At 30.5% G+C, this 110422-nt stretch overlaps 7 protein-coding genes and 1 pseudogene across 13 annotated transcripts; 1 reads left to right on the plus strand and 7 right to left on the minus strand.

Moving 5' to 3' along the window:
• Window positions 1-581: 581 nt before the first annotated feature.
• On the minus strand, window positions 582-5192 carry LOC124843995 (serine carboxypeptidase-like 20). Its single transcript, XM_047320848.2, has 14 exons — window positions 4686-5192; window positions 4431-4576; window positions 3978-4054; window positions 3696-3818; window positions 3482-3584; window positions 3369-3406; window positions 3197-3298; window positions 2726-2806; window positions 2400-2645; window positions 1621-1686; window positions 1427-1548; window positions 1185-1298; window positions 941-986; window positions 582-760 (listed from the first exon to the last, which is right to left on the minus strand). The coding sequence occupies exons 1-14, from the start codon at window positions 4832-4834 to the stop codon at window positions 677-679; spliced, it is 1497 nt and encodes a 498-aa protein (XP_047176804.2). The 5' UTR covers window positions 4835-5192; the 3' UTR covers window positions 582-676.
• Window positions 5193-16644: 11452 nt separating this feature from the next.
• LOC124832784 (small ribosomal subunit protein eS6-like) lies at window positions 16645-20741 on the minus strand. The gene is made up of 6 exons (XM_088094432.1): window positions 20614-20741; window positions 20449-20513; window positions 19018-19075; window positions 18806-18914; window positions 18256-18528; window positions 16645-17186 (listed from the first exon to the last, which is right to left on the minus strand). The coding sequence occupies exons 1-6, from the start codon at window positions 20617-20619 to the stop codon at window positions 16948-16950; spliced, it is 750 nt and encodes a 249-aa protein (XP_087950558.1). The 5' UTR covers window positions 20620-20741; the 3' UTR covers window positions 16645-16947.
• Window positions 20742-28687: 7946 nt separating this feature from the next.
• On the minus strand, window positions 28688-31348 carry LOC124832782 (G-type lectin S-receptor-like serine/threonine-protein kinase LECRK3). The gene has a single exon (XM_088094406.1). It carries the CDS (start codon window positions 31295-31297, stop codon window positions 28763-28765), a length of 2535 nt encoding a protein of 844 aa, XP_087950532.1. The 5' UTR covers window positions 31298-31348; the 3' UTR covers window positions 28688-28762.
• Window positions 31349-34426: 3078 nt separating this feature from the next.
• On the minus strand, window positions 34427-37198 carry LOC124832781 (G-type lectin S-receptor-like serine/threonine-protein kinase LECRK2). Its single transcript, XM_047307066.2, has one exon. The coding sequence runs from the start codon at window positions 37115-37117 to the stop codon at window positions 34676-34678; it is 2442 nt and encodes an 813-aa protein (XP_047163022.2). The 5' UTR covers window positions 37118-37198; the 3' UTR covers window positions 34427-34675.
• A 14209-nt stretch (window positions 37199-51407) lies between these two features.
• On the minus strand, window positions 51408-55755 carry LOC124832780 (uncharacterized; annotated as a pseudogene).
• Window positions 55756-58036: 2281 nt separating this feature from the next.
• LOC124832783 (Spc97 / Spc98 family of spindle pole body (SBP) component) lies at window positions 58037-68667 on the plus strand. Of its 2 annotated transcripts, XM_047307069.2 has the most exons (19): window positions 58037-58226; window positions 58948-59082; window positions 59627-59758; window positions 60368-60451; window positions 60529-60627; window positions 60746-60837; window positions 61977-62049; window positions 62134-62286; window positions 62426-62545; window positions 62656-62709; window positions 64514-64597; window positions 64752-64826; window positions 64914-65045; window positions 65126-65251; window positions 65328-65435; window positions 65748-65810; window positions 66361-66435; window positions 68018-68205; window positions 68313-68667. In XM_047307069.2, the coding sequence occupies exons 1-19, from the start codon at window positions 58164-58166 to the stop codon at window positions 68446-68448; spliced, it is 1992 nt and encodes a 663-aa protein (XP_047163025.1). In that variant the 5' UTR covers window positions 58037-58163; the 3' UTR covers window positions 68449-68667. The 2 variants fall into 2 exon arrangements, with proteins under 2 accessions (XP_047163025.1, XP_047163026.1); XM_047307070.2 differs by lacking the exons at window positions 58037-58226; window positions 58948-59082 and having other exon boundaries at window positions 59637-59775.
• Window positions 68668-74341: 5674 nt separating this feature from the next.
• On the minus strand, window positions 74342-83886 carry LOC124832786 (fimbrin-2-like). Of its 6 annotated transcripts, none has more exons than XM_047307077.2 (15): window positions 83695-83886; window positions 83474-83574; window positions 83023-83193; window positions 82075-82316; window positions 81820-81991; window positions 81001-81039; window positions 80723-80791; window positions 80526-80642; window positions 79603-79814; window positions 78047-78205; window positions 76801-77000; window positions 76514-76671; window positions 75911-76007; window positions 75260-75351; window positions 74342-74684 (listed from the first exon to the last, which is right to left on the minus strand). In XM_047307077.2, exons 2-15 carry the CDS (start codon window positions 83558-83560, stop codon window positions 74499-74501), a joined length of 2001 nt encoding a protein of 666 aa, XP_047163033.1. In that variant the 5' UTR covers window positions 83561-83574; window positions 83695-83886; the 3' UTR covers window positions 74342-74498. The 6 variants fall into 6 exon arrangements, with proteins under 6 accessions (XP_047163033.1, XP_047163029.1, XP_087951633.1 ...); XM_047307073.2 differs by having other exon boundaries at window positions 83474-83583; XM_088095507.1 differs by having other exon boundaries at window positions 83474-83593.
• Window positions 83887-102278: 18392 nt separating this feature from the next.
• On the minus strand, window positions 102279-105371 carry LOC124832787 (uncharacterized). The gene is made up of 4 exons (XM_047307078.2): window positions 105165-105371; window positions 104521-104733; window positions 103342-103509; window positions 102279-102642 (listed from the first exon to the last, which is right to left on the minus strand). Exons 1-4 carry the CDS (start codon window positions 105168-105170, stop codon window positions 102589-102591), a joined length of 441 nt encoding a protein of 146 aa, XP_047163034.1. The 5' UTR covers window positions 105171-105371; the 3' UTR covers window positions 102279-102588.
• Window positions 105372-110422: the final 5051 nt, after the last annotated feature.

Here is a 110422-nt window from a genome sequence, read left to right on the forward strand (position 1 = left end):
CATATGGATATGCGTGTATATTAAACCAACACAACATCTGGTATCAAAGCCTTCTGGTCTGGCGACCGGGAAAAAAAAAACTTCCGCCGTATGGGAGGTAGAAGAACCATAACCCTTTGTTTGAAGGGAGGATGTTGGGTACAAATAAAGTCCCACATCGGATAAAATATGAAATACACATGAGTTTATATACACATAAGATACATCCTTTAATAAAAGGCCTTTTGGAGCGATACCAAAAGCAAATCCGTGAGGGCTTAGTACCCAGTTTTAAAAATAAAGACATTGAATCCCTATGTTATGAAAAGTGTATGAATAAGGTGTTGTCCGTTAAGTTAACAGCAACAGCGTTAAGTCTTTGTTAAACTTTTTCTTTGATGATTTGTTAAACTTGTTCTTTCTTTGTGAAACTTATTCATATATTTTTCCTAACATAAGGACCCAATGTCTTCATTTTTAAAACCGGATACTAAACAAAAATTCACCTCTTAATATGGGAACGAAATAAACATTTAAGCTTTTTTTTAATATGATTCACACATTATTAAAAAATTAGAAAGACTTCTGCATACTATATAACATTTATTCTAAGCTTAATATTATTGATGATAAATATAATATATGTGAACATACATCCACAAATTATTATTAGTGAAGTACATCCTCTGTTTCTCTCTCATATCGGCAATCCAGCGAGAAAGCGTTTGTAAAAGTCCAATGCCTCTCGTGGTTTATATTCCGGAACAGTATGCCCAGATCCCTGCACCAAAAGTAACCAAACATTATAAACATTAACAACAACAAAGTTATTACATAATTTAAGGTATATAGTTAAAAATGTCACATGACATCATCTGTCTTAATCAGTCCTATTTATTATATGATAGGACCTTAGCAATTTCATATTATAATGAGTTGATCATGCTATGTATATACAAACCTTTATGGTCAGAAAAGTAAGATTTTTGTCATATCCTTGTGTGTACCTGCAACCAATCAAGATAAGCCATCAGAAGAAGTTTGATCTTTTGTACTTTTTTGATTAAACATGTTTTTTATTCTTGTATTTTTAAAAGGATAAAATGTTGCTTGTTTCAAAAAGGCTCTTTCTTCCATTTAACTCCAAATATTTTAAGATTTATCAGGTAGGGATAAGACAACAGAGAAATGGAACAAGGAAATACCCAGCAACTTGACCATTGGAAGACCATGGCCTCCATTCATCAACAATCTTGTATCCAATAGATCTTGTCCATGCCTCACTCCCCGTATATGGAACACACATATCATGATCACCACTGCCAGAAACACGAAACACTTAAATTTTCTTTCACAAGATCAACTGGAACAATGAATTGCCTAAATCTATAGCAATGGAATATTCTCAGTTACCAAAAATATAAAAAAGTGTTATCTGGAAATTTACCTGAATATAAGTGCTCTATAACCTTTGGAAGTTAAGTTCTTGTGGTAGCTGATCATGCTCCCAGCATCATGATCAAATAAAATTCTGTCTGTGCATATTTCCCAACTACTGACGACACTTTTCTGTTTCATCAGAAAGATCACAATTTAGTGTTTTCATATCCAAAGCAACAGGATTCTTACTAGAAACCTCACCTGTGCAACATGAATTGCTGTCCTGACTTCTTCATTGTTCAACCATGCGTTTGCAAGCTCATCATCCTAAAGATAATATTAAATCTTGTTACTAGCTAAACATTCAACGAATGGGTGATACAGTAAAAATGATGCCAATTATGACATGTTTTGTAGAACCCCCCAGCAACATTATGACCAAAGCAGATATGATAGATAAAAGACAGTCAACTGGGAAATGTTTTTCGCAAGCTTGTACTTTACTTCTAAACCAAATTATGACAAATGACAAGGATGAAACAAATTGTTGTCAGAACTATGATAGCTTTGATTTTTAGTAGGCAATTAACAATAACTTAAGAGTAAAAGCTCTCAATAATAATGACTTTTAGAAGCTAAAGCTTAGTTTTCTGTGGACTCCATTATGTGCCAATGGAATCTGGCATATCCTTATTTGTTAGAAATATTTCCAGTATCCCCTATTTCTGGTCTGAATTGAAAAATATGCATTACTTCAAATATATAAGCTTTAGAACAACATAGATGACACTTTTAAGAATGTATTTAATTTTAGCCTTTAAGCTTCTCTAACTAAGTTGAGCACGTTCTCTTCTTCAGGACTTTTGTCATCAATTTCTAATTCAGAAATCACCACTTACTGTTGTAAAGATGAAATTCTGAGGTCTATACAAGTATTCATGAACTTCATGAAATAATCAAGCAATTAAAATCAATCGGTAGTTGATAAGTAAATGTTGAATAGTAAAAATAGATACTTAGATTATAGTGATGGAACCTACCGTGCATGGTGGAGAAAGTTGTAAACTCGTCAGCTGTGGCCAAGTTGGTACAATTCCATCTCTGACAGGTGCTCTTAGGGGCCAAGCACGACCGAACATTCTTTTCCTCACTGGGAAAGGTTTTTCAGTCTCACCCAACTTCCGGAAGCTAGATGGCAACCTAATATAGGATTCTGTAATATTCACTGCCTCTGTGGTGTGATAGCATGGTTCTAGGATGTTGTAAATGTTTAACCCATCAACCAACTAAAACAGCAAGAATCATCAATGAGTTCCGAATTCACTTAGCTCGTTCCATGCCTGTAATTTATACATACTTAAATCACCTGATCAACTTTTGCAAGCTTGCTAGAGCAACTTTCACTGGTTGGATTATAAAAGTTCCCATTGCACTCACTGTTCACCTCCTGCAGCAGTACCACTGATTAGACGAAACATATGTAGATGACAACAAAGCATAGCAAGCTTTCAAACAGAAAACAGACTCGTCAAAACCAAAAGATAAGGTTCCAAACTTGTGTCTTAAATAGTGCACTTTGCTTTTATATCCAAAAATGTAATACATATTATTGTAAAGTTTCCTTAATTGCAATAAATATCAACCTTAACCAGCCTTAGTTGGAGCTTCTTTTTATCTGCACTCATTGCAGTCTCCAGCACCTTCATTGTGCTGGGTGTGACTAAGTGTGTTTAGTCCCACATCGTCAAATTTACATATTTTATAAAACAAAGACAAGCAATTAATATAATGGTGTATTAATTGTTCATCTGTCACATAATGAAGGGCTAATTTTCACCTTAAACAGGTCATCTGAGATAAGTCCCATCCCATGTACAAATGGAATAAGAGCATTGCCATCGATTTCTTCATCTGTCACACCATTTCCAACCATGTAACCCTGTTCACAATGACCATGAGATTGCATTTACAGGCTTGAAAACATAAATTTAGCAATTAAAGATAAAGACCTTGAAATTTAGTCGGGGCTCCACACCAGCCTCAATTCCTGTGGAAGATCAAGAAACTGCATCTTATTTCTGACTCCATCATTCAAAACTTTAAGAAAATAACTTACTACTACCTTTCACAACTTCAGAAGCAAGAGTAGGCACATACACTCCTGCATAGGACTCTCCAGCAATGAAGAACGGATTGGAAAGGAACTCAGGGTATAGTTCAAACCACTGATTTTTTAAAATACGAAAAAAAAAAGGTATATGTTAGAGCATTGTGACGAACACAAACTTCTTCATTCAAATAATCACTCAGTATCTCCCAATCGTTTCCTTAATTACCTTAAGAAGAAACTCATGTGAATCAGAGGCAGTCTTTGTGTCTCCAGTTATGTAATCAGTTTCATTCTTTGAGTATGACCACCCCACACCAGCAGGAGAATCCAAATATATAACACTGGAAACCTATAATGCAAAACACAATCACATGCGAATTGATCACAAGAAAACACAACCACTGAGTGATTGATGAATTACACAGACACTGGACTCAAAAGATAACTATAACACAATAAACCATCATTCTTCCCCATCTAAATTCCACACTGTTTATAAAGCACAGACCTTTGACCAGCTGTATGGATTGAGATGTAGTGTGGGAAGACCCCCTTTTGTCTTTGCTGCCTCAAAATTAAAAGGTCCTGAAACACATAATCAATTGTCACATGATCCATAAAGTAAACCTAAGGACAACAAATAACACGACCGAAACCATATTTTCAGCTATGCCTCTTTGAACAGCCATCAAATCTACTTAGAAGAAAGTTCATTGAGTATAAGCTAATCAATAAAAGAAGTTTTTGTCCTGTTTTGCATAAGCATCTCTCTTCAGAGACATATTAAATGTGATTCAAGACCATGATTCAACACAGTCAGGGATTAGCCTCACTAGGACCAACTATAACTGGTGTGAAGAAAACACTACGGTATGAGCAATTGTAAACCATTTCTAGATCACAATTCCTAAACTCTGTCAAAAGGAAAAAAGGGCAGTGTAGAAAGTGAACAAATAATTACCATGCTCATATACGAATCCATCAAAGCTAGAGCAGCCTGGTCCCCCATTAAGCCACAGAACCACAGGGTCCTCAGAAGGGTTACCCTGTGATTCAACAAAATAGTAAAACAAGTTCTTCCCACCACTCTCACCCACTTTCACATACCTTCAACAACCAAAAAGCTTGAAAGGGTCAACACTGATTTCTCAAAGGGTCAACGTTTCAGAAAACAAAAAGACAAATTGTTTAGAGAAAATCAAAGCACTCCTCTCACCCAGCATAGTGCTTGGAAGGTAGAGTCCCACTGAAACCAGGAACCTGTGTCACAATGGCACTTTCTGGTGCTGATTGCGTTGACACAAAGCACAGGAAAACACAAAGTAAGACCAAACACAAGCACATGCTACAACAAGACTTGACCATCCTGCTGTAAGTCAAATAAGAGAAACAAGGAAAATAAAAATATAATCTTTATAAAACTATCACAAGCAGCATAGTTTCTGACTCAATTTATAGAAGAGTGATATATGAAGCAGTGATAGGTCCATGATATTTTTTATTGCAAGTTGCAAAACGTGTGCACTTTATCTTCCTTAGAAGCCAAGAGAGTAGTTACTGATATAATGAATAGGAGAGAGAAGAGGGATGGTCCAATGGAGACACATGCTTAACTGAACTATGAAGATAAGGAAAGTGGCTTTCTAAGAATGGTTGATGTCGGAAAAGGTTTAAGGTTCTTAAGCATGGTGAAGAAAATTGTTAGGGTTACAGGGCTGTGCAGTTGAAGGTTCCATGAAGGCCCAATAGTAGAGAGAAACCTACTAAGATAAAGGATTTGGTTTGCTGCAGAAATTGCTTTCTTTATTAAGCATTGGATCATGGAAAATGTTAAAGTATAAGTCAAGGGCTTTTATTAATTTTACCTTTTACTCTTTATGTTAAAAGAGTATTCTTTATCCATGATTAAAAGATTACATAATGGTGGGTTTATGTTTTAATATGTTTTAATTTTTGTAATTTATATTTAATTCTCATTTCTAAACAATTTAAAATGTTTTTTTTTAATTATCATGTGATATTCATTAATTATTTGTGAGATTAACTAATAGAAGGTCAAGTGAGTGTTCAAGGTACACACCACTGATACCACTAGAGGAAAACAATGTGTGAGAATTTTAATTTTTAATCTTAATTTTGTTTATCACAAAAAACATTTAAAAAAAGTTGTAACTATCTTTATTTAATGGGTATAAGAAATTAAGGAGCATTTATTTGCAAATCATAACAAACATCTCATATTTAGTGTGTTTCAAAGTAAAAAATTAAATACAAGATATACTAAAGAATACCATTGAAAAAAACATTCAATATGCATGATTTGAAAAAAAAATACATTAACAAAACATGTATGAAAATGAAAGAAACATGATCCATGGATGAATCACTCAAATAATATAGTTTAAGTTGAATCAAAAACATATAAAGAGTGTTCTGTACCACATTTTAAATGTGGCAAAATTACATAATTTGGTAGCATAAAACAATTATGGATTGTATAAAATAGCCATACACCTGCCCAAAACAGATGGATAGACAGCAAGTTTATATTTTACCACACACACACACATATATATATATATATATATATATATATATATATATATATATATATATATATATATATATATATATATAAATTGGATTATATATTTCGGAAGTGTTTTCGGATTCCGAAATACCTTTTGAATTGTGTGTTTCAGAATATGAAAAACACATACCCATTCGTCATACGTTTTTATTTTTAATTAAGGATAAAATAGATATTTTCAAAATTATAGGGTGCAGAAGATAAAAATGCGGTGCAGAAAGTAGGGGCATCAAAGAAATTAGTAAAACCGTCGAAGGGCCGAATAGAATTAAATATTTTATATTTAGTATTATTTTATATATTATTAAATTATTATAATAATTTCATTAATACCAATTTGATCTCAATGAAGCTATTAAATCTTGAATCAATGTTTTAAGTTTGTTAGAGGTCAATTACCAGTTGAATGTATAAATTTTAACTACAACTAATTTAATGAGTTTTAGTATTTATGATTAGAAATTTAACTTACATTTCGCTATATGAAAATTATTCTCATTATGTATTAACTATATAAGTGTAATTTAAAAAAAAAAAAGTGAAATCACAACTAATGTTAATATCACTGACTAAATTAACTGACTTCCATAATAAATATGAATTAGCTATAATTGTGTATATTTAAAGACTGGAATGATGGTTTGTATTTAAAGTAGTAAATGTCACATAAAAAGCAAGAGAGGGAAAAAAGAAAGTAATAAATGAGAAACACAAAAACTTCCTATTATTAACCAAAGTGAAGAGACAGAAACTTTGGACAAGATAATAACAGGAAAGCACCTACCATTTTCACTATCAAATTATGTTTTGTGTACAATAAATGATGCAAGAGTTGATGTCATAAACAACTCTTTGAAAATTTTAAAATGTCTTCCAATGAATTTTAGATTTTTTGTTTGTTTGTTATAGATCACTTTTGAATTTTATTGATGTGAATAGATTATCAGAATTTTATTTTTTTCAATTAAATCATTTTATTTTATTCTTAAACAACAATTTTTGTTTTTTTGGAAAATGTCACATCCCAACTATATAGAAAATATATATATAATAAGGACGTCATCATACGTAATATAGAAAAGCACTTGAGAGTAAATAGGATTACAGTCATCCTCAAAATAGTTTCAGAATTTAAACTTAAACTCCAAAGAGATCTAAATATTAAGCTGGAAGGAAAAACGGGATCCCAAATTTCAGGAATAACTAATAACACCACCGGAGACTAGGCGGCAACATTGTCATCAACATCCAAAACCGTCTCCAATGGAACCTCCTCGCCATCTGCTCTCATCCAAATGGATAATCATCGCAAGAAGAAACATACACAAGCAATACAAATAAGCAAGGGTGAGCTAGATATAAAAATCATGTTATTCAATCACACACGACATGTAAAAGCCACTCAAACATGATACATTGACATCACAAGACTCATTGTTTTATAAACCGACTCGTCCGGACCAGAATGATTGCCGAGCTATGGCGGGTTATGCACTCGTTGTGGCCTTTACTGCTTTGCAAAGCCGTTGTCAATGGGTTCCACCCTACCACACTCACGAGGTTAATCCGTTCCGCGCCCTGAAGCATAATGGAAGCCTCCAAGACTAGGACCTCCTGCTACTCCTCACCACATGGATCAATCCTCTCTACTTGAGAATGAAAGACCATTGGAGCGTCAAGAAAACACCCAAGACTGAGCTACCATGCAATCATTCTACACTAAGGATCTCACCAAGAGATCCTACATAGATGGAACTTGATTTACAACTTGGATCATACTTTCATCACTTTGTAATCATATACTTTCTGCCACAATCAACATATACACAATCTCAACAATATACATTAGTCACCACTCACAAATTATAAAAATAACATATCCACAATTGAATCTAAGTTAATCAATACCAAGAACCAAACAACTCCAACTAACCCATAACAGCTCATAAAATGCATCAATTTATACATACCTACAAGTAATATAATTATTGATTAACATTCACGTTTCAAGATAAGAAATAATTATCCTTACTTTATTATATATATGATATGTACATTATCTTTTATATATATATATATATATATATATATATATATATATATATATATATATATATATATATATATATATGTATAATAATATAATGTAAATATATATATATATATATTATATTAAACTAATATATATTATATTAAATATATATTTATATATGGATCCTTACTTTGAATTCCAAACACACAGTGACTGATTTTCTAAAATTATAATTCACTAGAAATTAACATATGATAACTTTATGCATCTACAATTAACTTGTTTTATTTTATTTTCATCCTAGTAGAGATCTTTCTTTACCCCAATTGGTCACCGGAGAGGACCCAGATGTCTGAACGCATCAAACTCACCTTCGACGCCAGCACATATGACTAGTCACAACTGACTGGACCAGGGCAGGGCTGCTCTATGATCAGGGATGTGCCAACTCAGGTTTTTAAGGTTCCTCTATCCTACCAACAAAGAAAGGCTCTCAATAATTAACAATTAATTTATTTAAATTATTTACAATGTTCTCTTATGCTCTAAATCTGCCTAATTTTAATATTTTCACTTCCTCTCATAGCAACCTCAAACAGTACTTGTACATCTATTTAATACCCATATACATGCTATTACAGAACCCTTACTCCCGACCTTCCAAAGAAGATCAATTTCAGCCAACAAACTCATTCAAAACAAATTAAATTCATCACATCACAACATGCATAATTTCACAGTTTCAATTATAACATCCAATACAATAAAAGTCATAAAACAGTTTCACAAGAGCACACCAGTTCAACATTCATATGCATATATTTTTATAAAATAAATTCATACAAACCCAAACAGTGCCCTAACTGTGCCTTCACAGAGAAAACCCAAACAGTGCCCTACAACCACCTAAATGGTGATGGAAACAGCTCTTAAAGCTAGAATAGACAGAGAATCAAAAGGAGCACCATGCAACCAGTAAAGTTGCATGCCCTAAGTTCAAGAAAAAGTGAAGAAACTGACTTACCCGTCCAAATAGAAATCTAATCAGATAGAAGGGAAGCTCTCAACTCCGTGAGCGAAAGAACACCACCTATTTGAAATTTCAACGGTTCAAATGAGTGCAAGGGTAGAGAGAAGACAGAGCAAGAAGGAGAAAATGGAGATGAGTTTAGAGAGAGAAAGGGGAACTGAAAAATAAACTCAGAGTTAGAAAAATGAGGCCTCTTTTGAGGTCCTAGTACCCTTAGCTTCTTGGGCCAGGCTGCAGGGTCCAGTAGCCTTACATTTTCATGCTCTTACAGAAAAGACTAAATTAATTTTGTAGATTGTTTCCGATTGGAATTTTGTTTTTTGAGAATAGAATTCTTAGCAACATTCTTTTTTCTAGTTTTATATATTTATATATAATAAATTCATTTATTAAAAATTTACAATCTTTTATAAATTCAAATATATAATAAATTCATTTATTAATTTTTTTTTTGAATTTGTACAAATGATTTTCTAAGATTAGCTTCTCCAAGTATTGTCTCATCTTTTCTTTTGATAAAGATCTTAAAGCTTTATAATCTGTCTTTGTAACTTTATAATAAATTCTATAGATTATTTGTATTGGACCTGTCTATAATTTTATTACATTACTTATTTTATCATTTCTAATATTCATAGAAAAATTTGAATAACAGTTAAAGAAAGCAGGACCATTATGTAGATTACTTTCTTATATTGCAAGTATCAAATCATTAAACTTGTTAAGTTTTATATCTCTTAATATCATAAGTATTGAACTATTTATTCGTAATCTATAGTTTGGCTTTCCAGCTACAAGAAAACCCAAATATAAAAAATTAAAGAAATAAGATAATGTGTGCTGGAAAGTGGTAGACCTGGACATTATGCTGATAGTTGCAAGTAGCACTAAAGATAAATCAAATAGAAGATGAAAAATTAAAAGAAAGTTTATTTACTATTTTAATTAATTATGAACCACAGGAATCTAATAGTTCAATAGAAGATAAAGATAGTGAATTGGAATTAGAACAAATAGAAGAAGTAAAAGATTATTAGAATTAAGAGTCCAAGTCAACAAAAGTAATAATAAAAGATTTACGAGAAGAAGTAAAAAGTCTCCAACAAGAGATACAAATATTAAGAGAAAATGACATGTCGTTAGAATATATATAGATTACTAAGAAAGATGAAGAGATTTGTTATAATTAACATTAATTATTTCCAGTAATTATCAAAGAAGAGATTATTATTATAGGCATAAATTGTTCGGTGTAAACTTATTAGATCAGGTTACAATCAAATTATAACATTTATGTTGATATAGTTTATATATTATTAAGTAAAACAGTTATATCATAATTATCATTTTTAACATGATGGTAAACATTCAATCTAACTGATATTATTTTTTGTCTAGTATATATCTTAACTTTTCCTACATCTTTTTCATATAAATGATAACCTTTAAAAGAAAAAAACCAAACGGTGAGGACCTCTTTTTTTTATAATCTCTTTTTCTTTTCTATAAACTATTAAACAAATTAATATGTTAAAAAAAATTGTATAATAAAAAACAAACCTCCCATTGTCCTCCAATACGAATTTCTCTAAATTTATTTCATATTTCCTTGCCAGTCTTATACTATAAGATCTTCCTCTCCACATCATCATAGAGCATCTACATTAACATATAAATTAATCAAAATCAAAGTTAAGGCGAAATATAACCAACAAAAGGAAGGGATTGAAAAAATATCAAAATATTCGGAGAAATGAAATTTTAGTTATCTTTTCTGCATGAATACAAGATGCAAAATAGAAACATTCTTCATAGCAGATGCCTCCAAATACCATCAATTGAGTGTGATTTGAAATGTAGAAAATGAAATAAGAAATTATCATAAAATGGTTTATCATACGGTGTGATATAACATTTGTTTTCTATTAAAACACTTTTTTTTTCTTGAATGTTTCTATGTCACTGTTTTGTAAAAATAAAAAATAGAGAATAATACAAAGTATATTTCTTTTAACATAATTAATAGGTTTTTGTCAAATTATAGTTAATTTTTCTTCCTTTTCATTTACTCTTAATACTCACGTGCTTATTCTATAATATTATTGTCATTATTTATTGTCTTTATATTATATCAAAGGTTTATGTTTAAGTTCCCTATCGATCTCTTGAACTTTGTTCCTTTTTTTTATCACTAATTTAACTCGGTGAAGGGTTATGAAAATGTTTATGGAATTGTGATTTCAAAACTCTATGTTATGTAATGGTATTTGTAGCATACAAATAGGAAACGTAGCGACATGGTACCATAAATATACTTCACCTTGTAAATAGAAAAACCAATTTGTGATTGTTAATTATGGCGTGGCTTGGAAAGGAGATTTCAACCTCATTTGTCGTATTAACGCATATTGTTGTATAACGATAAGGACTGGTAGTCTGATATTTTGTAAGGTCCTCATCAAAATAATGAAAGATAAGATCTTTATATATATATATATATATATATATATATATATATATATATATATATATATATTCAAACACTAAAAAAATTATTAAATAGTAATGAGTTTTAAAGACTAAAACTAATTAATTATTATAATAAGATACTAAGTTTTAATATAAAAATGATTAGTATTTAAAATAATTTACGTTATCAATAAAGGATTTATATTTGATTTATAAATTAAACTTTAAATTGGTATTTAAAAATAATTAAAAATATTTTAACTAGGTGTTCAATTTAGACACTAATTAAGTTAATCTATTATAATAAGTAGAGAAAACATGAATTTTTTTCCCTTTCACATCTTTACTATCCGCTAGTAGATTTACATGGATTTTATTTTCTCAACCAAACCTTTTAGCTCTGGACGTATAATGAGAACATATTTATGTCTTCATTTTGTCTTTAATATTGAATTCTTAATTGAATTTTTTATTTTAATAGGATATTTTAATTAGAATTTGTTATAATTAGTTTTATTTAGCACGAGATACAAAAAAATGTTAAAAATAGTTTTTAGTGACATAAATGTTCTTTGAATATTTTGATGTGTGTTAGTGTAACTGCAGTTAAGTTGGACTTATTGAGGTGTAAAAATAAAGGTGTAGCACAACAAAATAATTCTCTAAAGAAATGCTCTAGAATAGATCACAAAAAAACAAAAAAAGACTAGAGTAGAAAAGGTGTTTTTTTGGTTCTTTAGCAAATTTTAAGCACATGAGACACTAGGTCACTCGTTGTAGCTTCAAATGCATGGACCAACTCCTAGAACAGACCATTTGGACGTGAAAATCAGAGGCAAAACAACCAGCAAATCAACATACAAATGCACATGAAAAAGTAGTGATAGTATGGAATATACCTTACTTTTTGCTTTTTGCTTTTGTACATTTTTTGTTACTTTTTTCTTTTTTTGCTCTTTTATCTTTTCTTTTTCTTCTAATTTTCTATAACATAAAATACAACACTACGCACCACAAGTCTGATTTTAAATTTTCTTTTAGAACTGTATAAGGTCAGACACAAAATGGTAGAAAAATCTTACTAGAATCAAAATATGGTAAGAAACTCAAAAATGACATATATGAAACTTAACTCTATGAATCTGTTGATGATTTAACAACAAGTATGAACTCAAATGTGCAAAGAAAAAGCACTCAAAGATACTCAAATGAAACAGTTTTGAAAATTACTCAAACATGTATTTCTGGTGAGGTTTTCCAAAGGTTAAACTTTGAAATAATGACATGTAAAGGACTAAACATTACTCTAGACAACATGGATGAATTCAAAAATCAAAATGACACTAAATAAGCATATAAGATCGAACAAAACAACAATGAATGACTCAAAAATAGAAAAGACACATAAACAATATAAACACATGGAAAATCTAGTGGAAAAGATTAATGGTTCCAAGGGAAGAACAAAGTAGAACCGTAAAAACATCAAAAATGGCAACAAGTTAATAATGCCAGTAAGAATAACACATAAAACACACAAAAAAGTAAAGATAGGTATGGAACCAAGGAAACTTAGCTCTTGATACCAAATGATAGCAATCTACTAATTAGGTTGCGCCAAAGCTAGGAGATGTGCATGGAGGAGTGTTTCCTTGGATGAGTGGTGTAGAAATGTGGTGGTAAATGGTCCAAGGATGATAAGCTAAGGTGTGGATGGTGTAGAAGCTCACGGCCTCTAGGAGATATGGTGGTGGTGGTGTAGTATTTGATGACTCTAAGAGAGGTGAAGCCAACTCAAGGATGAAGGTGACTAGAAGGGCCTCTAGGGTTGCTCTAGTCTTAATCTAGGAAATGTATGGCCAAATTTGGACAGCATAACATTAATAAACTTCTAAGATGATTACAAGAGAGGAGACACCTCTATATATAGGCAAGGGTGTCTCCTAAAAACCCTACAAACATGATCTCCCACATTTGCACTCATTGGCCATTTAAGGAGTGGACAAGTGTCTACAAATCCTCTCCAATGAGGGGAGGACGTGTGGCCACTCATAAAGCATAATCATCTCCATTCTAAAGTGTCATGTGCCTACTACTAAAGCTAAATCCTCTCCAATGGAAGCATGACACATGGCACATACTTTCCACATGGTTTGGATGTCTAGCTTAAGGAAAAACCCTATACTAACTAGGCCTTAATACAAGCCTTAAACAAACCTACACTACATGGCCAAATACGATGGCCTAAACAACCTACATTAATATTCAAATTATGCTTTATGATGACTCCAAAAGTGATCCACAAGGTAGAGTTGATACCATCTTCAAGGATGACTTCCACTCTTCTTGAAAATGTCTGACCATGACTAGGGGATTTGTCACCGATATGGATGGTGGCCTATTCACTTTTTATAATTATCGTTCATTTGAGTCCATCATAAGAAATAAGGGTTTAGCACTTTTTATGTTGAAGTCCCATGTATCTTTGAATGTAAAGGGATTGGTTAAAGTTAAGTTCTTCAAGTCAAGTCACATGTAGATATACATAGTGTATCAGGTTTAATCATCTTTGATCACTTTTATATGATCATCTCGATTCCACATAAAAAGCTTTTAGGGTTCATAGATTCATGGATCCACTCTCTCCCACATAAATAATTGAAATCCATATGTGAATGTAGCACCACAAAAGTAATGGGTCTTGTATAATTTTGAATATTCATGTGTTTTACCATAATTTGGAGTGTGACTTTCAAGACAGGTGGCAAAAGGTGATTAGATGGGGAAATCCTTGTATATGCTCCTGAAGGTTGAAAAGTGATGAAAGATCTACCTGCAAAATATTCTCTAATGTTCAAGTCAATAAAATAATTAGATCTTTATATGTAAAATAGCAAATAGGAGTTTCAATGTCTTTTCTAGAAAAATACATGTGTATTTATAGGGTCTTAGGCCCTATATCATTTATGTGATTTAAATAAGAAATATATATGTTAGAGACAAGTTATTAAAAGACATTTAATGGATATTAAAAGATATAATAAAATTGTTAAGATTTAGTAATGGACTCTTGTTAGGTCGTGGCACTTAGCACATTTGGGTCAGGTATGTACATAAGCACCTCCAGTCTTGGAAGTTTGATTTATCATGAGGAATGCTCGTGATCAATTTTTTGGTCGGGCTTTGCCGACTTGTAGAATTTGCAAGTGGATTGACCATTCGACCGAGTTTGTGAGTCGTTTGGCCATTCAATTAAACTCGTGAGTCATTTGATCATCCGACCAAGCTTGCTTGTAAATGGACCATTCGATTAAGCTTGCATTTAAATGTGTCATTCGATTAAGTGTAGATATCGTTTAACCATTTGACCAAACTTACTTGTAAATGGGTCATTCGACCAAACTTACATATAAATGGACCATTCAACTAAGTTTGTAATTTATGATCATCATTTCTCTTAATTTGTTTATTATGAAGATTGTATCGCCTTAGTTTAGTTTGTTTAGTCATTTTATTTTTAAGTTGCCAAAGTTCCCAAATATAAGGTTGACTAATTTTTAGTTTTGTGGTGTTTAGATAATTGTGTTCATATAACAAATCATTCCTTCGTCTATTTTTTTTCAATCTATATTATTCATTGGTATTTGTGGATATGAAACTCCTTTTTAACATGTCTATCAAGTTTTTAGAATCTTTCTTCTTCAAACTTTATTTGCTCAATTCTTCTAACTTTGTCATTCAATTTCATCATATCTCTAAGCGAATGATTAATTGAAAATTCTAGGTTTGTTGGTCATGCGAACTAATTCATATTCAAGGATTTGAGAAATGTCTCTATTTTAATGGCCTAAATCAATTCAAGGAATCACTATATATTCTTGTGGAGTGATGGCTCTTATGAAATGGTTTGAGGTTATGATTTTGTCTGAGTTACTGAGTCAAAATATCCCAAGGTTTCAATTTTTAGGCATCGAGTTACCTGCTGCTACAGAAGTTCACACTAAATAGAAGAATGATTTCCATCCTAATGGTAATCATAGGTCTTGTTTGATGAGTCCCCAAGACTCATCATTAATGCATTTGTCAACGTAATTTGTTAATTAAAAGTAAAGTTGTTATTGTGAAAGTTGACATCTCTGCACATCTTGCATAATCACATTAGTGTTTTGTCCAACATTTTTTTGGCGCAGAGAAAATAGTTATCACTCCATAATCTCATATGCATCCAAAACCCTTAAAACTAACCAAATAATGTCTTCCCAAAATTCCTCTTATAAGCACAATCCCATCGAGCCAGACAATTTATTTTTGTGTAAAATGGATTAGGGTTTTAATAGAAAAAACACATTAATTTTCAATTATGGGTTTTTTTATTTCAGCTAATAATTTTAAAGACTTTCTATTTCTGTAAAATGGATTAGGGTTTTAATAGAAAAAGCACATCAATTTTCAATTATAGGTTCTTTTTATTTCAGCTAATAATTATAAAGACTTTCTATTTTGTGAAATAGAAATGTAAGATAATTACATAAAACAAAATATTTAAGTGCAAACATCCTTTATTAGTCAAATTTGTATTTCTACTTGATTTTAAAATTACTTGATATTGGGACTTAAAGCACAAAAGCATAATTTGTAAATGTTTTTGGATTTTTTTTTTATTTTGCATTTTAAAGAAAACTTGTACAACCTAAAAGAGGAACTTTATTTATATTTCAAAATGATATGAAAGATGAAAATAAACCAATAGTGAAGATATAAAATTGATATAGAAAACTTGCAAATTGATATAGAAAATAGGTGAAGGACACTAATACTTTGGTTGAGTTATTCATTACGCCATAACACACACAACACCACCAAGTAGCTTTATCTTCTCAGCTTCTTTATGCTTCAACCAATAAATTCAACCATATTTCTGTATCTTTAACGAGGACTTCACCTTTCTCCTCGATTTGTTAACATTTGTCTGACTTTTCCCTTCAGAAATACAATATGTCGTGATGAATCAAACATAAAGTCTCGGTAATACTAGCACAATTTTCCCAATAAAATAACATAAACAAATGGCAGCGTTCATATTAATCACTGAATAGACAAATAAAATGAAGAGTAAAATATATTCAAGTTCACAATACTGACATGCTACATAGTACATACTCGAAAGGATACAAAATTCAAGCAGGCAAAATTCTTCAATTAGGTCGTCTCAAATACAACAGCAAGAAACATTGAATATACTCTAGTGTGTTTAAATAGAAAAACCATAAACGTTTAGCATAAAGCAGCCATCATGGAGTGACACTACCAAAACTATGATGAGATTAAGCTTCACCATATCTGTGAGAGCAGCTGGCCTATGCAGCGGCAGGCTGCTTAGAAACACTGGAAATTTTGGATCTCCTCTTTGCCAAACTCTCACTGCGGCGTTCCCTCTGCTCCTTCAATCTGGAGGCAAGAAGTTTCTGGTACTCAGCTGCCTCTGATTTTGCCTTTGCAATTCTCTTCTTCTTATCAGCAATTCTTGCCCTCTTCCTTTGCAGGGTCAATGGAGTGACAAGTCGTTGAATCTTTGGAGCTTTGCTCACCTTTTTCCCTGAAACCAAAAGTCCATTATTGAGATTAAAATTCATTATGTTGGAGAGGGAACCACCACGCTTAGCCCAAGGCACTTGTTAGAACCATCAGTTAAATTGTTGTTTACCATGGAATGAAGCCAAGAAAAACATAATTATCTTTTATTATGACAGTACTAACTTCTAATAAACCAAAAAACAGATAAACAATTACATGCCCGGCACGTTATTGTCAATGCAAGATACAAAAGCACATTACATGTCATTGTCACTGGTGACAAGCATTGTTGTGTTTGACAAGGGGTTCTCATTGAACAGGTTGCTGTTGCAGGTTGTAATCTGAAAAATTAGTTGTTTTACGGGTCAGGTATTTGTGGCTCCTAAATTTCGGCCTGGGTTGGGTTTCAAGGATTTTTATTTTGGATTGGTTTACGTCACTGGTCTAATTTTAAATCTTCTTCACACTCAGCTATTACCACCATGGTTACTGCAAGAAAAGCAGTCCCCATAGCCCACATGACAAAACCCAACACAACTATGATAATTCTGATCATTATTACAACACCACACCATAGAATAGTTTACCGTGAGAAATCCTGCATTGTGCTACAGTGAAACAGAAAAACAGCCACTACTTTTATGGAGGATATCTTGCTGCATTGTTAAGTCAGTAAACAACTACTGTATGTTGAATTTTTGTAGTAACAGACACTATTTTATTTTGTGATTATCGCTGTTATGATTTGTATAATTTATTTGAAGCTTATATTTCACTATGTTGGCTACTTGATTTCAAAATGCTAAGCTAATGTGTAAAACATATAAAAGTCCAAGTATACATTCATATATAATATCAACAGTTGATATTGTTAGTGATTCTTAGGATTAACAATTTGATTCCACTTGCAAATTGAAAAATAAGCTTTCTGACTCACAAAATTCCGAAATTTAATACAAGGGGCTAATGTTTCTCATTTCTCATTATAATAAAACCATTTATTCTCTCATATCCAATGGCAGTTTGGCTACTTCAAATGGAAAAAACAAAAAAAAGAAAAGAAACAAATTTAGAGGCACGAGGAAAATTACCAGCCTTTGTTGTGAAGGTTCGACGGTATGTATTGACATACTTCCTGACATCATCTTCTTTAGACAGGTTGAACAGCTTACGAATCTTTGATGCTCTCTTTGGACCTCTCATTCTTGGCTTTTCAACATCAGTCAGACCTGGTAAATCACTTTCTCCCTTTTTCACAATTACCAAGTTCAGAACAGAAAGATCTGGGCTGACAATGCACCCACGAACAGACTTCCTCCTACGCTCTCCATTGCGCCTTCCATACCCACGGAAGCAAGGTGTTCCTGTTTACACAATCAAAAAGAGAATCAATATCCCTCTGGATCATCTTCAGAAAGCACAAAGAGAAATAAATCTTCCAGAAATAGTTTCATTTATAACATCATTTAAAGCTTAAAAGAATCATATAACAGGTTCTTAAACAAAGGCAGTGCACATGGCATGAATGACAAATAGAAAATTCCATGGTCACTGATAATGCAGAACAGAAGGGTTGCAAAATTCAACATTATAATCTGGTAAATCAACGGGTATAAAACTACAGCTTCATTACTGTTCTACCTCTGTGGAGCAAAAGACGAACTCGACCAGGTGTCAGCACTCCCTGCTTCATTGGGAATCCTTGTTTGTCACAACCACCAGTGATTTTGAACACATATCCTTTAAACTCCTACCAGTAGCAGAATTGCAAAGTAAAACAGACCAATTAATTATTGATGCTCCTAAAAAGATATTGAAACAAGTATATCAAGGCTTCGATCTACAGAACATACCTCACCCAGAGCATCTCCACTGACCTCCTGTGAAATTCTCTTGTCCCAAAATGCTCTCCTGCAATTTTCAAAATAATATTATAACAGGAAAACAAATCATAGGGCCCGATATTTAGCACAGGAAACAGAAGCGCCTAGGTTGTAATACAGAAAGAATAAGCAGTAATTAAAAATTAGAAAAAAATTTATGGTTGTTGGACTATGGTTCTGTTCAAAAGGTAATACTGCAAAAGGATAAAATAAAAAGCAACAATGCAAGCAGCATGCATGCCACAGGAAGCTACTAGTGTATTTGCAATCGTCAGAGTAACATGGGTCCAGTGTTATCAATGTCAGGTGGTGTACAGAGCAGAAGGCCTAAATTTTGCCACAGAAACGTTATCACAGCCTTTGGCAACACCCATAACAGGCCTATTTATAAAATGCCTATGACAGTCTGCCACAGTCCACTATCATAAGAAATTCAAAATTAGTGACTCAACAAGAATGAAAGATGTCATTACATCCTAATGATAAGGAAAATGAGATAAAGAATACAACCCATGTGCCAAGGGGGAGAAACCGTACCAAAAGGAAGTCATTAAAGGGGAGAGAAAAGGAGGAAAGAAAAGGAAAGGCGTATGGCCAGAATTGTGTGTGAATGTAAACAGCGTCTTCTCACTCCCATCTCCTTTTCTCTCTGAAAACTTTTTTTCCCTCTGTTAAACTTCTTCAAAATTGTTGTCAGCATTTTCGAGTTTTAGTTGGTATATTGATTGTATTGCTACTGCACTTATATTAACACAATTCCCATTATTTCTCAGTTGCCGTTAAAGTGTATAAGTTCATTACAACCACAAATTTAAAAACAATGGTGAGGTCTAAGGACATGCACGCATCATCACTTCCTTTTCCAGATCTTCGATGCTTTTCCTTTTCAGACGGAGAGAAAACTAGGATGCAGTGTTTTGGGTGCTTTCAGTAGTGTTCTCCAATTAGAAAAAGTGTTTGATCAATACAGCACATACTGACCTTTAATGCAAAAATTAAAGGTCAACTAACCAAGGTGATACTCTAATTCTAACTGCCAAACCGCACCCAAAGCACAGTAACCACATGTAAGTATACCCTTCCTTTTCCTTCGTAAATGAAGCAAATTTATCATCTGAAAAGAAACCTAGTTTCATGGATGTCCAATTAAACCCACTTCAACCTCGACACGTTACTAATGGTTCAAAATATACATTCAACATAGAAGAACTTACATAGTATGGATAGAAAGCTACCCCAGGTAACTAACTGAAGAAAACACCCCTACCAAACGTGTAAGTGAACTTAACGACTTTCTAACTCAAACTACCATCTAAACCCAGTTTTTCACACGGAGAAACAAGACACAAACGCAACACCAAACATTTAAATACCAAAATAAAAACAAAGAGGAGAAATTACAGCTTCTGATCGTCATCGATCTCGAGTTTCTTCTGGCAGCCAGTGGTAGGATTGGCAATGTTGAACTGCAAACAGGATAAAAAGAAAATGAGGAAATTGAGAAACAAATAAACGAGAAATCGAAGCCAACAAAATTGGGCAGTTATTAGGGCTTGGAAATTAAACCTTCATTGTGCTGTCTCTTCCTGAGAGCGAGCGAGCGAGCGAGCGAGCGAACGAAGGAACGACCGATGCCTCTGCTCAGAGTTTCAACACTGAAAAGCGCGCACGGAATGAACTAGGGTTTTAACCTGCGTTGTGGGGATTATGGACCCGGAACTGGGCTAAAAAGCCCAAATTAAATTTTTCACTTTTTTTTAAGTATTATTAAGATTTTAATTTTAACTTTAAAAAGTTTAAGATTATCAATATAATATTTAATTTGAATGCCCAGTCCCTTATTTTCACATATTTGATGATTAAAAATATTATAAATTAATTTATTTTTAAAATTATTTGTTTACATTTTATGTTTAATTTATTTATTTTTTAACTAATCTTTAAAATATCTTAAAAGATTTAGTTCAATTTCTCAACTTATTTTTTATCATAATAATTAATATTCTTATATTATATAATAATGTATATTATTAAAATAAAATTAAAATGTGCAAAATAATTATTTAAAACATTTTTTTTTAATAATTTAGGTTATGTGTACACGTTTCAATTTAACTTACATGTGAATGATAAAGTTATTTAACATAAGAACCTTAATTAAAATATTTAATTTATTAGTTACACAAATTAAAAGAAAGTATTGCGAACTCAAAAGTAAAAATATGTTATATATTAAAATTTTAAAATTTATTTTAAATTTTAAATTTTAATTTTTCTAAAAGAAGAAACTAAGAAAGATACACTAGTGCGAAATATAGGATATAGCCGTCTAGAAAAAAAATAACATAAAGAATGATCGGTTGTATTTTTATAAATAAATAATTAAACATCAGACCACCCACGTCGTATTAATTTTAGATATTTGTTTAAGGGGAATCGACGTCTAATTCTTTTTAAACATTTACAAAATTTAGTTGGAAAAAAAATGTCTCCAAGAGTTTGACATCGAAAAATCAAGGTGTTGACGTCATAATGCATTAGACGTCGGATAGTCAAGTGACCAATGTCTAATGGTTTTTAAATCATTAAAACACTCTTCTTGAAAAGACCTTTCTTATATCCTTATGATACTGGTCTCCTTACTTGTCTGATGTCTAATGTGATATGATGTCGACACCCCAAGATGTCTGACATCATATGTTGTTTTATGAATTAAAAAATAGGGTGAAATCAATTCTCTTCCATTGTTTCTTTGCGCTTTCTCTTCTAAAGCCTTTAAATTGTTTTGGCGTGCGACCACACCAAAGGTAATTTTTGCTTCATTTAACGCAAATGCACGTTACTTGAATGTTTTCCGTATGTTTTTTTTTCTCGTTTTGAACAGCGGTGAGTTCTCCTTTCTCCCTCACCGATGACGACTCCTCCACCGCAGTGGCTACACCACCCTTCAATATACATGGTTAGTTTTTAGTTTCCAATATACATTGCACTTTGTCTTTTGATTGGTTCTTGGATATGATTTTGGTGTTTCCCTTTGTCAAATTTTTGGATATCACAATTTGCATATAGCTAGCCCAAATTTTTAGAAATTTGATTTGATTAAATTGTATTTTTAGTTCTCATTGCACTTTGTCTCTTGTTCCTTATATGTGACATTTGTTATATTTTGTTTTCATCATTATTGTTTTTATCTTTGACAATTTTTTTAATGTATTTTTTGCATTTTATTTTTATTATATTTTTAAAATATTTTTAGTATGAAATTTAGATTTATTATTAGATGTTGTATGCTTAAATAATTTTAATTGTATTAAGATTTATTATAATGATAGTTAAACACTAAGTGAACATTAATTCCCGATTAAGATTTAGTACATATGTTTACACTTTTAATCGTATGTATTAAATATCGAATTGTCTAATTAGACAGTTTGAAAAAAAATATTATAATTTCCTATAATGTGTATATTAAAGTTTATGTGTTATTTTCCGGATGCATACTTGATTGTAGTCATGAGTGATCATTTTTATTTTGTGTATTTTAGAAAACAATGTCAAATGTTGTTGAAATTTTCTCAAATTTATGATGTTAAACTTCTTTGTATACATGGTAGCAAACTATGAAAAATATCTTTTTCCAAAGGCTAGGGCATAACCTTGATATTGATGGAGTTTGTTACGAATATATTATGATCGAAGTTGGATAAATGAACATCACATCAGTGAAGAGTATGAAAAGGTGGTTTCTAAGTTCTTGTAATATGTTTAAGAACACACAATCTTTGTGAACAAAACATATTTTTGTCCTTGTATTCATTGGTAATCAAAGACGACAGGACTTGGGCAACATGCATGATCATTTATTGATCTTCGGTGTAATGAGGAATAATATAGTTTGGACTTGGCATGGAAAAGTATCACACAAGCCTACAATGTCACAATGAATATATTACGTGGGACGAATGGATGAGTGATCATTTAGAAGACATGGTACATGATATTGGTGAATAAAATTTGGAAGAGCTCATTTATATGACTCTCTTAAGTTCGATTTAGAGGAATAGTTGTATCCAAGATTATCTAACTTTATACGACTATCAACAACTTTGAAATTGTTCAGTTTAAAAGTAAGAAATGGATGGACCAATAAAAGTTTCATAGAATTGTTGGAGTTGCTAAAGGAGATGCTTTTTGAAAATAACTAGGGTTGGGCATAATTTACTGAACTGAACCAAACTATAGTTAATTGTACTGTATTATACTTAAAAAAACTAAACTGACTTATACTAAAAACTAATTAAGTTATTTTATAGTTTAGGTTAAAAAACTGAACCTTAATTATTTTAGTACAATTAACTATAGTTAATTGTGTGAACTATGTGCCTTTCTCCATAGAACTTTCTTTTTATCACCACCGTCACAGATTTTCTATCTCGCTGCCCTCTTCCTGTCTATCGCCACCCATCCTTCCTCTCATCTCCCTCTATTAGTTCAGGTCCATTGTCCTCTTCGTCCCTACCGCCACTTGTCCCTCCTTCCATCGCCCTCGATTAGTCCTTTGGGGGCTTCCTCTTCAACTCCCTTTTTGTTCCAACGTCGATGGCTTCTCCAGGTCTTTCACTCTCTCCTGTTATTAACAAATTTATAACTTTTATGCTTATTGATTTCTTTCTTCTTGTGGGAGTAGCGATCTCCCTTTTTCAGATTCAAGGTGGGTGTTCCCTTCAAGCGTTCCTTCCGCTGCTTGACAAGCCTTCAAGCTTGCTAGCACTTTTGATATCTTTTTCTCGTAGGAGTTGACTCATCATTTGCATTGGGTTAGATTTTCTCAAACTTATGATCTCTACATGTTTGTTGATATGCCCACGATTTTCTGTTTTAGGTTTTATTTTTATGTTTTCCTTGGTGATATTGCCCTGATTTAAAATATAGTTTCTGATCATTTGCCTTGTTGTAAGTTACTCTAACATTTTTTAGTAATATTTGTAGTACTATTTGTTCCTCATCAGTTTATATTTGACAGAAACACTAATAATAATTTGATGTCTTCTATTGTACTAATTTAACATTAGGCACACAATTATTCTACTACAATGCTATTGTTCACCATTGAATAGTGTAATAACTAATCTTGATTAAAAAACATATTTACTTATGTTCACCCTATGTATAAACAAATAGATGTATAAAATATAAAAGATCGAACTGGCTTCTGGGGCCACTTTCAACAAGCCTTTAAAAGTCTAAATCATTCATAAATACTCTTTTTTCAGTCTAACAAGTTAGGCTCATGGCTGTTTTGACGAGATCACATAAAAAGAAAGATTAAGCTTTTGAGATTGCCTCTAACAGAAGAAAACGTAATGCTTTTAATAATTACTACTTATGATTACATATATTATCTTTTCCTCTGGCCTTTGTGCTTTCGACTACAGACTATGTTTTGACATTGAGCTAGTGAAACTTTATACAGTTAAAAGGGTAATACTCAATAAGTCTGATTCATTCCTATATAGTTAATAAGGGTGAAAAAAGGAAGATGAGGAAGCTCTTTCATTTGTGTCTTGACTATTTTTCCCATTTTGATTGATTAATGTTTGTATGAACACATTTGGGCATAAGTGCTTCTTTGTTGGATGCATGCCACTAAATAACCAAGCCATTTCGGAATTAACCTTACCAACTCAACAACGCGATTTCTTTTATCATGACCATATATACTCACAATGTCATTATAATGTTAGTTGTTTTCTTGTTAAGACTTTCACATTACCACCATAGTTGCTAATCAATATTATTTCCACTGAAAAGTATTAATTATCTTTATTTTTTTCATTGTGATTTTGTGGAGTCACTCAATATTGTGTGTTTGTGTAGTTCATGAGCATGAGGGAGAGTGGGAGGCTTGTCATTGTGGATTTGGCTTTCTAAGATGTCAAGGTTGAAGGTTGTGGATCTTAAGGTGAATTGTTTCTTAAGGTGAGTTTTATTTTGTCATTTTCATTTGCTAATCATCTTTTCAGGGTGATGGATCTTGTGGTTTCTTTTTTAATTCAGTATCTGCACTATGCATCACCTTATTCCCTTTTGTTTTTTTATCCCGGCCATCTATTTTCATGGTTTCAATCTTAAATCTATTCAATATCACTGAAATGGTAAAAAGGAAAGAAAATTACTTTGAACTAATGTTTTTTGTTGCGTCAGAACCTGATGATGGTACTGCACATATTCTCACTTGCTTTACCAGTATAACTGTTCATGGAAATTTTGCTTTAAAAGCAAGTTACATGTTGTTGCAACAAGCTTATCAATGTGGCAGTTCCAGGGACCATTGATGAACGAGCAATCAATACGAAAAGAATACTCAATCCATGGGAAAGGAATGAAAATCACACACTTTGCCTCAACTCTGCTAAAGCAATTGAATGTACAGTGGTTAACATTGGCACTCAAGTCTTCATTGAAGGAAGAGTATGTTTGTATTTCTTTTAGGTTTCACCCTTAAAAGCATAATTATTGTGGCTGTGTACAATGCTGAAACACAAAATTTAAGTTTAGATTTTGTTAACAAATGAATTTGAAATAGGATTTTTTTATTTTGGAACCAGTTTCTTCCTTCAGAAAGTTATAAAAATATTGGCGACAATTAAATCTTATCAGAATTATTAGATTTTCTTGAATCAAAGAGCTTATAAATTCTTTTAAGAGACCCTGTAACAGCAAACTGCATTATAGTTAACTAAACTGCACTATAATTAACTGAAAAATGGTTCAGTGAACTGCACTACACTATAACTGAACTAAAAAACATTTCAGTTCAGTTACTTTGAATTATTTTTTAGTTCAGTTCAATTTTCTTGAACTGTTTTATAGTTAATTATCAATTTTTATAATACAGTACATTATAGTGCACTTTGCCCACCCCTAAAAATAACATGTTACCTATTTGTAATTATGAGGCAAAGAAAATTTTATGCCAATGAGTTTAGAATACCAAAAGATACATGCATGTCTCAATAATTGTGTATTGTACAGAGACGAGTTTGCTTCACTAAAGGCATGTAACATGTGGTTTATCGTAGTTTAAAAAGAAATTTGATGCAAATAGTGGTGATGAAGACAAAGATGGTCCACTTATTAAGGTGGTGTGATACTTTCCTATAATACCTAAGCTAAAATGATTGTTTTCCATTAAAGAAGATGCAAAACGCTTGAAATGGCACGTTGATGGAAGAAAGTGTGATAATCTTCTTTTATACCCAGTTGATTCTGTATAATGGAAGAAGATTGGTAAAACATTTCAAAAATTTGGTGTAGACTCCAGAAACCTAAGACTTGGAATCGCTATAAATGGTATGAATCCTTATAGCAAACATAATTTATGGCTAGTTTTGTTGATGATTTACAATCTATCTCCTTATAGCAAACATAGTTCATGGCTAGTTTTGTTGATGATTTACAATTTATCTCTTTATAGCAAACATAGTCATGGCTAGTCTTGTTAGAGGTATTCTAATACAATTGAATATGTTTTTTAATGTTATTTGCAATAAAGTTATTGACCCTCGAGTGTTAGATGATTTGGAAAATGAGGCCATCAGACTATTGTTTCAATTGAAAATGTATTTTTCACTCTCATTTTTCGATATCATCACTAATACAAATATCGCGTACAACGTCGAATATTTTAGGCTTTTAACGGCGAATTCGCAAACGACGTCATATCAGGAGACGTTAAATTGACATCAAATTTAAAAAATTCGACATTAAATTAACGTCAAATTTTGTCAATATACGACGTTAACTTAACATCGAATTTTGTTAATGCATCTCCTCATGTAATCACCTATGAAAATAAAGTAAAATTATGCTGCCATTTTGTGCACTCATACTTTTAGTAAGGTCACCCTAGGTTAGAGCAACCGAATATTAGCCACCTTTTTTCAAGAGTTAGTCCAATCTCTCTTAGAGAATCCTTAAACACATATTTTATCATCATATATCACTCCAAAACCGAGACAAACATCAACCATCCACCACCACCAAATTCCACACCACCTAAAATCGTGAACACCATGGCTTGGTTCCTTTTAGATTTGGTTTGTTCTAACATCAAACACTAACCTAACCTGCAAAAGAAAATTTGACTCATTACCCACACTATTACGTGTTGGATATCCATTTAAAATATATTCGTGAGGATTTTAAAACTCGTGGGTATCTATGGATACTTGTGAATATTTAAAAATTTATATATTTTAAATTAAAATTTAAATAAAATTATAAAAAATATATAAAATATAATGTGAATTAAATTAAATATAAATTAAATTTAACCAAATAAAATATAAATTAAATTTTATTTTTATTTTTATTTTTTTATGAATAATGGATACCCAAATACAAATAATATGATACATATACATATCTTTATTAGTTGGTATTAAATTATCTATTATCGGTTAGAGCGAGTAGTTCTTTGAAGTATCCATTTATTATTTGTAGCATATTTTATTCACGAATATTTACCCATATCAATGTAATTTTAAGTTTTTTTTTATAACTTTGATTTTTCTAATTAAATACAGAGAATAGTTATTTATATAATGTACATTAAATTAAATATTATTTATTAATTTTCAAATTTATAAGATTTGTTTAATTTATCATATAAACTATACACTTGTCTTATAATGAAACATGAATTCTAATAAAAAATTAAATTTATCTTTGTGAGAGAAAAACTATAAAGAAAAACTTAAAATTACATTGACCCTTCAAAATCATATAAATAGTCAATGTTAATTATATTTTATAAATTTCTTATAATTTAATCTCTAATATTTTTAACAAAGTGGGACTAAAAGACTAAGTCGCTTACTATAATTAGTTAGTGCCTAAAAATTTATTATTCTTAAATTTCAAGTTATAGTTTTTATCACCATTTAATATTGTTCACTTCTTAAAATACTTTAATTTCAATTATCAAATTTAATAAACTAAATAGCATAATTTAAATTAAACAAAAATTACATAAACAAACAAATTCAATGAACACATTCAAACATTTTCGTGATTGAGATATAAAAAACAATATGGGTTTCAATTTCACTAATTCCAATAATACAATGAAGATATAGATCAATTTCAATAATTCCAATAATACAGTGAAGATACAGAGCATCCCACAAAAAATTCAATCCTCTTAGTTAAAAACACCAATCACAACAAAACTGACCTTCAACACCTTTAGAAACACTCATGATACCGTCAGAGAAAGAAAACGAGAGAAGAGGAAAAATTCGTGTGGAAATCGTAAGGAAAAAGGAATTTGGGAGCTCTAATTTAAACAATTTTAGTTAGATTTCAATGAGTCCAACGTAAATAGGTTCCACTTATTTACCAAAATGCACTTTTTTTTTCGATATTTTCCTTTAAGTTCAACCTAAAACATGTAACATGGAAGACTAATTTTGCGCTAGTGCTAAAAACAATGTTCCAATTAAAATAACATATGTATTTATACAAAAGAAACAAGGAATTGCTAATAATTGTGAAATATGATTGGAAATAACATGATATATGCAAGCGAGAACACTTCATAATCTTCAAAGACATAATAGAGACAACATAAAATAAGTAAATAGGAAAACCCTGGAACAGGAGTGAATCAAAGATGTTTTATTTTAGTGTTTTTTGAGGTTACATGAAGAAGTCATGGATTTTGAGAATGTCTACTAAATTGTGAGGGGAATGGTGGAGGTTCGACTTCTACAACACCTTCAAGCATCTGTGTCACTTTTTTCATGGTTGGTCTAAGAATTGGATCCTCTTGAATGCACCAAATGGAAATCATCACCAACTTCATCATGTTCTTTTTGTCATCGAATGCCTCCTTGTCATCTTCAACCAAGGGATCAAAAGTACCTCTTGAATAGCAATCACAAGCCCAATCAATTAGTATAACCTTCTCTTCCTCTTCTAGATCCATTTCTACATTTCTTCTGCAGCAAATGATCTCAAGCAACAACACACCATAACTATAGACATCCACTTTAGCTGTGATAGCCATGTTTTTAAACCATTCAAGTGCCACATACCCCTTTGTTCCCCTTATGGCAGTGTTGGTTCTGCTTTGGTTCATCTTCAAGAGCTTGGCCAATCCAAAGTCAGAAATTCTGGCATTATAGTACTCATCAATGAGTATGTTTTGTGGCTTTATGTCACAGTGGATAATCTGAGTGATGCACTCTTCATGCAAATATGCAAGTCCTCTAGCTACCCCAGATGCAATCTCTAACCTCAGTTTCCACTCAGGTTTCACCTCACTGAAAATAAGACTTGCCAAAGTGCCATTGCTCATATACTCATAAACCAACAATCTTTCTTTTTCAGCCTCACAATAGCCTATCAACCGCACCAAGTTCTTGTGATGAGTGAGACCAATGGCATGTAACTCGTTCTTGAACTCCATCTCAACCTGTTGGAAAAGCAAAGTGTTTAGCTTTTTCACTGCTATTGGAATTTCTGAGCCTATGTTTATGACTCCTTCATAGACAACACCAAAAGACCCTCTTCCTAACTCTTTCTGGAAACCATTTGTAGCTCTTTCAAGCTCCTCATAACAGAAGCAACGCAAGTTAGTTTCAAGGGCATTGGCACTTTTGCCAATTCCTCTAAGCTTCTTTTTGTACTGAAAGATGTAGAAAAAGCACATGCATAAGGCACCAATAAATATGACATTGAGAAATGAAGAGCTTCCAAAAAGTACCCAAGCAACCAAACTCAAAGAGCTCTTACTATTCTCATTCACTTTGGCCTGTGGAACAACCAAAGAGGAATTATCTTTCCTCACTTTGATGAAAGTCTTTGCACCATTAAGTCCAACATCAACTCTACCATTTGAAAGAGGCAACTTCTTCTTGAAGCAATCACTTCCTGACTTGTAGATGGCAACTGCACACATACAATCTTCCAAACATGACTGTTCACATTGTTCTTCAGTAAAGGGCTTAAGAAGCACATAATCTGAAAGAGGCCAATCTGTATTTACCAACACCTCAAAATCATATCCAGCTGCACCTACTTTTCCAATGAGTTCATCTTCTGCACATCCTTGTATGAAATCTGGCTTGCAGCTACCATAGGGGTCATTAGGGTCAACCAAAGAGTACCATTTTGGGCATTGACAACTTGGCCTTTGATTACTTCCCAACGTACACACACTATTGAACCCGCAAACACCACTACCTTCAGTGGCAAGCCTGCTGAGACAGATGTTATCTGGCTGAGACCAAACAGCACTCCAACCATCACTCCCAAACGAACTCTGAGAATATTGATAGAGTGTAAACACCCCATCAAAATTAAGAGTTGCTCTAAAGTAAGATTCATCAGTAGTAGAGGCTCCACTCCATGTTGACAAGTTGTATTTCTCACTGTTCTTCCTCAAAACATACACGTACCCTGATGGTTCAAACACCAAACGAATTCCAGGACTTGATGTGTTGGACTCTTCAGTCCTACTTTCGTAGTAGTTTTCATTGGCATACCCAGATGGCGAGTTTAAAGCATGAATGGAAAGAATGCCATCCATTTGAAGCATCATCTCAAACCTTCCTTCTGAGTAATTTGACTCTACAAATCTCGATGAAAGCTTCGCACCTTTTTCAAGAGTTTGTGTGGGCAACAAGGTGTCCCTTGGATGCTTAAACGTCTCCCACGCACCTTGATGATTTTCATCCACAAGCACAAAGTTTCCGTTGTCCTTTAAAAACCCTTGATGAACTTTACCAGTAAGGGACTTAGTTTTCCATAACAGTTCACCATTTGGGGCAGTGAGGACTAACCCATCATCACCAGTGAGTTCAACCTTTGACCCCTTTGGAGCAGGAGTGTCTCCATTGGCATACCAAACAACAGTCTTGCCAGGAATCTTAGCATACCAAATGGAAAGTAAGAAATGGTTAGTGTCCTCAAGTGGAAGAAACCCAAAGGCAAAGTGGCCAAGACGTGAAACCACCCACGTTGAGGAGTTGCTGCTAGTTGTTTCTGCAAAATGTGAATCACCAACAGTTATGTTTCTTGTGGTTTGGTTTATCTCACCAGAAGATGAAACTACCCATGAGGCTTTGATGGTTTCTTTCAGAAGATACTGATCAATGATTTTACTGCTTCTGGTTTGGGCTACAACAAAAATGTTTAGCAGCACCATTGAGCAAAGAAGAAAGGCAAATATAGGTGAAACCATGACGAGCTAGAATACTAATTGGATCATATGTTCATTGAGATTTTGTTTATGTAAATCATGCAATGTTTTTCTTAAACTCGTAATTCATTCTTCTATATGAACCAAATCTAGAACGTATCCAACACGAATGAAGTAATAGGACAGACTATTATTGCTTTCACTTTTTCTTTCCATTGAATTCTCCAAGTGTTCCACTTTGTCCACAACTTCGTTTCACATTAGTCTTAAAAGTAATTAAAAATATTAAATTCTGTGTCTTAAAAGTAATTCTTTATTCAATAAATTCAAAAGATATTAAAAATATAAAATTTTATGAAGAGCATTGAAAAAAATATTACAAAAACTTCTTAAAATAATGTCATATAATAAAAAATATTAAATGTCATGATTGTGATTTTCTCATTTATTATCAATGGATTGGACACGTCTTTGAAAGTGAAAAAGTCTATTTCATTTGCTTGGCTAGCACAAGGGCAAAGACCCAAAAGTACACAAGTCTATGCAGCCATGAATTTTAAGGTTTAATATTTTATTTTATTATAAAACAGAATTAGGTATATGCGTTCCATCCTCAAGATTACATGCAATGTCCACAAGTCATTTAGGGTATCTTCATAAAAATTTAGAGGAAAATTTTAAAAAATAAACATCTTATGAGTTGAAAAAAAGAAGTGAGAGATGCTAATACGAAATAGTTTCTATGGTTTATTTTATAAATTAAATAATTTTAATTCGTAGAAAAAAGTATTTCAAACATGGTTTTAGAACCCATTTAAACAAGCTTTTTATAAAAAAAGTTTTAGAAAGAAAAAAAAAACTCTGTAAATAAAAATTAGTTTGTCTACTATTTAACAATACAAATTCAAAAAACTATATGGAAAATCTTATTAGAAGTTGGTTTGAACATGCTCTTATTTAACTTAACTTTTATAGAGTTAATCATTATTTAGTTAGAAAAAACAATTTTATGTGTGCATAGTATGAATTAGTGTATGTTAAAAAATGTAGCCACTTAAATGTCTAGTTAGTGTTAATTAGTAGATGTGAACGTTATCATTTGTTTGGTAAAACCATAACACTTTTTTAATGTTTTAGCTTGCTTTAATTTAATTTTTATATTAGTTTAGATATATTTTTAATCAAAAATCAAATCAAAGAATAACGTGATCTCTTCGTTAAAATTTTCTTTTTTTTTCATTTAAAAAAATATTTTTCTCAAATTTTTGAGAAAAAAGAAAAAAAAAGTTTGATTGGTTGAATTTGTGAGTCTATATATACCTACCAAGCTGGTCAATATTAACCCTTCCACCAAGCTTTCCTTTATTAAAATGGCCCACTTAGATGTGGAAAAATAAAGAGGGGTATGGAAGAAATCTGTGAATTATTTTGAAAATATTGTAAAAGATAATAATAATTCTATATTTTCTTGTGTTTGTTTATTGTTTGGATAATATTGTAACTTTTCTATTCAAGTACCAGTTTATATAATATTTTCTTTGCCGATTGAAAAAATTGTGCTTATTTTTTAAATGTAAAAATATCAATCTCATAGATAATATAATAATGTTAATGTTAGTCTATCAAAGTTAGGTTGACATAACTTTCTGGATAATTTTATTTATTTTTAATACTTATTTTGGAGTATAAAGTAAGGTGGGTCATTATAGGGATGTAAATAATTTTTAATGATGTCTTGTACTTAGATGAGTACTTCTAAAACTTTTTTGGAACTATCTATACTTAACATTCAATAAATGTATGGATTTGTTTCTAATAATTACTTTAATACTTTTGAATTGACCGTGTCAACATACAATATTATCTAAAAATATTTATACTTTAATACTTTTAATAAATATATAATTACCGTGCTAACATAAAATTTATTTCTAATAATATTTTTTTAATTTATTAAAAGATAATATTATCTTAGAAATGAAATTGATTATTAGCTTTTGTGTGAGGTTGAATTTTAAAGGTATATATATAGGAGGATTAGTGTTCCCACATGTTTTAAAATATTCTTAGTATTTAATTTCAATTCATTTGCAACTTTTTCTATCTAAACGAATTTTAAGGTTGTTTTTGGTAAAAACAAGTAAAAGGAAAATAGAATTGCGTATAAAAATTTGAAAAAAAAATGAAAATTTATGGTATGAACCTACTACATTAAAAATTATCGAATTATTCTTCCTTCTATTAAATATAAACATACAATTTTTTATTTATAATAGTAAAAATATTACCAAGTCCAAAATATAAATAAAAAATAATAATTAATTAATATTAAAAGATTCAATTAAATTAATTGATTTTCAAAATATGATAATAGCCTCTTTTTTTCTGAGGTTTAACACTTTTTTTATTTAATCTTTTTACCTTCTTTTTTTCTACCGAATATCACCTGTTTCTTTGTCTCCGTTCTATTTCTACTCCTTTCTCTATGTGTCTTTATTTTCCCATGATTTCTATTAAGCCGAAGAAAGTCTAAGTAAAGATGCTGTGAAATTTTATTTAGTAAAATTTTTTTAAGCTTTTTTATACACGTTTTAACTTTACTTACTGGATCAATTTCAGTAAAATTTCTAGTGTTTCATCATTTATTGAGATTTGTGTTTGTAGAAATGCCTCGGTGACGTTTGAGCTGAAAGGTACGAAATACTGATTATGTGTCTTCTCTGGATATTTAGGTGTGTTTCAGACTAATTTTGCATTTCTCTAGGTAGATGTTCCTGCAGTGATTCTGTGCAATTATTGCATTCTCCATTTTCTTGCATGTTATTCGGGTAAGTGTGTAAGTTCCCTTTAATTAGTAGTTTTTATGGTGTTGTAGTTGTGTATTATTGTCTTTACAACTTATTGGTAAATGGTCTCCAATAACAATTATTTGTTCCATTTAAAAGGGAAAGCTTGTAAGAGGAGAATAAATTGCAGTGTTATTTCCAATAATGAAGATTAGAGCCAAGGTTTAGAGGAGTATAATACTGATACTTAATCTCAGCATTTTGGGGGAAGAAAGTTTTGTATATGCTGTTTAGTTTTTTATGTGTTCTTACAAAAATATTTAGAATTCTGATAAGAACTGCTATTTGAGAACCTTGTAAACTGCAAGATCTGAGTGTGGAATACTGAGTATAATGTGATAGTCTCTGTTTTATTTCTTTTGCTCATATGGCTTATTTAAGTTACACTTCCTCAATTCAAAACATAACAACTGGCTTATCAAACTAGTTAATACAAAAGGGTGAATCGTTCGTAAACCCCAAAGCAGTTAATGCTGAAAGATCATAAAGCTTCAAACAGATAAACATACATATCTGCAAATCCTCCAGTTCACACTAGAATCTAGATAACATGGGTAGGATTAGCACCAACTGATTAGTTTAGGGAATATTGAACACTAACTTGTGAGGGGCATGGTGGAATTTGCACTTCAACAACACCTTCAAGCATCTGTGTCACATTTCTCATGGTTGGTCTAAAACCTGGATCCTCTTGCACACACCAAAGGGCAATCATCACCAACTTCTCCACTGTCTTCATGTCATCCAATGCCTCTTTATCACCCTCAACCAAGGCATGAAGAGTACCTTCAGAGTAGCACTCATAAGCCCATTCACTTAGGATTGCTTTGGATTCATCTTCTAACTCAAATTCCACACTTTTTCTGCATGAAACTATCTCAAGCAACAGCATCCCATAACTATAGACATCCACTTTAGCCGTGATTGGCATGTTTTTGAACCATTCAAGTGCAACATACCCTTTTGTTCCCCTTATTGCAGTGTTGGTTCTGCTCTGGTTCATGTTCAAAAGCTTGGCCAATCCAAAGTCTGATATTCTTGCAACATAGTAATCATCAAGGAGTATGTTCTGAGGCTTTATGTCACAATGGATGATCTGTGTGATGCACTCTTCATGCAAATATAGAAGCCCTCTAGCAACCCCAGATGCAATTTGTAGCCTCAGTTTCCAACTTGGTTTCTCGACATTAAAAAGAAGACTTGCTAAAGTGCCATTGCTCATGTACTCATAAACAAGTATCCTTTCTGATTCAGTCTCACAAAATCCAAGTATACGAACCAAGTTCTTGTGGTGTGTGAGGCCAATGACATTCAGTTCATTCTTGAATTCCTTCTGAACCTCTTCCAAGAGAAAAGTGTTCAATCGTTTCACAGCCACACGAGTAACAGAACCTATGTTGACGACTCCTTCATACACAACGCCAAAAGCTCCCTTCCCTAGCACTTTGTCAAAGCCATCAGTGGCTTCTTCAAGTTCCTCATAAGTGAAGCAACGCAAGTTGGTCTCCACAGTAGTGTCAGTTTTTCCAGCTCTTCTAAGCCTCTTCTTGTACTGGAAAACGTAGGAAGTGCTCAAGCAGATTGCAAAGACCAATATGAGATTGAGCAAAGCAGAACTGCCCAAAAGCACTGACAAAATCAAAGTCAAAGTATTCCTATTGTTCTTCACAATGATTGTTGGAGGACTAATCAAGGAGAAATTGTCCTTCCTCACTTTCATGAAGGCCTTTGCACCATTAAGCGTGGGATCAACTCTACCATTTGAAAGTGGCAGCTTCTTCTTCCAGCAGCTGTCACCTAGCCTGAAAATGGCAACAGAACACATACAATCTTCCATACAAGATTGTTTGCATTGGTCTTCATTAAAGGGTCTTTGAAGCTGATAATCTGAAAGAGGCCAATCAGTATCTGTCAACACCTCAAAATCATATTGATTCTTTCTGTTACTAAGATCATCTTCAAAACATTCTTGTACAAAATCTGGTTTGCAGTTACCGTAGGGATCCTTAGGGTCAGTCAATGAGTACCATTTTGGGCACTGACAAGTTGGTTTCTTATCATCTCTTAAACTGCATATGCTATTATATCCACAGACACCACTACTTGCACTAGCAAGATAGTTCTTACAGATATTATCTGGATGAGACCACACTGGGGTCCAGCCTCCACTGCCAGAAGAACCCTTGGGATGTCGATAGAGCGTGAACACCCCATCAAAATCAAGAGTTGCTCTAAGGTAAAATTGAGTGGTAGAAACTCCAACACCATCTTCTGACAAATTATACCTTCCATTGTTCGCTCTCACAATATACATATCTCCTGAGCTATCAAACACCAGTAGTGTCCCAGCACCAGAAGTGTTGGACTCGTCGGTTCCACTTTCATAGTAGTTTTCATTAGAATACAAAGATGGTAAATTTATAGAGTGCATCACAAGATTACCATCATTTTGGAAAAATAGCTCAAACCTGCCCCTGTTGAAATCATTCTCCCTAAGCATAGAAGAAAGCTTTTGACCCCTTTCCAGAGTCTGATAGGGCAGCAAGGTGTTCCTATAATCCTTGAAACTCTCCCATGCACTGTTGGAGTCACCATCCTGAAGCACTAAGTTGCCAGTGTCATTAAACGAACCCCCAGAAACTCTAGAACTGGTTACAGTATTCCATAACCGGTCACCATTTGCGGCAGTGAGCACCAACCCATCATTAGTTGTAAGCTCCACCTTTGTGCCCTTTGGTGCAGGCTTGTCCCTATTAGCAAACCAAACTATGGTGTTGGGTTGAATCTTTGCATACCAAATGCAAAGTATGAAATGATCAGTAGAGTCCTCAAGCGGGAGGAAACCAAAGGAAAAGTCACCAGAAGGTGATGAAACCAACCATGGGGCTGAGTCTTTTCCTGCAGTATGAGAATCACCAATAACTAAGTTGGTTTTGGTTTGGGCTACAACACTGATGAGTTGAAAGGGTAACAGAATCATTGAGAGGAAGAGCAAGGGAAGCAAAGGGGAAGCCATGGTTAGAATAAACTTGGTCCTTACATTTAGTTAGGCTTATTGATTGATGATAAATAGAAATTAAAACAAAGACAAAGGAATGCACTTAGATGGTGGTGAAAGTCTTTGTCTTTGCTGAATGCATGAGCTGGACCTACTCAACCTGGACTAAAAGTAAGGCCAATCACACCCACACACCCCACAACTACGTTGTGGAAATTTCTTCCTTCCATACATTGACAATTGGAAACCATTGACCCACTTTTTGTACCAGAAAATTAATTTTAAAACAAGTAAATCATTATTCTGGTCTTTAAAACTAAGCTTTATGTTGGAAAAAATATCTTGGAGAGGGAAGAATACCCAAATCCAAATCATGAAAACTTTTGGTGTGTAACATTATGTCTTAGTAATTTTGGTTTTTATATTTAATAAATTCAATTTTTTCCACAATTTTTTTTAATTACTCACCACTTTACTAAATTATGAGTATTTTGCGTTTTTTTTCTAATTTAATCATGAGTATTACGTGTTTCCTCTTATTTTAATGTCATTTTTAAAAGAAAATTATAAATAATTAACTGAATATTAAACAAAATTACGGATAATTTAAAAAATAAAATAAATATTATAAAAAGAAGGAATTTAACAAACAAAATTACGAATATTAGTAACAGATTGAAATAATAAAAAAATCAAAGATCGAAACAACGAATTTATATATATATATATATATATATATATATATATATATATATATATAATATAAAATTATCATTAATCTTATAACTTAAAAGGTATTTATGTTAATTTTATCTTAAATAACTAAGTAAAACCTAATAACTCCTGACATTTAAAGAGTTTCACATAATAAAGGTTATATTTGAATTTTAAAATATTGAAAAACAAAAAAAAATACAATAAAAAAGGTTAAATTGTGTTTCGAAAACATTTATAACATTTTAGTAAATTTCTTGTCAAAGTGTTCAATTAGATGACTCAGATTAAATTATTTGACAAAAGATTGTTATGTAATGACTATATCATTGACATACACAATTGAATGAACACATTTTTCAGGAGAGGTATATGTTGATGAAAAGTTAAATGATGTGTCTCAATTGCATGTTAGTTCAAAGGATTGAACAATGTGATTGGTCGCTAAAGAAAAAATTAAAATGATAAAAAAGAATAACACATGGAAAGTCACTAAAGGAAAAAAATTAAAGTGATAAAAAAGAATAACATTTGGAAACTCAGGTTATTTAGGACAAAAATATGTCATTAGACTGAAATGGTTTTACAGAAGAAAACATACAAAAGAACATGGAAATATTAGTCATTAATGATACTTACAACAATCTCCAGTTGATAACCACGGAACATTAACTTTAAGGTTTAATAGGTTTGGAGGTCCCTATATTTGTGTGTTCGTTAAATGCAGTTAACGGCGTTAACCTTTTTTAATAGGTGGCAAGCTGAGGCATCCAGGTGACACCGTTTGAGCCTTTTCTCAATCTCTGTTACCTCTCTCTCTCATGTAATGAAATCCAGTAGCCCATCATCTTCATCAAATTTCACTCATCAATCACCATACTCTTAATATATAACCCTTTCATCTCCAGTTCAGAACCCTCATCCAATTTCCTTTCTTCTTCCTTCGATCATTTGTGTCATTCCTCTCCCAAATTTTCGTTAATTCTCAATCTACTCCCTCGTTCCCAATTAGGTCCCATTCTTGTTCAAATTTCGTTTCTGGGTTCTCCCAATTCAAAGTTCTGCACTTTCCCTTTTTGCAGTGGAATTTCTCGTTCCTAGGGAGTTCAATTCCATTGTCTCTCACTAAAGCTGAAAACTTGGAGAGAAAGTGTCATACTTTTTGATTCAAATTTTTTTTTGACAACCTTAATCGCTCCCCATGAGGATCGGATCAACCAAATCTTCCCAGAAATCAATTGAAAGAAAAGTTTTTCAGATTCTACAATACAGGAAACAAACAGACAAAAAAAAAGGGAGAAATCGTCAACACAAAAGATTCTGCATTGGTCAGTGCACAACAGAGTTATATTTCTCTCTCTCTCGTCGCATCTCATTTTCGCATTTCATTTTCCTTCGCTGTTTTCCTCTCCTCATCTCATTTCGCACAGTAGACAAAGGCACAGACCTCCAGCATCACACAAGAGCCGCTCACGCTTTCGTCCTGGTTTCCTCTTCCACTGTCGATTACAGGTCGTCCATTGTCGCAATCTCAATCTCTGTTCAGATGGTGTGGTTTGCTTATATATATATATAACAAAAAATGAAAAACTAAAGAGAATCGATCTGCAGGAGGTTACCGATTAATGGAAGAGTTGGTGTTGTTTTGTTAGAATGTCCGACAGTGGTTTGGGAAAAATGAAAATAATATGATTAGAATGGAAAAGAAGAAGAAGGTGAGGAAGGTTTGAAGTCAAAAGAGGATCTGGAAGAGGAAGAGTGTGTGAGCCAGGTGTTTACCCTAGAAAGGATTTTATTTTAAACTTAAAATAAAATAAATTCTACCCTCATGTGCCACGTCATAATTAATTGATTCGTCAGCATGCCACGATACATTAAATTTAACACCGTCTACTAAAATTAACGGCAAGGGCATTATTGATTCAGTTTTATCAAATTAGGGATCTAATTGATCACTTTCAAAATTGGAGGACTCAATTGAAATGAACACACAAATATAGGGACCTGCGAACCTATTAAACCTAACTTTAATTATACAATCCCGACTAGGATACTACTAAGGTACTAAGCAAAATTTGTAAATTTCAAAATCTTTTATTTGGCAGTTCTGAAATCACGTTTAAAATTAATGAAGAATGAAACTTTATTTATTTGTTCAAACAACTCAAGAACAAGATTAAAAAACCATAGCTTAATTTAAAATGTATACTTCTTCGTAATAATCTTTGTGTAAAACAAGTTCATTTACAACACAAATTATTTTTCTAAAGCAAACTCAGTTTTTTATTATTGTGCATTTATATCAACATTTACAAAAATATTTACTCCTGAATCGATATAATGCAAGGACAAACTAATCTCAACATCAAACATCATAACTAATAATATACATTAATAATAATATAACAACTTACTAAAACCTTTCATAACTCTAGTGTGTCAACATCATTCAATTTCATCAATTCTCAACCATTCACAAAGCATGTTGTCTCATATAACAGTTCAAAACATATTTTCATAACCTTAGTGTCTAACCATGCCATTAAATTTCAACAGTTGTCACATAATCATTTACAAAGTTTGTTGTCTCAAACAATAGTTCAAAACATAAGATCATATATTTAAACATATCATCACAAGTTCAAAACATATCATCACAACAAATAATACAACCACCATTGATCTTAGCATTAAGAACTGGATTGTAACTTCACACGTAGCTTACCAATAACCACTCCACTTCCCTTGCTCCCTGGGAGTCTTATGGGCTAAGGTCGAAGGTGCCACTTCCCACCACTCTAGCTTATCCGACAACATTCACCTTCCATACAATTATATAAAGTTACCATTTCCACTACTCCTTAGGAGTTTGATAGGCAAAGTGAACACTCACACTCATCACTAGAGACTGGCATAGTACTCACCTTTCGCTAAGTCACCATCACACAAGCATACAATTACATGTCATCATAATCATACTAAATAATATTTACTCCACAATTTTGACTCATATAAAATAATACATCACATTAAACATTGTTCAGGTGACATTCAACATGCCTAACCTAAGCTCAATTATATGAATACAACAACATGAAAATACTCCATGACATAACCCTTTACCCTTTCCACCTACTTCCTCTAAATGTTCTTCATTTCAAAGTTTATAATTACCTTATATCATCTGACAGTCTCAAATTTCCAATATCATATATAGGATTAAACTCTAAATTTATTCCAATCAATTCTTACTACTCTATCATCTCTTAATTGGTTAAACTCTACTTAACTTAACATAAACTTAATTCAAATCTTAAATTTTCCATTGCAAAAATCTCTAAAAATCCTCGTAACTCTTAAATTCAATTTCCACCAATCACCATCCATTTGAATTACAAAAATAAAAAAATTACCATTAAACACTTTCTTATTCTAAATTCAAATCAAAAGCACAAAGAAGTGTCTCATAATTAGCTAATACCTCAAATTAATAATGCTCACAAATTTGAAGAACTGAGAAAAAGAAGCCTAAAATATAACAATTGTGTGTGATTGTTTTCTCTAACCACATGCATCCAATTGTATATCCTAACGATCAAACTGAAGAACTACATGTGAAGAACCATTTGTCACCGTTTTAGTTTAATTCAATGATTGATGAAGCGAAAATCACAATTTTATCAAGACAAGTCGAAATAGAAAAATAATGTGATGCCTAATGCCCTACACTTAGTTGCACATGCAATACTCATGCCGAACACCCGTTCAATGGTGCCCAACAGTTTGTGATAGTGTCTCCCATGGTGGCGTCCAATGGTCCGAAACTATGGCCAACAAAAATGCATAAACTAGAGACACTCCAAAACACATATTTTATGGTTTTTAAACCTATTCCATTATACTTTGTTATCCGATATAACCCTTCAACTTAAATCATGCAGTAAGAATGACATCTCAGATAAAATAAACCATCACATACATGATTAAACATACAGTTATAACCAATCATAATCACATACATATGAAAATAAACAATATTAGCTCTCTTTACAACATTAACACAAGCTCAGGCAAGAAAAAGAATAAGAAGAGTTAAATTATTACTTCAACTCTAACTCTTGATACTCCACTGCTCCATTATTGCGGTTAATCCTCAAAAGCTCTTTACTTTTTCCTCTTTCCATTTATCCTATAGACTCCCAAATGACGCTATCTACAAAAATTATCCTACCTCAAAGCTTCATCACTAATAAAAACCCTAATTAATCTTGAGGACTTATTTCATGTTTAGTAAGTTTTTTCAAGTCCAAAGAAACATTGCTAATAATGTGAGTTGAACCTAATAATTTCCATATGTTATCCAACAACTCCAACCAAATGAACTACAATGTTTTAACATTTTACTCATTGTAAAAATTATAATTTAATCTTAAATAATCATTTTCGTTATTCTACTAAATTAAAAGTTTCTAAGGCCGTACATTAATAGCTTTTGCAACACAAGGTGAGAGTATTCACCAATTGAACGTCGAATCATCCTTTCTAAATGATATTTTGAATGGAGAAATACATATTGAGCAATCTCAAGGATTTATAAGCAAAGTAATGATATAATAGAATTGATAATCACGCACATCACTCATCAAAGATTCTGCAAGAGCATGAGTGAGCTAGCATTATTAATAAAATTAAATAGTGTATTTTTTAAAAGAAATAGAAATCTTTGTAGTTTAATTTCCATTAATTTGAATTGAGAAAAATAAACAAAATTATAATATAAAAAAATAAAAAGATTTGGGGATTCGTGACACCTACTGCCCAAAAATAATCTGTCACTGTTTTCAACTCATTCAATTATTGTGTATTCAATTATTCGTGCACACAACTCTTAAGGATTTATTTATATGATTGACGGCTCATAATAATCACATTTGGACTTATTTGAATTTAAATAGAAAAACATATTTGAAATTATGTTTAATATTTGATAATATTTTATCAGGCTTCCACTGTGATTTGATATTTAAAAAGTAATAATACAAAATGCAAATAGAACCATTGAAATGTAAAATCATGAAAATCTCTAAAGATTAGTTCACTGACTTAATAGTGATTAGATAAGAAAGCATAAATGATACTAGGAGTATAGTGATAAGTAAGAATGACAATACAAAATAAATTATGGTAATAAACCTCTTCCTTAAAAAAAAGTGTGAGATAGATTAAATATTTTGACTCAGATACCAATAGATACCACTAAAAACAATTTAATAATTTTTATTTTTTATCAATTAAAATACTTGTTTTATCCATTACATTAGTCAAATCTTACAGAAACTTTTACCTGTTTTATGTGGATTTTTCTTTAAGATGTGTCTACATCTTATAATGGTTATATAAATTGTTTGGATTTCTCATTATTAATTAAATTTGCTTTTGGAAAAGTTTTTCATCAATTTTCAGTTGTCTTTGACAATTTTAATTATCTAAAATTTAATTTTAATTATTATTTTAAAAATACTTTACTTAAAAATTATAAATTATAAAATTGTGAATATTATTTATTTTAAAAAATAAAGTTATAAAATTTCTTATTTCTATTAATTTAATTAAATAAAAATAAAATTTTTAAAATCATACATCCTTATATTTTATATGCTGAAGAGAAAATTAAAAGACAAATAATTTTTAATTTAGGTTGGCCTAAACCTGCAAAAGAAAAATTAGTTTAAATTTGTTATACTTATAGAAGACATATTAGTCCAATCCTCTTTTTGTGTACTAAATGCGAAATTAACCAAAAGGAACGGATTCACGCATATCTAGTATTTATGACTTTATACTTTGTATTGGGTTTTCTTTTTCCCATAAAAAAGAAGAGTATTACAATTTATTGTCGAAGAACGCTTAAAGTAATGTTGTCAATTCAATTGTAATAATGAAAAATCTATCAACTTGCTGATATATTTGCTTGAGTCAACTTTTTACAATTTATTGAATTGCTGAAATTTGCACTAATAAAGAGTGTTGAATATACAATTCCATATTCTACATATTATATTTATATTCATATTTAACATTTATATTCAATCAATTAAAAATAAAAATAAAAACAAAAATTAACTTAAGAAAAATTATTCATTTAAACGAAAGTATGATCGAGCACAGATTCCGTTTTAATTCTAGTTTTGTTTGAACAAAAATAAGATAAAAAATAAAAGTTGAGTTTCTACGTTATTTTCAGTTTAACAAATATCTTTTACTTTAACCAAAATATCAGAAAATCAACTTCAGACAGTAAGACTCAACTTGTTTAAATTCTTTATCCAAAATAAACATAAGACAAACTCAAAATGATTAGTATGATTATAATATGTTCAAATATAATTTGCACAAACTTTGTACTTATAAATCAATCCCTAATAACTATAATAAATTAATCATATTCATCTAAATCATGTTCAAAATTCAATTTAAAAACTTCATACCTTATCATGCTTAATCCATATTGGCCATATCAACATCTTAACAACAGTATTAAATACAAAGTATATTCTAAAACAATCTTTTATTAATCAAAAACTCAAATAACATTCTCACTCAATTTTCAAACATTCAAAAACCAAAACACAAATATTATATAAAAATTAAGATAAAATAATCAAGTCACCTTTACATTCAAATCAGCTACATAAGGTACGATAAAAGTAATAATTAACTTTCTGTATCCAGTATTTTAAAACAGGATTTTACGTGTGTGAATGGGAAAATGCGTATTTTTCACATATTCGTAACAATTATATATGTCGTTCAAAATGGGGGCTATTATTACAGGGACCAAAATTTAATTAGTGATGATTTTGGAAAACTTAACCAATAACACAGATAGAATCTCACAAACCATTATTTTTTGTAAATACATTAACAAAGTGTTAAAGAATTTCAACAGTTTTAAAATTTTGAATCTAAGAAAATGGAAAGGTCTTGAAAATTCATTCAAAGGTTTTATGCCAAGAGTCTGGGAAATTCACTAACTAGTTTTATTAATTATGAACTTTTAATTTTAATAATATTGATAATGAAGTAACCAAGAGTACCATTAGACTTTTCATCTCTTTAACTTGATCACTATTCTCTGCTATATATATATATATAAACTTCTGTTAACTTTTTTTCTTTCTTGTTTCTGTGATCTTATGAGTCATAAAATATTTGTAAGTTGAGGATGATACTCAAAGGAATACATTGAAGAAATAAGAAGGAACAAGTTTTTCATATATATTCAAATCTTATAGATAGAACCTATTCCAATTTTTTCAATATGATGACTAATTGTTCAAGGAAAAGTAAAATCTTCCTTAAAGGAGAAACAAATAATAAAGTTGATTTTAAAGTCAGGCTCCATTATTCTTTCTATATCTATTTCAAAAAATTAGAAATCCCAAAAAAAATTTACCTTTGCTAATCATTAATTACATATTTTTTGAATAATGTGAATACTAGAGTCATACTAATACTAGTACAAAAATCGTCTACAACGTCGAATATTTTGGACTTTTAACGACGAATTCGTGAACAACTTCATATCAGGAGACATCAAATTGACGTCGAATTTACAAAATTCGACGTTAAATTGACGTTGAATTAAAAAAATTTGACGTTAAATTAACGTCGAATTTTGTCAATATACGACGTTAACTTAACATCGAATTTTGTCAATATACGACGTTAACTTAACATCGAATTTTGTCAATATACGACGTTAATTTTTTTTATTTTGTTTTTTTAATTAATTGTGATCCTTTTTTACAACTCTACGAGAGCTGAAAAGCAGAAAAAACAACAAATTTTAGTTTTTGGTATTTTATAAAGCAAGAACTATGAACGTGTAGTGTAGTATCAACAACAAACAACAATAACCAACAACAAACAAGTTCAATCAAACAACAACAAACAAGTTCAACCAAACAACAACAAACAAGTTCAACAAAAAAAACAACAACAAGTTCAACAAATAAGTTCTTCAAAACGAAAACGAAAACTAACCTTCAAAAGGTGGGTTCGTCGGAATAAAGTGTTGTCACCAGTGACAAAGAAAGCAAAATGCGCTTATGAAGGACAAGAACACGAAAATAATCTGTCAAAACAAACGAAAATAATACATAAAGTAATTAATTAACATGCATTTGTATTAAATGAAAGAAAAATTACATGTAATGGTCGTCAAACTTGGTTTGAGAATAGAAGAGGGTCTCACGCGCTAAGATAAAGTGAATGAGTTTTCAATCTCCCGCTCAAATTTTTATTGAATTCACTAACCTTTCAACGTCTAACGCTGGGGCATTCGACGTTTTATATCCTTTTACGTCGAATTACAATTCTAAACGACGTTTAATAATTGCATTTATTTACAAAAATGTCACTGGTCATTTTATTTTTTAACGTTGGCTTGTACTAGTGTAAATATCAAGGATGTTTACTTACATGGGTATTTTGAGTGTAAACACAAGCCAAAACACTTGAGAGAGTTGGGGAGAAATAGATACATTTTGCCTTGAGTCATATCTTTCATATTTGATTTTCTTGAAAAATTCAAAAGATCAACTAATGTGTGAAGAATAGAGTGATTTTTTTGCATGTCCATCACAAATTGATGTCTAGATGATTGATTTGTATCTGATGCTATTCATTATCTTGACCCAAGTGAAAATATAGAATAAAATAACCCAGAACAAAGTCTTGAAATTAATCAATTTTGCCGAGGAGTGCAAAAGGATAAGTATGGGGTTGTAATGATTGCATATTTATGCCCACATTTATAGTTTAAATTCAAATTTTTGATGAAATTCTTGTGTTTAAATAGTTGATTTGGATAAAATTTTTGACGTTTAAATTTATTGGGTTTGAGAATAAAAAGGTCTTAGAAAGTGATTTTTAATTGCATAAATTCTACTTGTACATTCTAAAGTTGAAGTTAAAGATGGATTCATTTAAAGCGAGAAATTAAATTGTCTATTTTGAAAAATAAGGCCAAAAATTATTTATTCATGAAAGGAAATTACAAAGAGCAAAAAGCATCCCTGATTTTCATAAGTACACCTTCTTTTCAGCAAATGGGCCACACCATAAGGTTTTACTCCTACACCCCTAGGTTTTACAAATACAACCCCTTTTCTTAAATGGACCAAATAGTTAGTCTTTTCTAATACACCCCTAATTTCCCTATACATACCCCTCTTACCACTCAAAAATCATAACCAACAAGATTTTGCCACGTGTCCAAGATCCTAGATCCTAGCACACAATGACATATTCGTACATTATACACACACACACATATATATATATATATATATATATATATATATATATCACATGTTAGTTATACAATTTTAAAACTTTTTAATATTTTATTTTTCCAATACAAGAGGAACCACGCATCACATTCTCTTTCAAATATGTTATTTTAGTAACTAATCATATTTTCACTAAATCATATTTAAAAAATAATATTTACTTGGTTACTAACTTAATTTACTCGGTCGTACTCAATTTTACAAATTCTCAAATTTTATATGAATCATATTTTTTGTGCTAACAAAAATTATAATAATATTTCTCAGATGATTAAGCACGTTGTACTTGATAAGATTTGCAAAGATAAAAAAACACTACAAAAATACAAAAGAACTATTTGTCGGATGAATAGGCACATCTAATTTAAATAATAGACATTTCACTATAATGTTTACAATAATGTTTAGTCAGATAACATTTAACGAGTTATTCAAGACAGTTTTTACAGTAAACACTATTTCGATAAATAATTTTGTTAAACTTCAAAATAAAGAGTTTCTATACGATTTTGTCTTAACAATATCGTCCTTTTCAATCTTTACCAAATACTATCCAAAATATAATCCAAAATAAGGTTGAATAAATTTGATCAAAAAACTTTAATCATGTTAGTTGTTTAGTTAATCATTTATGCATATAAAATATAAAAAAAATAAAAATATAAGCATATAACAGATAATCAATATAAGTATATATATATGATAAATGACTCCCCATTAGTCACAAAACCTTCTTCAGAGCAATATTTAATAAAGATGCAAGGTAAATATTGTTCAGAGCAGACAAATTATAAGAGCAAGAAAAAAAAATTCAGACAAAATAATTGTTCATGATTATTGTAAGCATCAATTTGATAGCATGATTATAAGAATTTCTATCCAATCTTTTCACTCGTGGCCTAATTCTAAGAATTTCTATTATATTTTTTCTCTATATCATTGTTCTCAGATTTTTTGTACCATTTTACTATTACAGTCTCAGGTGCAAACTTTCATGCCTAATCCCATTAACATATATGTTTAGTGGTTGAGATTCCTCTCATTTATTCTAAAATTTTAAAAATATAAGAATATTCTAGTTTATATAACAAATCAAGAAAAAATATATTTACACACTAGATAATCTGCCCAAGAAAACACCGTCAGCCTAAACCTTAATCTCCAATAAAAAAATGGAATCATTCCATCAAACATCTTTGAAATCCACCCATCATCTCACCATTACAAAAAAAAATTGCTTAAAAATTCTAAGCTTGTTTCATCTCATACATAACAAGTATGGTAAAGCTGGAAAAAGAGTAACTTCGTCACAAAATTATTGTTTAACATAAAAGAACGCAACGTAAAAGAGATAGAATGATATTTTTGTAATTATGAACAACTTTTTTTCGTGAGATATCCTACGGTTCAATCTAAATTTGAAAATATATGTTGCATGATATCATTGTCTATCACAAAATTTAAAATTTATATCGAACCATATAGGATGTCTGATTGTAATTTTGTTTCCATCTTTTCATGAAACTCCTTTCTTCCTTACTTCTCTCCAATGTATAAAATTTTTTGACTATCTTCTCTGGTTGTGGTTCCAGCAAGTGTGTTCCTAGATACATTGGTGATGTAAAGTGTATTTTTCTTCCATCTTAAACCTCTATTTTGTTTATGTTCAAGTGTTTATTTTCATTGATGTTAATGATTTAAATCTCTATTTTGTCCTTTAAATTGCAGTTGTTTTTGGTGATCTCAATCATGATAATGTATAAATGTCTCCTTTGAATTATTTTTATTTTGATAACATGTTGTATAGATGATTAAATTTGATTTTATGAATATCAAAATTAATTTTTAAAATTAAGTTAAATAAATAATTTTAATTAAAATTTTATAATTAAAATTCAAAATATAGGACAATAAATTTTATAGGGATTACTTAATTATTTAAGTCATTAAGAGTAACTTGATCATTAAGTCATTACTTTATTTACAAAGGATTATAATATTTAACATATTCATGTCCATTTTGTATGAATATTCATGAGTAGTTTCAATATATAAGATAAATAAAATAGAAGGCATTGGGACATTACAAGTTTTTATATGAAATTGAATTATTCCATATCTTATATAAGTCAATAACAATATTATTGTACACTAAAATTATTGCTAACAAAAAAATGTATTTGTTTAGACAAATATAAAGAAAAAAGAATTACCTTGTGTAAAAAAGCTGATGATTTTCTTCCTTTTCAATTTTGAATTTTTTTCTTCGTGTTCATTTTTGTGTGATTTGCAATTCACTCTGCACAATTCTTTTTATTGTTGTCGAACTCAAATGTGCACATGGTTCACAAGATTTTTTAAATTATAAGCTAAATTAGTAGGCTGCATTTTTATTAGTGTGTTATTAGCATAAATTAGTAGGTTGCATTAAGATAGTTAATTTCTTAAACGATATAGAATTTATTAAAACATTTATTACTAATAAATACAAGAAATGCACAAGATTTAACGTAAGTTTATATATATAAATAACCATCCTAGATATTTTGATTCCCTTTTACAAAAGTTAATTATATGAACTTCTAGATAGATGGATTACATAATACAAGAGAAAACTTATTCATTTCCAGTTTTGTATTTTTTTCTTTTTCGCAATTACCTATACAGAGCTTTTTGTTATTAATGGATTCAAATTGACACTTTGTTCACAAAAATATTTATTTTTAATTTATAAGTTCAATTAACATAAAAATATTGTATACTTACAATATAACCCATTAAACAACACAATAATTAAAACATAACACAATTAGTGGATTAAAATTAGGGTTAAATATGTTTTTCGTCCCTTAAGTATCACACGATTTTGGTTTTAGTCCCTACTCGAAACTTTGATGGTTTTTAGTCCTTTTAGTTTTGAAACTATTATAATTAGTCCTTAAAATTAAACGGCGTTAAATTTTTGTATGAGATGGCTAACAGTGAGCCAGGTGTGTGCCACGTTTGGGGTTTATCATCTCTTTCACACCCACCAATGTTTCCTCTCTGAGTCTCCATTTTCATCCAAGCCAGCAGCTGCATTGGCAACTGCAGAAGCAGTGGTTTCACCAAGACCAAACCTAACAGTGGCCGCCACCAAAAGCGCAATCAGAGACCCTTTTTTATATCCATATTCTCCACCATTCAACAAAAACCCAAATTCAAAATCTGCTCTTTCCTTCAAACACACCCCCAACCCTAACTGTACAACCTTTGCAAACCCGACAATGAAAATTGAAAGGAAGTATAAAAATAAATTTAAAAAAATAAAAAAAGAAAAGAAAATCCTAACATTAAGGGAGATTTTTTTTTTCAATTGGGGAAAAGTAGTTTTAGTCGAAGATTTCGGCGAAGGATTTCCGACTCCATGTCTGTGAACGCGGCGGAGGCCTCGATGGACAGGTTGACGCCGCCGTGCTCCCCAAACTCGTGACGCGTGAGGGCCAATGCAGTGGTCGGACCCATGTCGCGTGTCGCGTTCTTCCTCTTGGCACCGCCGTCCGAAACTACATCGTTGGTGTCACAACGCTTCCTATTGGCCACCACGTTTTCAGCCATGATAATCGGAAACGAACGGGGAAAGAGATAGAGATAAATTAGATTGGGGAAAAGATAGATAGCAGAGAGGACAAGACTTTCCCTCTATTTATTTCTTCCTTGATATCCCTCCTTCACCTTCCTTTGCATTTGCTGAACCTGGACCCATATTTGTTTGGGAGCAGCGGGGCCAAAGATTTCAAGTCAGAACCAGAGGGGAGTATTCCTGCGAAATGGCCATTCTTGCCATTGAATATAATAAAGCTGGCAAGTGCGGATCCAACCAATTAAGCGCATCCTGCAAATATAAAAAAGTACAATAAATAAAAAGAAAACCAACGTGGCAGATAGGGGAGAGGACAGCTTGGATAAAACGTGGTCTCGCCGTTTGCCACATCTACTAAAAGTTAATGCCGTCCAATTTTAAGGACTAATAGTAAGAGTTTCAAAACTATGAGGATTAAAAACCATCAAAGTTTCGAGTAGGGACTAAAACCAAAATCGTGTGATACTTAAAGGACGAAAAACATATTTAACCCTTAAAATTAAAACAACATTAATACCCACCCATAGTGATGATGATCTAGAATTGGTATTGATGTATTCCAGTTATACTACAAATTATATAAGTCATTACATAATGATAAGTAACTAGTTTCACATCAAATTTCCTTCAAATACTTGTTTGGTATTTGTTCTGCCAAGTAAATATAGAAATGTCCCATAGCTCCAGTACGAAACTTGTTTTCATATATGGATTCTAGCGTTAGAATTTCTCCATCTGCGATCTTGACAGAACCGGGTTTTGGATAACAAACTGACATTCCAACTAGGTAACCCTTTTCATTTCCTGCTTATTTTCCAGTTCCGTATTTTGGATTTGAAGTGCATAAAACCCTTCCATCCTAAGTTAAGCATAATCATAAAAATATAGATGATTCAATAAACTATTTAATTTCTTATAAAGATATATAAGTACCAACAAAATTTATTCTTGATGAATATATGAATTAGGCAAAATTAAAGGTAAGTTTATCTACATTATATTGCTTGTATGGGAACAACAAATATCAAATATTACCTGTCCATATAGAGTAATGTTGACAACACCGGTGTGCATATGAGCAGTGCCATATATAAGATAACCACCTTTTGTCATTGGGATGTCTGCTTTCTTAACATGTGGGAAGTCGTTGTCATGATTTCTCGGGATTGTATACTCTGCCTATAACAAATTGAGGAATTTATTTTACTCACAGGAATGAAAAAAGCAATTAATACCTTGATATTTTTGTTTGGAAAATAAATTAGTTTCAAAAGTTTGCTTATAATTTGTAAAGTATAGTATGTATTGAATAAATCATGTACCTGGCAATCATGAATTGGTGTAGAACCATTTGATCTTACACGATCAGTTGAATCAAGTATGTAGAACTTAAGAGGCACTTGGTGTTCATCCCAATCAACCCACCTTATTTTGTATCTTAGGGAAAGCTTTCTTGTTGGGCCACGAAAATCATTTCTTAATTTGCATTGTACGTTATCTTGACAACAAAAGAGTCCTCCTTTATAACTTCTAGACAACAATTGACCATTAATGCCTGTCGTGACATTGTAAAAGTCTTTTGGGAGATTCACAAGCTTACACCTACACTCTGTACAACCTTTTCTATCATGTGTTCCACGTGTATCAATAACCATGATGCTAAACAACCATTTTTCTTTAAACCCGGACTTTATTTTTGCAGCATCACCTAATTCAACTGCAAAAGGATCTGGAAGATTTGAATGTGTTCCTCGTGATTCTCCACCCAAGCCCCAATAATGTGGAAGCAAAAAACCTTGGCATGCACCATCATTTCTTTCAAATTCAATACCATTGCGAAGGTTGTGAGATTGTTTAATGTAGTGTGACATGGTAATGTTTTCAATATATTTTACAGCAAACCAATGATGAAGGTAAGTTTCATACGAAGGTACTGAATTACCAACTTCATCAACTACTTCAACATCAAAACTCTTGACTCCAATGTGACCCCTTGGAAAGTTAATATCTAGTAATGTCTTCACTGCAATTTTTCTTGGTCCCACTTCAAATTTTTCAAAGAAAAAAGTAGTTGACTTTATATGATTTTCACCAGACTCTAAAATAACTGAGTGGGTTGTGTCAGAAAGCAACATGATTATTGAATGTAAAATCATAACTACTTTAGGTGTAAAATCATAACTACTTTAGAAATACTCCTCGTATTAACCTACACATAAATTGTTGCCATTAGCCATGAAAATATGTATATAGGATCATTCTTTTGATAATCATGTAGATAACATAAAATATAATGAGAATGTGAATTGGATAACATTGAAATGAAAAGGTAAAGTAATAGAACATTGATAAGAAAAAGTGCATACCATAAAAGAAAAAGACAATGCGTTGATCATGGTCATGATTAAATTTGTTCTTAGATGAAGATGTATGATCGTTCCAATTTTAAAGAGAGTAATTTTATACATATATGAAATTAATTACTAGTTTTATATATGATGGATCACTAAATAATGACATATATGGCATAACTAAATTTCAAATTGATGTTGGTTGTCTTTTTAGTTGAATGTGTACCGTGTTTGGTAACGTATTTAAACCTAAATTAACATGTATTTACCTAGTTTTGTAATTATTTGTAGATGTAAAAACTTACTAATGGTTTGTTTGGACAAACTTAACACATTTCTCTTCTGTAGGTTTTTTTTTTTTCTTAAATAAGAGTAATCACCCATTTTAATTTATGACAGTAATAAAGTGTTGGCTTAAATTATGGTTAAGAGATGACAATAAAAAATACGAGTCATATAAATTTGACAAAAGGAAGTTCAGTCAAATAAACGTATAAGAAAGAGAAAAAAAAATTATTTTAATAACATTAACTAATGGTGCTTTAATACATAATATATATAAAAGAAATTTTTTACATGGTTAATAATTAATACAGAGGGAGAGAGTGTTGATTGCGTATGCTTAATGTTTTGTTTATTACTATTCATAGTATTTTAGTAAGACATAAAATAATGTTTCTATATACAAATATTTTACATACCACCAAAATTATATAAGTTAAATGTATATTATGATTATACTTTAAAAATATATTGTTGATTTGTTTTATCCTTGAATCCTAACTACTAGAAACATAGATGTTTATAGCAAAACTACTACGAAGAACATAACCTTGTTTTTTTAATTAAAATAAACAAATAATACAACATAAAGGTTGTGTAATTTTATGTGCAACTCTACGATTGTGATATCACTTATATCAAATGCTGAAAAATAAATTCTAAATCTCATATACATGTTCTCAATGTAATGTGAGTCAGTAAAATGGACAACATATAAATAAAATAAAACAAAAAACAGAGGATGTACGACAATCAAATTATGACAATATTTTTATTTGTATAAAAGGTGTATATGCATAAAATAATCCTTGACACCAACGTATTAAGAAAAAATAGTTATCCCAAAGAGAAGCTGGCGTATTGAACAAAACGAGAACATAATTTTTTGTAAATATATCTTATCAATCTTTTCAAAACTACATTGGCTTTTAAGCAATATCACTCCTTTTATGGTTTAAAAGCTTATGAAATAGAAAAAAGAAACATTATCTTTATTTCTTGACTTTGTACTCACTTGATGGCTTATGAAATATAAAGTAGATTTTTTGGTTGCATCAAGTAATGGATAGGCACTCTCCACCATCCCTAAACATTACACACTTTGATCCATCCTTTGTTATAGTTTTATTTTTCAATTTTATTCATAGATTTTGGACTTTATATTTTAGGTTTAATTTTTCGGTAAGTCTCTATTGATAATGGTAATTCTTACTATTATGTAAGCATTAGTTTAGTAGCAAAATCAATTCTTTTCTATATTGTAACTTACTTAATCCTCTTTTTTATCTTTGTTTTTATAAATAAGTGTGTTTTGGGCTACATTTATATAATATCATCACTAATTACCTTATTTTGTAGCTAATATTATGCTTAGAAGAACCTCTACAATGTATAGAGCTTAACCAATCACAAAATCAAGCAAAACAAACAGCAAGAATTTTATAATGTTGTAACTGGGCTACAGTTGAGCTATATGTTCTCTGCAATGTTGTAGCTGAGGTGCAACTGAGCTATCTGCTCTTTGGAATGCTGCCGCTAAGGTGCAACTAGGGTGTACTACATGCTCTGTCATTGGAATTCTACCGTTGAGTTGCAGCTGGGCTACAACTGAGCGCTCTATTTCTGAAATGCTATAGTTAGGCTGTAGCTGGGTGTAGTTGAGTGGTGATGATGCTGATGTGGAAAATTTGGTCTATTTAGACCTAACACGCGAAGGGAAAGGAGTCTTTGTTTCTTTGGAGGTGCATCTCACTCAGAGGAGAGCTTGGAGGGTTGCTAGGGCTTGTGGGAACACTCCCTTCTTCCTCTTTGGTTCTTCATTTTCTTCCATGGCCATTTTGTAAGCTTAAAGGCTCTCCATGGAAATGGAGAGCCAAACCCATCTTGTTGGGGATTGTTGTAGCCTCTGAATTCTTGTTTATTTGTTGAATGATTTGATTATATATATACCTTTTCTATCAATTGCTAGTATTCTTGTTTCCAATCTTAAAGTTCGCATGTAATAGGAATGTTCATGACTTGGTTTTAGGGTTTCATGGATTATGGAGACGTAAGATGGAACCTTGAACTGAAAAAAGAGTCCTTGTGGTCATTGATTCTAGGGATGAAAGATGATTCACACGTTGTCTTAAGATCCTAGCTCATTAATGCGGGTTTGCTTGTTACATTTTCCAAGGGATTGGAGTTTAATAGGGAAAACCTAGGCTCTTTCACCTAAGGGATTAAGGCTAGGGTATTTTTGTGGATTGACTTTAGTAAATTGATGGAGAGGAGATGAAATTGGGTAAGCACAAGAGTGTAGTAGGTGAAAACTAACCTTAGCAATGTCATTTCATACCATTTCTAGTATAGTTCATTTCTAAGTGTCTTCAAACACCAAAGTCCAACCATGTAATTATGTGTAAATTTATCTTCGTGCACATGCTTGTAAATGGATGTTAAGTTCTATAGTCTAGACGAGTTGTTAATTGCACAATTCTTTAGTATTACGAGTCTCTTGGGAAAACGATACCTGGTCTTACCATGGTTTATTACTTGAAGCAATTTGGTGCACTTGCCGAAACACCCAACACCTATTTTCGTCCATAATCTCAAATAGGCCCCTTACTTATTCGGTGTCTCAATTGGGTCCTTATTTTTGTAAAATTGAAACAAATAGAGGCTTTCATTAAATTGGACAAACGACGTTTAAGATGGCGTTAGGTGTGAAGTGCATTTTGTATTAAAAAATGGAGTGCAAAGAGGGGAAATCAAATTTAATTAAGGGCAAAATGGGCAAAACAAATAAAATTTTTCTCTGCAATTGAAAATCGAAATCAGATTGGGGAAGATGGAGATAAAGCCTCATCTTGAGATTGGCTCTGCACTAAGTTGGAAATACAAGAAAAATGGAGCAAATTAGGTAGTGAATAAGTAACAATAGTAATAGTTGCGTGCACGTTTTCAAACCAAAACTAAGAAACTAGATATCCAAGTACAAACATGGTCACTACAAATTGCAACAAAACATTCAAACATTCAATCCAACACACAACAATACCCAAACCTAAAAGTCTCCATCTGTAGAATTTAAAAACCTTGAAATTCAACCCTAGATTTTCTTCATTCCACAAGCATACTCCACTGAACCAAACCATTCATTCCGAATCCGAATTCTTCACCTCCTTGCTACAAAAACAAACAACACAAGTAGGGTTTCAGAGTGAGCAACTGAAGGAATGAAGTCTGCAATCGATGGTTCAGCGGCGAGAATCGGAGGAAGCAAAAGACAGCTTATCGGACACACCGTCGTGCTCCTCCTCACCCTGAATTCGTGTCAACAAGGAGGCGTGGATTAGGGTTACTGACGGTGATGACCTAAGAGTTTGGTGGTGGCGTATTGAAGTGATTTGGGTTTTGTGTGTTTTTTGGCTTTGGGTTTGCAGGTCCGGCGATGGTGAGAATGATGGAGGTTTGTCGCGATGAAGGTTGGGCGAAGATGGTGATTTGGTGGCATGAGAGAGGAGATTTTGTGACAACGACGCATGGTGTTGAGAAGGTTGATGGTTGCAGTGTGGATGGTTGGTGAGACAGTGGTGGTGGCTAAGGTTACGGTGACGACACAAGGAAAGGAAAAGGAATTAGGGTTCTAAAGGTGGAAGACGAAATTGATTAAGCAATTCTTCCAATTTTTTAATTCAAAAGATAAGAAATTACACGTGACAAATCTAATTACTATACATACCATGCCACGAAATTTAAAATACTTTTGTCAGCATGCCACATAATAGCCTCTTAAACGAAAGACTTCTATTTGTTTCAATTTTACAAAAATAAAGATCCAATTGAAATAGCGTAGGAAACTTATTTGAGATTCTGAACGAAAATAGAAACCTATCGAAACATTAAACCTATATTTTAACGATATGTATTTGGTACACAACTTAATTTTTCGCACATTTTATTTCTTTATATTAATGTAATTGAATATTATATTTAATATATTCATTTAAGAAAAATAATTTAATCAATCAAAATATGAAGAATAAACATATAAAACCAAAGACCGAAACAAAAAGTTATAAACTCTATAAAAGCTGGGTATTAAAATAAAAACAATAAATCAACCAAAATTATAAATTATAAATTAATAAGTAAGTAAAATTACAAGTTAAATAAGTTTTGATACCTCCAAAATTAGACTCTCTCTTTTTTTTTTCAAAATTAATGCTTTTAAATAAATTTAGTGTTTTTAATATCTAAAATTTAATTAATAAACTAATTCCGTCATGAAACTTGTAACTTTTACATATACTGTGGTGATATGATACACGTACAAATTTCAAAATAATTAATTTCTTTTGTACCAAAAACTTATTTAATTAAATGAATATAATAAATAACATTTGTTCTTCTATTCAATTTAAGAGAGAACGGAATTTCTAAAATAAAAATATTATTCTTTTCTTTCTTCAATTTATTAAATTTTAAAATATTAGCCCTCTTCATGAAACCAAACCTATCATAAAAGTTATGGTTAAAAAGGTTGGTTTCTGGTTTAAACTCCTTAATTTGTCCGTACTCCTTTTCTCTGTATGGCTTCTACAAAATTCGAATTCAAAACACGAGTGAAAGAAGTGGGTATATATAAAAGGAACCCGTAAACAAACTTCATTCTGTCCCACAACTCTCTCTCCCCACTCTTTTTCCTCGCATTTCTTCACTCTTCTTTTCTTCTCCGATCTATACACTTATCTGAAATGAACCAAACCACCGTCGCCAACTTCGAAAAACCAATAGGATGTTACTCTCCATCGGTTCAAGTAATTATCATCTCTTCACCTATTCCTGCTATTTAATTTCTCGCGTGTTCATTTTAGGTACTAAATTAACTCGAATTCGCAATGTTAGACTAAAACATTGTTCGATCGATTTTCGTAACTAAATCAACTAGAATTCGCAATGTTAGAGAGAAGCATTGTTCGATCCACTGCTTTACTTTGTGTGTGTGCTTTTCTCTCATTTGTTGTGATTGGTTGCGGAGTTCCGTTTAGGTCTTGGCTGTAGCTTCAGGTTTTGTTCTCGCTGGAATTTGTTTGTTGCGTGGATCGGCTCATGTTGTGGACAACTTTGACCTAACGTGAGGGAGAAATTTAAAATGTGAAAATTAAAAACTAATTTCACTGGAATTTTGTGTATTTGTTTTGTTTTAATAACTTTTGTGTGTTAAGGTGCTAGGAATTCAGAGAATTGGTTTCCGTAGTGCCGCCGGGTGATGGAGTTTTCTTTATTGTTTGTAATTTTTTTGTTATAAAGAGTTTTTGTAGTAGCAAGTGCCGAATGACTGAGTCTGTTCTGTGCGCAAATTAAGAGAAGAAGGATTTGATTTGCTAGTTGTTGTGTATCAATGCATGTGATAATACATGTAAATTCTGCTTTGTGTAAGTTTTTATTTCAAAGTACTTAATGTGTAAGCATTTATTGTCAGATTAGGATGTCATGCTTTAGAAGTTTCAGCTGTGCTTGTTTTCTTCTGAAATGTAGGAGCTTATTGTTATTGATGATGTGCTCTCGGCCATGGTTGGCATTGAAGGTCGGTACATCTTAATAAAAACAGTTCGTGGAAAGAATGATGATATTTCTTTCCTGGTCGACCCATCAATGGATTTGGCCCTGCAGGTGAGATTTATCATAATTTTTGTGACCGTATTTTGAGCTGCAATTTCAACATTTGGTGTTAAAACTTCGCATTTTTCAGTTGCGAACTATCCAAGCCAAATTGGAAGTGCTCTTTACTCAACTTTAGAGGGTATTCAATATGTACAGTATCGTGTTGTTTAACTAGAGTTTTCTTTCAACATTTGTAACCTGTAAATGTTATTATTTTAATGCCATAGACTGCTGTTACGGAATGTGAAGCATCTATCTTATAAATCAAACAATGCATTCTTTTACTGAAATTTATATCGTATTTTTGGCAGAAGTTCAAATAAAAAGGTATCTATTTTTTTCTAGCAATAATGATTTTAAGTTTTCACCACCATTTAAACCTGCAATTGTAATTGGGCCCCCAAATTGTGGATGCAATGAAGACACAAAGGGGGAAGCTAAAGTAAGTGGAACGTATGATAGAACTATTCTGTAATAATGTAACTTTGGATTATGAACAATGTTGATGATGAACTTCATGTAACTGTTTCTGAGACAGTTTTGTATGTTGCAGGAATTGGCAAAACGGATATTCCCCCTTTGCAAGAGTTTTCTGTTGATTGACCAGTTTGTGGAGTCAAGGTCTCAGTTCCAGAATGGTCTGGTTAATCATGCCTTTTCTGCTGCATTGAGGGCTCTTCTTCTCGTAGGTTTTCCTGAATAGTGAGTCAGTTGGTCTTACATTCTGCATGAAATGTCTATTCATTTTTGTAGCTGGAAGTTGTTGTGCCATGTTTTGAATGTTTCTTGTATTGTGTTTTCTATTTCACAAGGTCTAAGTATGGGGAACAATTCCCTGTTCCTTATTTCTAAACAAAAAATACAAAGGTGAAATTAATTAACAAGAAAGAGTGCAGAGGTGAGAACTCAAAAATGAAGGAGGTGGGTGAGTACCAGATATGGTTTATGTCTACCATATATTATTATATTTGGAAGCAGCCAAACCTGGCCATAAAATTTAGCATAAAATTTAGCATAAAACTGTCATTAGAGTAAACCTACAAGTGATAATTTTTAGGCAGACTCAGTTGATTGCCATTTTGTTCTGTATTCTTGTGCCTTTTTGGTTGGTGTTTCTTCTTCCAACTTAGAAATGATTAGATTGAGTAAGCTAAACTGATTGTACTAGGCAATAATTAGTAACAGAGTGTTGATGGTTTCATTTATTGCAGTTCTGTAAAATCATATTGCTTTGAATAAAATACACTATTTTAATAAGAACATACTTTTATCATCATGGGGTTATCTTTACCAGGATTACCAGGCTATGGTGGCTCAGCTTGAACACCAATTTCGGTTTGGGAGACTTTCCCTTCAAGGATTGTGGTTCTATTGTCAGGTACAGATTTGTCTCTCTAGATTGCATGTAAATATTTGCCAAATGCTTTCTAATGGTTATTTCAATGATATTTTCAGCCCATGATGAGGTCAATGCAGGCATTATCCACTGTCATACAAAAGGCTTCGGTCAACAACATTTCTGGTTCAGCTGTGCTTAACTTACTGCAGAGCCAGGTAATGAAATTCCCTTGCAATTGTTACCATTCTCTGTATAATTCAACATTTCATTTGGTTTCATGAGTAAGGTTTTTATGCTCTTAATTCTCTCTATTATGGCTTATATTGTATCTAGGCAAAGGCTATGGCTGGGGACAATGCTGTGAGGTTGATGCTGGAGAAAATGACACAATGTGCAAGTAGTGCTTACATGAGCATATTAGAAAGGTGTCTCCTTGTTCTTCATCCCTCCCTATCGAATATATAGGTTACATTCTGTAATTCTATTTATCATTTCTGATAATGTATCTATAATTTTACCTGTTTCTTTTTCACAAGTGATAATAGTAAAACTTATAATAGTCAATGCCTGTATTCAATAATTACAGCTGCATACTCAGACATATATTACCCTTTTATTGATCAAATTAGTCTGGCACCAAACTTCCATGGAAAAGCACCATCCATGGTTGCATATTTCTTTAGTTTTTGGGCATGGAGGATATTGAAGGAAGAAAGTAGAAATGTATAAAATTGAGGTGGGTTTTGGTTAAGTAATTATTGTCTTTTCATTGGTTTGGATGTTTATAATAACAGGTATATTTTTTGGCATAGGAGTGGAGGATCATTGTTTTCTTTCTCATCCTATTCATTCCCTTTATCATACAAAAAGGAGCCTTCCTTCTCTTCTCATTCCCCCCTCCATAATCTTGATCCTTGCACAAGACCTTAGTCATATTGTCCAATCTTCTTCCCCATCCCCTCATTTGGTCAAATGACCTGTTGTATAATATTGAATAATTTTAATCTACGTAACCTTGACCTGGTCATTAATATGTGGGAAAACCATACACCTAATCAAAGTTAATGCTCAATTTTTGTGAGCTTTTTCATTGTATATTGGTTCATATCATACTTATACAGTCACAATATCCAAGCTTCGAATCTTCCTTTTCAATTGCTTTGCAAAGTATGGTTTGTCTTGGCTAATCATGCAGCTAACTTTGTTACTTCTGATGTTTGTGGCATCTGAAACTTTGCGAACAATGTGTTCAAGCTTGTTTTCCCACTAAGCCCAGTGTTTTTTTTATCAAATTCAGTTTTATTTGTTCTGTTGGTCAATTACCCTCAATTTCTAATTTGCTTTATGAATGCGATGAAGACATTTCTTTTTGTTTTCCTATATTGGTTGATAAATGAACATCAGTCAATCCAAATGTTTACACAAGGCCTTTGGTGCAGTAAAAAAAAATTAGCACTTTCATATAAAATTTATCATAGTGCTGACTGCTCTTGTTATTAAGCTTTAGTCTAATCTATTTAGGATTTAATTTTCTTGCAAATCTGGGTATTGAACAATACTGCAGATGGGTTTATGAAGGTGTAATAGATGATCCTTATGGTGAATTTTTCATCGCAGAGGACAAATCTCTTCAGAAGGTAGATCACTATCTTTATCATGAATAACTGTCCAAAATATTGAAACCTGTTTTTCATATAGTCTCAGTTTAAATTTCTCTATAGGAGAGTCTCACCCAGGATTATGAAGCTAAGTATTGGCGACAGCGTTACAGCCTTAAAGACGGAATTCCTAGTTTCCTTGCAAATATCGCAGGGACAATTTTGACAACTGGAAAATATTTAAATGTCATGAGAGAATGTGGGCACAATGTTCAGGTTTGTCACTGTTGTGCTTGTACTTGTACTTAGAATTAATTTTTTGGTTTCCTTGACTTAAGATCAGATGTTGGTATTAAAAATATTTTATTGTTTTAAAAGTCATTGCTTTGCTGAATATTACTACTTTTTACATTAGGTCCCTCCATCAGAAAATTCAAAACTTATGAGTTTTGGATCAAATCATCATTATCTTGAATGTATTAAGGCTGCTTATAACTTTGCTAGCAGTGAACTCTTGAATCTCATTAATGATAAGGTGAGTAATATAAATATGGTGACAAGTTTCTCAGCTTACATTCTAATACTTTTGCAATAGTTATCATTAAAATATCCAACTTGTGATGGTAAATGTGTTTTTATGTTTAGTATGATCTAACGGGAAGGCTGCGGTCAATTAAACACTACCTTCTTCTAGATCAGGTATGATCATGATCATCTTTGTTAATTTTGGAGACAATAATTAGCAATGTGGGCAAAACAAAACTAGCTATTAATTTTTTATGTGATAAAAAAGTGACACTTTCTTTTCACTTATTTTTCATCTCAAACTCTTGGAAATACAAAGTATAGTGGCATTTTTTGCAATTATTAACAAGAAATATCAATTGAAAATGAAAAGAAAAAGCAAATCAAATGCACCCTAAGCATAATTGACCTTCACTTTGAAGGTATAAGTTTTTTTGAAGTCCCACATCGATTAGAGATAAGGCCAATTTAGAATATATATATATATATATATATATGGGTGCAAACCTCATCTTACAAGTCGGTTTTGTAGAGTTGAATTAGACTTAAAGTCCACTTCTTAACATGGTATCAGAGCCATGAATTAGAGTCTATCCTAGTGAGATTTATGTTTGTTGGTCATATCATTCCACTTGCTATCGGATCGCTATCAGGTCATCCATTAATGTCTAGTCTCACGCATGAGATGTATATACATCAGCGTGAGGGAGGTGTGTTGGAAGTCCCACATCGATTAGAGATAAGGCCAATTTAGAGTATATATGTGAGTGTAAACCTCACTTTGGGTTGAGGTAGGTTTAAATCCACTTCTTAACAAGTTTGAATTGAAAAGAATGATAAACACAGTTCTAAAGGTAGATGTAACATCTGTTGCAATGCTTGTACTTGAGTTTTCTAAACAAATACCACTTGAATATTTTTGAATTGTAGTAGAATTTTGCATCCTTGCTTTATGGTCATGACTCATGAGGTTAGTCATAAAATTCAGTAATTAGACGGATTTAAACTTTTGATGGGGATAATGTCATTATTATTCGATAATTTTTGTTGGGTTGAAGAAAAGGGAGAGTGTTATTAGATGGAAAAGGGAGGATTTTAGGAAATTAGGAACAAACTAAGTTGGGTATTCAAGAATCAAGCATGTTCTATGCTTATTGGGTTGACTATCATATCCATCGGGCTTTATATAAATTAGAAGATGACCTTGTGACTATTTTCATAATAGTTTCTCTAGGGATTGTGATCTATAAATAGGGGTTTTATGTCAGTAGCAAGCCAATTGAAAGGAAGGAAATATTTCAATGGAAAACATTACGAGACTTGTCTATTTTGTAAATTTTGCTGGACCAAAATTTACTATTGGTTGCAATGCAACTGATCATTAAACCGTGTCTTGCATGAGCACATGACAGGCCAAATTCTTAATTAAGAAGTTATTACAACATGACTAACTTTATATCAATGTTAAATTATGCATTTATTTGTCGTGACATAATATTTTTTTAAAATCAAAATGAAAACATGGAGCATTTTCTTTTCTCAAATCAAACTTCTCCATGTCATGTGTATTCTATGTAAGTCTCTTGAATTCTGAAACAAAAACTTTTGCAAAATAAGGCTTTGTTTTGAACTTTCAGAGTTTTGGGTGTTTGATGATTTATATCATTGGAAGAAAATGTTAAGTTGATTTGACTTATTCACATAGGCAATATATTGTATGAGTAAACCCCTTAAATTGGTCTCGTAAGATTTTATTTGTTGATTTCTTTAGTCCCTTATGAACGACTATGAAGTCATAGACTACCTAAGCATCTTTTAAAGTCGGGGACTAAAGTTACTCATCCAAAAGACTAATTCAGGGGTTTAGTTGTGATTGCATAGATGCCTCTCAAAGAGTTAAAGAAATCAATTCGGAATGATAACATAGACTTCAGAAATAGCCTTTGTTTTGGATCATACTCATAGTTTTACAATACAGGGTGATTTCTTAGTACATTTTATGGATATTGCAAGGGATGAACTAGCAAAAAAACCTGATGAAGTCTCAGTTGAGAAGCTGCAGGTATAGTAATGAAATATCCTTCAATTTCCCATACCATTTTTATTCTCCTTGTAAATTCAAGTTGGCACTTGCCTATTTTAATTTTGAAAGGGATCTAGATTCTAATTTTATGTTTTTCCATTTTTCTTATATGGTTTTCCTCTCTCCCGTTTAGTCACTATTAGACCTTGCATTGCGTACTACAGCAGCTGCAGCAGATCCTTTTCACGAAGGCTTAACATGTGTTGTGGCAAGTAACTAATTCAGTTTATAAGAAACACTTTTAAGCAGTAAATTTCAGATTTTCACACACATGATGCAAGCATTTCACTTTCAGGAAAGATCTTCTTTGCTCAGAAGGTTGGGAACATTTAATGATCTTGAAGTTAGTCAGAGAAGTTCTACTGATAATGATTTGGAGGAAACCGTTAGCATCACTGGACTTGAAACATTTTCACTAAGTTACAAGGTCTTTTCTTCTTTATATGCTTCTGAGAGTTATCCTCCCATTTGCATCATTAATGTTCCTACCTTTGGTTCTGGTTTCAGGTGCACTGGCCACTTTCTATAGTATTATCACGTAAAGCCCTCGCAAAGTACCAATTAATTTTTCGATTCCTTTTCCACTGTAAACATGTTGACCGTCAGCTGTGTGGAGCATGGCAAATACATCAAGTATGTCTGTAGCGCCTTTATTTTATTTTGTCTGTCGTGTTCATTTCTACTCAGCATTTTTGGTTGCATATTGTAGGGAGTTCGTGCTCTCAATACGCGAGGAACTGCTATTTCCAGATCATCTCTTCTTTGCCGTAGTATGCTTAAATTTATTAATAGCCTTCTACACTATCTGACATTTGAGGCAGGTTTTATTTTTCTGATTTATACATTAAACTTTGAAGATCTTTCAACTTGACAGAAACTTCCCTTTTTCTATTATTTAATATAAGTATGTGTGCTTTAAATTGAAAATTTTTAATCTATATTTTTATGTTCAAATTATATTTTTATGATGATGTTAAATTGCAAAAGATTAATTTTAATATTCGTTTTTGACATATATAGGATTGGGTATAGGTGTTTAGCCTTTCCTTTTTATAAATTTGGTAGCTAAACTGACTAGCTTAGCATTTAGGTGGGTTCTTGATTTATGACTATTTACCTTATTTTTTAGGTTATTGAACCAAACTGGCATGTGATGTATAACAGACTTCAGACAGCAAATAGCATAGATGAGGTAAGTTTTTGTGTTCTTACTTTTTAGAAACCGATTCATACCTCGTTATGTGCATAATTCTTTTGTATACAAGTGGTACTCTTGCCCATGTACAGAAATAGTTATGATCAAATTGACGTATGAAGTTCCATATTAGAAGTATGGATTTTGTTGTATGGTTTACAAGGCATTGGGCTCTTCAATTGTAATGGCTAGCTTCTGTGGTGTGGTTCTCTAGGCCTTTATCAATTGATCATAGAGTTTCACCATATCACTTAGCTGTAGTAAATGAGTGAGCATTGCTATGTTTATCCAGGACTAGTCAAATGGGCGTACGGGGACTTAAGATCCATGATGGAATTATGGTATTTTGGTGTGGTGTTTATAAGGCCTTGAGATCTCCTACTACAATGGCAAATTTTGTGACGTAGTTCTTCCAATGTTCCTATCTGAGACACAGTTAGAAATTACTTGCTATGTGCATAATATGTGCGTGTCTGTCTTTTTTGTGTGTTTTTAAGCTGGGTAGGTTGGTAGATGTTTAATTCTTGACATTTTCTGTCTGAAACAGGTTATTCAACACCATGATTTTTTCCTTGATAAATGTTTGAGAGAATGCTTACTTCTTTTACCTGAGCTGCTGAAGGTTAGTTTCTGTTTGTTTTTGATTTACTGGTATTGTGAGTTTCTGTTTTTATTCTAATAGTTATGCAATTATTGTTTTTTTGTACTACAATGTAATTATCTCTTTTCCCTTGGAAGAAATATCTTTTAACTAGGGCTTCTGGGCAAAATTAACTAAATTGTACTAAACTATTGTTATATGTACTATAATAAACTAAAAAAAGCTGAACTAATTAAGATAATATCCAAACTGTATTGTTTTATAGTTTAATTTGAAAAAACTGAACTTATATCAGTTAACTAATAACTAAACTATACTATCCATTCAAACATAAGCCTACTGTGTTTAAAAAGCGGTAACTAAAATATATATCTAAACTAAACTTTGTATTCAAACATAAATATACTGGTATTCAAACATAAGCATAGTCAGTTTCAAAAAGCCGTAAATAAAATATATATGATTACAAACTTTAAATTGTGGAATTGAAGAAAAAATTATTTAAAATACTATTTATTTTATATTTAAAATAATAAAATGCTATATTTAAAGATATTATTTTATATTTAAAATAATAAAATGGTATATTTAAAGATATTGTTTTATATTTAAAATAATAAAATAAATAGTATTTAAAAAAGAATATCTACTTTATTTGTCCAATTTATTCACTGTCTTAATTGGTGAATAATTAAGATTATAAAAAAATTATTATGAAGCACAATGAATTTTTAACATTTGAATTTAACCACCAACTATATTTGTTAGGTGAATTTACCTATAATTTAAATCCAAATTGAAACTGTACTGTCTTGACTTTTATTAATATTGTAAACAATTATTTAAATTCATAACCTTTCAATACGTAACGCATAACAAACAACAATGGGAAAACAATTATTAGTTAACTAATATAAGTTCAGTTTTTAAAAACTGAACTCTTAAACAGTATAGTTTAAATATTATATTAAGTAGTTCAGTTTTTTTTTAGTTTATTAAAAATATAGTTAACCGTAGTATAGTATAGTTCAGTGTGTTATGCCCAGTCCTACTTTTAACTAAAAGCTTCATAATAGAAAACTACATGCTTATATAAATAGCATAACCACTTTCATATTTTTATGGCCAACATGAAAAGAGGACCTAGATCAACTAAAATTCAGTTCAATTAGCATTTATAACCAAAAACATAGTCAACCAAATTCATTTTACCTAACATGCAAAACCAACAGCATGACCGGAATATATTTTGATTGGCGGAAGCCTTAAATATGCTATGAAGATAAAAAGAATCATACACGAGAGACGAAACCAACTTGTGCATATGCCTAACTCCGTTTATTTTTGCAACATTTGTTTTTAGGTTTTTGAGTTGGTAATGCAATAAAACTAGACTTGGTTAGCACATAAATTGGAGAAACATGTAGTGGATACGTTTATAATAGACACTATGCAATATAATAACAAGTTTACTATTTATATGAAATGTGACTGTTCATAAATTTAGTAGGAAATACATTTTGTTTCTTGTTTTATTTTTGTTTTATTTGTTTATCGGAATGGTTCATGATGCTCACTCACGATTGATGTTTCTCAATTGCAGAAGGTGGAGAGGCTTAAATCCATGTGCCTGCAATATTCAGCAGCAACGCAGTGGCTTATATCATCTTCTATTGATTTAGGTGACTCAGAGGAACCTGTTGATTCAGTTGGCTTGAATAAAGCCAAAAGGAAGTCAGGTCAGGTCTTGAAGTCAACAACCAAAAATGTGGCAGTCACTGATTCTGTTCTGTAAGCCCCGAAATCAATAGATTTGGCAAACGTGCTACTTATTTTATTCTATACTCTGATTATTTCATGTCATTTTAACGTTCTGACCACATAATAAATGATTGCAGCAAATTTGAGAAAGAGTTTAACACTGAGCTTCAGAGTCTTGGATCTATCTTGAGCAATAACTCCCAGGCAGAACCATACTTGGCTCATCTTGCACAATGGATTCTTGGTGTTAAAAATGAACAAAATGGTTTATGAATGGCTTTAACTTGCAGTATGTAAGATAGCAATTATGCACAAGGTAGCGTGATTTTCAGGTATAGGTCACTGAGGCCGATAGTTGTGTTTGTACCGATATTTCAGAAAAATAATCCTTATTTTTCAAGTGTTCTTTTTTCTCAATTTACTTGGTAATTAATGATTTGGCTGTCAAAGACAACGATATATATAGTGTAATGTGTTTTTGTTCTGAGTTAACTATTCCAATAGTTACTGTTACTGTTATATGAATATATTGTGTGTGTACGCTGCAGCTTAACTAAGAGAGAAGAGACTATATTAAGTTACAATATTTGGAGAACAAGGGGGAAAATACTGTGACACTAAGAAACTATTTTTTCAAAAATAATTTCAAGAATCACAAAAGAAGGTAAATAATAGACAACATTAACAAGTCAATGTTTCAAGAGTATTTTATGTAGTATGGTAAGATGAATTTATTAGCAATATTTTTATCTGATTTGAATTAGTACTTTAAGTTAATAATCTCTGTAATAACACATCTTTTCTTAGAAACATACTTCTTTGTCAGTCTCTTGTATGCCTTAATAGTAGTCCTTGATCTTTAAGCTATCTCAACGTTACAAGACAAAACAAATTGTATAAAGTTTCTTTAACAATCAAAATTTGCCAACTTTTTGACAACCAGACATGGTGGATGATAATTGGTTCATTTCAAATGTTACTTTTCCAAAATAAAATGTATGTTGAGAATATTTTGGGAATGTACTTTTCGCAATTACATATCAGGAAGCAAACATTTATTTTCATTTGTGATCTCACTTTCTCTCCCTTGCCCATCTCTCTTCACCATTGTTCTTAGTGGTCTCACTCTCTCTCCGTCGTCTCTCTCTCCACCATTGGTCTCATTGTGTCTTCACCAAAATCTCACTGGATTGTTGAGAAAAAATGTCATTTAAGTACTTTCGTGTAAGTTAGATGAGCTTCATAAGCATTTCTGGCCATTTTCTGTCCTTGTAATCGATTACCAGAGAAAAAATGGTCATTTGTACAGAAACTTTAACTATACTTCCCAGCTGAATGAACAACACTCTCCAACTCTGTTTTTCTGACCTTTACTGCTTGTTTTGTTCTTAACTTTCTCCACCAAACTCTAAATGAATTGATTCTTGTTTTGTTGGAATCTAGATTCAAAGAGTTTTCAAATGACTACAAATTCATAATTTTTAGATGCAATTAATTTCCTAAAAACAACATTTTTCTAAGCTTCCTAAATGAGTTTAATTTCAAGTTATTGTTTCATGTTTGTTATTTTAGATGAGTGAGTGAGTTTAATGGTCATGAGTGGTGTTTAGTGCACCAATGAACATGTTACCGTGCACAAATTTTAAAAGGAAATTTCAATAAGTAATAGATCTGTGAACAAGAGGGAAAGTTATACGTATAAGATAACGTGTTGTCAACTTTGACCTTTGCTGACTATTTTAATGATAACTTTTTCCACATACCTCCAAATGATGTGGTTCTTTTTTTTTTATTAGAAACTAGACTCAAAAAGATTTCCAATGACTACTAATTTGTAATTTTTGGACGTCTTAGTAAGTACAGTTAATTCCTTAAAGTTAACGTTTTACATATTCCTGTCAACTCTCACCTTTGTTGGTTGTTTTACTCTTAACAACTTCAAATGAGTTGATTCTTTTTTTGTTGGAATCTAGACTCAAAGAACTTTCAAATGACTACTAACTCATAATTATTAGACCATAGTACTAGGTGCAGTTAATTTCCCAAAAACAAAGTTTTTGTGAGCTTCCTAAATGGTCAGAGACTTCACCTACCTTGGTTCAAATAGCTCTATGCATTGTTTCGTCGCCAATTGAGTAGGACAAACTGTGTTTTGACATACTTGACACCATCAATGATAAGAAACAAGAGGTATCCATGAAAAAATTGGAAAACATCACCCGTAGGAACACAAAAATGACTTTGGGGAGTCAAGTTCTCCCAATTAGGGAGTAACGTGTAACTTTTCGTACAAATCAGCAATCAGCCCCTGGTAATAGATTACAAGGGGTCTTGTAATCGATTACCAGAGAAAAAATGGTCATTTGTACAGAAACTTCAACTATACTCCCCAGCTGGATGAACAACACTCCCCAACTCTGTTTTTCTAACCTTTGCGGCTTGTTTTGCTCTTAAATTTTTCCACTGAACTCCAAATGAATTGATTATTGTTTTGTTGGAATCTAGATTCAAATAGTTTTCAAATGACTACAAATTCATAATTTTTAGACCATTGTACTAGGTGCAATTAATTTCCCAAAAACAACGTTTTTCTAAGCTTCCTAAATGAGTTTAATTTCAAGTTATTGTTTCATGTTTGTTATTTTAGATGGGTGAGTGAGTTTAATGGTCATGAGTAGTGTTTAGTGCATCAATGAACATGTTACAGTGCACAAATTTTAAAAGGAAATTTCAATAAGTAATAGATCTGTGAACAAGAGGGAAATATATACGTATAAGATAACATGCTGTCAACTTTGACCTTTGCTGACTATTTTTAATCCTAACTTTTTTCACAGACCTTCAAATGATGTGGTTCTTTTTTTATTAGAAACTAGACTCAAAAATCTTTTTAAGGACTACTAATTTGTAATTTTTAGACATCTGAGTAGGTACAGTTAATTCCTTAAAGTTAACGTTTTACATATTCCTGTCAACTCTCACTATTGTTGGTTGTTTTGCTCTTAACTTTCTCCACCGAATTCAAAATGAGTTGATTCTTTTTTTGTTGGAATCTAGACTCAAAGAGCTTTAAAATGACTACTAATTTGTAATTTTTGGACATTTGAATAGGTACAGTTAATTTCTTAAAGTTAACGTTTTATATATTCGTGTTAGATTTGAATAGGTACAATTAATTTTTGTTGGTTGTTTTGCTGATAACTTTCTCCACCGAACTTCAAATGAGTTGATTCTTGTTTTGTTGAAATCTATACTTAAAGATCTTTCAAATGACTATTAACTCATAATTTTTAGACCACTGTACTAGATGCAGTTAATTTCCCAAAAACACGTTTTTTTAAGCTTCCTAAATGAGTTTACTTTCAAGTTATTGTTTCATGTTTCTTATTTTATTCTATTTTATTTTATTTCTTTATAAACTTGCAACCATCAACCATGACCAACATGAGTCATCCATTGAAAAAAAGGACAAAGACAGCCTTAAGCACAAAAAAATCACCATGGGGAGTCACGTTCTCCCAAGTGGGGAGTGACTTGCAAGGTTTTGTACAAATAGCCATTAAGCCACTGGTAATCGATTACAAACACCATGTAATCGATTATCAAGGCATGTATCGGCTTCAAGTGCTGAGGGACTTTAACTACCTTGCTAAAACACTCACATGGGGTCTTTGCTCCATAATAGGCTGGACAAAGATGAGTTTTGATGCACTTGCAACCATCAACCATGACCAACAGGAGTCATCCATTGAAAACAATGGACAAAGGCAGCCTTAAGCACAGAAAAATCACCATGGGAGGTCACGTTCTCCCAATTGGAGTACCTATTAAGCCACTAGTAATCGGTTGCAGGCACCATGTAATCAATTATTGGAGCATCTCTTGGCTTCAAATGCTGAGGCACTTGAACTACCTTGTTGAAACACCCACATGGGTCTTTGCTTCACAATGAGTTGGACAAAGTACAATTTTGATGGAGGTTGGAGAGAAGACCGAAATGAAGAGGGAGAGAAGAATGAAATCTGAGTTGAAAATGGAGGGTGCACATAGAGGTAATTTCGGAATCTCAAAAAAGTAAATCTGCATCCCTTTTTACCACAGAAAAAAAAAATTTACGGTTCAATAAGAAGTTAACACGTGAACGTTGTTAAATTGTTGTCAAATTTTAATTGTTAACATATTGCGATCCTATGAATTATGTCTCTTGCAACAGATATAATTAGAGAGTTTTTTAGTGTATGCCAGAGACTTAGATTACATATGTGTTTTGTTTGTAAATTCTCAATTTTAGATAAACAAGGTATTTTAATTTAAATATAAAATGAAGCAAATATTTAACTAGTTTTTGGAGTTATTGAATGAAATATATTTATGGAAAAATATTTTTTAAGAAAATTGTGGTAAGTCTGGATTAATTTATTATTTTAGTTATGTTTTCGGTTTGTATAATCTGGATGCATTTAATTCATGACTTCGATAAATATAATCTAATCCAATTAATTTTTTGTGTGAATTAGATTAGACGGGTAACTAGATCGAGTTGAGTTTTATTTATATCTAATTATAATTGGATTGAGCAAAGAGTTAATGAATATTAAATTTAATGAATCCGATTCTACGATAAATGTATAATAAAAAAATTATTTATCTAATTATATCATAATAAAAAAATGTATATTACATTATATATATATATATATATATATATATATATATATATATATATATATATATATATATATATATATATATATATTATAAGCATTGCAATTATCTAATAATTATTAAGAAAAACATTAAAAACTGTTTGTAAAATATTTTTCTTAAAAAATAAATATTTTTTAAATTACGTATTTCATCTAACTTAACCCAATTATAATTAGGTTGTTAAATTAAAATGATAAATTAGATTCAATCCGATTATATTCAATTATATTAGATTAAATTAAATTAAATTAAACTCGACATAAGCACAAGTTGAACCTCTAATTTATCGAGTTGTCATTTTGGGCCGCACTTGTTATAATTGTTCCATCATGTTAATTCTGATCTATAGCTTTCTTATTGTGGGAGGGAGTGAGAGTTATGTTTTTATTTGGATATCCAAACTCACTGTTATTGGTGGCAGTGTTTATTGGAGAGGTTTCTAATTTTGTGGCTTATCAAAAAGAAAAATTGAAACTGCCAATCAAATACTGACATGTGGTGTTTAAGTGTTAAAAATTAATTGTCAAAATATCGGGACCCAAACAAATTTGGGTGTTACTCCCTCCACTTCCACAGCCTTCTCCCTCCACCTCCCCAATTATTTTTAATTTCAATTATATCCTTAAAGTTAAAATTTTTTATTTTTATTATTTTAATATTTTAATATTTAAATATAAACTAATATAAATATACATTATTAAAATACATTAAAAAGATATTCAAAAATAATAAATCAAAAGTTGACATTGACTTCCAACTTGCCAATTAAGCTTTTTGCTCTCTTTCTTTTTGCATAACCGAACACGTAATTAAGAGATTTGTTGCGACATCTGTATATAGGTTGCGTCCCAATCCAATGCTTACTTGCAAATGTCCCAACAGTGTGTGCAGCGTTTGTAGGTTACACTCAAATCTTTTTATGATGATATAATATTTATGTGAACAATCAGTGCTTTTTTCTTTCAGTAGTTTCTTCCTGCACCTACATAAATTTTCCTCTACAATCCTGTGTAAGAATTTCTTTTTTTTTTTTTAAATTACACAATCCAAAGTCAGTTTTGAAAATAAAAACAACTTTCAAACTATGCAATCCTAAAACTAATGCTTCCAAAAGCCATGGTTTTCCTTAAAAAAACTTCCGGATTAGATAATTAGAAGTAAAAAATGACTTCACAAGTATGTAATCCGAAAGCTATTTTTTTTTAATTCTCTTTAAGTTGTTAATTTTAACTTCCAGATTACACAGTCCAGTCATTTTAACTTCGTAACTGTGCAATCCAAAAATTAAAAATAACTTTTAAAATACATAATCTGAAAAGTGTAAGATCGGAATTTTCTTCAGAGATTTAGGAGGAATTTAGGGAGGTGCAGGAACAATTACCCATGTTTTCCTTTCGTAAGCGGAACCAGAAAAACTGACGTCCTAAACTTGAAAAAAAAAAAACACTATTTTACAAAGTTGATTGAATAAAATTTGCTTTGAAACCATTAAATTACCTAGTGTCATACATTGATCTTCTGATCAACTAAAATGAGTGGTTCAAATATATATATATTATATGTATAAAACCAGTTCACTCAAGACATAGTGTGTATATATATATATATATACACATTTACATGTTCCCATTTTCATCTACTGATGAATCAGATGCAGAATCATCCAGCGTTGAATTTGATGTAGTTTCCAATTGGCTCCCACTCTCATTATCTGAAGTTCCCACTGTTCTTTCATCATGAGGATGCTTTAAGCACCAAGACATTATACTAGCTGTTAGTGTCAGAATCATTTTCTGATTCACCTGAAATCATGTACCAACATTGTCATAAAGCAATGCAAATATTTTATTATAATATATTCATGATGAAAGGGTTTTTCTTATGCTGTCATCCAATAATAAAGCACCATATGAGTAAAAAAAGAGTTGAATTTTATACACCATCAATACAAAGATTTTTATACTACCACTTGACCAAAAGTGGTAGTATTACTCAACAATATTATCATGAATGAGAATCTGTGATTGGATTACAGAACAAAAGAGCTTTACATACATTCAAATTTATCTGCTATAAAATGTCTGAGATTAACTTTTTATGCAATACAATGTAAAAGAAATTAGATTGTCTTCAGAATGTTATTCTGAATGTCAACAAATTCATCTTACATGGTTGTGTTGGATGGTATTATATGTAAGAATTGGCTATATTATTTACTTTCACTCTAGTTTTGTTGACATTGTACAAAATCCTTTACACATATACTGCATTGAAGTTAGACTAAAAGAAAACAGCCAAAACTAGTTAGAAATGTTATTTGTTATTTTTAAAGAAATTCTCTAAATGTGCACTGGTAAAAGGATTGATTGAAAACTACCTCAGTGATGTCTTCAGGAAGCAGGAATATAGAACATCCAAGCTTTCTTGCAATACTGATAATGTAGGTGGCATTCATCTTTTTCTCTTGGTCTGCATGAACCATGTAATACAAAAGTTATAGGAATGTAAAGCAAGACAAAAGATAAGGATTTTGAAAGGGCATAAAATGTTCCCAAACAACATTGTAATTGACAGTGAAGACACTTGAAGTTCATTCCATTTGGCAGACATGAGAAAACTTCAGCTTAAGGAAATTCCGTGTTCAACATGGATCAAGTCAAGAACATAAAATATATTGCACAAAACCAAAGGATATTATTCTATCTGCCTATCAAAATTTTCAAAAATGGATGCATGATACTCAATCACATCACAATGAATAATTCAAGCTTTTTAACTGTTGATCCACCCCTTTATCATAAGTTATGCTTGACCAAAATCTTAAGAACTTTCACATTTATCAGATCCAAATTTTTCTGGTAAAGGTATTACTTATACAAACACACAGCCAATGCCTCTCATCAAAACTCATACCACCAATTTCACATGATATGAAGTCAATAGAAAAGTATTGAAAGAAAGCAAAAGAGGCTATTATGAAAGAAGAATGAGCTCAATATTGAAAGAGTATAGAGAAAACATAACATACCGGTTACTCCTTTTGTTACAAGACCCCAATTTACTGCTCTGTGCTGCACTGAACTTAGAAGCTCAAGGAAAAATATTCCATCTGATAAACTTTTATCCTGAAATTTGAAATTTTAATAATTACTTAATGAACTTATTCTGTAATCATTTAAAAAATGAAATATAGCTGCAAGAATATTTTCCAGAAAGGAAATATTTTGAACACTTGGCAATGCTATCATGTGATTTCAAAATTATGCAGTATTTCAATGTTCAGCTTAGACCACAATATTGTGAAGTTTAAAAAACTGAGGAAAATTCAGATTCTTTACATGAAATAAATATATCTAAAGCAGTATTTCAATGTTCGCTACAAAACACAGATAAAATCACTAGCTTAAGCAATTTTTGTTCACTGCAATATGCTAAGAAAAGCTGTTTTTGGCAATTTTACCAATCACCCTATTCTCAAGTCTTTTCTGGTGCCAAATTTACACGTGGGAATGCTTCTTCACAAAGCCAGCATCAAATTCAAAACTTAGCATTCAACATTAACAAAATTTCTTGATAGCATTCAACATTAACAAAATTTCTTGATAGTAGCTCAAGTGGAAGAATTCAATACCTTAAAACTGTCCATGCGGCTTTGACTTCCGGAGCTGCTAACCTTGCTGTTGGCCCATTCTAAAATATCAGCATCAGTTATCTCCTTCCCACGAGAGTGAAATCTCAAGTTCTTGAGAAGTTGTAGAATGTTGTATCGCATCAATTGCCACAAATAAGCTAAAAACATCAAGTAGAGTTTGATTTAGAATCTCTGTCTGAACATTGAGTTGAATGGAGTATGCTCAATTGATTAAGGGCTTTACTACAAATGTAAGTAACAAACACATAATTTGGAAATCAACCTACCTAGTATTAACTTTTTATTTCCCTGCACAATGTCGTTTCCAGCAACATTTACCAGTGAAAATTTAAGCTGTTTCCCTATTTTCACAACTTGGTTGCAGTTCTCCACTTTTCTAAATGGCATCTTAATTGGAGGCTTGTTGGCAATCTTCCAATGGACAATCCCTGGTGACACCTTGTCAAGAGTCTCAAGAAGAACCCACCTGCAAAGAAACAACATCAATCCAACTCAGTGGATAATCAAAGTTCAAAAGAAAAATTGAAATAAAGACAAACTATATTCAAATGAAGCTCAAATTCTTAGTACAACACATGATCAGATAAGAGAGAATTTCTTCAAAATTTAGGTTGTGTTTGCAAAATAGTAGAAAATATTCATCATATGAATAAAAAAGGAGATGTTGATAATTTCTTATTTGTGATCACATTTTACATAATGATATTTGTGATCATAACAAAAAAAAATATAATTTCTCCCTACACCATAATCATTCTTGGCTAATTGTACAAATGATAGAACTAAAAACAAGTATTGATTTTATATAATAGCCAATAAGTTCAACCATTATCAACCAGATCATGCTTCACTAGTGTCTCACTACCTTGTCTCCTTTCTGGGACTATTATACCTTTCATCTTTTTTAGACAAAAGTTGAAGATTGGAATGCAAAAAAACCCAATTTTCATCACCATTTTTGTATCGATTTTGTTTCTCTTCAAAGAATGAACAGAGTTGTATGTACTTCAATTCTTCTTACATGATGGAAGAACATATCTTAGAAAAAATTAAAAATCAAATGAAAAAAATTGGATACTTTTTGGATATGTATCCAGAACAAGTATTCATGTATATGAGAAATATCTTAGAGAAAGTTAAAAATTAAATAAAAAGGATTGAATACTTTTTGGAGACATGGTGAAGGAAATATATGAGGAATATCCATATCCAAAATGAGTATGACTCCTATCCTTTTTCCTTTTTGGAATATCGATGTTTCATAAATTGAAAACAAAAAAGCATGAGACTATTTTCTTCATGCCGAGATAATTACAACACAAAAGGAATTACACTAATTAACTACTATATGAACTGCTGAGCGAATAAAAATTATAATAAAGGAAAAATTATTCCATCAGATGTGTTTTACTAGTAGTTTCAATTCTACACAAGAATTTTTAACAGAACCAGTTCAAGCATATATATATAACATAAACAAGAGAACTTGTAAAAATACAAAAGATATTCTACCCGTTTCGGAGATCCTCAAAGACATTATTGATATATGTTGAATTTCCAAGGCTATTCATCCAAAGGCGAAATGCTCTTTCTTCTCTAGAGTCTTGAGTATCATCTGGAAATGTTTCAAGGAGAGACATCTGTTGTTTTGTCTGAGCTGAAAGTCCATTCCTACAAGAGAGAAATTGTATTAGCTAACATATATTTCTCAGAAACCAAAACGAAAAATTGTTTATACTATTGAAACTTATAAGGCGTAGAAAGCAGAGCAGACATAGGTAATCGATTCATAGTCAAAAGTGGATAAAATAAGAGAAACAGATGAATAAAGATAACTACAATGACAAACACTTAGTGATCCTATTGACAAGCATATGAGCGGTGGAATCTTTAGAAAGTGATCTTTTTAGAAAATAAAATATTGGGAATACAAGTGTGAATCTAAGTTCACATTGAGTAGAAATGAAAATATTGAGCACCATCAAGACCCATAAACTCGTTGCCTTAAGGTTTTTAGTTGGAAGTGGTGTCAATTTTTTATGTAAGCAGACTAAGGTCTCATTGGTGTTGTTGTCTCCCCAGTTAAAACTCCCTCTTTAAAGACCCATCATAAAACAAGTAATCATTTCTCTACATTCTAAAACTTTACTTCTGTATTCACAATTTAGTAATATCCCATTTGGAAAAAGCTTATTTATTTACAACTTATTGACTTATCTTCTGCAAGACACTTGTGTGAGTGTTAGGGAGAAAATATGATATATGCATGCATTCTTGTTTTCAGCTTATTTCAGTAAGATCTCATGTATAGTTGCTTATTGCACATGTTTGGCTTATTTCAATAAGTGCTTATATTCTAAGAACTTATTCAGTAAGACCTAACTAGCTTCTTTAACCAAACAGGTCCTAAGGACCTTAAATTCCTTTTTGGGTATTCCAAACTTAGTTTTATTTAATAAACTCAGTTTGGTTATCCTCAAAAATACATTTGCATACTCTTTTTATGTGAAACCATGTTTCCATAAAAGCAAGACCAAGGTTCCTTCTGCAAACTTAATAACGAAATGAAAACTAATCCAATATTTTGCCAACTTTAATCCAAACACACATAATAGCATAATTGACACAAGTCAATAACAAAATAATGTCAAAATATCAAGGCAAAAGAGAGTATAATATATGACACGATTTCTTTGTTTGAAAAAGTTTGCTTGTATTTTGCAGAGCTCCTTTCTTAAATAGGTGGCATAACATATATTTACATTAATGTGAGAGACTCCAATAAGAGATATGAAATAAAGGAGAGATTATAGGAGATTTCCTATTTACAAGGAGTATTTGTCAGGATTCCTAATGGCTATCTATAAAAGGTATAAAATAATGTATTAAAGACATAATCAATTACATTTATACAAATTAACAAATAACCACTTATAAAAACAAATAGTTTTTGAACGCCAGGGATTAAGTTCTATTTCTTCTGGCTTTATCCACCAACAACCCAAAATGAAACACTTGAAATGAATAACAATATAAGGTTTGTGAAGAGGATTTTTATTCTCACTCACCTATGCTGGAAAATATGTGCAACAAAGGCAAGATTAAGATTTGGAGATCCTTCCACAATGTCTCTTGCAGTTAAGTATCTCTTGCAACCCATCTTATCAGCATGTTCTAGAACTAACTTTGCTCTCTCAAAGGGATTTTTAACTGCCAATGTGGAGGGATTGATGTATTCAGGTGCAAGAACATTTAGAAGGTGTGCATAAGCCTCAGCATCCTACAAGGTCAGAACCATAAAGGTTCAATAAGCAGCTATATACAAGAAATGCATTAAGAAGCTTCAATCATAATTAATACCTATATACTGACTCAAGTTATAATTTTCCTGTATTTCCTATTACTAAAGTGTTCCTGTTTTTGAACTTGACAATGAAATAAAAAGTAGACAATTAATAGTTATTACTACACCTGACAATAGATGTATCATGTATGCACTTGAAGTAGGCTAAAACAAATAAAGCAAATTTTACCAACAGGGTTCAAATCTAGGAGATGCTAACCTAGGGAGGCTAAAAGTGTTTTGAAATTGATTTTAAAACCAATTACAATCCATTTTAGCCTAACATATGTTGTTTGAAATTAACATTTGAAAACCAAAAGTTGAAAATTTGCAACCACCCCGAAATGTCACTAGCTTTACAATTTTTCTACGACAGTGGGACTAAAGAATTATGTTCAGAGACACTACTTGCAAATAATTTATGTTCTATTTAAAGTTGAATTTTTCTAAAAGTTAAAAATGATTTTGAGGAAATTACAACATTGCACTTCCTAAATCAAATGATCAAATTCTTATTGAAAAGGAAATGAACAAAGCACAACTTTTGCATTCAAATAGTACTGAATGAACAGTGGTGCTAATTGTCCAAAGCAAAAGATAGAGAATAAAAACAAGTATTTTTCACCAAAATAAGAAAAACTCAGCTACCTTCACATCAGAGGAGAAGTTAGTGACAATCTTCTTGTACCCTGCTCTCTTCAGATGGAAATTCATCCACCTTAACAAGATCTTTTCTGGTGGTAGATTCATCAACTCTTCCATATCCTGTTAATTTGAAAAATATGAAGGTAACATATACAATAAATAATGACAATATGAGAAGATAATGAAAGAAAGTAAGTTACCTTACTATCATCAAGCAACTCAAGAAGCTGAGGAGTTTTCTTCAGATCAAGGTCCGCCAATAATTGTATCTAATTTATCACCACCATCCGGAATGTCAAAAGAAGGCACCACAAAATGTAACATGCATTATGCAGTCACCATTATTTCACTAATAAAAAATTAGAAAGCATAGTTTAAATAACAACATTCTAGAACTCATTCATAATCACAATGCAAATGTTTTACATACATAAACCAAATGAAATCATAAAATCATGTACAAACAATGATTGTTCACCTTAATAATCTGAGAAATCACCCCAAGCACCAGGTGACGCTGAAATGGGAACAAAAAACAATTAGATCTCACTTCACTGTGAAATTACTACTATGATCAAATACTAATCCAGAAATATCAAAAACTCTTGATCAACTCACTTATCAAACAGATTAATCTTGACCGTATTCTTTTCACATGCATCTTGTTTTTCAGTTCGCAAACATCTCAACAATTTGTCATTATTATCTACTGGTTCAGCATAGGTTAGACATAGGGGTCTCTTAAAAGAATTTCTAAGCTCTTTAATTCAAGAAAACTTCATTTCATATAGACCAGCAGAACATGAATCTACGGTGAATATAAACTATGCTAGCTAGTAAAGCAGAATTATGTCAAATGAGATTAAATCTAATTGTGCAGAAACTTTCTGAGTCCAATATAATAAAATAGATTTAGTAATGAATCATCATAATGTCCCTTTTTCTCAGGAACACTGAAAAAAAATAGAAGACTAGACTGTAAAGTACTGTAGCATATCATAAATTAAAATTGCCTGTGTTTAGAATCATTAAAATAAAGGGAAAACTCGTTTGAGAATGTCTTTTTTCTGCAAAACAGTTGGAAGAAAATGTAATAATTCTGATCAGATTTCGCCAATATTTTTATAACTTTCTGAAGGAAGAAACTGGTTCCAAAATAAAAAATCCTATTTCAAATTTCCAAGCAAAGGATTTCATTTGTTAATAAAATCTAAACTTAAATTTTGTGTTTCTGCATTGTACACAGCCGCAATAATGATGCTAATAAGGGTGAAAACTAAAAGGAATACAAACATACCCTTCCTTCAATGAAGTCCTGAGTGCCAATGTTAACCACTGTACATCCAATTGCTTTAGCAGAGTTGAGGCAAAGTGTGTGATTTTCATTCCTTTCCCATGGATTGAGTATTCTTTTCGTATTGATCGCTCGTTCATCAATGGTCCCTGGAACTGCCACATTGATAAGCTTGCTGCAACAACATGTAACTGGCTTTTAAAGCAAAATTTTCATGAACAGTTAAACTGGTAAAGCAAGTGGGAATATGTGCAGTACCAAAGAAGAACACCATCTTTTGCAATTTCAAAGAGCTCATTGGTTGAAGGGTCAATAGGAAGATATTTCTTAAGGAACTCATCCTTTGCAAGATAGTGATTTATATGTGCTACATATGATGCTTTCTCAGATTCACTAATTGTGTGAAGCAATGTGGTTGTAGCTGCCTTGAGGAAAGCTGAGGCATTCTTTGGACTACTTCCAGTTCTAGAATTTGAAAAAGCTTGGAGTTTCAAGTAGACCTGTCATCATTGCATCATTATTCCAGTTGGATCAGAATTTGAATTCACCATAGTAAATGAAATTGTTCCAATAGTATGTTTCTAATGTTTTTCTACTCTCTATGAGATGAACAGTTCTAAGCTTAATCAATTTCAATACTCCGTAATATAGTTAGTTTACACATTTACATAGTAAAAATGGAAACTGTAATGCAAATTATTTCTGCAAAAGGAAGGAAGAAAAAGTGAAAATTGGTGAAAAAGTTATTAGAAATGAAAGTGTCTTTGGATTAGATTTTTATCCATACGAACCTTTCTTTTTATTCTTGCAATTGGTGTTTGGATTGTCAAAAATACATGCTATAAATGAAGGATTCAAACAAGGAAAATCAAAACCACACATATTTTTCTATGTAATCTTCATTTTATTACTTTACTTCATTTTTTTATAGCACTTAAATAAAGAATGAATAAGCTGCCCTTCAATAATCATCAGGTTCTGACGCAACAGAAAACATTAGTTCAAAGTAATTTTCTTTCTTTTTTACCATTTCAGTGATATTGAATAGATTTAAGATTGGAAACCATGAAAACAGATGGATCGAAGATAAAAAAACAAAAGGGAATAAGGCGATGCATAGTGCAGATACAGAATTCAAAAAGAAGCCACAAGATCCATCACCCTGAAAAGATGATTAGCAAATATAAATGACATAATAAAACTCACCTTAAGAAACAATTCAAAATCAACTTCATCCTCAGTGTTTTGATACAAATCCTTCACACAAGAAGCTCTCTCTTCTTCACTCAGATTCTCTCCCACCACCTTCAACCTTGACATCTTCGAAGCCAAATCCGCAATCACAAGCCTCCCACTCTCCCTCCTCATGCTCATGAACTACACAAACACACACACACTGATCATCACATGACCCAGAAGCCCAATTTACACAACAACATAAAAAATCAATTATTTCCAACAAAAACATGAGATTCAAATATTTTCTTGCACACCCCACAATGGGATTTCAACCAAGATCAAGGTTATAAAACAGGGCTAGTGAACGCGATTTTGGCCACGACTTTAAGGCTTTTGGGGTACTCACATCTGTCATATTCGTCTACAATTCTCTGCAATATCAAAAACTGTAACAAAACGTTAACCAAGATGAACTTACATGGGATTTTAAGCTGCGTAGTTCCACTTGTGTGAACTGGTTCTGAAGCCATGGATCTGAAACAAGAATCCCCCAGTGGCCGGACATGTCTTCAACTTCTTCTGTTCCAACTACAAAGTGCTGAATCAATATGGGAAATGAAGAATTGCTGAATGAGAAGAGAGAAAGAGAAAGTGTTGTTAAATGTACCAATGCATCTATGTCATGCAATAGTATAGTACCTATTTAATCCAACTCTTGCTTTATTTTTTTTATTTTTGCTATCTCTATGTTTCTCTCACTTTGGTCTTAAAAAGGCTGGTTCAAGTGTGGTTGTAGAAATGAAGAAAGAAAGTAAGGTGTGTGTGTGAAGTGAAAGAGTTGCCAATGCCAACACCATGGGACAGTTCAGAGCTGTCAGAGTTCAAAGTTGTTCTAAAAGAGAGAGAAAATGTGAGAAAATTCAAATTATTATTACTATAATGTCCTAAGTTTGAACCTCCAAACATTTGGGGTGGGACCCTTTATGGTGTTGCCCGTTAAAAAGACTTCTTTTTTTTTTTTCAAATTTTCATGTCTAAGTTTAAACATGGTATTGAGGATGCCCTTTGTTTCAGTTACATCAGTGTAAGTTGTCGTATTAATCTCAACTGTTCCGAGTGATGTTTTTTAAGTGAAGTTATCGAAGCTTGAAAGTTGGAAATGTTGCTTTTTTTTTAAATTTAGTTTCCTGGTTAATGATATGAACTAAATGGTTGGTACTTCTCACCGTTAGTTTTTGGATTTTATGTTTGACTTTATTCTTGTTGAAGTTTTCTTGTAGCAAAATTATAGTTTGAATTATTTTTTCTGAAGTTAGGATCTTGAGTATTGTTGTTTTATGAAAACAAAGTTATGTAAAGGCAGTAATTTTGGACAAACTAGATGGGTTTTTTTATTATTATTATTTCCCATTTGAAAACTGTTTAAATTTGGCTTTTTACTTATTGGAGTTTTGTTTTTGTTTGTTTACTATTTTTGTTTTCTTATTAGGACGTGTGTTTATTTTGGTTCGTTTTTTTTGAATGTTTATAACTTAATTTAACTTTTAAAAAATTAATTAGTCTAATCTTTTATGGATGTCTTTTTAATTTGTTTCAATATTTTTAATTTTATTTTATTTTAAAATCAATTAATACAATCTTTCCTTTTAAATTAATGGTGATATCTCAAATATTAGTTTACTGAATTATTGTTTTAGTCAATTAATCATGCCACAAATATAATCATAGAATACATTTGTGATTATGACCAGCCGGTTAAACGGTCAGTTTAAAAGAATATTACTTTTAATAATGATCAAATTAACACAACATAATTATTATTAAATGAACTATAATTAGATTAATATTAATTAAAAATTCATTCTAAAATCTATAAATATAAGTTTAAAATAAAAAGATAAATGATTGTATTTAATATCTATTAAATATATAAATTACGAAATTCGCATTGATTTTGACATTAAAACAGTAATTAATCTTAAAACGGTATTGGACGAAAGAAAAGAAAAATTGTGTTTGAAGACTTTGAACAAAGAGAGAGCATCGTAGGAGTTAATCTCATCTCCATATTAGGAAAAATTTACTTTAACAAATTAATTTTAGGCAAGGGTTACCTATTGTTCCTCCTCTCGTATATAAATATTCCTAACAGTTAAATAATTAATTCTTTTATACAGTAGAAAGCTAATGAATTTGATCAACATGATTTGTTAGAAAACTGTTTACTTCAATTGTATTTTAGTAATAATGTATCAAAATGCTAATACAAATATATTTAAAAGATAAATATTTTTATCAAGTTATTTTAAAAAATTAAATTTTAACTACTAGTTTCTTTTCAAAATAATAAACTTAATCAATTTACAATAAAAAAAATGACACGTGGAATGCACAATAGTCATTTTTAAGTAGGGGAAACAACGCAGATAAATCATGAGGCGATTTATTAGTATATTAGAAAAGTGATACGAATTAAGTATTTTAAGCCGCTATAACTTATATGGGATTGATTGTCTACAAAACATTTACTATATTTTAATTCCTAAATTAATTAATCCTCTTTTTAAGTAATAATTTTCATGGGATCGATCATCATTCTTACTTTTATGTTTAGAGCATAAATAGTTATTTTGATAAATAACGTTTAATTCAAAACTTTATTATCAAACTAATATAAAAAAATTTAGTTGTAAACACTCATTTATAAATTAAAAACAACAATATCAAAGAAATATATTAAAAGAATCAATATTCTTTAGTTATTTTCTCTATAAATAATTATCTCCTCAACAAAGATAATAAAAAGGAAATAAAACATTTATATAAAAGATAAAATAATAACACTTGGCATTATTATTTCCATAATAAACTTAAATGCTTTAAATAAAACGAAGGGGGTTAAAAAATCAACTTTAAGTTTAATAAAAGCCGAGTTAAAATTATCTTTATTGTTTGAAAAACTTTTCATTTATGGCATAATAGCCGCACTTATTATTGTGAGTTGTTTAAATAATAAGTGTTGCATTTATTTCTGTGTTGCTTTTACTTGTACTACTTATTTAGTGTTTATTGTTACAATTGGTGTACTTATTTTATTTCTATTATTATATATTATACTGTATTAAATTAAAATACAGATAACAATGTACTTTTTATTTTAGCTCATAGTAATTAAAAAAAATAACTCATTACTATTTTATGTAAAAGTTAACTTTTTCAATAATTTTTTGCTTGTTTATGCTTAAAAAAAATAAATGACTCTTGATTTAATGGATCATTTAATTGATTTTTCCTAACTCGAAGACGGAATGGCCTAAATGAGTTAAACCTGTCTATTTCCGATTATCATTTTGTGGAATGGATCCTATTGTTAGATAATATACTTTAGAATACGCAAATCATCCTTTTTGTCTCCATGTTTTATTTAGATTTAATGTTTCGGTACGTTTTTATTTTCGTCCAAAATCTTAAATAGGTCTCCTACTTGTTTGGTGTCTCAATTGGTCTTTATTTTTGTAAAATTGAAACAAATAAAGATCTTATGTCAAATCAGACAAGCATTACGTGGCATGCTGAGGGTACTGTTTAATTTGACGTGTCATTAAAAACGTGTGTGAAGTGTATTTTGTATTAAAAAATGAAGTGCAAAGAGGGAAAATCAAATTTAATTAAGGACAAAGTGAGCAAAACAAATAAAATTAAGTGTAGGTCTTTCTCTGCAATTGCAAATTGAAATCAGATTGGAGAAGATGGAGATAAAGTCTCATCCTGAGACTAGCTCTACACTAAGTTGGAAATACAAGAAAAATGGAGCGAATTAGATAGTGAATAAGTAACAGTAGTAATTGTTGTGTGCACGTTTTCAAACCAAAACTAAGAAACTAGATATCCAAGTACAAACACGGTCACTAGAAATTGCAACAAAACATCAAACATTCAATCCAACACAACAATACCCAAACCTAAAAGTCTCCATCTAGAGAATTTAAAAACATGGAAATTCAACCCCTGATTTCTTCATTCAACAAGCATACGCCACTGAACCGAACCATTAATTCTAAATCTGAATCCTTCGCCTCCTCGCTGTAGAAACAAACAACACAAGTAGGGTTTCAGAGTCAGCAACTAAAGGAAACGAAGTCCGCAATCGGTGGTCCAACAACGAGAATTGGAGGAAGCAGAGGACGACTTATTGGACACGCCATCGTGCTCCTCCTCACCCTAAATTCGTGTCGGCATATGGAATCCTGAGAAGCCCTGGGTGCAAATGCCAAAGAAGGAGATTACTGATACACCAATGCCACTGCAGTCGCCGATTTCCCCAATATGATTTTGATTTGTCAATTGCAGAGAAAGGACTGCACTTAATTTTATTTGTTTTGCTCACTTTGCCCTTAATTAAATTTGATTTCCCTCTTTGCACTCCAAGTTTTAATATAAAATACACTTCACACACGTTTTTAATGACACGTCAGATTAAACAATACCCTCACTATGCCACATAACGCCATCTTAAACGTCGTTTGTCCAATTTAACGGAATGCCTCTATTTGGTCTAATTTTACAAAAATAAGGACCCAATTGAGACACTGAACAAGTAGGGGACCACCTATTTGAGATTTTGGACGAAAATAGGGACCTACCAAAACATTAAACATTTTCTTTATATATGAACATTTTAATTATTATATAGTTTGTTACGTTGTATAGTAATTAAGTCCTATAGAATAGGTGAAATGCTCTTTACATAATGAAACATATTCTTAAATATGTTTGTAGTTGAATATTATTGTTAACCAATATTATTGTTGTAAGTGGAAAACTAACTAAAAAAGAGGAAGACAACCACAATGGAAGTTGCGAGAATGTAAAATGTAACAATGGAATTGACAAGAATGCAAGTTGAGAGAGGAAGCCTGAGTTGTAAACTACTTGAGAGAAAATGCGAGTAAGAATTTAAATATACTATGACAGATATCAAATTAAGAAACATGGTTGTTGGAAGTCCCACATGACTAGAGATAAGACCAATTTATAATATATAAGTGAGGTGCAAACCTCACCTTACAAGTTGGTTTTGTGGGGATGAGTTAGGCTTAAAACTCACTTTCTAATATGGTATTAGAGTCATGGTTAGAGCCTATCCTAGCGATATTTCTTGTTTCTTGGGCATTTCTATTCCACCAGTTGTCGGGCCACTATCGGACCACCCATTTCTACTATCACACACGAGATGTCTAATTTTATTTGTGAGCATGAGTTAGGCTTAAAACTCACTTTTTAATAAAACATATTTTATGACAAGATACTCAATAACTAATACAATAGTTTTTTTTCACCAATTATAATTGTGTCATCACGTCCACTTATTATGATAGATTCATTTATACCTGTCATAATAAGTTTAATCTTTACTACAAAAATATTATCAGTCAACTTATTATATGATAGATAAACCTACTCCAACATAATAAATTTAACCTTTATTACAAAATCATCAACGATCAACTTATTACAATAGATACACTACACCTATCATGATAAATTGTCATTAAGTTGTATTTTTTCATTAGTATTATATGAGAATGGAAACAGAGATGGATGTAAGAAGGGAAATTACTATAAGGAAAAAACAAGGGATATCTACATATTTATTCATGTTCTACTTAAACAATTAGATATTACATACTCTCGTATCTAATTATAGAAATTTCTCATTTAAAATTGGAACGACATCGAGTTTGATTGCTTGTAACAAGTCATGGATGAGATGTGAAACTAACGCACCTATAATTATTAAAAATAATATTAATTATACCTCTCTGACCATGAAGATATGTCCATGTTTCTTTTCATGCATTTGGAGCTACGTACTTTAGTCAATTAAAGTCTATATTCGAGAGAGATCGCAAGGAATTGGTACAACAAGTCACGTTGAAGAACGTGAATGATGCAAATAAAATTGGTCCCTACACTCAGTTTTTTCTTTCCAATTCTAATATACAATATTGGGTAATTTTTTCTTACATATTGAAGAATCGTGTGATGAAACTTAACTAATATGATCCAAGTTTTCTGCTGACTAAATCGTAGTAATGCAGAAAATTTATAATTTAAGGATAAGTTATATGAAATCGTGATGATTTCGAAGTTGTACTAAGTGAGATGACTTTTTTATAAAATTTTTAAAAAGTAAAATTGTCAAGATAGATTGATGATAAATATTTTGTAAATATGTTAAACGAAAGTTGTTAAAAATGGTGATGACTTTTAATTTATAGGATAACAAACTCGTCAAGAGAGTTTGACGAGCTCATTTTCACAATAAAAGTCGTTATTATTAATCACAATTTTAATTCCAAAAATTATACACAATTGAAGTGGTTATAAATCAAAATGATTTTGATTCAATTAAAGTTTTTTATCACAACAAAGTTTATAAAAAAGTCATCGGTCAGTCTTCACAACTTCACCTTTTTAAAATTTTATAAAGAAAACGTGCTCACTCACTACAACTTCATAGTCTCGACTACATATGATTTATCCTCATAAATTTTAAGTCAACTATTATATTTTTATGATTTAGAGAGTAAACTATCTATTTTTGTAAATTTTCCCATGCATTATTAGATGCCAAGTAATATTTATAACATTTAGCATTGGTAATTAAACGAATAAATTTAATTCATAATTAATTAAATAAATACAATTCAAGATTATCAATATACTTCATTAAATGGGATTTAATTAAATATAATATAATTTCAACTTATAGTTGACAAATCCAATAAAATTCTTGGAAGAATTCATAATTATATACATTTACTTCGGATTAACGTGATATTTTATTCAATTATTTTATTTGTATTCAATTATTTATTGTTATCTTTTAGTTGTTAGTATCTCGACATCACATTCATATATATATATATATATATATATATATATATATATATATATATATATATATATATATATATATATATATATGGTCTCAACTAGAAATGACAAAAAAATTCGTGTCTGCGAATATCCGCGGATAAAATCCGCGACGGATAGTTGATACCCGTGGATATTTACTATCTGCGGGTTGCGGATAGCGGGTTTTTTAATATCCGCTTATGAACGGGTCGGGTGTAGGTATTATACTATCTGTACCCGCGGATATTCGCTACCCGCAAAAAATAAAAATAAAAATTTAATTTATATTTTATTAAGGTAAATTTAATTAAAATTAACATTAATTTATATTTTATAAGGTTAAATATAATTAAAATTAAAATTAAAATTATATTTAATTTAATATATATTATATTTTATATATTTTTTGTAATTTTATTTAAGTTTTATTATAATATTTTATAAAAATATATTTTTTTAAATATTTGCGGGTATCACGGATATCCGCATGTTTTAAAATATCCGCGGGTATTTTTTAAATGGATATACGTGCGGGTAGCGGATGGATTTTTTTTTTGTCAGATCGGGTTGCGGATAAACACTATCCATGTCCGACCCGACCCGTTATCATTCCTAGACTCAACAATAGATCATTCACCTCAAGCATATATTTAATTGAAGCTCTAATTGATGTTGGAAGTGTTCTTTTGTGTAACGTAATTGATGTTAACAACATTATTTAAAGAAGAGTCTATTGCTACACATAATTTAGCTTGGTAAAATCATATGTATTACAAAGATATTTTTACAGTTTTATTGCTTTCTTAATATATAATAATTTACGAGCTAAAAAACTAATAATGATTAAGAGCACTATTAATTTATATGGACTATGGCATCTAATGAAACTATTAAGGTATTTTTAAGATTGTTCTTCCTTCATGGTAACTGTTCAAATATTGAGATAAATATATCAATTATAAGTTAATTAAGATTTTTGTTGTCTTATCACTGACATGGAACTTTTGAATCATTCTTCTTATATCTTAATTATAAATTAATTAAGATTTTTATTGTTTTATCACTAATTTATGTAAAACTTTCAACTCATTTTTTTATATCGAAATATATATATACATAATGAATGAGACTAAACACTATGAATTGGTACGATAATTAGAATTAAAATATAATTAATATAATATCATCTTAAGAAAATTAACTCTACAAAACTTAACTCACTTATATATATATATATATATATATATATATATATATATATATATATATATATATATATATATATATATTCACTTGGAAGAAGGAAACAACAATCTGAACTTTTGGGCCAAGGTAGGACCAAGAAAGATGAAGATGATTGCAAGCAATGGGTCTCTTGACTAATGACATGACAAGCTTCTATTGCCAATGCTAGATGCATCCATTTGTTTCTGTATATTACATCTAAGATTTTCTGTGTTATTTCGTACTGTACTAAAAGAGAAGTCAATTTTCTTTTTTGGGTTAATGTTTTTTTCTCTGAATTATAGATGCATGCATGTACATAATGACTTTTTTTTTTAAGAAATATTGATTTTGAAAAGTTATTTATTTCAAGGTTTAACATTTAACATATTTCACTTTAGATAATTTAAATTCACACTATGCTTTGTTTTTAAGTAGTTGCTATTATTATTTGTTTAAGTAGTTCGTTTCATTATAATATATGTGAAAGGGTGCCTCGAGTGAAAAAGATTTCATGATTTTAATACTCTTGCTGAGAAAAAAACTTATTATAACACTTTTGTGTTATATTATTAAATATTCTTTTATATTATATATTATAGCCAAACATATAATAATATATTACAAATATAATACAATCAGTTATCTTTTTAGTTTGTTAGTATGCTTATTATTATATATAATCTTTTTATAAAAAAGACACGTTTTAATTCAATGAATCAATTATACCGTCTTCTTCTTATTAAAAAACAGATTCATCCAATTTGATATCACAATTTATTAGAAGAGTTATGCAATGTTGATCATGCCACTGGCCATATGTTTGGGACATCACGATAGGTTCATCAAAACTTTCACCATGTAGGTGTCAACTTGGGAGATAAAGTCTTAGACAACTCCATGAAAAACACATTTGATATGAAACTATGTCTTCACCACATATGGACTCATATAATTCTAAACCTTCACAATTTTCCGCTTTGGAGGTACCTCTACTTCATATGACACCAAAAGAAGATCTCATCATAAGTCAGATCTATTTTATGGTCGATTTAAAGGGTTAAATATATTTTTGGGTCTTGTAACTTTTATTAAAAATTGGAATTAAGTTCACTTCAAAACTTTGGATTAATTTAAATCTTTCATCTTTAGAACTGTGTGAATTTAGTCTTTTTAACCAAATTTTAGTAAATTTATTTGAGGTTTCAAATGCGTTTCTCAACTAACATTGAAAAAAAATGTATCAAACAGTATAAACAACTCAAATTATATTATGAAATGAGTTTGAAATATCAAATAAACTTAATAAAATTTGATTAAAATGACTAAATTCACACATTTCTAAAGTTTAAAGACTAAATTGGATCAAAGTTTCGAAAAAGGACTAATTTTAATTTTCACTCAAAGTTAAAGAACTAAAAACATATGTAATCCCAATTTAAAATACTAACAATGTGGTTAGACAAAATTGTTGATGCAAGAAATATGTTTAATGAGAAATTGTTCTAGGTGGTTAAGCACCAATGTGATATTGCTAAAAACTAAGTGATGACAATTAAAAAACAAAAAATGGACTTATAAATGAATACATCAAATAATGAGTCGTAGCAGAACAATCGAATGTGCAAAATTTGTCATATGGGAGATGTTGACTATAACGAAACTATAAGATGAAAAAAAGTGTTTCGATGTTATGAGTTTTAAACCAATAATCCATTGCACATGAGGCAACTTTTTTATTTTTCTTCCACATCTTTGCGTGAACAATTCATTGAAGTTAACAAGTTAAGATATTTAGCTTTCAATTATTTGTAATGTGTGAAACTTTAACATTTAGTTCTTTTATGTATGTTTATGTTCATTGATTAAGAATGAAACGTTTAATTCAAATGACCTTTCTTAATTTGGTGTGCACTATTTTTAATTTTATGTTTGGTATTCATTGTTGTTTTAGACCATAGTTTTATTTCAACAAGCAAAATTAGATGACAAAATGAGGATTTTTCATTTAGACCAATTTTCAACCCTAGAAATGGTCTTTTCATTCTATGTCGAGTGCCTAGCATATCAAGAGTTGAATCATTTTGTCTCTCAAAATAATACTTACTATAAAGATCTTTGTAATTTATTTTGATAATCTTTCCAAAGTTTACAAATTCAATATCAAAGTTAAACCTTGGTATTTGTTTATTGTGGTCAATCTTAACTACCATGGTTAAAAGCTTTATGTTTTAAACATTCCAAAAGAGTTTAACTAATATAGATTTGAGTGTTATGATTATAGTGGAGTTAGCAATGTTGAAAATACAAAACCTCTGTATTATTTTTGATAAAATGATGTTATTGTTATCTATAAGGGATGCACATTGTATTGCGTGGTATTTCTTTTTAAATTACTTTATCTATATACGCTTATATAAATTGATATGATTGTAATTTGTGCGTAAATAAACCAAATTATTGATATTTTCTTATTTTTCTTGTTTTATATTGTAAAATATGCTTTTGAAAAATGGTGTTCTAATTATATATATATATATATATATATATATATATATAAATATAAGATTAAATATGTTTTTATCTTTTACCTTTCAATTATAATTGGAATTAATTTATTTTTAAAAATTTAATCAAATTCAATCTCTCATCTTTAGAAATATGTAAATTCAATTATTTTAACCAAATTTTATTAAGTTTATTTGACGTTTCAAATACATTTTATGAAAATATTTGAATTGTTTACATTGTTTGACACATTTTTTCTCAATAGAAATGTGTTTGAAATATTAAATAAACTTAAAAGATTAATTAAAATAACTAAATTTATACTCTTCTAAAGATGATAGATTAAATTAGTCAAAAAAAAATTTAAAGAGAGACTAATTTTAATTTTTAATAAAAATTAAGAAATAAAAAATATATTTAACCTCTTAATATATATATATATATATATATATATATATATATATATATATATATATATATATATATGATCGAATTATATTATCCTAGAGGGAGTTAGTAAAGCATGAATGTGACATTGGAAATGAGGGAAAGAAAATATTTTGTACCTCGAGAAAATTGGTATTTTCTTTATCTGATGGCCATTCATTTCTACCTAAACTTGTGTCCTTCTAAATTGTTTGAGCGTGATTAAAGAGATGGACATAATATAGCACATGAAACACTGTACATAGTTGTGATGTACTAATTTGAAAAGATAGCTCACGTGAGTCTCTTAACTTTTTCTTATTGAGATTTTGCCAGTCCACCAAATACCAAAAAACAAATTAAACTACAATCTCATATATATATTATGATTTTGATACCCTTTAAGTCTAGAATTTGATCTTTCAATTTTCTTTGAGCTATTTTATTTTTATAGATTTCATAAAATTGGTAAACTGATCAAATACTAAATTTCAATTTTACGTATTTTATTTAACATATAATTCACGATACCATTAAAAAAAATTATTAATTAAATATAAATGTGGAAAATAAAAAGTATACAAAATTGAATATTGAACCAAAATTAATATTTTTCCATAAATTCTAAAGAATATACCAAAATCACGGAACATTTATTTCACAAAAGAGGTTAAAGGATATTGACGTAAAGATTGAAAGCTATAATTTGTATGGATATATAAGAAAGTAATGTTGAGGAACTAATTCATGGAGATTATGGACACTAAGAAATTACTTTTTCTAAAGTATGAATAAACTAATTACATTACATGTTTGTTTTTTTCATAAAAAACAAAAAAGGTAAACCTTCAATTTAGGAGATGGGGTGGACCAAAGCAAGTGTGAAAATGTGGGTGTTGTCAAAGATAAAGGCAATATTTTTCTAAAATCCAAGTTGGTGGTGTGCACTGTTTGGCTTCTTCACGGAAAATTTTCAATCCATTCTTTTCAGATTAACAATCTTTATCATTCCCCAAAATTGTTTACCTTTTTCTTTCTTTTGTGCCTTCCACTTTTAAAATCACAAGTTTTCCTCTCTACACATTTTTATTTCTAAATATATTAAGTTTGTTGGGAATCCAACGTTAGTCCAAATCCCATATTAGATAAAATGAGAAAGTAAAGTAATATATAGGTTTAATAGCCAATTTAGTCCCCACTTTGGTTGAAAAATCTCAATTTAGTCCCTCGTTATAAAAGTGTTTTACATTAGTCCTAACTTTTAAAATAGTGGGTCAGATTGGTCCCTTTCGTTAAATATAAGTTAACGAAATTAATGGATGATGATGTGACACAGCTTAAAGCTGATGTGTTAGATTGGTCCCTCGTTAGCTTTAAGTTGTGTCACATCATCATCCATTAATTTTGTTAACTTATATTTGACAGAAAGGACCAATCTGACCCACTATTTTAAAAGTTAGGACTAATTCAAAACACTTTTATAACGAGGGACTAAATTGAGATTTTTCAACCAAAGTGAGGACTAAATTGGCTATTAAACCTAATATATAAAGGTAAAAGATCCGTTAACTCATTGTCTTAAGATTTTAGGTAAAGAGTGGTGTAGATTTTTTATATAGTTGGCTAAGATATTATTCGTGTTTGTGTAACTCATAGGAAATTTCTTCCTCGATAGACTCAACAAAGTTAAGTTTAATTCAAACCTGATGTTGGAAATAAATGCTCCAAGATGTTTAATAACAATTTTAAATTTAACTCTAAATAATTTTGGTGGAAAAAAATAGCAGTATTATAAATATTTTTGCTTTAGGAAAAGGCAATGAGTGAATGAGAGAGAGGGTTGTGGGAATAAATAATTGGGAGTTAGCTGAATAGTTTGCTGTTTTTGGTTGTGCTCCTCACAACACTAAGAATCATAATATAGGTCCACTTATGAATCATACCTTTATACTGCAAATACACTGAAATTTTCAATTCCACACTGAATCACAATGGGACCTTCCAACATGCTTTTGCACTGCTTCATACTTGCTTCCTCATTTCGAGTGTTACTAAAGGTTCCCTTTCATCACATTCATCATCAAACATATCTTATTCTTTTTCTTTTCTTTTTAATTAGTAAAAGGGAGAAGAGTTTCGAGTTTTTGTATTATAAAGGAAGGAAATAATATTTTCTTAATTCCTATTTTGCAACTTCTATTAAATTTTCTAGTGTTTAGTATTTACAATATGGTTTATCTCTACTTAAATATAATAGTTAATTACCTATTATTATTTAATTGTAACTTGTAAAATAATTTCTTTAATAATAATCTTATTTAGAATTTAACATAATTTAATAGACTTTATCAATCTAATCTTTTGTCCGAGATACTAGACACAATCTCCAATAATTTCTTCTTCCATTTTTTAGGAATCCTATGATTCTATTATATACATACATACATATATATATATATATATATATATATATATATATATATATATATATATATATATATATATATATATAAAAGCTTCTTAAGTTATTTTTCTTTCTTACAAAACTGAGTGCTAAAAGTTTATAAAAACTGATGTTACAAAATGTTAACAAAATATAAATTGTTCATTAGATATTAAAATAACAACTAAGTTATTTTGATCAATATCTAGCTTCAATAGTGTGCATCAAATTTAACTAATTCTAAACTGTTCAATATAAGATCCTCAAAAATAGAGTATTAAATGCAGTAGAATGCTTTAGATGATGATACTCTATTATTTTATTTCAAAAATATCAACAACATAAATAGAATTTTCTGATCAGGAGTATCATTATCTAAGAAGCTTTCTCTCTCTAAAACTCCTTTTATTTAAATTTCCTCTGCCTCTTTACTAGAAATTTTAACTCCCCACTCATCTATTGAAATATTAGAGACTGCCTGAGGGTTCCTTGAGGCGAGATCTTCACTTCTAGCCGATTGATTTTAGCTATAGAGTAAGTTGGTTTCTACCATTCTTCCTTAAATTTTGGTATCTTTGCTTGTAGGATTTTTCTTCACTCTTTTGGGGTTTGAGTTTTCTCTAAGATTCTTTGTTGATCAGAGGTACTAAGATTATACTTTGCTCAAATTTTCATGAATTGTAGGAGCAAATAGAGATCTTGAAACCGTAGGAGGAATTTTAGAGTTCTTAGAATCGTTAGAGCGTCAACCAAGTAAGGGAAGTTAGTTTATTTGGTTTGGATTTGGTATGATATAATATTTGATATTTGTATGATGATGTGATGATTGATTTGTGAACTTTGATTAAATCATGAATTTTTGGTGTGTTGGGTGTTTGAGAAAGTTGGTGTATTGAATTGAAACTTGATGTATGTTGGTGTGTCTGGTTTGCTGCTATTAAAATTTGTTTATTGAATGAATTTATGAATGTAGATTTAATGAGTTTGAGTTGGTGTGTTTTTATAGAACTTGGATATGGGATAAATTAGAAGAAGAGTGATTTTTGGGCATAAAAGTGGGGGGTTTAACAGTTAAGATTTTAACATCATGGGTGTGGAGAAAGTATGCAGTATTGGGATCTGTCTTAGGGCCTTTTAGAGCTTAGTTAGTCTCTTAGTGTACAAAAATCTGGTAGATCGTCTGGGTAAGAGATTGTCTAAGAAAGAGTCGTTTGGTAAGAGATTTTCTAATAAGGAGGTATCGTTTGGGTAAGAGATTGTTTGGTAAGAGATCGTTTAGGTAAGGAGTCGTCTAGATCATTTGGTAAGTGATTGTATGGGTAAGGAGTTGTCTAGATCATCTAGTAAGAGATCGTCTAGGTAAAGAGTCGTTTGGGTAAGGAGTCGTTTGGGAAGAAGTCGTTTAAATAAGAGATCATCTAGGTAACGAATTGTCTAACAATGACCATGTGGTTTGGGATCTCAAATTCAGGGTTCTGGATGTCAGTTTTGGACATTCTTTACGTTGTTTTGGGGGTTTTGGACCCTTATGGAGTTGTTGATGAGGGTTTCAAGGTTGTTTTTCGTGCCTAGAGTGGGTATCAAACTATTGTGAAAAAAAATTGTTATTGTATGATTATTATTTTCAAATTATTATAAATGAATTTTTATTGTTGAAATACTTTGAGTATATGTTATCTTTGTGAATGGAAAGTTGTGGAAAAATAGTACCAAGAAGGAACTTTTTATTGATGGTTACCATGTGTTGTATGGTTACCATGTGTTGTGTGTATGAATGTATTGAGCTTTGTACTGGACTTTATCCTGACACTCTAATGATCATCCAAGTAGAAAGGGGTGAGGTATGTAGTGAGAGTAGCAGGGGTCCTTATCTAGGGGCCTTGTTTTGGCTAAAGAAATTTGTTAAAGAACTAACCTTGTGCATGGTAGCTAGGGTAGGCCACTTGTATTACTATTACAAGTGCATAAACTATCATAGTTCGACATTCATACAATAGGTGAATGAGTCAAGTCTAGGTGGATTAGATGTATAGCATGTTTTATTAATTTTTCTTAGGAATTCATGATTGATATTGATGTATTAATTATTCTAAGGTATTTTTGTTTCCACTAGCTTGCCCTTTTGTTTGTGTTTTGTTGTATGTTCTTGTGCTCTGTAATAGTGGCTATGATCATCCAATGGGTGTGAGCAGAGGGTGATGAAATATCTATGGAGCAGGCATTTGCTGGCGGGATAACGAATGTTTAGTCTTCTATAGATTAATTTCTAAATTTATAGTTTTGTTTTAAGCTAAATTGTACAGAGTTAAAATTATAGTTATGTTTTGTATAACTATGATGAAACTTTTATTTCTTGTGTTGTCGACTGTTTTATTTTATTAATTATGTGATAACTCTTATATAGTTTAATACTATATTTACCAGTGTGTTTATCTTTTTATAATAAAAAAAATAAAATAATAATAATTATTTTTATTATTATAATTATTATTTTTAGTATTATAATTATGAAATTAAATATAAATGATTTTGTAACTTTATTGTAAATATTTTTATTTATTTTAGAAATAGTTTTATTTATTTTAGAAATAGTTTTATTTATTTTAGAAATAGTTTTATAATTAATAGAATGGGTTTAAAAAATAACAAATTGAAAAAAATAATAATTACTTTAATTTAAAAAGTATATTTAAAAGATAAATTTAAAAAATTAATGTAAACACAGAATATATAATATAGATATATATTATCATCCCATTTAATAATATAAAATTACAAAGTAAAATATTATAAAATTAGTAAAACAAAACATTTGATAAAAATATATGATATTAATGTAGTTATTCATTTTAATAACTATAGTAATATAACATATATATACCACACCAACTATAGATTATTTAAGTTTTTCAAAATAGAAAAGCTCTTAAACTAAATATCTACACAAAACTATAAAATTACTTTGATGCATCCTTGTACCAAAGGCCATCATCACCTACCTCACTATTGGCTTACATTGTGAAGTGTTCATCTTAAAAGAACTACAAAACAAAAAAATACAGGGTAAGCGAGTGAACAAAATATTTATTATAAGATATTTAAACTATATCAAATATTAGTTAAGCACAGATAAGATACCATCAATTATATATTTTCACAAAACAATTGAAACTAAACTCAATTATCTGGATACATGTCCTTGACATAGGAACTCATGAAATATTTGTATTGATTTCTAAACTATACATAGTCGTAGTCTCAAAGGGTTATAATCCAACCACACACAAGATTAATCCTCTTTAGGCTTAAGATCAACCAAAATCCATAGACTATTCCACTCTATTTGAGTATGAATGGTTATTAAAGCGTCAGAATACCCCCATATTGAATACCATGTGTTAATGCATACACTAAAATTATTACTATCAAGAATTTCTCCTTGGAATCCCTTCAACATAATTACCAAATACATTCACCACAATATCATCACATTCACAAAACACCATAACACTCATAAACACCTAACACTCGTACAACACTACTCATTGTTATATTAGCTTACATCAAACACATTTTGTGTTTAAGTGAACATGGACTTAATTAATTATTTATATTGGTATTCTATCTTAGTGAGTTGGTTCAAAACAGTTTTCACACATTAAAACTTATACCAATTTGCTCAATTACTTAGATATTAATTCTACAATACACAATACAAATAATAATTAATGTGATTTGTACATAAATAAAACATGATACTAGAATTTCTATTTTAATTTTTTATTTGCTTTAGTTGAATATCTTCTTTTATTCAAATTTTTTGAATTATTTATTTTACAATAGTCGATGGTCACAGTATAAATTTCAAATAACTTAGTCAATAAACTATATAGTAAGGAATATGTTGACGATATAAAAAGTAAGAGACAACCATTTTTTCGTGTAAATATATATATATATATATATATATATATATATATATATATATATATACTCACAAATTTCCATACAACTTTATAAGTATTTTAATAATATAAAATAAAAACATATATGAATTAAATATATCTCTCAATAGAACACGTGTCAGGCTAAGTTCTATATTAAGAGTACAGAAGGACAAAATTCTTCATAAAACCCTTTAAAATATTAAAATAAAAAGGAAATAGTTTGTTTTTTAAAATTAAAATTAGTTTGTACATAAATAAAAAAAATTAAAAAATGAATTTTAATTTTTATAAAAGAACATTTCATTTTTTATTTCTATTATAGAAAACGTTATCGAGAAATTAGTCTAAAATAGTCATTTTACTAAAACTTGTACAGTTGAGTAACAATACATTACCAAATATGAAAATTTTTCAATAGCTATTGGGCCTCATGTGAATTGTGTTGGACTCAGCCCATGCAATGAGAATGGACCAAGAGTTCCTACCACATGCTTTACATAATGTAAATATGGCAGCTTCTCCCAGCACCTTTATATATTTTTTCTTGCACTTTTATATAAAAAAATTCTTGTTTTATCCTTTGCAAAATCTGAAAGTAAAAAGTACTCTAAGATTATGTAATTCAATTTTTTTTTCTTAAGAAAATATTTTTAGATTACACAAGTTAAAAATTAAAAACCTGATTATACAATTGAAAAGTTGCTTTTTTCTTAACTATTTTTTACTTTTGGATTATGTAATCCAAAAGTAATTTTAAAAAAAAAATCAAATTTTTAAAAAGTATCTAAATTACAAAATCCATAAATATTTTCTTCTTTTGAATTTTACAATTCAAAAAAGATAAAATGAGAATATTTTTATAAGGGTACAAGAAGAAACGTATAAGGTACAGTAACAAATTCCCTGTAAATAAAGATAACACGAAAAATACAATAAGAGTATGTTTGGATAAGGGAAAAAAAATCAAAAAAGTTCTTTTAAAAGTAAAATGTTCATATTATCTCTAAAAAAAATTTAATTTAAACTAATTTTAGTAAATATTTTTTAATTTTCTTCTTTTTTATTTTTAATATTAAGAAAATTTTATCTTGGTAATTTTGAATAATTCCTTCATCAAACTTCCATAGCTAATCTAACGGTTGAAAATGAATAACGATGACATAGTAAGTTCATCCCAAATTTTAGAAATGATAAACTCTCTTTTTTTCTTTTTTCCAACAGAAAAATAATATTAAGATATCTCATAGAGCACTAATGGAAGATTAATATTAGTTGGCTAAATGATCAAAAGGCAGCACAATAAACCATCGAAAATATTGATTAATGTTTATGTAGAAATCATTGACCTCTAAATAATTTTGATTGGTTTCACATGTAGTAGTATACTTGTTCTTTATGTCTTGCGATTAAGTATAATGTTGTGATAATTATTATGTATAATGCGACAGAAACTTGTCTAAGTTGGTTTGCTCTTGTGTCATACCACTAATAAAATATTTAAAGTGAAAATTGTATTATGAAGGTGCTTTAACAAGGTCGAAAAAAATACATTATCCTTTAATTTAAGGTTTTTATTTTAAGTTTTGGAATGTATAATCCGAAAATGTTTCGAAAAACATTGAATTAATTGCATTTCCACAAACCCTAGAATCAAAAGAGAAAATTAATTGCCTTTAATTGAATTAATAACCTAACAACATCATTTGGTACAAAACTTAAATTTTAGTATGGTCATTGGCATTTAGCATAACTCTGAATAAAGAACCTACTAACATAAATCAATGAAATGAATATTCATCATTTAGGAATATATCTGACAGGAACAAAAAAAAGGCATCTTTAAACTTCTGGTTCAGAGTTTTTACAACCAAAGTTCAAGACCTATCATCAATGATTTCACCCAAAAGTACATAGAAAAAGACAAACTAAAACACCCCAACAAAAACCAAACGGTAAAAACCAAAGAATAACTAAACAACAAAAGAGCTTGTCACAGTAATCATGTGACTATATATATAATGGTGAAATCTTCTTGGTCCCTTTTGGATTAAATATCATCCAATTACGTATCTGTTCTCTATTTCACTTGTATGTACATTGGCTCCTCTCAAGTTTTCTTGAATCTCAGGCAATGCATGTTGGTATCAAACAGCTTGGAAAGAAGCACAACCCTCTCTTCTGCATTCAACAAAAGCATATGATAACAATCAGAAAAAGGGAATCTGTCAAACACTTTTGTTAAAGATGCAGAAGGAAAAGGTTTTAGACACTATGAGAGTAAAGTTCAACAAAAATGTTAGCTTAGTTGAGAGAAACACAATCCTCTCTTCTGCATTCAAGAAAAGCAGAAGATACAATAAGATAAAAATTAGAAAGAAAGCTTTTGCTAAAGATGCAAAAGGAAAAGGTTTGAACATGCAATGCAATGAGTTTTTGACATTATGAAACTAAAGATCAACAAAAATGTGAGCTTAGTGGACAAGAAACACAGCCCTTTATCTTCTGCATTCAACAAAAGCAGAAGATACTATAAAATGAAAATCAGAAAAGGAAGCTTGTTAAAACTTTGGCAAAAGATGCAAAAGGAAAAGGTTTGAATATGCAATGAGTTTTTTGACATTATGAAAGTAAAGCTCAACAAAGATGTGAGCTTAGTGGACAAGAAACACAACCCTTTATTATATCTTCTGCATTCATCTAAAGCAAAAGGTTAAATAACAATAACGAAAGGAAATTTGTCAAAACTTTTGCTAAAGATTCAATAGGAAAAGGTTTTGAATATGCAATGAATTTTGAGATTATTATGAAAGCAATAAAGCTCAACCAAAATGTAATGTTAGTGGAGAAGAAAAGTTAAAAGGGTTAAAGAATTAAGACCTTCCTAGTTTTGGCATAAAGTAGCTCTGGTGAGATCTTGTACAAGTCTTCATCAACAGGCTTTGGTTTTGGTCTTGGAATTGGATTAGTTGGGCTAGATAGCTCCTTCACATTACTCACCCAATTCTGCTTTTTTGCTTCTTTTTCATGCTGGCAACGTACCTTTTCCTACATTGTCAGCAACAAGTTAAGAACCCCATCAGAAGAAAAAAAAGAAAGTGACCTTTGAAGATGTTAGACATGAATGTTTACCCTTCATTGTATGCTACATTACTCATCATTACATTGAAAATTTCATCTTTGATTACTTTACTACCTTGGTATGACACCAATGGATCCAATTGTCTGTGTTTTTAGTGACCAATCGACATGGACAATAAAGCCTAAAGTTGCACCTACTGCACTGAGTTATTTATAATCATACTTTATTATAAAAGTATTAATTTAAAACTGTTAATCATTGTCAGATACACAACTTCACCAGCAATCTGTGTGCTATTGGAAAAGTTTGTGTTAATAATTTCTCACCCTGTGGCATGAATCATGAGTGTCATTTACTATAGTAGGGCCCACAATAAAGTGTGTCTACATAGTATAAAGAAATGCCACAGAGAAAGAAGAAGACAAAAGTTGTTTTGTTTTTCAACACTCATGGTCTAACCCTGTCATATGGATGAAACATTGGAACTTCGTTTTCTTGTCATTAATTTTCACCTTCTTTTGATGCACCAACCTTGGTTTAACAAAATTGAAAATACAAGACCCTTTATCATGATCAAGCACAAGATAACATAAAAAATGCTCAAAAGACAGTGAACTGTTTAACTAATTTGTGCCTTTAATATTGTGCACACAGGTTAATTATAGAGCAATACTTGAGTGTCACTTTAATCACTTTAATAATCTCCTACTAACGTGAACGACTCATACAAGCAATGATTAACTTATATTCTAGCAGAAAAAACTCTTGTTTCTGTACAAGGAACTTTCATTTCTCTTACAGCTAACCAGAAACAAGTGGTGTTAAGCCAACACAGAGTGAAGAAGAAATATGCAGTTTCACCACTAACTAAAATAAAAACTCATGCATGACTGACTAAGAAGTTTATCCTAAGAAAAAAACACCAAGGAAAAATTCAGAAAAAGAAGAACTTAGAAGCATATTGAACATACACATACCCTTCTACGAGGAACAACAATCATAGCAGGTGTGACAACATCATTCTCATACAAGTCCCCAGTGACATAAAGGTCTCTATCTTCAGACTCAGAATAACTGTATCTTAACAAACCAGCTTGTCTTGCAGACTCAAAGCACTGAGTGAAGGGAAGATTATCATTCCAATCCCAGCTCCCAAATGCTGGCACATGATGCCTCTTGTAGTAATATTCCTACACAAGAAATCAACACATCAGCAACAAAAATCACTCTTTGTATCACAAGAAAAACAGTCACAATGTTTTAAAAATTTATACATATTTGTTCAGTCACTTCCATCAGTTTTCTTTTACAGTATCAATAACCCCAAAACATAACACTACGCTTGATTTTCTGACTCTGATTTTTCTATCAGTTTAGAGAGAGTGACTTCAGTTCCATATTACTGATTACCCTTTAAAGAATACATTAACAAGTTCAAATTTTGACTAAAACCTCAGTTTTCACATACAAGTTTAAGAACTTACATCAAAACATACACCAAGTGGGAATAACATAGATACAAAATCACCAATAAACTCAAACATGAAAATTAACTAAACAAGTAGCATAACAAAACATGTAGAACAACAGCAATACAATACAAAGACTTATTATGACTTACTTCCATTGCAGCTACACAAAGTGTCTGTGAAGTGAAGGAGTGTGTTGAGTGATGACTGAACGAGGAAAAAGGGTTGTGGTTGAGGCTCTCAGAGTTGGAGGTGAAGGATTTAAAAAGAGGAGAATGTGTGATGAGAGAGAGAGAGAGAGAGAGAGAGAAGGGTAGAAAAAGTGAAGTTGACAGGGTATGGAGAATGAAAGCAAAGTGAGGTAAAAAGAAGAGAAGGGAGATAAAGAAGTTTCACAGTGAGAAGCAGAGGGACAAAGAGGTAAGGGTATGAGAAAACAACGAGTAAGGTGAAAATTCAAAGGGTTATGTGTTGCTAGTTTTGTTTGCTTCTGTGTAATATCCCAAGACAATGTCACAGAAAAAGGCTCCTCATAAAGAATGTTAAAGCTGGAAATTCTTTTATTAAAAATATTCATTATTTTCTTCTAGTTTCTAAAATTTAATGTATTTTTTATATGTCAAGCTTTTTTATTCAGGCATGTCATAGATTCAGTACTTCAGAGTAGCCTTTTTACCTTTGTTGAGCTAAGACTTGAAATAAAAACAAAATTGTGCTACCATGCATGAATTCTCTCAAAAAGGATACCAACATTTTTTAAACAGAAATTAATCAAAATTTATAAAATTTGGTTTGTTTTACATTTCATTTTTTTTAATTGTATTTAATTCGAACAAATAAGAGAGTGTATATAAAAAAAAAAACGAAATGGACTTCATTTTCAAACCCACAAGTTATTTCATCAACACAATATAGAAACATGGGTGGTTCTTGTTAAATAATATATATTCAAATTAAAGTCAATGTGTACTATTTCAAGTTTACTTGTTTTATTCAAGTTAAAAAAAAACTCTCATTTTATATATTTTTTCTTTATTTAAACAAATTAAAAAAAAAGATAAATACAGAAAGTAGTACTAGATTTTGAAGTAAAAATTTATATTAAAAAATGTAAGAAGTTGAATGGAATCCAAGAATGTGTGAAAGTGAAGTAGTGAAGTGTATTCTCCTTTTGTTTGGATTGAATTTTAAATGGTGTGATGAACTTTTATCAGCTATTTTCTTGCTGCTCAAACGTGTCTTCCAATGCATCAGAAAAGGACTTTAAAGGTTAAAGCTGGTTGCTTCTTTCTTTGGACACCCTTCGATTTTTTTATTTATTAGTTTTAGAGAAGAAAATAAAATATTGATTCTATTGTATTATTAAGCTACACATTTATAAATAAAGAGATCACCGTTGCTAAATATTAAATATATATTTAATTATAGTAGTTATTAATGAAATTCAAATAACTAATAAAAATTATTTTTTAATATTAAGATTTTAATTTTTTTGTCATGATATAAATTAAATATATCAATTTTTACTATATTAGACGGATTATTTATTCATAATAAATTAATAAAATTAAAAAACTAAAAAAAATATTAGATTAAGTTTATGAAAAATTGACAAAGTAAAAAATATATAAAAAAATAAAAAATTTTAAGAAAAATATAATAGAAAATAAGAAAAGTAGAGTGGTTTATGGTAAAATAATTTTTTTATTAATTTGATCATTTATATAATTATCGATTTACTTTTTGTGTTTTTTTTCTGGCAAACTTTAACACAAGCAAACAATAATTATTCCTCAGTTTCTTCAATGTAAAAGTATTTAATTCAATAAAAAATAGAAAAATAATTAAAAATGAAATGAAAAATAATTAAATTCACTTAGTTTTATTTTACTTTACGAACTCCTTTAATTGCATCATTTTTATTTTTGTTCTTCCTTTTAACCAAGCAACTATTATATTTAGGTTAAATTGGTTTTAGGTTATTCGACAAATTGATAACTTTTAATTATAACTCTAATTTTTTCTTAATTAAATCAAAAAGATTACTTTTGTCCTTTGGTTATTAAAAACTTAATGACATGGATAATTAATTATTATAAATTCAATATGATCACGTGTAAATGTCTACACTGGATATTTTTTACGCCTCCATATTAATGGTTTCACATTTCTCATGTTACCTTGTCTCGTGTTATTATTCTCACTATATTCTAAACTTAGTATTTTCAATTGGATTATATAATCCATATTTCTACAAGTTCACTTAAATCAAATATTGCTTACAAACTTTGTATTGGGAACTCAACAAATTTGAGTTTCTGAATTGTATGTTTACTTCTTTTTTGTAAAAAAAATTCTATCATATTACTTTTAGATTGTTTTAACTATCTTTATCTAAATTAAAGGATTTTATAAGTTTCACACCTTAATTAATCTATTATTTGATTGTTGAAAAAAATTTAATTATTCTATTTTTTATGATTTGTGATCTTATTTAAAACTTAAAATCTTATAATTTCTCGTATAATATATTATAATTAATGAGAGGATTTTATGACTGTATTTCGAACTTATGATCCTACGTATGATTTCGAAATACTTCTCCATAATAGGAAGTATACATTACATCATAATATTAAGATTTATGTTACATAAGATCTCTTCATCAGACCACGCTCATATAAAATAAAATAAAAATAAGGTCCTGAATTGTAAAAAAAGAAAATACATACTTTTCTATTTTAGATATATATATATATATATATATATATATATATATATATATATATATATATATATATATATATATATATTATATAAACAATCCAATAAAATATTAATATAAATACAAGATCCTTATTTGAATAAAAATTATAAATTAAAACTTTAAAGAATAACTCAAAGATACTCTAATATCATAATCAAATCGATTATATTATGCAGATTATAATTTATTAACTTCAAATTATTTAAAGAGTTAAATATGTTTTTATTTTTAATTTTAAGTGAAAAATCGAAATTAATTTTTTTTTAAATTTTGAATTAATTTAGTTTTTAATTATATGAATTTAATATTTTATTCAAATTTCATTAAATTTATTTAATATTTTAAACGTATTTTTCAATTAATATTTTAGAAAAATATACATAAACGTTATTATGAAATGTATTTAAAGCCACAAATAAATTTAATAAAATTTGATTAAAATATTCTAAAGTTAAAAAATTAAATTAGATTAAAATTTTGAAGATTAACTAATTTTATTTTTTATTGAAAATTATGAGATAAAAAAACATATTTAATATTTATTTAAATAATATATTTATAATTTTAAACTTAATTATGTAAAATTATAAATTTTATAAAAAATTATCATTAAAAAGTATTTATTTTAAAATAGTTTTAAAAGATGGTATTTTTTGTATGGCCAAACTCAATCCGACTTACCTATACTTAGGTTTTATTTGATTGAGTTGTGAAATAAAAAACAAACCCAGTCAACCCTATTAGAAATAACTAAATCAGAGTAAAAGAAATACACTAAACTTGACCAATGCATCTAGATTTGATTATACGACTTGGATGAAATGAAATGAATAAATTATAGAAGGGAACATTTATTTGAACATAAAGAGAAGGATGAAAGGGTATTTTAAGGCATTAACTACCCTTGAGTTATTGGGTACCCCAATTTCGAGGGGTTCCTCGTGAATGCGTTAACCTTTTTTTCAACCTCACAGACGCACGCGCACCCATGCTCTTCTTCATTGTGCTTTGTGCAGTCACATGTGACCATCTCTGTTTTTTTGTGTTGACGTCTCACTCACTCCAACCCTTTGCTCTCTCTCAAATTTTACTTCCTACTAATAACCTTCTTCACTGTGTGTTTCATGGAATCACTAAACTTACACAGACGAATCAAGTTCACCTCTGTTTTAACATCCATGAATGTTGTTCCGACTCCCAACAATCAATTTAATATTAGAGGTCAACAGGGTCTGTGAAAAGGGGACATTACAATTATGACGACGGAGTTAAGGTTGTTTGGACATGGATTATTACATAACACAAATTCGATAAGGCTATGCTTGTTTGGAATAATATAGGAAGACTTTCTTTATTTCATATTTATTTTTAAAGAAAAAAATATTTCAATTTTTATGTTTATTTTGAATGGATGTAATATTTTTATGGGTTAAACATAATTTCACGTCATATTGAAATTTATTTATTTTTGAAACTTTTGATATATTTTAATTTACACACTTTAAAAATGAATTAATACGATTTTTTTAACTCAATTGCGTTAAATTTTTTTATGAGTCAAATGTATTTCATGTTGTCAAGTTCTTTATAGGCTTAATTACTTACTTAGTCTCCATGTTAGGAGGTAATTTTCTGTTTAGTACCCGGTTTTAAAAATGTAGGCATTTGGTACCTATGTTTTGAAATTTGTATCAATTCAATCCTATCCAGTTAACGGCGTTATAATTGATGCGAGAAATTAAGGACGTTAATGATAGCCTGGGTGGAATAGCTATCAAATGTTTGAATGCATAACGTCCTTAATTTCTCGCATCAATTATAACGCCGTTAACTGGATAGGATTGAATTGATACAAATTTCAAAACATAGGTACCAAATGCCTACATTTTTAAAACCGGGTACTAAACAGAAAATTACCTCCTAACATGGGGACTAAGTAGGTAATTAAGCCTTCTTTATATTGTTTGACACATTATCGCTTCAATGTCAACGGAGAAACATATTTGAATGTAAAAAAAATTAAAGTAATTAGGTTAAACGAGTTATATTCATTTATTTTAAAATTTGAATACCAAAATGTATCAAAGTTACATAGACGATTTAGAATTTTGCCTTAAAATAAATAAATTAAAAACATATTTAGACTCATTTTTATCTCATCTTTATCCTATTGTATATATCGATATTCGTACTCATATATGTTTTCTTACTATTTAAATACCAAATAACTAGTTTTTATAGGTGTTATTAAATATTTAATATCAAATAAATGTATTATTATTTTTTAGTATCAAATATCTAAAATAAATTATAATTATATATATTTCAAACTAGAGTATCAAATAAAACTCTCCAAACTAAAATATCTTTATTAAATTTGCAAATGAAATAAAGTTAATAAAATTAAAAAATATGTTTGAAAACCTATAAAAAAAGTATTCAAATTAAATATTTTTTTATACAGAAATAAAATTATAATATATCACTTGAAAGAAATAAAAAAAAATAAAGGTTAAACTAATAATAATTGAAATTTAGTATAGATATTCCATCTTTTGAATTTCAATTTGTGATAAACAAAAGTCATGACAATGACATTAAATTATTATATTATAATAAATAAAATGTTTTTTTATAATTGTG

The sequence above is a fragment of the Vigna umbellata genome, chromosome 7, assembly GCF_029865625.1.
Source record: "Vigna umbellata cultivar VRB3 chromosome 7, Vumbellata_1.0, whole genome shotgun sequence".
In the NCBI taxonomy this organism is placed as follows: Eukaryota; Viridiplantae; Streptophyta; class Magnoliopsida; order Fabales; family Fabaceae; genus Vigna; species Vigna umbellata.

Excerpts from the sequence above, each read along its gene's own strand:
- LOC124843995 (XM_047320848.2), bottom strand. The coding sequence starts at position 4,834 with ATGGTCAAGTCTTGTTGTAGCATGTGCTTGTGTTTGGTCTTACTTTGT. Across the intron at positions 3,407-3,481 it reads TGCTTCTGAAGTTGTGAAAG|GAATTGAGGCTGGTGTGGAG; the intron begins GTAGTAGTAAGT and ends GATCTTCCACAG. Across the intron at positions 2,807-3,196 it reads TCTCAGATGACCTGTTTAAG|GAGGTGAACAGTGAGTGCAA; the intron begins GTGAAAATTAGC and ends GTACTGCTGCAG.
- LOC124832781 (XM_047307066.2), bottom strand. The coding sequence starts at position 37,117 with ATGGCTTCCCCTTTGCTTCCCTTGCTCTTCCTCTCAATGATTCTGTTA.
- LOC124832784 (XM_088094432.1), bottom strand. Across the intron at positions 18,529-18,805 it reads TCGTCTTTTGCTCCACAGAG|GAACACCTTGCTTCCGTGGG; the intron begins GTAGAACAGTAA and ends TTGTGTAAACAG. Across the intron at positions 17,187-18,255 it reads AACCTTCACAACAAAGGCTG|GGAAAAAGGTGAGCAAAGCT; the intron begins GTAATTTTCCTC and ends TTTTGGTTTCAG.
- LOC124832783 (XM_047307069.2), top strand. The coding sequence starts at position 58,164 with ATGAACCAAACCACCGTCGCCAACTTCGAAAAACCAATAGGATGTTAC. Across the intron at positions 64,598-64,751 it reads TCTCAGTTGAGAAGCTGCAG|TCACTATTAGACCTTGCATT; the intron begins GTATAGTAATGA and ends TCTCCCGTTTAG. Across the intron at positions 68,206-68,312 it reads GCAGTCACTGATTCTGTTCT|CAAATTTGAGAAAGAGTTTA; the intron begins GTAAGCCCCGAA and ends AAATGATTGCAG.
- LOC124832787 (XM_047307078.2), bottom strand. Across the intron at positions 103,510-104,520 it reads TTGTTGTTCCTCGTAGAAGG|GAAAAGGTACGTTGCCAGCA; the intron begins GTATGTGTATGT and ends CTGACAATGTAG. Across the intron at positions 102,643-103,341 it reads TTTATGCCAAAACTAGGAAG|AAGAGAGGGTTGTGCTTCTT; the intron begins GTCTTAATTCTT and ends TGTTGAATGCAG.
- LOC124832786 (XM_047307077.2), bottom strand. The coding sequence starts at position 83,560 with ATGTCCGGCCACTGGGGGATTCTTGTTTCAGATCCATGGCTTCAGAAC. Across the intron at positions 82,317-83,022 it reads ATTTTGAATTGTTTCTTAAG|GTCTACTTGAAACTCCAAGC; the intron begins GTGAGTTTTATT and ends CAATGATGACAG. Across the intron at positions 78,206-79,602 it reads GCACATATTTTCCAGCATAG|GAATGGACTTTCAGCTCAGA; the intron begins GTGAGTGAGAAT and ends TCTCTCTTGTAG.
- LOC124832782 (XM_088094406.1), bottom strand. The coding sequence starts at position 31,297 with ATGGTTTCACCTATATTTGCCTTTCTTCTTTGCTCAATGGTGCTGCTA.